The sequence below is a fragment of the Schistocerca americana genome, chromosome 2 (genome assembly GCF_021461395.2).
Source record: "Schistocerca americana isolate TAMUIC-IGC-003095 chromosome 2, iqSchAmer2.1, whole genome shotgun sequence".
NCBI lineage: Eukaryota > Metazoa > Arthropoda > Insecta > Orthoptera > Acrididae > Schistocerca > Schistocerca americana.
Genome location: NC_060120.1, coordinates 1,019,676,360 through 1,019,820,538, shown reverse-complemented (window position 1 = coordinate 1,019,820,538; position 144,179 = coordinate 1,019,676,360). Strand labels below are relative to the sequence as shown.

At 40.2% G+C, this 144,179-nt stretch overlaps 2 protein-coding genes across 4 annotated transcripts; one reads left to right on the top strand and one right to left on the bottom strand.

Moving 5' to 3' along the window:
* Window positions 1–54,596: 54,596 nt before the first annotated feature.
* On the top strand, window positions 54,597–56,632 carry LOC124595774. The gene is made up of 3 exons (XM_047134660.1): window positions 54,597–54,873; window positions 55,024–55,200; window positions 56,062–56,632. Exons 1-3 carry the CDS (start codon window positions 54,622–54,624, stop codon window positions 56,473–56,475), a joined length of 843 nt encoding a protein of 280 aa, XP_046990616.1. The 5' UTR covers window positions 54,597–54,621; the 3' UTR covers window positions 56,476–56,632.
* A 5,101-nt stretch (window positions 56,633–61,733) lies between these two features.
* Window positions 61,734–131,202, bottom strand: LOC124596388 (KICSTOR subunit 2-like). 3 transcript variants are annotated; one of them, XM_047135510.1, is made up of 9 exons: window positions 131,021–131,202; window positions 127,955–128,101; window positions 121,266–121,414; window positions 109,019–109,156; window positions 96,288–96,426; window positions 94,983–95,164; window positions 80,387–80,549; window positions 68,435–68,536; window positions 61,734–62,549 (listed from the first exon to the last, which is right to left on the bottom strand). In XM_047135510.1, exons 1-9 carry the CDS (start codon window positions 131,102–131,104, stop codon window positions 62,379–62,381), a joined length of 1,275 nt encoding a protein of 424 aa, XP_046991466.1. In that variant the 5' UTR covers window positions 131,105–131,202; the 3' UTR covers window positions 61,734–62,378. The 3 variants fall into 3 exon arrangements, with proteins under 3 accessions (XP_046991466.1, XP_046991467.1, XP_046991469.1); XM_047135511.1 differs by having other exon boundaries at window positions 128,030–128,101; XM_047135513.1 differs by lacking the exon at window positions 131,021–131,202 and adding an exon at window positions 129,033–130,532.
* Between the last annotated feature and the right edge of the window lie 12,977 nt (window positions 131,203–144,179).

Sequence of the window (144,179 nt, the reverse complement as noted above, 5' to 3'; positions counted from 1 at the left end):
GCTATCTGGCTTTGGTATCACAGTAGGTGATACGAAATGGTATAAGACTTGATTTGTGGGAGTAGGTTAAATGAGCAGAAAGCTTAACAGTGGGCATAAATATGTTGCAAGAAGAAGTGTAAAACAGTAATCCACTGTTAGCCCTGATGATCCTTTAGGTCTGAGTCAGGAATGTAGACTGATAACAGATCATGATAACAGATCAAAACTACTGAGATAATTGTGGCACAGACTACAACAAACTGTTTCTGACAGGAATGTACCCAGTATGTGTATCATAAGGATGATACAAGGGCAAGGAGGGGTTTTCATCTCTTCTAGCGATAGTGTGATTTCAACGTCCCTTATCCAACTATTAAGTGATAGCATAGAACACATGTAATACTTGGTGTGAATACAAGACTGAAAGGCATTAAGAGAAATCACCACATGTGTGTGATGTTCTTTACTAATGAACAGGACATCCTGGGTTTGCCAAAGATGTGTGTCTGGGTGACTGACCAGGTGACTGGAAAAGAGTGTAGATGGTAACTCTTGAATCCACAACTGGCACAACTGTCAGCTAGAGATATTAGTGCCTGTAAAACATCTACAGATTGTGGTACCTACACCTTGGCAGTGGAATAATGATATGATAGAGTTGATTTCCATATAGAGTAAACTACTTGCATTGGCAACAATAAACGAAAAGAAATATCAGTAAGTGTTTGCTAGAACAGTGCAGCAGGTAATAAGTTAGAGCTATGTTTTTCTCGTAAACTAAGCTGAATAATAGCATGCAATGTAGTACCATGTAATTGGGTTGCATGGGTGTTATACAATAGAATTTTGTGGTGCCTTAGTTACCTCTAGGACAGCAGTTAGGTTTGACAGCTCCTGGTGCCTAGTAACCAATTTGTAGTGGACTGAATCCCTCAGTTCCTCATGTTGTTGTATTAATTCAGTAGCTACACTATGAATTTGTCTGGTGGTAGACATAAGATTTTCCTTGATATGCAAGGGCTGCACGTGTTAGTGTATAATGGTTTCATGGTATTGCGAGTGAAAGAAGTGAATTGTTGAAGAGTTTTATCCCACCAACCAGCATCAGCTTGATTGGGGGTTCCGAATATTATTTTCAGCACAGCACCACCTGCATTGAACCGAGCTTGCCTGGTGTGTTGCAGTAGCATGGTGTCTGAAATGCTTTGCTGCTGTTCCTGAATGGTAATAAGCAACTCTGTAATGTCTCATAAGATAGGAAGCATTCCACTTTGGCCAGACCTTTGCAACAATGTTTCACACACCATAAATCAATTCATAATTTGATGTAGTTCTACTTCTTCTGCTCTTAAAATGGCCTAGTCCAAGACATCCACTATGCTGTCATGGTGATGGGTGTACAGCACATTATCCAAGTGCTCTAACATTAAACCCAATGATGATAGGTGGTTTTGGAAAGGTGGGGGCACTCGCAGCACTAGTGAGTTAAGTGAACATAATACCTCGTGGTAAGGATCAGTAGCAGCTGCTGAGAGTGTGATGGTACTCATTTATGATGTTTTAGTAGCAGCACCATTTGATACTAACCTGGATGCCTACAATAATTCACACTACTGTGTTACAGTAGGATAATAAGTTCTAGCACTGTTTCAGTTAATCAGCTTATAACACAAAAGATTTACTTCCTGTAAAATAACTGGCAACAAGAAGAACATTGTTAGGTAGTTATGTGTATGTTATTTAATGAACTATTGAAGAGTGCTATGTGGAATGTGACAGAATGAAATGGTGAACTTGGACAATAGATGATGGAATAAACCACATACAACATTGTAATGATAATGCTTTGCATGAAGCCAGAAGTGCAAAAGAGGGGGAGATATGAAGCAGTGTGCAGTTCTGAATGCTTACAAATCACATGAGTTGGCATTAATGTGCAAGTAGGTGTAATCTGATACCTGAAATTGCTTGTCTTACAACCAATGCATTTGGTCAGCAAAAATGATCAGATGGCAAGAAGTGCTGACTCAGAGTGGCAAGTAATGGAAAAGTCCAAGCAAGCCTACTACAGGACTGGGTGTACTGTTAGTTCCTAACAGCAGCTAGGAGAGAGGTAGGAGGCTGATGCAAGTAGTTCCGCAAAATGGATACCAGGTGTAGCATGGGAATCCATTAGAGCGGTGTTCTAATTCTGAGAAACCAGAAATTCAGTTTCCTGTACCCTTAGGTGTAGAATTATAGCAATAAAGCTAAATTATTTCCTCTGAACAAAATGTAATGACTTTTTAGTGTAAAATGTTGTGGTATGTACAAAGTGTATTTGGTATTCTACTAAGGAGGTGCGTGGTAATAAGACAGCAGATAATTGTCGAGTGTGACCAAATGGTACTGCGTGGTACATGTGAGCAAATCCAGATGGCAACTATGCAGTCATCCATGCGTAGTAAACTTGCTGACTTTGATATGATTCTGCTGCTCAGATATTTTCAGGCGACAATCTCTACAATATTTTACTATAACACGTATAAGAACACTTTCCAAATGAATCATTACACCCTCATTTCTTTTCATAACAGCAAATTTTGATAATAAGGTGAGACAACACCTACTTGGAATGCCACTTTAACACAACACAAATTTTGGAGCATTACATTGGTTTCTTGTGCAAGGGACATATGATGGACTATGTTAGAAGTGGGGCTAATGCAGCTGCAAATTCAGTATAAGCTCTGCCAGGGATTTCATTGGCCCCAGAGTTTTGTTCAGTTTTAATGATTTCAACTGTTTCTCTACATCACTGATACTAATAGTGATTTCATTCATCTCTTCAGTGGTACAAGGATTAAATTTGGGCAATTCTCCAGGGGTTTCTTATGTACAGCAACATTTGAAAGTGGAGTTAAGCATTCCAGCTTTTGCTTTGCAACCCCAATTTCAGTTCCTGTCTCATTCAGTTGGGACTGGACACTAACTTTGGTGCTACTAACAGCCTTTACACATACAGCCAGAATTTCTTTGTGTTCTGTGAAGGATTACTTGACAATATTAGCTACGCTAGTCATTGAAGGTGCGGCATCCTTCTTGTCCGTCTGCAACATTTCCTTGTCTACTGGTAGTCCCAGATTGTCAGGAGAGGTAGCTTTGGACTGCAACTCAAGAGTGTCGTGTTCCAGTGGTCTGGCCTCCCTGGACAACTTTGTGGTAATGCTGTGCTGACCACTCTCTGGTAGTTTTGTTTCCATCTAACTTTGGTGGACCTTCTCGAGTGAGAGGCTTGTGAGGAAAACATTTTATTTTGTTGTTCTTATATTATAAGATCCAAAATGGGATCCATACTTTATTTCTTGCTTAAATTGTGTTTTGTTTCAACTACTTTGTCAACATCAGCAATGTTATTTATTGGTTTTTCCCAACAAAAAGATTCAGAAAGTTGAAACAAAAATACACAAACAGTGTTTCAAACCAGATGCCATTAGGAATATTCAAAAAGGTAACAATATGCTCTTATTGCACTTAAACATAAACGGGTTACGTTCAAATTACACAAATGGCAGACAAACTAAACTTAACGACTTGCAAATCATTTTGTTGGAAATACCAAATATCAAGATTGTATGCTTGAATGAACACTGACTTACAAAGGATAGTATCAAAATCTTAAATAACCTTGATAATTTTTATGTTGCCAGCAGCTTTTGCAGAAGGATCGTGCATACTAGTGGAAAGATCAATGGAATATAAAGCAAGACTCGATTTCGATTCCCTTAATGAAGAATGTGTATTTGAAAGCTGCTGCATAGGGTTTGCACAAAATATTGTAATTTTATCTGTGTACAGAATTCCGGGCGCAGAAATAACGAAATTTTTTTTTTTTGTCGAAATTCCAGTGTCTATTGCAAAAACTTCAAAAAGAAACCAAGAAAAGAATCATAATAACCGCTGATTTCAACATAGGTCTAGCCAGAGAAGCCAGTAACTCAACAAAATTCATTGATATGATTCAAACATCATGTTTCAGTGCAAATTTCACTGATTTCATTCAAGGAACGAAGTGTCTGCAACATATATAGATAATATTTTAACCAAAAAACACAGATGATGTGACTTACCGAACGAAAGTGCTGGCACGTCGATAGACACACAAACAAAACATACACACGAAATTCAAGCTTTCACAACAAATGGTTGCCTCATCAGGAAAGAGGGAAGGAGAGGGAAAGACGAAAGGATGTGGGTTTTGAGGGAGAGGGTAAGGAGTCATTCCAATCCCGGGAGCGGAAAGACTTACCTTAGGGAGAAAAAAGGACAGGGGCACACACACACACACACACACACACACACACACACACACACACACACATACACACACATATCCATCCGCACATACACAGACACAAGCTTGTGTCTGTGTATGTGTGGATGGATATATATATATGTGTGTGTGTGTGTGTGTGTGTGTGTGTGTGTGTGTGTGTGTGTGTGTGTGTAACTCAACAAAATTCATTGATATGATTCAAACATCATGTTTCAGTGCAAATTTCACTGATTTCATTCAAGGAACGAAGTGTCTGCAACATATATAGATAATATTTTAACCAAAAAACACAGATGATGTGACTTACCGAACGAAAGTGCTGGCAGGTCGATAGACACACAAACAAAACATACACACGAAATTCAAGCTTTCACAACAAATGGTTGCCTCATCAGGAAAGAGGGAAGGAGAGGGAAAGACGAAAGGATGTGGGTTTTAAGGGAGAGGGTAAGGAGTCATTCCAATCCCGGGAGCGGAAAGACTTACCTTAGGGAGAAAAAAGGACAGGGGCACACACACACACACACACACACACACACACACACACACATACACACACATATCCATCCGCACATACACAGACACAAGCTTTTGTCTGTGTATGTGTGGATGGATATATATATATGTGTGTGTGTGTGTGTGTGTGTGTGTGTGTGTGTGTGTGTGCGCGCGAGTGTACCCCTGTCCTTTTTTCCCCCTAAGGTAAGTCTTTCCGCTCCCGGGATTGGAATGACTCCTTACCCTCTCCCTTAAAACCCACATCCTTTTGTCTTTCCCTCTCCTTCCCTCTTTCCTGATGAGGCAACTGTTTGTTGTGAAAGCTTGAATTTCATGTGTATGTTTGTGTTTGTTTGTGTGTCTATCGACCTGCCAGCACTTTCGTTCGGTAAGTCACATCATCTGTGTTTTTAGATATATTAGTCCCACGTGGAATGTTTCCCTCTATTAAATTAATATTTTAACCGATTACACTTATAACGAGGCAAATAAGTTTTGTTTAGATTTAGGACTTTCTGATCATTGCGCTCTGTTTATGGAGTTACCAAAAACAATAGAACCTTGCACAAAAAATCCTACACCAAACGCCAGTTCAGCAAAGAAAATATAAACTTATTCTATCATAGATTAAATAAGGTGGAGTGGTCCTTAGATCATAGTATTCATGCTCTGAAAATTTTGCTACTTTTCTGGAAAAATTCCTGCTCGTTTTTAATGAAACTTTCCCCCCTACTGTACATCATAAAAAAGTATGAAATAAAGTAAAGTGGTTTACTGAAGGAATAAAAATTTGAGTGTAAGAAAAAGATGACTTCATAGGGAACTAAAACATAATAAAAGTCCTGATTTTGTTACCTATGTAAAAGATAACAACAATTTTTTTAAAAAAGTTGTAAATGCAGCCAAAGAGCTGGCAAATAATAGATTTATATTGGATAGTGAAAACAAATCAAAGGCATTATGGTCAGTGATCAAAGCTGAAACAGTTGCCATAGATAGAGGCCATGATATTTCTGAAATCAAGATAGAGGACAAAACTATTGTAAATCCTGCTCAGATTTCTGAATTGTTTAATGAACTCTTTATAAATGTAAACAAATCTAATGTCAATGTAGTAGAGTATCCAGGCACAGTAAATTTCTTCAACAGTGAGCAACTTGACGCTGAATTTTTCAGTACCTTTACAAAAAATACAGTAAAAGATATAGAAAATGTGATAGTGTCACTAAAAAGTAAAACATCAGCAGGATAGGATGGGATACCAACAAAAGTATTAAAAACAGTCTCTAAAATAATTGCGCAGCCACTAACTACAATAGTTAACCAGTCCCTTCAAGAAGGTTATTTTCCAGGAACATTGACGTACACAGTAGTTAAGCCACTATTAAAAAAAGGCACAAAAGAACACATGGGAAACTATCGTCCAGTCTCTCTTCTTCCATCACTGTAAAAAATATTTGAGAAGGTAGTCACCATACAAATTTAAAAATTCATAGAAAAATTTAAAATAATTTCAAAAAATCAGTATGGATTTCAAAAGGGCAAAACCACAATATTTGCTATAAATAATTTTGTTGATAGAATTAGCTCATCTCTAGACAACTCACTGCATGCCACAAGAATTTTTTATGAATCACTCCTTGCTACTTTGTAAACTGGAAAAGTATGGAATTAGGGGCACGGTATTAGAATGGTTTAAATCCTATCTAACCAACTAAAGACAAAGAGTGGTTATAACATCAGAGAGAGGAACTTATACTTCAGAATGGAAAACCATTTCACAAGGGGTACCCCAAGGTTCTGTCTTAGGTCCCATTCTGTTTTAGTTGTACATAAATGATCTGCCACTTAATATTGAGTGTCACTCAGTTAGCATATGCAATGAAAATATTGTACAATGCTACCAGTATGGGCATAAGAAAAGTAGTATATCACAGCTACTTTGAGTCAGTAATAAGGTATGGAATTGTATTTTGGGGTGCCTCAAACCATGTGTCGAATACTAAAACATCAGAAAGCCATCATCAGAAATATGTACAATGCAGGGCGAAGAAAATCATGTCGCCCATTCTTAAAAAATCTGCGTATACTAAGTGTTCCCTCACTATACATATATGAGCTAATTATGTTTGTACATAGCAGCCCCGATTTATTTGTAGCAAATCATTTTCAACATGATTACAACACCAGAAATCAAAAGAATTTTATGCTGCCCACCAACCGTTTAAAACTTTATGCTCAAACTCCACATTATATAGGTATGAAAATTTATAACAAAGTGAAAGGAAGAGAACTGCTCAGCATAAATTTAGAAACGCTGAAAATATCCTTACATGAGAAACTAGTGCAGAAATGTTACTATTCAGTAGAAGAATTCATAAATGACAACCTGAAAATTTGAGCAGGAGAGAGCAAATACTTAGGACTGATAATGTTAAAAGTTTGTTACTTTTGAAGAAAAATTATTAACTGAGTAATTAAGTAATTATTCAGTACTGTATATTATATTACTGATTTTATAAGGAAAATTGTAAACTAGTTTTCGTGTTTTGATGAGTCTCTTGTACTTTTAAGTCAATGGCTTGAAATTGTATGTAATGAGACAATAAACTTTTACTTCTACTTCTACTTCTACTTCATTCACATTTTTTCTCTGCTACTGCTGACACAGCAATGGCGACAAGGAGGTTCTTTTTTTTATATTCATGCATTTTTTCAGGTTGTTTTTCTCTGTGACAGACAGTATCCTAGTTTATGATGAACCTTCAGTATGAGTCATAGCACTCTTAGAACGCATGCAACAAACAAATGAGCTCATTATCCTGCAGTTACAGGCAATGTCCTTCCCACCCTTGGAGGTTTCGACACATAGGTCGTACTCAGACTCCTCTCTGATAGGATTCTGTGCAACACCCCCACTGTCTGCCAAGTTTGACAAAGCATTGAGCCATGGAAAAACTATGTGGGCTGTTTGGAACAACATTTCATTGCACATAACGTCACTAGTGACATACAATGTCACACATTTTTTCTTGCCAATGTGGCCCTGAAATTTATCGTCTATTGAATTAATTACATCCAAACAAGGAGCCTCATACTCTCTCCTATGAGGCACAATCAGCAAGCCTGTTGGATTATTTTGTCTCACAGGTACACATTGCAACAGCACAGTGCAAGTTCTTCTGTTGCCAAAAACTCCCAACACAGTCTTGCAGGAAATGCACTGCAGCTCTTCAAGATCCTTCCAGTGACTGGTGGTTCTTCTGTGGGAACACGCATTGCAAGCAGTCATATGATTCAGAACTCATTCAGGACATGATTCTTGTCCATGCCCAAAATCACTCCCTGTGAACAGATCTTTCGAAACTGAAAGATTCCTCCTTGGAAAATTGTTTATCGATTATTTGACAGTCACTTCTGGACTCATTCTCAGACATTTTCTGACATCTCTCCAGAGGTCTCTGGCTTCAAGGCCCCTATTGAACTCCTCCACTTGGCAGTTCTGAAGTTCCACAAAGCCCATCCAGTACTGTTCACACTCTGGAATAAGCTGCAGCTGGAGCTTCGTCACCTGGAAGATGAAGGAGTCCTGATGCCAGTGCACCGTAGTCATTGGGCTTCACCCACCATCATCGCTGAGAAGCCAAACTGGTCTCTTTGAGTATATGGGGATTTTACAGCCACTGTCAATGAGCAATCCGTTATTGACACCTACCCCATACCAAAAGTTGAGGACAATCTGTAAAAATGGTGGGCAGAAAAATATTTGCCAAGATTGATCTTCATGACACCTACCTCCAGCTACTTTTGGACAAGAAATCGAATTCTCTCCTGGTCATCAGTAACCCTTTTGGACTTTTCCATTACAACCAGTTTCTGTTCAGGGTAGCAAGTTCCCCAGCCATTTTTCAACGTTATTTAGAGGACAAGTGCCTCTTTTTTGTGCCTCAGGTAACATATCTCAGGCATGTCTTGAGTGGTGTGGCATTTGTCCAATGTCACAATATCTCGGGGCTATATAGCAGCTTCCACCACCAAAGGAGACTTTGCAGCTCAAGTCTGTCTTTGGAGAGTTGAATTACTACAGGGGTTTTATTCTCCACGCTGCAGCTCTGGCAGCTTCCACACTCATCTCATTTTTTGGGTCTATGGAACGAAAACTGAATCTAATCTAAACTCTTCGCAAAAATACGCTGTGGGAATGGTCTCCAGCTTGTGATCAGGCATTTCAGTGTCTCAAATCAGCCCTCCTTAAGCCAGTGTGCTTTATACCCCTCCAAAACTCTCACCTTGGCTGCACATGTGTCAGACTATGGATTGGGGACCATCTTACCTCACATTGTTGACAGCATTGGATGCCCATTTGCCTTTGTCTCCAAAACTCTCTCACCCAGACAATGCAATTATAGCTAAATCAAGAAGGAAGCCTTACCCATCATTTTCGGATTTAAGAAGTCTCACGACTCCATCTGTGGCTGCCGCTTCACATTGTTCATGGATTAGTTCGGTGCCACTTCAGCCATCCCTATGAGGAGTGCTCACCACCTCCAATGCTGAGCGTTGTTCCTCGCAGAGTATACATATGACACTCAATACCGGGTCATGGCTCTACAAGCCAATGCAGATTTGCTCTCGTCTCCTGGTGGGGGCCGACCCAGAGTTTGATACCAACCCAGTTACCTGTTTCCACTTGGATGACACTGCTGCTATTACAGTATCTATGTTACCACTGGATGCCAAGCTCCAATGGTGGATGACCCAACACTTTGAACAATCATGCACCACATTCAGCAAGGGTGGCCATGTTATTGTCATCAGCTTACGCAGCCAGAGGTACAAGCTTACTACCACCAGCACTATGGCTTATTCGTGAGAGATGGTATCCTCATCTTGGAGAATAATGATCGCTGGTGGGTTGTGCCCCTGCCCTCCCTGCACCAGTGGGCATTGGAAGTCTTGTTTGTCGGACATTGGAGTATCGGTCACATGAAATGCCTTGTCTGCCAACATGTTTACTGGAGAGGGATATTTGCCACTGTCACCCATGTGGTGACCCATGTGAAAGTCAACAGTGAGTTGCCTGTTCCCTTGGCATCCAACTGCTTCCCCTGGGTCCTGCTGACACCTGAATTTTGCAGGCCCATTTCTTGATTCCTCCTGGCTCATCCTTCTGGATGCCGGCATATGCCCCCCATATGTCTCCCGCATGTCCTCCACATTGGCGACAAGTAACACTCTGGCTCTCTCCCACATCTTTGCCACTGAGGTACTTCTGGAAATAATTGTGACCTACAATGGCCCTCGATTTATGTCAGCTGAATTCACTTCCTTCTGTGCTACCTCTGGCATGTAGTTGGTCCATACGGTGCCATTTCATCCTGCATCCAGTGGTTAGGCAGAGAGATTTGTCCACACATTTAAGACACAGTAGCACACTCTGGACATCTCCCTTACATATTCCTTTCCACAGTCCAGGATGGGTTATCCTCAGCAGAAAAACTTCATGGCCACTCTCAATGATTGGCCCTGTCCACCCTGTTCCCACCTTCCCTCCTCAGAAACATTCTAAGCACTCTCATTTTTTGCTGCAGGATCCAGTTTGGTGATGGTCTTCACAAGAAACCGTCCCTGGTGGGTCCCAGCCACGATCTCCAAGCTCCTCAGCCATGCCATGGTGAGTGTCACCCTCAAAGATGGCATGATGTGCCAGAAGCACAGCAACCAGCTCAGCCCATGATGTGCTTTGGAACAGGCTCCTATGCTGCCTTCTCTTCCACTGGACCTCAGGGAAGATCACAGTTTGCCCTGCAGTCTGTTTCCGCTGAATACTGCCACCTGCAGCACACCAGGTGAATCCTCCTGCTCCTGCCGCTATGCCTATGTAAGGGGATCCAGCACCTGCTGCCGCCCTGGAGTTACTGTTACCAATTGATCTGGGGCCTGATGTCAAGCTGAATCTTCACCTCATCCCTTAGTGGTGGGACAGCACTGTAGCACCCATCCCATCCACCTGTGACACTGGCATCCTGCATGACAAAACAGAGATGCAGTATGCCTTCATCACAGCGTGAAACCAGAGCAGATATTTATGGAATGACTGAGGCCACTGCGGATTGACCATAGGTCACGATCAACAAGTGGACTATTGTCATATTCCACTTACACGATAGAAAATAGTCCCACAAGATCCATCTGCCAACTGGCCTTATAGGCCGGTCTACCACTGGCCAGAAGGCAGTTTGACATGCTGCTCTGACTTGTAGGGACCTGCCATCCCAGCCACAACATCCGCGCGCCATGTCTGCTGTTAATCCCAGATCAACAGGAGTGGTAGCTTCAGAACGTGACTCAAGAGTGACATGTAATGGTGGCCTGGCCTCTCTGGACAGCATTGTGGTAATACTGTGCCAACCATTCTTTCACGTCTTTATTTAGCAGACTCTCTCTAGTGAGAGACTTGTGAGGAAAACATTTTATTTTGTTATACCTCTGCTATGAGATCCAAAACAGGATCCATATTTTGTTTCTTGCTTGAATTGTGTTTTGACTACTACATTGGCATCAGCAATGTTGTTAATTGGTTTTTCCCAATAAAAATAAATTGAGGAATTGTCATCTGCATTTTGTCTCTGCTACTGCAGATACAGCATAAGGCATCACACATTGCTCTCTTGACAGCCAAACGTGCTTCATTCTGCATCTCTCTATCTATAGCCCTAGGCTTCCTTTTACGCTTATTACGCAGTAATCTTTGTTTCTTTAGAAGTTTCTTTACAGCAAATGTACACCATGGAGATTCCCTTCCATTATGAACTGTTCTACTGGGTATATATCTATCCATTGGATGGACAACTGTTCTTTTAAACTTGAGCCAGAGTTCCTCTGTATGCTCCTGCCCTGTGCAGGAAGTTGCAAGTTCCTCATTGAGATATGACACTACTGAATTTTTATCTAGTTTACTGAATCTACACTGAAGTGCCAAAGAAACTGGTATAGGTATGTGTAATCAAATACAGAGATATGTAAATAGGCAGAATATGGTGCTGTGGTCGGCAACACCTGTATAAGACAACAAGTGTCTGGTGCAGTTTATCAAGATTTAAGTGAGTCTGAATGTGGTGTTATTACTCAGTGCACGAGCGATGGGACACAGGATCTCTGAGGTAGCGATGAAGTGGGGATTTTCCTGTATGACCATTTAACGAGTGTACCGTGAATATCAGGTATCCAGTAAAACATCAAATCTCCAACGTTGCTGCAGCTGGATCTTTTTCCTGCCAGAACAGGACCAATGATGTCTGAAGAGAATCATTCGACTTGACAGAAGCACAACACTTCTGCAGATTGCTGCAGCTTTCAATGCTGGGCCATCAACAAGTGTCTGCATGTGAACCATTCAACAAAACATCATTGATATGGGCTTTTAGAGCAGAAGGCTCACTCATGTACCCTTGATGATAGCATGACACAGAGCTTTACACCTCACCTGGGCCCATCAACACTGACGTTGGACTGTTGATGACTGGAAACATGTTGCCTGGTCAGATGAGTCTCATTCAAATTGTATTGAGTGGATGGACGTGTACGGGTATCGAGAAAACCTCATGAAACCATGGACCCTGCATGTCAGTGGGTGACTGTTCCAGCTGGTGGAAGCTATGTAGTGGTGTGGGTGTGTGCAGTTGGAGTGATATGGGATCCCTGATATGTCTAGATACGACTCTGACAGTTGATATGTACGTAAGCATCCTATCTAGTCACCTGCATCCATTGATGTCCATTGTGCATTCTGATAGACTTGGGCAATTCCATCAGGGCAATGCAACATCCCACACATCTGGAATTGCCACAGAGTGGCTCCAGGAATACTCTTCTGAGTTTAAACTGCTGGCCACCAAGTTCCCCAGACATGAACATTGTTGAGCATCTCTGGGATCCCTTGCAGCATGATTTTTAGAAGAGATCTCCACCCTCTCATATTCTTATGGATTTATGGACAGCCCTACAGGATTCATGGTGTCAGGTATCTCCAGCACTTCTTCAGACATCTTCTGTGTGCTCGTGGGGGCACTGTATGATATTCCAGTACAGTTGTTTATAGTCAGAAAGTGAACAAAAGTTATAATTGTGTGGTGAAAAACGGAATATACGTAAATTATGACAGTGAAATAGTGAAGCTAAATGAACGTGTATCAAGCCTGCAATTAATTGTGGATATATTAAGGCGGGACATTGCGCATTTAGAAAATGAAAATGCTGAACTGAAAAAGGCGCGTAATATCCCGATCGCCAAAGCAAGTAAAACATGGAACTGGGAGCACAGGACTAGCATGATCACGGAAGAAAGAAGCAAAAAGGTGATAAATACAACGAATGGAACAAACTGTGGCAATAAAAGCAGTTTCAGTGTCCTACCTACAATAAACGAGTGCTCTGAAGTGGATATAGGTGTAAAGGCAGAAACAACAAGGCAACATATGTTTACTAGGCCAAAAAGGGTTGGTCGTGTGAAACCCAGTGACTGTAGAATTCCTGTGGTAACAAAAAACCGTTTTCATGCACCAGATTCAGATATAAATGTGGAATCCACAGAAAACTGTGACGACAACAACACGCCGAATCTATATAGAGACAAGCACATGAGCAGAAACTTCCGCAATAAACATGAAGACACACTCAAAGTGAAAATATTCTCTGATAGCCATGGACGTGAGATTGCAAAAATACTACGTTACAGTCATTCTATACAAGCAACTAGTATTGTCAAACCAGGTGCACCCATCCAAGAACTCATTAGAAACATAGAAACTGAAAATGATCGTCATATTGTTGTCATAGCTGGAGCCAATAATGTATATAAAAATGACCTCCACAGTGCAACACGAAACCTTAAGGCAATACTAAATTCAACAGGAGAGAAATCAGTTTTCGTAGTCGGAATTCCACATAGGCATGACCTTTTGGAATGGTCATGTGTGAACGTGGAAATCATAAAAGGAAACAGGCAATACTCAAAGATTTGCAGGGCCTACCAAAATGCATATTTTATAAATATGGACTCCTTGCAAAGAGACTGTTACACGAGACATGGCATGCACCTTAATAACAGAGGCAAGAAGATTCTGTGCCAAAACATCAGCATGATACTGAAAGCATCTGACAACCAAGAAGTAATTGCTGCTCTTCCAGTTCCTTGCTTGATGCAAGCAGAGCCTGAAGAAATGGTTACTTCTATTGCAGCAGTAGAAGTAGAGATGGAAGCAGCAATTGAACCTACACACATAACAAACGCTGCAGCAGCAGTACCTACCACACTTCATCTATAGGATTCAACAGCAGCAGAAGGTGAACAACATCCAAATCTCCACTGTCACCAGTTGCCACAACAATGCCTACAGCATGAGCAGCAGTACCTATCACACTTCACCAGCAAGATTCAACAGCAGCAGAAGAACAAGCAACCACCTTATCTCCTCAGTCACCAGATGCCACAACTGTGCCTCCACACACCATAACAGCAGTTCCATCAATTCCTGTAGTAGCAGCCTCATCTACAATATCATCACAAGGAGGGAAGAGTAGGCATGCAACAGTTGATGTGCTACCACCCCAAGTGAACAAACTTTTTAGTAAAAGGCAACAAGAGGCAGAAATCCAAAAGATAAGCCCTGAAAAAGGTTTGAAAACCAATCACCATAGTGTTCAGTGTGTAAGCAATAAGGGCATGGATCTTAAAATATGTTACCTTAACGTTCAAGGACTGAAAGATAAAGAACTTATCATAAATGAGTTTGGTCTTGATAACCAGTTTGATATTTTTTGTCTGAGTGAACATTGGGCTAATGAGAATGAACTTGCAGTTGCCAAATTTGACAATTTTAGTACAATAAATAGCTACTGTAGGAAAGAGCATATTAGAAGTGGTGTGGCAATTTATTCCAACCAGTCACTCAAGTGTACAATAACCAAACTAGACCTAAATTCCTTGTGTGATGAACAGCACTTTGAAGTTACGGGTATAATCATTAATAGTCATGAGCTAATAGTAGTATCCATGTACAGATCACCAAAGGGAAGCATTAACGTATTTTTAGAAAAAATGGACACGCTATTGAGTGAATTAAGTAATATTAAATGGCTACACTATGATATTGCAATAGGAGGTGATTTGAATGCTGATTTTGATGTTACTAAATGTAAGGGTAGTGTTGCAGATCTGGAAAACTTACTAAGACAGTACAATTTACATCATGTTAATAATAGGCCCACAAGAAACAAAGCATGTTTAGATAACATCTTTGTAAACTTCAAGACCACTGAAAACACATGCGAAGTTGTAGTGTTCCCATTCTCTGACCATGACTCCGTATCTCTAAATTATGCAGGTAAAATTCCCCTCAATAGGAGCAATGCAAACAGACCTGTCCCAACAGTTGTGATTACCAGACCCGTAACTGAGGATAAAATTAACACATTTCATAATTCCCTTGCTGACAGAGACTGGTTTGGCCATTGTAGTGTCGATGGACATTACACATCAAGTAACGACCTGCCAGCCAAAATAATATTTGTTAGATTTTTTACTGCATTCTTGACCCTATTTAACCATAGTATTCCCATAAAGAAAATCAAAATAATGGACAGCAGCCACAAATCCAGATCTCAAAACAGACAAAATATATGGTACACTAAACAGCTGACAGATCTAAAGAAACAAGTTTTGGTACTGTGCAACATATACACTCCTGGAAATGGAAAAAAGAACACATTGACACCGGTGTGTCAGACCCACAATACTTGCTCCGGACACTGCGAGAGGGCTGTACAAGCAATGATCACACGCACGGCACAGCGGACACACCAGGAACCGCGGTGTTGGCCGTCGAATGGCGCTAGCTGCGCAGCATTTGTGCACCGTCGCCGTCAGTGTCAGCCAGTTTGCCGTGGCATATGGAGCTCCATCGCAGTCTTTAACACTGGTAGCATGCCGCGACAGCGTGGACGTGAACCGTATGTGCAGTTGATGGACTTTGAGCGAGGGCGTATAGTGGGCATGCGGGAGGCCGGGTGGACGTACCGCCGAATTGCTCAACACGTGGGGCGTGAGATCTCCACAGTACATCGATGTTGTCGCCAGTGGTCGGCGGAAGGTGCACGTGCCCGTCGACCTGGGACCGGACCGCAGCGACGCACGGATGCACGCCAAGACCGTAGGATCCTACGCAGTGCCGTAGGGGACCGCACCGCCACTTCCCAGCAAATTAGGGACACTGTCGCTCCTGGGGTATCGGCGACGACCATTCGCAACCGTCTCCATGAAGCTGGGCTACGGTCCCGCACACCGTTAGGCCGTCTTCCGCTCACGCCCCAACATCGTGCAGCCCTCCTCCAGTGATGTCGCGACAGGCGTGAATGGAGGGACGAATGGAGACGTGTCGTCTTCAGTGATGAGAGTCGCTTCTGCCTTGGTGCCAATGATGGTCGTATGCGTGTTTGGCGCCGTGCAGGTGAGCGCCACAATCAGGACTGCATACGACCGAGGCACACAGGGCCAACACCCGGCATCATGGTGTGGGGAGCGATCTCCTACATGGCCGTATACCACTGGTGATCGTCGAGGGGACACTGAATAGTGCACGGTACATCCAAACCGTCATCGAACCCATCGTTCTGCCATTCCTAGACCGGCAAGGGAACTTGCTGTTCCAACAGGACAATGCACGTCCGCATGTATCCCGTGCCACCCAACGTGCTCTAGAAGGTGTAAGTCAACTACCCTGGCCAGCAAGATCTCCGGATCTGTCCCCCATTGAGCATGTTTGGGACTGGATGAAGCGTCGTCTCACGCGGTCTGCACGTCCAGCACGAACGCTGGTCCAACTGAGGCACCAGGTGGAAATGGCATGGCAAGCCGTTCCACAGGACTACATCCAGCATCTCTACGATCGTCTCCATGGGAGAATAGCAGCCTGCATTGCTGCGAAAGGTGGATATACACTGTACTAGTGCCGACATTGTGCATGCTCTGTTGCCTGTGTCTATGTGCCTGTGGTTCTGTCAGTGTGATCATGTGATGTATCTGACCCCAGGAATGTGTCAATAAAGTTTCCCCTTCCTGGGACAATGAATTCACGGTGTTCTTATTTCAATTTCCAGGAGTGTACAATAGTATGAAGTCTGACTGTGCCAAATCAGCCTATGTGGAATGCAGGAATGAAGACAAAAAAGCCATCCTGCAAGCCAAAAAAACCTACAATGTGAACAGCATACATAATTCCACCAATAAATGCAAAACCGCTTGGAAAGTAATTAATAGTGCTGCCACAGATACTAAAAAAGACAAAATTAATATCCCACCACAAACACTCAATGAGTTTTTTTTATTAATTCAGCGAAAGAAATAGGAGATGCAATTATCAAACCAGACATTAGTCCATCAGAGTTACTCTCCCAAAATTGGGGTAGACAGTCACTAAATACAAGCATGCTAACCTTCTCCGAAGTATCGCCTAGATATGTACAAGGGGTCATAAAACATCTGAAATCATCTGATAGCTTAGATATACATATGGCATATCATGCAACCTGCTAAAAAAAGTGTGTGATTGCATTCTCTACCCTTTAACCCATTGCATAAACAAGTGCTTACTAGAGGGATATTTTCCTGATGAGTTAAAACTGTCTAGGATCGTCCCAGTATACAAAAAGGGAGATAAAGACTCTCCATCTAGTTACAGGCCTATTTCAATAGTACCCGCATTCTCCAAGGTAATATAATGCATCATGTACCAACAATTATCATCTCACTTTGAGAATCTAGGAATAATTAATGCTACACAATACGGGTTTAGGAAGAATCTGCCAACCATTGATGCAATCAACACGGTAGTCAGTTACATCCTCAAAGTTTTTGAGAACAAAGGCTTTGCTCAGGTCTCATTCTGTGACCTAAGCAAGGCCTCTGACTGTGTTGAGCACATGCCACTACTAGAGAAACTAGAATTCTACGGCATCAAAGGAAACAGTCTCAGACTATTAAAAGGTTATCTCAACAACCGTAAACAGGTAGTTTGTGTTGGTAAGGAAATGTCAAACATATAAAATGTTAAAGTAGGTGTGCCTCAGGGGGCCCTTCCTGTTTCTGATAATGATCAATGACCTCCTCTCATTTATTAGATCCACCACTGTATTGTATGCAGATGATACAACTTTTCTTCATAGCAGTAACAATCTTAATGATCTTAAAACCTGTGCTGAAAATACACTCACTCATGCAGCATATTGGTTCAGAGAAAATGGTTGCCTGCTAAATGAAAATAAAACTCAGCAGATAATCTTCACTCTAAGAGACAAGCCACTATCTGATGACCCTAGTTCTGTTAAATTCCTGGGAGTTTATTTAGACAAAAAGTTATCCTGGGGCCAACATGTAAACTATATTAGTAGTAAGCTATCTAGAGTAATTTATTTATTAAGACAACTCAGACATTGTGTACCTGAAACATACATCACATCATCTTATTTTGCATTTTTCCAAAGTATATTATCCTATGGCATTATCTTGTGGGGTAACTGCAGTCATATACATGACATCCTATTATTGCAGAAGAAAGCCATTAGGATAATTACAAATTCTTCACCTAAGGCTCACTGCAAACCCTTATTTACTAAACAAAAAATTGTGACTGTAATAAACCTCTATATATACAATGTCTTAATCTTTACGAAGAAGAACCTACAAGATGTGAAACGTAGAGAAAATGTACATTGTTACAACACAAGAAGCATCAAACACATATACACACCTTACCGCAGACTATCAAAATCAATAAATAGCTATGAAGTCACAGGGCACAAACTATTTAATAAGCTGCCACATGCCATACAGGATCTTCCTGAACATACATTCAAAGAAAGACTGCATGAATGGTTTATTGCTCACCCGTTCTATGATATCAATGAATTCTTCAACTGTAAAATGCAGTAATCCAACAGATGACCCACTGTACATTTATTGTAATATAAGCTAAAATATTTCAGTAGTCAATATCTTATCACACTGTATTATAAATTGTAACTTCATTTGACATTGTCAATTGCTGTAGTGGCCTAAAGACAATAAAATCTTTATTATATTATTATTATTATTATTAGGCAGGTGTACCAGTTTCTTGGGCTCTTCAGTGTATCTGTCTGATTATCAAAACATTTACAAGGTTCATAAGAATAGCTCATCTTCAGTAGCATATGCTATGCTCTATACTACACATTGGATAGAAAATCCGATACTTAACCTCACCACTCACAGCAATGAAATAAAAACTTTCAGTGCGTAACTCTACTACATGACAACACACTCCACTAAACAACAGCTTACCAGAAATATTCAACTCTTTTATTAAAAAATACAAACTGTCATGTTTGACAATATCATATAAATATCTTCCAAATTCAAAACCACAACCAAATTAAGTACAACCAGCTAACGGAAGTGTACTAGCCTGCACGTTTAAATAATATTTATTCTTCACCAGACTTTCAGAGATATAATTTATGCTCTTGTTTAATTGATGTTATTAATCATAGATAACTTCTGTAAGTAGCAACCACAGACATATGTCTGTGATAGCAGCCATGCTTCAACAGTATCATTGCATAGCTTGAATACCAATGTATTAATACATTTTAAAATTTGCACCCTCTCAGAAATGAGTAAATTATCTTTCTTTCAAGAATTAATTTTCTTTCCCTTTAAATGAAATCCTGGAAATAATTTCTCTCCTGAAACTTGAAACTTCTGCCGGGAAGTTTCATACCAGCACACACTCCACTGCAGAGTGAATATCTCATTCTGGAAATTTATCTCCTTTTTAACTTAAGAAATATGAAATAATTTCTCTATTTCAAAATTAACAACTCTGGACTAATATTCCTATTTCCTTGGGAATTTATATTTTAGCTTTTTATAATGTTGCAGACTTTTTGCCATCTAATCTTTGACTGTAGCATTTAACTCAAACACTCCAAACTCTAATTCGGACTGATCTTAGTCCATGTACCAACCAACAACATTTAACCAAATTTCTTATGGGATAAGCCAAGAACCACTTACGATGAACAAACATAGCATGTTAATTCTTTTAACAATAATTGGTTTTTATTTGTGGCTGTTGTTGGAGTCTTGCAGTGGCCAGTTGAGCCATAGATGTTATTGTTTTCCACAAGCTGCAACTCTGCAGTTGTCCATGCATAATAAACTAGGTGGCTTTGACCAGATTCTGCTCCTCAGATATTTTCAGGCGACAATTTCTACAACATTTTACAAAAATACATATAAGAACACTTTCCAAACAACCCGTACACACACATTTCTTTTCATAACAGCAAATTTTTTGATAATGAGATGAGGTGACACCTACTAGTAATGCTGATTTAACGCAAGATAAATTTTGACACATTGCGCACTCCCACTTAAAACTGCCATCAGTTTTATAGGGGATCTCACAAAGGTGTACTCCATTATACAGCAGCAATGATCCTTTTAATATTCACGGTATCAAAATTAATTAAGGGGGAAAATGTGTCACACCACATTATCATATAAGTGTCTGAACATATGAAGAACATAAAAATGAAGACATGTACAGCAGTAAAACAATAGAGAAGCCCAAGGGCACAACTCTAAGTGTGTGTGAATACATTATGTGGTGCGCATGAAAACAGCACGCCTGTGTGTGGCTGAAGACCACATAACACACTCCGTGTGTAGATAGTGGACAGAATGTGTGTGTCAGAGGCATGGTGTGGGCCTCAATGAAAGGGTTTTCTCCCTAGAATTGCCCAACCACCTACTGACAGACCATCAATACACTGTTTTGTACTTCAAAACATCAGTTGTTTTCTTGGTTGAAAGACTGAGATGTTGGCCATGCCTCATGATAAACCAGGGTAAAATTAAGTATGGAATATTGCAGCAAAGGAGGAGCAATACTTCATTGTTATTGGATGGAAAAGATCAGATAGATTCAGTACTGTTGGAGTGACTCCGTCCAGATTACCCTGGGCTGGCCACTCTTCAACAGAAGAAGGAAGTGCAGAATAGCGTTGGTAACTCCCCAAAAGGGTAAGAAACACTGAGGGGGGAATTCAAAAACATACTGCAGCAGCATGCAGTTACTGGTGCCCACAGGGTTTACGTCAACAGAATGGATACGGCACACACCATGTCCTATCAGTAGCATAAGAAACCATGTTATCAAAAGTTCAGTTCAGTTCACCACCGGACAAATCAATGTTCCCTCACATGTCAACCAGCAAACACTGTGTCACCAAAATTGATCATTCCCTCAGTATCCTGCATCATTGTCACTTGATGATTGATATATCCCATATGGTCCCTCTTGTGCAATAAAGTTATTAATGGATCACTCATCACAGACTTTCCTTGTCACAGTTAACTACTGCCAGTTCTTGTGGAAATAACCTATGCTAACTCATGCTCACTTGGAATTGCTGCTTTCACCCAAATCAAAGGGCAATATAGCAATTTGTGTTGGGTGAACATGTTCAATTTCAAATCCAACCTCCTAACAAGGCATACACTTCCACAACAGAAAATAGTAAATCACTGACTCAGTCACAGCAGTGGAAGTGATGTTAATGTTAGAAGTAAGCTTTTCCTAACAATGTTAAGTATAAATGAACTACTAAGAATTGATGTATGCTATCTATTTTTATCAAAATATGTTCACTCATATTCAGCAACATCTAGCTGCATTAAGGCAATTCCTTCAATTAATTATCAGTATGCAAATGACACAAAATGCAATTAAGTCTACACCCAAGAACAGAGGTGGGGGAAAACTGTCACTCTTTATTGAACAAAATTACAAAATCTAATATACACAAATGCAAAAACAGCAAAGTGGACCTCAATAACCTTAAACTAAATGCAACAATCATTATTAGTAGCTAGAGCAGCAGTGGACATAGTCAGCTCTTCCGTTATTAATTCTGGAGTAATTTTCTCTTATTTTTTTATTTCTCAAACTCTTTAACTTGTGAAGGTACTTTTGAAAAAGTCTGTCTCCTATGAGGGTACTGATTGCCATCTTTACAATGCATGTTACCACTGCTTCTTGAGTCTTGTTAGTAAAGAAAAACTGTTTCCTTGTATCTTTTTTAAACTGTTACCAGCTCTCTGATATACTTCCTTATGGGACCTCCTATTGTCATAAATGTTACCAGGTCAGATGCCTCTATTTCAAATGTGAGTCCTTGTGCATTTCACACTTCAGTCACTTGTGCTCAACTTACCTGCATCTATAACTAATGGCTATGCTGGATTGACAAGCCCCTTTGGCAGCATCAACAGTCCTTTGGTGATGGACTTGCCTGTGTAGATCAGAAGTTTCACACTGATGCTACAAATAATTAGAGCTCAGTAATAAATATAGTATGCAACGGGCTTCTTAAGCTAGCACTGGATTGTCTTGGTGCAAAATATATAAGTTGTGTCTGTCTATGGGTGAATTAATCAAAATAACCTGGCTCATGAATATCTAGTTTGTGTTCAAGTGCAGAGTGTATCAAGGTACTACTAATAATAATAATATAACAGTCAGCATTTCACTATTGGGTTTACATGTGCATATGATTCATCCTCAGTGTTTGCAGTATTCCAATGCCATGTTGTATGATGTAATAGCGCAAAATATGCAAATGAAGAGTATCCCCAGTGTGTTGGGATACAGTACTAATTATTGAAAATTTGTAAAAGCTTTGGTACTGTGGTTGATTGCTAAAGATAGTCAATGTCTCTGAATACATTTTTCCTGTGTGCTGTACTTGTCTTCTTTTGTTCAAAAGGTTGATTTAACCCAACCTGATTGTCCAGTAGGGACTGTGTAATTTAGCATGGAGGGGACAGGCTAACCACAGGCTCAGAGTTTGTGAAATCCCTTTAATCATGGTTTTCACCAGTAAATCCAATGTAGGTACGTCAAGGTGATTAGCGGTAAGCACACTGAGAAGAAATGTTGCACTACTTGCATGTTAAATAGTGTACAATGGCTTGTATCAGCAACGTTTTTAAAGTTGATTGTACTGGGTCACTAATATACTCTATAGCATCTGGCCCACGGTACAGTGTGTTGCTTATCGGCACTTGGTATGTGTCATCTCAGCAAGGCAGAGTTACGCATCTGCCCAGGTGGCTTGTGGCAGTGTGTTGCTTCAGCTCCACAGGCAGCTGTTACAAAGAACATTCACATCTAGTATGCAGCAATATTCCACTTTATTAGGTGGCATCAGCACCATACCCCCCCATGAACCATGGACCTTGTGTTCGTGGGGAGGCTTGTGTGCTTCAGCGATACAGATAGCCGTACCATAAGAGCAACCACAACGGAGGGGTATCTGTTGAGAGGCCAGACTAACATGTGGTTCCTGAAGAGGGGCATCAGCCTTTTCGGTAGTTGCAGGGGCAACAGTCTGGATGATTGACTGATGTGGCCTTGTAACACTAACCAAAACGGCTTTGCTGTGCCGGTACTGTGAACGGCTCAAAGGAAGGGGACACTACAGCCATAATTTTCCTGAGGGCATGCAGCTTTACTGTATGGTTAAATGATGATGGCGTCCTCTTGGGTAAAATATTCCCGAGGTAAAATAGTCCCCCATTCGGATCTTGGGGCGGGGACTACTCAAGAGGACGTCGTTATCAGGCGAAAGAAAACTGGCGTTCTACAGATCGGAGCGTGGAATGTCAGATCCCTTAATCAGGCAGGTAGGTTAGAAAATTTAAAAAGGGAAATGGATAGGTTAAAGTTAGATATAGTGGGAATTAGTGAAGTTTGGTGGCAGGAGGAACAAGACTTTTGGTCAGGTGAATACAGGGTTATAAATACAAAATCAAATAGGGGTAATGAAGGAGTAGGTTTAATAATGAGTAAAAAAAAAAGGAGTGTGGGTAAGCTACTACAAACAGCATAGCGAATACTTTATTGTGGCCGAGATAGACATGAAGCCCACACCTACTATGGTAGTACAAGATTATATGCCAACTAGCTCTGCAGATGACAAAGAAATTGATGAAATGTATGATGAGATAAAAGAAATTATTCAGGTAGTGAAGGGAGACAAAAATTTAATTGTCATGGGTGACTGGAATTCGAGAGTAGAACAAGGGAGAGAAGGAAACATAGTAGGTGAATATCGATTGGGGGTAAGGAATGAAAGAGGAAGCCGCCTGGTAGAATTTTGCACAGAGCATAACTTAATCATAGCTAACACTTGGTTCAAGAATCATAAAAGAAGGTTGTATACATGGAAGAAGCCTGGACATACTAGAAGGTATCAGATAGATTATATAATGGTAAGACAGAGATTTAGGAACCACATATTAAATTGTAAGACATTTCCAGGGGCATATGTGGACTCTGGCCACAATCTATTGGTTATGAACTGTAGATTAAAACTGAAGAAACTGCAAAAAGGTGGGAATTTAAGGAGATGGGACCTGGATAAACTGAAAGAGCCAGAGGTTGTACAGAGTTTCAGGGAGAGCATAAGGGAACAATTGACAGGAATGGGGGAAAGAAATACAATAGAAGAAGAATGGGTAGCTTTGAGGGATGAAGTAGTAAAGGCAGCAGAGGATCAAGTTAATAGAAATCCTTGGGTAACAGAAGAAATATTGAATTTAATTGATAAAGGGGAAAATATAAAAATGTAGTAAATGAAGCAGGCAAAAAGGAATACAAACATCTCAAAAATAAGATCGACAGGAAGTGCAAAATGGCTAAGCAGGGATGGCTAGAGGACAAATTTAAGAATCTAGAGGCTTATCTCACTAGGGGTCAGATAGATACTGCCTACAGGAAAATTAAAGAGACCTTTGGAGAAAAGAGAACCACTTGTATGAATATCAAGAGCTCAGATGGAAACCCAGTTCTATGCAAATGAAGTGAAAGCAGAAAGGTGAAAGGAGTATATAGAGGGTCTATACAAGGGTGATGTACTTGAGGACAACATCATGGAAATGGAAGAGGATGTAGATAAAGATGAAATGGGAGATACGATACTGTGTGAAGAGTGTGACAGAGCACTGAAAGACCTAAGTCAAAATTAGGCCCTGGGAGTAGACAACATTCCATTAGAACTACTGACAGCCTTGGGAGAGCCAGTCCTGACAAAACTCTACCATCTGGTGAGCAAGATGTATGAGATAGGCGAAATTCCCTCAGACTTCAAGAAGAATATAATAATTCAAATCCCAAAGGAAGCAGATGTTGACAGATGTGAAAATTACCAAACTATCAGTCTAATAAGTCACGGCTGCAAAATTCTAACACGAATTCTTTACAGATGAATGGGAAAACTGGTAGAAGACGACCTCGGGGAAGATCAGTTTGGATTCCGTAGAAATGTTGGAACATGTGAGGTAATACTGACCCTACGACTTATCTTAGAAGATAGATTAAGGAAAGGCAAACCTACGTTTCTGGCATCTGTAGACTTAGAGAAAGCTTTAGACAATGTTGACTGGAATACTCTCTTTCAAATTCTGAAGGTGGCAGGGGTAAAATACAGGGAGCGAAAAGCTATTTACAATTTGGACAGAAAGCAGATGGCAGTTATAAGAGTCAAGGGACATGAAAGGGAAGCAGTGGTTGGGAACGGAGTGAGACAGAGTTGTAGCCTCTCCCCAATGTTATTCAATCTGTATATTGAGCAAGCAGTAAAGGAAACAAAAAAAAACTTTGGAGTAGGCATTAAAATCCATGGAGAAGAAATGAAAACTTTGAGGTTCGCCGATGACATTGTGATTCTGTCAGAGACAGCAAAGGACTTGGAAGAGCAGTTGAATAGAATGGACAGTGTCTTGAAAGGAAGATATAAGATGAACATCAACAAAAGCAAAACAAGGACAATGGAATGTAGTCAAATAAAGTCGGGTGATGCTGAGGGAATTAGATTAGGAAATGAGTCACTTAAAGTAGTAAATGAGTTTTGCTATTTGGGGAGCAAAATAACTGATGATGGTCAAAGTAGAGAGGATATAAAATGTAGACTGGCAATGGGAAGGAAACAGTTTCTGAAGAAGAGACATTTGTTAACATCGAGACTAGATTTAAGTGTCAGGAAGTCGTTTCTATTTGTATGGAGTGTAGCCATGTATGGAAGTGAAACATGGACGATAAATAGTTTGGACGAGAAGAGAACAGAAGCTTTCAAAATGTGGTGCTACAGAAGAATGCTGAAGATTAGATGGGTAGATCGCATAACTAATGAGGAGGTGTTGAATAGAATTGGGGAGAAGAGGAGTTTGTGGCACAACTTGACTAGAAGAAGGGATTTGTTGGTACGACATGTTCTGAGGCATCAAGGGATCACCAATTTAGTATTGGAGGGCAGTGTGGAGAGTTAAAATTGTAGAGGGAGACCAAGAGATGAATACACTAAGGAGATTCAGAAGGATGTGGGTTGCAGTAGGTACTGGGAGATGAAGAAGCTTGCACAGGATAGAGTAGCATGGAGAGCTGCATCAAACCAGTCTCAGGAGTGAAGACCACAACAAGAACATCAGCACCTATATTGATTTGTGGTACATACAAGAGTCATACATGGAATTCCTGTGTATGTTAATATAGAAAGATAATCAATCATTATTTAGTAATTTTGGACTTGCAAATTGATAGCCTCAACAGCTTGTAAGTCGAATACACAAAATTACTTCTGGAAGTTGAGAGTTTTAGTATGGAGCTAATAAATAAACAAGGTTTTTCACATTGGTCTGATTGCAAAATAAAGGATGGTAGACAGGAATAAGGATTGTTCAGACTGTACCTTGAATAAGATGACACCATAATCATAATTTTATTTACAATGCTGTTAAGGGTCAACAGTTTCATGGGTGGTTTGGATTGTTTTGCTTATGTTCCTCGTAGCGGGCAAATCACAAAGATGCACATAATAGCAGAGCCCTTGCTCACATATGGACCTCCATTAACCAGCTACGCCATGATGATAAATAAAACAATCCAAACCAACTGGAGGTGTGGCAGCCAGGTGTCTTAGCAGGGCACACAAAATTATGTTTAGCCAACAACTAAATTGACCACAGTATTAGTTCCTGAGAATTAAATGGCAAAATCAAATTACTTGTGGAACCCAATGAAATCTTTTCAAAGAGCCATGGTTAGGGTATGTTATTATGCAAAAGGCTTACAAGAAAGTCTCAAAAGAGCGCTAAACGTTCCAGCCATGAATAATCTTTTTTATAGATGACAATGGTAGAGGTATTAATTTGATGCCTATATGTCAGACATTACTCTAAATGAGTGATTAGTTCACCATTAAATCTTCACATTTTGCTGTGCCCTTTCCATTATTTTTGAAGAAGGATATTAGGATGTAACTATAATGGGATCAAAATCTTGTTTTTACTATCAGGTGATAGTATTAGAAATGGTCAACAGATCGAGCTGAAGGCTGCATCATGATTTGTGTTCCTCACAGTCACACATGTGCAGGCTTGGGGCATGGCTGAACGATGATGCGCACCATCTGTTGTGGCAGGACTCGCTACATTCCACATGATAGTCACACTTTTCATGGTGGTTGCCATGCAGTGGAGGAGAGCATAACCTGCACAAAACAAATTCCAACTCAGTGTGACATAACTGTGTGCCATCCCTTATGAAATTTATTGATATTTGCAGCTTATAACTAGGTTGCTGTGTCTTAACAGCATAAAATTATGGCATTCTCTAGATAATCCATGGGTGCATAGTGTGAACACATATTTCTTGTAATATTCCTTGTAGTACTGTACTACATCTATCAGCACCAGCAAAAATAAACTTACCTTGGTTGACTCCTTAATTCAGAAATAGGTTCCTATTGTTGCAAAGACATGGATTACTGATTGCAAAAAAATTGATCAAGACTAATTCCTTGCAAAATAACTCATTAAAGGAGTGTAAACTGGTTGGCAGATATGTCACCTACTTCAGAATTGGCTTCCTAACTAATCTGAACAAATGCAATTACTTTAGACAGTATTATTTTTTCCAGTGATGATCCTTCAGTTAAATGTAAGTCTTCCTAACTGATGTTGGTATTTGGATGTGACTGTCTGTTTATTCAGTTAATGAAACATACTGATTTAACAATATAATCTTATTTTCTCGATGTTCTAGTGTGCCCAGTTGGTCATTGCTTAGCTGTGTATAGACTGACTGATAATGAATAATTATGGTGTGGTGGTACAGTGCCAGGCTTGCTATATGTCAGCAGAATCAATGTGTAAGCTCAGTACCTTGTTTTCCTGAATTAGTCTTATTCAACCAGCTCGTGACAGTTTGAATTTTTTTTTTTTTTAGCTTCTGGAAGGGTTTGTAAAGGGATTTTGTTCCTCAAAGGGCACTCTCTGTGCACAAATTAAACAATTTTCAATATATTTCTGTACGTCTGTTTCTCTGCCTCTCCACCAAAAGTGAGAGGCTAACCTAGCATTTGTGGCATGTCACCCATTATGCCAAGCTTGCATACTGTCATGCCACTGCGCCATAATGCACTGCTGTAATTCTTTAAGTATTACCACTCTGTTACCCAAGGTTGTCTTCAGTGACAAATTATGGATAGGTCACCTACTGATGACATTCTACATCTCTCTCTTGTGCTTCCCATAGCTCCTCTTTTGAAACATCGCCTATCTGAACAATTCTGACCTTTTGCCTTAATCCATCTGCATTCTGATGCAGACAGCCTGGCTTAAGACATACTGTGTCATCATACTCTGATAGCTTTGATGCCCATCAAGTTAAGTGAGTACTGGGGTCCTTTAAACTTAACATCCCCACAAGAGTGGTGTGGTCAGTGACCACAGTGAACTTGTATCCCTACAGATACCACTTAAAATAATTAACTCCAAACTTAAGAGCCAAAACTCTTTCTCAGTAATGCTATAATTAATCTCAGCTACATTCATCTTCCTAGAGATGAAACCTATATGTCTTTCTTCATCATTGTATTCCTGAGAAAGAATTTCACTCACAGTTTAACCAAATGCATCCATGGAAAGAATAAATGGTTTTTCAAAATCTGGGTAGATTAACAAAGGTGAACTCATTGAAACATACTTAATTTTTTGCATAGCTGTGACTCAAGTTCAACACCCACATTTAACAACTTTGTCAGTGGCTTGGCTATCATAGGATAGTCCTACACAGAATCATGATAAAAATTTGCTAGTCCCAGAAATGACTGCAACTCTTTAAAGTTTGTAGGTATTGGAAAATTGTCTACAGCTTTTGTCAACCTATGGCTTAACTCCATCTGCAATAATAACATATCCCAGGTACTGGACCTATTACTTAGCAAATGAACACTTCTCATCTTCAAATTTAGGAGTGCATTAGCAACCTAGACAACACAGTCCCTAATCTCTTTCTGTGTTCCTCAATTGTCCTTGAAAAAATTATTATGTCATCCAGATACACGAGACACATAGTAGGCTTCAAATCTCTCAAGAGTAAGGCAGCGAATCTTTGAGAAGTGTCAGGTATATTCCTTAGACCAAAAGACATAAGGAGAAACTCACATAATTCAGCAGGAAACACAAGAGGTTGACACCCAAAGTGCATGTCAAATGTGGTAAAATACTTACAATTCCCTAATCAGTCCAATGTTTTGTGAATATGGGGTAGAGAGTAAGTGTCAGGGGCAGTGACTTTGTTCACTACTCTCATATCGTCACACTCAAGAAAGGCCTTCTCTCCATTCAATGACTTTTTTGGGACCATGACTACGGGTGACAACCATGTGCTTCCAGAAGGTTGAATAGCTTCTTCAACAAGACTGTAAATGAAATGGTACTCTATATGATTTCTGAGCAATCGGTCTAGTGTCTCCCATGAAAATTCCATGCTGTACAAGGCCAGTTGCTGGCAAATTCTGCTATTCCTCAAACAGCCATGCATATTCCTCCAGAACTGGGCACTAAAGATTGTGATTTGACTTATGCAAATGCACCAACTTCTCTCACAATTACTTCCATAATGCAGGTGTAACTTCAACAATGTTTATCACTACCAAATTCTTCCTGTTACTTTGCTTAAACTGTTTTTCATTTTGAACTTCTGTTTCTCTTCTCCACCTACCAATATCATTCTCTATGGAATCTCAATATCCTGCTGACTGAAATTGTCAACATAAACTGGTACTATACACTACTTTCCTAAAACTTTTGGTTTGCTTATGCTTCTCTTAACATAGGTTGGCAACCAGTCGATAATGTTCTTCTGGCTGAGCAGATTGATCAGAAAGTCTGATCCCAGTGGTATCCATGTTTTCACATCAATCCAGAGAACTTTCAGTTGATTCTGATATGGGTGTTAATTTTTAAAGCTCATGTACGTGGTTCTGTCGGGCTTGTGGAAGAAGCCTCATACCACAAGTTCCTTGTGACTGAGATGCACGCTTACTGCCAAAACAGTGAGTTGCCTCACTGAATTGAACAGTTCATATCTTGTAATCTATCACCACCTGAAAACAGTGTAGGAAATCATTCCCTAAAATGAAATCAAAATCTTGTCTGCATCTCCTCACTTCTTCCATGTCAAATCTTTTTTTTTTTCCTGTCAATCTGCAAATCAACAGAACAAGTTCCAGCCAGTATTATTATCTCCTCACATAAGCCACTTATATTGTACCATGGTGGCCTGAGCACACACTTGTCATTTTGGGACATAAATAAAACACTAATTTGAACTCCGGTATCTACTGACTTAGGGACACACTCCACTCTGATTTTACCTTCTAGTACTAAACCGATAACCTCATTAGTCCTTCCCTTCTTGACTGGATTCATAGTTCTGACTGGTCAAGGAGGGGGGGGGGGGGAGGTGGGATTTTGGGTGGCAGGGCCTGCCCCTCACTCATTCCCTATTCTGTATTGTTTCACTGAAGCCTCCCATTTCTTCCATGATTTTGTGGAGAAGCCCTCTGAGGAAACTTCGTCCCTTGTGAACATTTTTAGCTTGGATGCCCAATTGTGTGGCATTTTGTGCAACAAGGTGTGCAACAATGCTCTGCAGTGTGATTTAGCTTTCTGCACCACTGCTATCATTAACAAAAATTTGGTGTGATTCATGACTGTGAGCAGGTTTCTAAATGAACCACCCTGCTTCTTCATATATTAATGCTAAGCAAATTGCCTCATGTAGAGAGGTGGGGGAGGCTACTTTTACCTCACTCCTCATCTGTGGATTAATTCCCCACATAAATACATCAATTAGTCTGACTTTGGCCTCTTTGATTAGCACATCATTACGGGTTTGATTCTTCCCTAAGGCATAACTGCGGCAAGACACAGTTCTGATGCAATCAGCAAATACTTCAAAATTTTCTCTGTTCTTCTTTGAGAGTGTCAATAACCAATCACTGTAATAACTGACACCCTGCTTATCAGAGTTGCATTTGCTAACCCATTCGCCATGATATCGAAAGTGACTCTGTCATGCAATACATCAACTGAGTCCATATACATCCATGCATTGCCAGAAAGTTTCAATACATTTAAAACTGTCAGTCCAGGAATATGTTTTCCCTACATCATGGACATTTAGGAGGAGTGTGATATTTTCTCCTAGTTTTCCAGAAACTGAAGGTGCAAAAGTAACAGCAGGGAGCATACTCACAACATTAGGCGCATGTTTGATAGGAGACACTACAGTGGCTTTGGAAGAGTTTGCAGCAGTCTGTACGGACACCTGCAAGGTTTCCCAGTGGGGCTCACATAAAGCTTCATCAAGCTGTCTCTGTAACTCTAATTTCATAGGTGCCATTTGATTAAGCTGCATTTGTAAGAGCACAAGACAATCTACCTCATCATTTGAAGCAACAATGGATGCAGAAGCTGTTTTTTGCATCTCTGGCAAAGTACATGAATGCGTAACAGGTATGGTTACAATATTAAGGCCAAGATTTCTGTAGGACAGCAATGTTACAAAAAAGGGGTTCATCCGTAAGTAATACTAGATTAAGCGGCGAAGAGTTCCCACAGTGGGGGATAGCAGTGCAGATGGTGAAGAAAAGTAAAGATGCATTGCAGTGACACATTAACATCCCACATCACTGGAGACAGTGGCAAAGGTGGTCGAGTTGACAAACCAGCAGTACAGCAGTGCCAGGCTTTGAGATGACAAGGACAGTGGTGGCAGCATCTGTATGCAGTTGCGAGGTGACATGGATCCGCGGCGGTGCAACAAGATTCTGTGGCTACAAAGACACAGTGTGGTTGACAGCATGTACCAGAATGTGCACACAGCATCTCGGCATCTCCAAGGCTGTAGCAGCAGTGTGGCACAGTCCGGAGAGTGCCCTCATGTGGCCCATGCAGCAAAGGGGCTGTCTATGGCCTAATGTGTTGATGGTGCTCACCACAAATGTTGACTCACAGCAAGCGCACAATATGCTCTTCCAAGCACAAACAGGATGTTGAAGTTTTCTATAATGGACCAGATTACATGGTAACTACCAGGCTAACAGGCTCTGCAAGGTCGTATCCCTCAAATTACAGTGGCAGTAATCCCCAAAGGAAACTTGTCAGCCGGACATAACAGTGAGATAACCTGTCTTCAGCTTACATCACTCTGTACATGTTTGACTTGGTCAGGATGGGAAAATGAGTGAGATGTGGGGTGACTAGTGGTGTTAGTAGAAAATATTCAAAAGAAAACACTGTTTCCAGTTGAAGTTTTATTTCTCCAAAATTCTATGCCTAAGGGGTACACAGAACTCAAGATAACTACAGCAACAGGAGGCTGCGATAGTAAAATTGCGCCCAAAAAGGAGGAACTAGTGGACATGTCTGGTCTTGGACTGAGCTGGCAGGCATGAGAGCTTTCTCAATACCAATGCATTTTTACTATCCCATCTGCCGCACTCCACATGACAGTCCCCAGTCCTCCTACTGGTGGGCAGATTGTGCTTCAGTGGACATCCCTCTGTCGGTGGTACACAACATACCGTCCCTAGTCAGCAAAACTCCTGTGGAATGATCTTCACATGGACTCAGCATGGGTGTTACACAAAATGTTTGGTACTATGTCGACCCAGCCTCAGCCACTGTTCTCACTGAAGAGACAGTGCCGTATCTGATGTGAAAGACAATTAAGATGTAAAATTTAAATCCATTTTTCCTCTCAATAAGACTGCTCACCACGCACATAGTTCAACCCATTCTCCCATCTGTACACATAGAAACAATATCTTTCACAGTGGGTTGGCCCAACACTTACTACTAAATGCCATGAACATCTTTTATTGTCATGGAAGGTTGGAAGCAGGATGCACCATCCAAAAAGTTCATGACAATCTTCATATTCCCCTGCTAAGATGAAAGATGTCTTAAACAACTCATTACAACCATTTGCAAAATTGTGATGTTAACAATCAAATTATTTACAATTAAGTTTCATGTTTACTATTTGTTTGGCAAATTTGCTGTACATTTCCCCTGTAGGTACCATAATCATTTATGAAACATATTCCCATTTCATTAACTTCCTCCCAAGTAAGTTTTTTGAATTACTTCCTCTTCACTTTAGATATCATCTCCATTTTACTTAATACTGTCACACTAACAAGAGGGTTTACATGTAAAATAGTTCCCAAGCTTCTTTTGTTCTTGAAGTTGGACCAACTTAAGCTTTTATTCCATAACTATGAAGCAGATAAGAGACTAGCTCTTCCCTTTCAATGCCCACCACTATAACTTTCGTTTCTGTTTATATTAATTGGGGTCTTGTTTACAGAACACTTTTTCATTTATCTTATGCATTGTGGATAGCATTATTTCATATAAATCACAAAACCTACATTATCAATTAACACTTCTCCGCATACATGATTGTAATCATTTCAATATAGTTAAACTTTCTTTTCAAGAATCAACTAGAGCTTTGTTCTCCATTTTAGTCCTATTATCTTAAAGTTATCTTCTACTTTATTTTATGCATTTTATATACTTTATATTTCACTATGATAATGGACTATTTTTCTTATTTAATCATCACACTCTTAAAATGTCTGGAGTTTCATGTTTGATTTGATTTGATTTTTTATTGGTCCAGTTTTATCATATAGCACAAATTGTACAATTGATATTGGACAGGTCAAAGATAAGTTACAATAATATATAGTATTAGCAATTAAAATTAGGTACCTACTACAATTAATTTTGTTATGTATTCAGAAATTCTCTGACAGAATAGAAACAGTGCTTTATTAGAAGTGCCTTTAGTTTAGCTTTAAATATTGGATGAGTAGTATTTTTTATTTCCTCTGGTATCTTATTGTGTAATATTACACCAATGTTAATTATGCTCCTCTGATAGGTGGTTGTTCTGTGATATTTTTTATGTATATTTGATTCCCTTCTGGTACTATAGTTGTGTACACTTTTGTTCTGTAGCAGTTTGCCTGTTTTCAGGAGGTAGTGCCTAGTGAACAAGATAGTTTCATAAATGAATACACTGGGAACATTTTGAACACCAAGCTCACTAAAATGGGATTTTCAGGACTCCATCTTTTTAAGACCACAAATTATTCTTAAAGTTCTTTTTTGCATTCTAAAAACCCTTAGACTGTAAGTTGAGTATCCCCAGAAATTTGTTTAGCAAATTTGTTATACAGTTCCCCTGTAGGTACCATAATCATTTATGAAACATATTCCCATTTCATTAACTTCCTCTCATGTAAGTCTTGTGAATTACTTCCTCTTCACTTTAGATATCATCTCCATTTTACTTAATACTTTACATGTAAAATAGTTCCCAAGCTTCCTTTGTCTTGTCACCTTATATTGATGGCCATATATTGTGTCTCTTTTACGCAACAGAGGAAGCCACTACTACTTTGCTGTAACTTAATAAATATTTAAGCATAGGCTGTCTACCTTCCTTATTTTATGCATCCAAGGAGCTAAGTGCTGATCTGTAAATTCGACCATTGACTGCTAATTGCAATTCTCAGACATTTATGGAATCAAGCATCCATGGAAAAGCAGCTGTTTTACTTTGGCACCTACAAGGTATGTCTCTTTACATTGTACTAGTTTGGATAACCCTTCTTGAACAGGAACAGACCACCTCCTTCTTATCACCTTCCCATTTAAAATGCCAATGTCCCTTTACAAAAACACCTCCTGTAATTTGGCTCAGGTCATTCCATCTGTGCATTCACCTGACCTAGGCGTTGGCCATCCCTTACATGGGTCCACCTACATTTAATCTCCAATACACTTATTATCTTGGGTCCACTGCATCACAAACACTTGCCAATATACAAATCACCCTGCCCTTTTTTTCCCATTCATTTATACAAAGATGTTGCTCCTTAACCTTTCAACCCATCCTGGTCGCTATATATTTACATTTCCATGCTCCTACAAATTTACATTCACACCTGTGCTTTCACTCTTGAGTGAGCACACCTATGTATAAAGTGCACACAGCCACAACTAAAAGTGTTTTGCATCTTTTTTGTTTGTTTGGCATTTTAGGGCGCAAAACATCTAAGGTGTTAAGTGCCCAGTAGAGAACCGTAGAATGCTGGGACCAAGAGGGTAAAAAACCATTGTGAGGTCCAATACAGAAAGGAAGAAAAAAACAGATCTAAAACATCAACACATTACGGAAGAGTATCTAAAAGATGTCGACAAGACACTGGAGTCACCAGGTAGAAATCAAATCTCTTTTGTCATATTACTGCATTTTAAAAACTACAACGTGAGCCACAGCTCGCACGTCATCTGCTAAAATGTCCGGCAAAGTGGGCGGCAGGCCGACCCTGAGATGTAAGTGGCTAAAATAGGGGCAGAGGATCAGGAAATGTCTTACTGTTAATGGCTGTCTACAGAAAGGGCAGCTGGGTGCAGGGTCACCACTCAACAAGTGGCAGTAACTAAAGCTGCAGTGCCCTATTCGCAACCCAGCTATCATTACTTCCTCACCGTGAGATGGCCAGGAGGAAGTCGACCAGGCTGTTGGGAGAGGTTTGACTTCTCTGAGTTTGTTCCCATGAAGGGAGCACCAATGGTCATACCAAAGTGATGTGACACGCCAATAGAGAAAAGTACAAATACCTTGCAAGGGAACAGAGTAGGTGGCTGGCCGACCGAGATGGACTGTGGCCTTGGCTGCAGTATCAGCAACATCATTCCCAGGCACACCAACGTAGCCAGGAACCCACATGAACATCACTTGGTCTACCCCATCCGGGAACAAATGGAGGCAGTCCTGGATCCGTCGAACGATGGGGTTGACTGGATCAGGACATCCAGACTCTGAAGGGCACTGAGGGAGTCAGAGCAGATCACACAGAGAGTGAGCTGGTGCCTCCTGACGTAGTGTACAGCCTGATAGAGGGCAAAAACTCTGCTGTAAAAATTGTGTACTGGTCAAGAAGCCAGTATTGAAACTTATCAGCCCCGATGACAAAAGCACAACCAACACCTTGGGCAGACTTGGAACCATCAGTGCACAAAAATATGCTATCGACAAGTTGTGATCGAAGTTCAAGACATTTGCAGTGATAGGTCAGCTCAGGAGTCAAATCCTTTGGGAATGAGCTGAGGTCAAAATGAACACAAACCGGCGTCTGAAGCCAAGGTGGTGAAGGGCTCTCCCCGATTCAGAAAGTGGCAGGAAGTGTGAACTGTAGCTACTGAAGCAGATGACGAAAGCGGGGTCCGGCAGGCGTCATAAATGAAATGTACATCTCGTATTGGTGGTTCAGAATGTCATCAAAAAATGGGTCAAAGGTTGGGTGGCCTGGTATGGAAGAAAGCCAAAATGCATACTTACTGAGTAGGATGTCACGCCAGTAGGACAGTGGTAGTTCACCGGCATCTGCGTAGAGAATCTCAGCTGGGCTAGTACGGAAGGCACCAGTGGCGAGACGGATCCCCAAACGGTGTATTGTATTTAGATGGCATAAGATAGGTGGATGTGCAGAGGAGTAGACAGTGCATCCATCATCCAACTTGGAGTGGACAAGAGATCGATAGAGGCAGAGGAGGACAGTCCAGTCAACTCCCCAAGAGGTACCACTCAATACACGAAGGACATTGGGGGACTGGGTGCAGCGTGCAGCCAGGTAGGACATGTGGGGAGACCAACTGAGTTTCCTATCAAATGTAAGACCTAAGAACTTTGTTGCACCCACAAACAGGAGAGCATTTTGTCCCAGTCACAAGGACAGTGGAAGAAATGCCTTGTACCGCCAGAAGTTGACGCAAACGGATGTGGTAGCAGAAAAGTGGGAACCATTTGTGACACTCCACGAATAGAGATGGTCCAGACAATGCTGAAGACAGCATTGTAGGAGATACATGCACTCAGAGCTGCAATAAATAGCAAAGTCGTCAACGAAAAGAGAGCCAGAAATGCCAGCTGGAAGGCAGTCCATAATTGGGTTGATGGCTCTGAGAAAGAGGACGACACTCAGTACGGAGCCCTGAGCACTCCATTCTCCTGTGAAAAGGTGTGGGATAAGGAGGAACCCACATGTACACGGAAAACTCAGTCTGTTAAAAATTTCTGGATGAAAGTGGGAAGACGACCACAAAGGCCCCATGTGTGCATAATATGTAGAATGCCAGTCTGCCAACAGGTATCATGGGCTTTCTCCAAATCAAAGAAAACGGCCACTGTTTGTTGCTTCTGCAGAAAATTATTCATGATTAACATCGACAGGGTGACGGGATGATCAACCGCTGAGCGGTGCTTTCAGAACCCACACTAAACATTAGTAAGAAGATGGTGGGACTCCAGCCACCACACTAATCGACCATTGATCATGCATTCCATCACCTTACAAACACTGCTGGTAAGGGAAATTGGGCAATAGCTGGAAGGAAGAGGTTTATCTTTACCAGGCTTAGGTATGGGGACAATAGTAGCTTCACACCAATGTGTAGGAAATACACCGTCAGTCCAAATACGGTTGTAAGTATCAAGGAGAAAGCATTTTCCCGCAGGAGGAAGATTCTGCAGCATGGATTGTATCAGACCCAGGAGCAGAATACCAGGATGAGGAGAGAGCATGCTCGAGCTCCCTCATAGTAAAAGGAGAATTGTTGCATTTTCGATTCAAAGAGAGAAAAGAGATTGCACCTGTTTCTGAGGAAGGAAGGCAGGATGGTAGTGGGTGGAGCTTGAAACCTCCGGAAAGTACTGGCCCACGGCGTTGGAAACATCGACAGAGTCAACTATGACGTTTCCCGCCACAGTCAGACCAGGAATTGGGGAGTGGGCAGTAGTGCCAGAAAGCTGGCGGAGGCCAACCCAAACGAGAGAGGATGGAGTAAATCTGTTGAATGAACTGGTGAAGAAAACCCAGCATGCTTTCTTGCTTTCCTTAATAGTGTGACGGCACTGCACACGTAGTTGCTTGTAGTGGATACAATTCGTTAACGTAGTATGACGGTGAAAGACACTAAGCGCACATTGTCAGTCACGAATTGCATCCACGATCCACAGTCCACCAAGGGACCAGGACCCAATGGGGAGAAGTAGTAGTATGAGGGATAGAGGATTCGGCAGCCGAGAGAGTAATGTTCACGAGGTGCTCAACCTGATCATCACAGCTGGGAAACAGCCATTCGTCAAAGACTGCCAAGGAGGAATATAGCATCCAGTCAGCAAGAGAGAATTTCCGATGAGCGGGCCGCTATGGCAGGGTTTGATGGTATAGGCGAGTCACAAAAGGAAAGTGGTCACTCAAGTAAGTATTGGAAAGAGCACACCACTCAAGACATCAAGCTAGCTGGGCACAGCAGATCGAGAGGTCTAAGTGGGAATAAGTGTGCGTGGAATCAGAGAGAAACGTGGCTTCACTGGTGTTAAGGCACACAAGATTAGGATGATTCAGAAGATCCGCCAAAAGAGAACCCCTCAGGCAGGCGACAGGCGAGCCCCAAAGAGGATGATGGGCATTGGTGTCACCGAGGAGCAGAAAGGGTGGAGGAAGCTCAGCAACAAGCTGCATCAGGTCCGCCCTAGTGACAGCAGAAGACGAAGGGATATAAATGGTGCAGAGGGAAAAGGTACATTCGGGAAGGAAAACATGGGGAGCAACTGCTTGCAGGTGGGTGTGCAAGGGGATAGGACAAAGACAAACATCATCTCGGAGAAGCAGCATGACCCCACCATGAGCAGCAATCCCCGCCGTATGGGGAAGGTCCATCCGTAGCGAAGTAAAATGGGAAAGAGCAAAATGGTCTTGAGGACATAGCTTGGTTTCTTGGAGACTGACTACAAGCAGACATTGCAATCACAGGGGCAGCTGAAGGTCCACCCTGTTAGGCCAAAGGTCACGGATATTCCACTGTAAAAGGGCAATACAATTTAGGAACACCAGAGAATGAAGAAGAAACACTCACCTCAACAGCCGCTTAGGGCAGGCTGTCGAGGGAGGATGGCCACTGGAATCCATAGGTGGGGGATCTTCGTCCATCAACTCAGCAGGATCAACGAACCTTCCTTGGTATCGGTCAGTTTAAAAGGACTGATGAGGCTAAGAGGGCCGACGAGTCGGAGAGGGGGAAGACTGTTTGCCTTTGGACAATTGTTTTGGCTTTTGCGATTGGCAGAAGAGCCAGACGGCTGCGAACTCATGGTATGCAAGAAATCTTCCCAGGAATAATCCTTTTTGAATTGACGGGTCACTGGCTGTGTTGCAACCGTCTTCGCTAGTGAGGGCAAAGAACGGGTAGCAGAATCGACAGCCCAGGAAGTGGGAGATGGAGTGTCAGCTTGAAGGCAAGGCTCACCAACAGTTTCCAGGCAACAGGAAAAGGTACCTTCTCCTTCACCCTTATCTCCTGAACAGCCCGCTCGTCTTGATAGATGGGACAAGAATGAGAAGAAGCAGCATGTTCTCCATGACAATTAACGCAGCGAGGGGAAGGAGCTGGACAGGCGCCCATGTGTGCATCCCTGCTACAAGTGACACATTTGGCTGTGTTTCTACATGACGTGCTGGTATGACTGAACTGGTGGCATTTATAACAGATTTACAACAGATTGGGAACGTAAGGGCACGCAGAGATGACTTCATAGCCTGCCTTTATCTTAGTAGGAAGTGTTAACCAATCAAAAGTCAGGAACAATGTGCGAATGGGCACCAAATCGGCAGTTTCCTTCTTCATAACTTGATGAACAGCAGTAACGCCCTGATCCAATAGATAATTAGTTATTTCATCCTCCATCAAACCATCCAACAGCCGGGTGTAGATAATACCGTGGGATGGGTTAAGTGTCTTGTGAGCCTCCACTTTTATAGGATATTCGTGCAGGATTTGGGCCTTGAGTAGTTTCCGGGTCTGGAGAGCACTATTAATTTCCAAAAGGGGAGTGCCACTGTGGAGATGAGAGCATGACTTCACAGGGCCGGCAATGCCATCCACGCCTTTCTGTGTAACAAAGGGGTTAACAGTAGCAAAAGTCTGGTTTTCATCTAAATGTGAGACTACTAGGTATCAAGGCACAACAGGAAGAGACACTGAGGCAGGAGCCTCATTCCACTTTCTTTTATGAGAAACACTCGGAGAAACAGAAGGAAAGTCAGTCATTGGGAAGAAGTCCCCCATGATTGTCAGTGTCTCCGACGGCGCACTCCTTCCAGCCAGGGGCTTCAAAGGGGAGCCCTCCGCCTTAGGTGATTGTCCTCACCTTAGGTCACACCTCCTGAATGACAAACAGAGGGACCAATCGGCAGAGATAGGCAGAGGAGGAAGGTAACAGCTCAGGCAATCACCTCTCCCTGGGCCTGGCCTGTACCGGAGGTACATATGGGCCCTAAATGCCAACCCGGGGCTGGGAATTACCTGTTACTCAGTCTCCTGTTACACATCAAATGCATGGATGGCCATCAGGCACAAACAGGTAGCAGAAGAAAAGATAAGAAGGAAAGGAAGAAAGAAAGAATGGCCTCAAATGCCACAGCAGAGGAAAAAGAGAGCAGAACAAGGAAAGAGCAGAACAAGGAAAGAAAGCAACAAGGAAAGAAAGAAACGAGGAAAGAGTGGAACAAGGAAGGTTAGGAACGAGGTAAGAAAGGAACAAGGAAAGAGAGGAACAAGGAAAGAGTGGAACAGGGAAAACACTGAACAGGAAAGAGCTAAACAGGGAAAGAGCAAAACGAGGAGAAAATAGTACAGGGAAAGGGCAATACAGGGAAAGAGCAGTGCAGGGAAAGAGTGATACGGGGAAAGAGCACAGTACAAGAGATAATATAGTCCCGTGGTCGCCAAGCACGTACTCACCAAAGAGCGGTGAGCCCCTTGCGGGGGGGGGGGGGTTGCATCATTCTATTGTCATTATGCAGTTGTGAGCCCATGCCTGTTCTTTCATTATTGCTTCAGCTGACACAATGATATATTGTGTTGTCATATATCTAAGTGATCAGCTGCAGTAAAAAATAAATGGTGAATTAGGGGAGAAAAATTTATGATCCATGCAAAAAAAAATGACTCAGATTATGAGCTACCAGCACAATCCCACAATGAGGCCATTGTCACAAGATAATTAGCAATTGAAAAAGCAGTTGGCTGGGATCTAATGCAGGTGCACTGTTTAACGGTTTGAGTGGGTCATTTCTGAGGGTAAATCCCTGTCCATGAGCACAGAGTGATACAATCAAGGTTTATTTCACTATTGTTTAATTAAACAGCGCTTTAGCTCATATTATGTAAGTTTATTTTATTGTCATATAATTAAAGTAACATTAAACTATGATTCCAGTCATACATATTCACTTTGGTAACATAAAGACAGCTATCCTTCACATGTGTACACCGTGCACCATGTACCCACTTGTTTTCTGAAAAATGGCATGCCTCTTTGAGGTTTAAGGAAAGGCAATCCTTCATCTGTAGCATTTGCAGACTTAGAGAAAGCTTTTGACAAAGTGACTGGAATCTCTCTTTGAAATCCTGAGGGACGGGCGGTGTGGGGGTGGGGGGTAAAATACAAGAAGTGAAAGGCTATTTACAATTTGTACAGAAATTAGATGGCAGTTATAAGAGCCCAGGGCCATGAAAGAGAAGCATTTGTTGAGACAGAGTGAGACATGGTTGCAGCCCATCAGCCCATCCCAATGTTATTCAATCTATACGCTGAGTAGACACTGAAGGAAACAAAAGAAAAATTTGAGGTTCGTTGATGACTTTGTAATTCTCTCAGCGACAGCTAAGAAGCTAGAGGAGCAGTTGAATGGAATGGATAATGTCTATAAAGGAAGATATAAGATGATGAACATGAACAAAAGCAAAAAAAAGGATAATGGAATGTAGCTACATTAAATCAGGTGATGCTGAGGAAATTAGATTAGGAAATGAGACTCTGGAAGCAGTAGATGAGTTTTGCTATTTGGGCAGCAAAATAACAGATGATAGCTAAAGTTGAGGGGATATAAAATTTAGACTGGCAATGGCAATGAAAGCATTTCTGAGGAAGAGAAATTTGCTAACACCAAATATTAATTTAAGTTGCAAGAAGTCTTTTCTGAATGTGTATGCATGGTGTGTAGCCATGTATGGAAGCGAAACATGGTCGATAAACAGTTGGACAAAAAGAGAATAGGAGCTTTTGAAATGTGGTGCTACAGAAGAATGCTGAAGATTAGATGGGTAACTCACGTAACTAATTAGGAGGTACTGAACAGAATTGGGTAGAAAAGAAATTTGTGGCAAAACCTGACTAGAAGAAAGGATCCGTTGATAAGACACATTCTGGTACATCAAGGGATTGGAGGGGAGTGGGGGGGGGGGGGGAGGAAGGGGGGGGGGGGAATTATAGAGGGGGACCAAGAGATGAATACAGTAAGCAGATTCAGAAGGATGTAAGTTGCAGTAGTTATTCGAAGATGATGATGCTTGCACAGGACAGAGTGGCATGGTGAGCTGCATCAAACCAGTCTTCAGTTTGAAGACAACAATGACAACCTACTATTCTTTTTATTTAGTACCTCTGTGCTGGTATTACATATAGTTTGTTACTTATGTTACCACATTTTAGACCACTGATTGTTTTAGTAAAATGCAGTATGCCTCGGGCATGGATGTGTGTGATGTCCTTAGGTTAGTTAGGTTTAAGTAGTTCTATGTTCTAGGGGACTGATGACCTCAGAAGTTAAGTCCCATAGTGCTCAGAGCCATTTGAAGAATGCAGTAACATCATAATATGTCAAAACAAATATAGTGTGTTTTTAATACATATGTTGACTGTGTCATTGTGCCTTACATGTGCTACCCTTCATCACATGCATTATCTCTCAGCTGTCCTTTGAAAACAGGTTGTAATTACCATTATGTGGCACAGATAAAAGAAGGGTTTCAGCAGTAGAAACATATGAATAAGACAGAACCGGTACTCCTACTGAAGAAGAAAGAAATGAAAGGTAAGAATAAATGTGCTAGGATTGAAGGAATAGAGATGACAGATTCCCATCTCACTCCCCCAGCACTTCCTCCTAGTCAGATTCTTCACTAGAATGCCAGAGGAAGAAGAATGTAACTTAGTCCTACTCATCAGTTCCTTAAGTCTTTGCTTACTTACAGTATCTCGCCACTGTCGTAAGTAAGTACACTCCTGGAAATGGAAAAAAGAACACATTGACACCGGTGTGTCAGACCCACCATACTTGCTCCGGACACTGCGAGAGGGCTGTACAAGCAATGATCACACGCACGGCACAGCGGACACACCAGGAACCGCAGTGTTGGCCGTCGAATAGCGCTAGCTGCGCAGCATTTGTGCACCGCCGCCGTCAGTGTCAGCCAGTTTGCCGTGGCATACGGAGCTCCATCGCAGTCTTTAACACTGGTAGCATGCCGCGACAGCGTGGACGTGAACCGTATGTGCAGTTGACGGACTTTGAGCGAGGGCTTATAGTGGGCATGCAGGAGGCCGGGTGGACGTACCGCCGAATTGCTCAACACGTGGGGCGTGAGGTCTCCACAGTACATCGTTGTTGTCGCCAGTGGTCGGCGGAAGGTGCACGTGCCCGTCGACCTGGGACCGGACCGCATCGACGCACGGATGCACGCCAAGACCGTAGGATCCTACGCAGTGCCGTAGGGGACCGCACCGCCACTTCCCAGCAAATTAGGGACACTGTTGCTCCTGGGGTATCAGCGAGGACCATTCGCAACCGTCTCCATGAAGCTGGGCTACGGTCCCGCACACCATTAGGCCGTCTTCCGCTCACGCCCCAACATCGTGCAGCCCGCCTCCAGTGGTGTCGCGACAGGCGTGAATGGAGGGACGAATGGAGACGTGTCGTCTTCAGCGATGAGAGTCGCTTCTGCCTTGGTGCCAATGATGGTCGTATGCGTGTTTGGCGCCGTGCAGGTGAGCGCCACAATAAAGACTGCATACGACCGAGGCACACAGGGCCAACACCCGGCATCATGGTGTGGGGAGCGATCTCCTACACTGGCCGTACACCACTGGTGATCGTCGAGGGGACACTGAATAGTGCACGGTACATCCAAACCGTCATCGAACCCATCGTTCTACCATTCCCAGACCGGCAAGGGAACTTGCTGTTCCAACAGGACAATGCACCTCCGCATGTATCCCGTGCCACCCAACGTGCTCTAGAAGGTGTAAGTCAACTACCCTGGCCAGCAAGATCTCCGGATCTGTCCCCCATTGAGCATGTTTGGGACTGGATGAAGCGTCGTCTCACGCGGTCTGCACGTCAAGCACGAACGCTGGTCCAACTGAGGCGCCAGGTGGAAATGGCATGGCAAGCCGTTCCACAGGACTACATCCAGCATCTCTACGATCGTCTCCATGGGAGAATAGCAGCCTGCATTGCTGCGAAAGGTGGATATACACTGTACTAGTGCCGACATTGTGCATGCTCTGTTGCCTGTGTCTATGTGCCAGTGGTTCTGTCAGTGTGATCATGTGATGTATCTGACCCCAGGAATGTGTCAATAAAGTTTCCCCTTCCTGGGACAATGAATTCACGGTGTTCTTATTTCAATTTCCAGGAGTGTATGTATGTATGTGATTACATAAAATATTTAATCTTTGTCATAATCACTTACGTACTTGGTGACTTATAGTACCTAACCTCCAGTATAAAAGATATAAGAAAATTAGTCATTATTTATAAGAGGAAAGAAAATGTAGAAAATCCCACATACAAAACATATGAAACCACATCTCTAAATACAGCTTCTACAAATCAGTTGTTTCGTTTTATTACTTTTGTGTGTGCCTAAGCAACACTGTTTAACCTTTATAAAAAGGTAAGGGTTCATTCCATTCTAACATGTTTTTAAACAAACATGTTGTGGTTGTTGTCGTGGTCTTCAGTCCTGAGACTGGTTTGATGCAGCTCTCCATGCTACTCTATCCTGTGCGAGCTTCTTCGTCTCCTAGTACTTACTGCACCCTACATCCTTCTGAATCTGCTTAGTGTATTCATCTCTTGGTCTCCCTCTACGATTTTTACCCTCCACCCTGTCCTCCAGTACTAAATTGGTGATCCCTTGATGCCTCAGAACATGTCCTACCAACTGATCCCTTCTTCTAGTCAAGTTGTGCCACAAACTCCTCTTCTCCCCAATTCTATTCAATACCTCCTCATTAGTTATGTGATCTACCCATCTAATCTTCAGCATTCTTCTGCAGCACCACATTTCGAAAGCTTCTATTCTCTTCTTGTCTAAACTATTTATCGTCCATGTTTCACTTCCATACATGGCTACACTCCATGCAAATACTTTCAGAAATGACTTCCTGACACTTAAAACTACACTCGACGTTAACAAATTCCTCTTCTTCAGAAACGATTTCCTTGCCATTGCCAGTCTGCATTTTATACCCTCTCTACTTTGACCATAATCAGTTATTTTGCTCCCCAAATAGCAAAACTCCTTTACTGCTTTAAGTGTCTCATTTCCTATTCTACTTCCCTCAGCATCACCCAACTTAATTCGACTACATTCCATTATCCTCGTTTTGCTTTTGTTGATGTTCATCTTATACCCTCCTTCAAGACATTGTCCATTCCGTTCAACTGCTCTTCCAAGTCCTTTGCTGTCTCTGACAGAATCACAATGTCATCGGCGAACCTCAAAGTTTTCATTTCTTCTCCATGGATTTTAACGCCTACTCCAAATTTTTCTTTTGTTTCCTTTACTGCTTGCTCAATATACAGATTGAATAACATAGGGGAGAGGCTACAACCCTGTCTCACTCCATTCCCAACCACTGCTTCCCTTTCATGCCCCTCGACTCTTATAACCGCCATCTGCTTTCTGTCCAAATTGTAAATAGCTTTTAGCTCCCTGTATTTTACCCCTGCCACCTTCAGAATTTGAAAGAGAGTATTCCAGTCAACATTGTCAAAAGCTTTCGCTAAGTCTACAAATGCTAGAAATGTAATTTTGCCTTTCCTTAATCTTTCTTCTAAGATAAGTTGTAGGGTCAGTATTGCCTCACGTGTTCAAACATTTCTACGGAATCCAAACTGATCTTCCCCGAGGTCGGCTTTAACCAGTTTTTCCATTCGCCTATAAAGAATTCCTGTTAGTATTTTGCAGCCGTGAATAATTAAGCTGATAGTTCAGTAATTTTCACATCTGTCAACATATGCTTTCTTTGGGATTGGAATTGTTATATTCTTCTTGAAGTCTGAGGGAATTTCGCCTATCTCATACATCTTGCTCACCAGATGGTAGAGTTTTGTCGGGACTGGCCCTCCCAAGGCTGTCAGTAGTTCTAATGGAATGTTGTCTACTCCTGAGGCCTTGTTTCGATTTAGGTCTTTCAGTGCTCTGTCAAACTCTTCACGCAGTATCATATCTCCAATTTCATCTTCATCTACATCCTCTTCCATTTCCATAATATTGTCCTCAAGAACATCGCCCCTGTATAGACCCTCTATATACTCCTTCCACCTTTCTGCTTTCCCTTCTTTGCTTAGAACTGGGTTTCCATCTGAGCTATTGATATTCATGCAAGTGGTTCTCTTTTCTCCAAAAGTCTCTTTAATTTTCCTGTAGGCAGTCTCTATCTTACCCCTTGTGAGATAAGCCTCTACATCCTTACATTTGTCCTCTAGCCATCCCTGCTTAGCTATTTTGCACTTCCTGTCGATCTCATTTTTGAGATGTTTGTATTCCTTTTTGCCTGCTTCATTTGCTGCATTTTTGTATTTTCTCCTTTCATCAATTAAATTCAGTATCTCTTCTGTTACCTAAGGATTTCTACTAGCTCTCGTCTTTTTACCTACTTGATCGTCTGCTGCCTTCACTATTTCGTCCCTCAAAGCTACCCATTCTTCTTCTACTGTATTTCTTTCCCCCATTCCTGTCAATTGTTCCCTTATGCTCTCCCTGAAACTCTGTACAACCTCTGGTTTAGTCAGTTTATCCAGGTCCCATCTCCTTAAATTCCCACCTTTTTGCAGTTTCTTCAGTTTTAATCTACAGTTCATAACCAATAGATGGTGGTCAGAGTCCACATCTGTCCCTGGAAATGTCTTACAATTTAAAACCTGGTTCCTAAATCTCTGTCTTACAATTATATAATCTGTCTGAAACCTTTTAGTATCTCCAGGGTTCTTCCATGTATGCAACCTTCTTTTATGATTCTTGAACCAAGTGTTAGCTGTGATTAAGTTATGCTCTGTGCAAAATTCTACCAGGTGGCTTCCTCTTTCATTTCTTAGCCCTAATCCATATTCACCTACTACATTTCCTTCTCTTCCTTTTCCTACTGTTGAATTACAGTCACCCATGACTATTAAATTTTCATCTCCATTCACTACCTGAATAATTTCTTTCATCTCATCATACATTTCATTAACTTCTTCATCATCTGCAGAGCTAGTTGGCATATAAACTTGTACTACTGTAGTAGGCATGGGCTTCGTGTCTATCTTGGCCACAATAATGCATTTGCTACGCTGTGGCAGCTTACTCACACTCCTATTTTTTTACTCATTATTAAACCTACTCCTCCATTACCCCTATTTGATTTTGTATTTATAACACTGTATTCACCTGACCAAAAGTCTTGTTCCTCCTGCCACCAAACTTCGCTAATTCCCACTATATCTAACTTTAACCTATCCATTTCCATTTTTAAATTTTCTAACCTACCTGCCCGATTAAGGGATCTGACATTCCATGCTCTGATCCGTAGAACGCCAGTTTTCTTTCTCCTGATAACGATGTCCTCCTGAGTATTCCCTGCCCCGAGATCCGAATGGGGGACTATTTTACCTCTGGAATATTTTACTCAAGAGGATGCCATCATCATTTAATCATACAGTAAAGCTGCATGCCCTCGGGAAAAATTACAGCTGTAGTTTCCCCTTGCTTTCAGCCGTTCGCAGTACCACAACAGCAAGGCCGTTTTGGTTAGCGTTACAAGGCCAGATCAGTCAATCATCCAGACTGTTGCCCCTGCAAATACTGAAAAGGCTGCTGCCCCTCTTCAGGAACCACATGTTTGTCTGGCACCTCAACAGATACCCCTCCGTTGTGGTTGCACCTACAGTGCGGCTATCTGTATCGTTGAGACACGCAAGCCTCCCCACCAACGGCAAGGTCCATGGTTCAGGGGAAGGGAAACAAACATAAGTGTGACTTTTTAACTAAATATAACATAGTACAATAAGAGAAAAATTCAGCTGAAAGATAACAGAATAACGAACGGCAAGGAATTGTTTAGAAGAAGAAAACTCAACAGAAAATACTGAAACAGTTAACTTGGTAAACCCAATTGACATCAAACTGTTGAATACACTCAGAGTGCAGGTTCCCCTGGGAACTTCAAAATTTATAAGTATAGAATAAGGGCACATTCACACTTTCAATGTCTCTTTTCACTCTGATATCTGCTTGCTTGTGCAAACTATTACTCATTATCTTCACAATTGCTCTGTTTCTATCTTTTCTACAGGTGAGCATTTAATTAATTTTAATAGGGGCTCCCCAATAAAAGTTTTATTCCTCACTTCGACAGGAGACAGTCCCGTAGACACGTGTGGTAGTTCATTTATGATCACTTGAAACTATTGAACCATCTGAACCCATGTAGCTTGCTCTGCACAAACGTCCAGTTTTTTTCATTACTTGCTCACAAGATTCAATTGTGGGTGATATTTTGAAATAGCTGTGTGTTTAACACCTTCACATGCTAGAAACTCTTTAAAACTATTCCTCATGAACTGTGACCTGTTAGTAATTGTGGGGGTTTCACTATATCTGTAAAGTATTCTTTTAAGCAGTTTATTATGGTAACCATATTTGCTTGTTTAACTGGATATAGATTTACATAATTCAACCAACATTCAATAAGAACAAGAATGTATGTTATGTCTTCTCTAACTTTATGCAACTGGCCATGAAACTCTGCTACAGATAGATCATGTAGAACTTTCAGTATTACTGGGTACAGTTTGCATGGCACTTTAATGTTATGATCTTAACTCTTTGACATATCGGGTGATCAAAAAGTCAGTATAAATTTGAAAACTGAATAAAACATGGAATAATGTAGACAGAGAGGTACAAATTGACACACATGCTTGGAACGACATGGGGTTTTATTAGAACCAAAAAAATACATAAGTTCAAAAAATGTCCGACAGATGGCGATTCATCTGATCAGAATAGCAATAATTAGCATAACAAAGTAAGACAAAGCAAAGATGATGTTCTTTACAGGAAATGCTCAATATGTACACCATCATTCCTTAACATAGCTGTAGTCGAGGAATAATGTGAACAGCACAGTAAAGCATGTCCGGAGTTATGGTGAAGCATTGGAGTCGGATGTTGTCTTTCAACATCCCTAGAGATGTCAGTCGATCACAAAACACATGCGACTTCAGGTAACCCCAAAGCTAATAATCGCATGGACTGAGGTCTGGGGACCTGGGAGGCCAAGCACGACGAAAGTTGCGTCTGAGCACACGATCATCACCAAACAACGTGCGCAAAAGATCTTTCATGCGTCTAGCAACACTTTATTTATTTTTTTTTGTTCTAATAAAACTCCATGTCATTCCAAGCATGTGTGTCAATTTTTACCTCTCTATCTACATTATTCCGTGGTTTATTAAGTTTTCAAATTCATACTGATTTTTTGATCACCCGGTACTTCATAGGTTTTCAATACCTTTCTCACTTCCCTACTTAGAGTCTTAAAATAATATATGTTGGATATATTTGTATGTTGAATACATTTACATATTCCAAAATGCCCATATCCTCTATGGATAAGCCATATTACACCTCTTTCTACTGTTTGTGGAATACGAAACTTGCAAGTGAATTTATTCTCTCTTAATCTCCAGAACAAAGCACCTGCTCCTATTATCCACAGACATGTTTTTTCTGGTAGTAACATTATTTGCCCACATTGCTGTAGCTTTTCTCTAAAATATTTATATATCCTTGCAGAATGCTTTATTCTTATTGCTAACTTCCTTACCTTTTTATTTGTGGAACTTTAAACTAAAAAATTTATTGTGAAAATAACACCTGGTCTCTCGATTCTAGTCAAGTCACTCAGGTCCAATGACAATTGTAACAGTGCATCTAGTACTTTATTTTGTGACTCTTTTATGTAGTTAATCTCTATTTGATATTCCTGGAGGAATACTATCCATCTCACATTAATTGGTTATGCAATAAAGTAATTTCCATAACGAATGCTGCTGCCAGATGATCCATATACAGGGTGACCCATTGATAGTGACCGGGCCAAATAGCTCACAAAATAAGCATCAAACAAAAAAACTACAAAGAATGAAACTCCTCTAGCTTGAAGGGGGGAACCAGATAACGCTATGGTACCCGCTAGATGGCTCTGCCATAGGTCAAACGGATATCAACCGCGTTTTTTTTAAAAATAGGAACCCCCATTTTTTATTACACATTCATGTAGTACGTAAGGAAATATGAACGTTTTGGTTGGACCAGTTTTTTTGCTTTGTGATGGATGGCGCTGTAATAGTCACAAAAGTTTAAGTACGTGGTATCAGGTAACATTCCACCAGTGCGGACAGTATTTGCTTTGTAATACATTACCCGTGTTAAAATGGACCGTTTACCAATTGAGGAAAAGGTTGGTATCGTGTTCATGTATGGCTATTGTGATCAAAATGCCCAGAAGGCGTGTGCTATGTATGCTGCTCGGTATCCTGGATGACATCATCCAAGTGTCTGGACTGTTCACCAGATAGTTACGATATTTAAGGAAACAGTAAGTGTTCAGCCACATGTGAAACGTCAATCATGACCTGCAACAAATGATGATGCCCAAGTAGGTGTTTTAGCTGCTGTCGCGGCTAATCCGCATATCAGTAGCAGACAAATTGTTCGAGAATTGGGAATTTCAAAAACGTCGGTGTTGAGAATGCTCTACATCAACATCGATTGCACCCACACCATATTTCTATGCACCAGGAATTGCATGGCGACAACTTTGAATGTCGTGTACAGTTCTGCCACTGGGCGCAAGAGAAATTACGAGACGATGACAGATTTTTTGCACGCATTCTATTTAGCGATGAAGCGTCATTCACCAACAGTGGTAATGTAAACCGGCATAATATGCACTATTGGGTAACGGAAATCCATGATGGCTGCAACAAGTGGAACATCAGCGATCTTGGCGGGTTAATATACGGTGCGGCATTATGGGAGGAAGGATGATTGGTCCCCATTTTATCGATGGCAATCTAAATTGTGCAATGTATGCTGATTCCCTACGTAATGTTCTATCGATGTTACTACAAGATGTTTCACTGCATGACAGAATGGCGATGTACTTCCAACATGATGGATGTCCGGCACATAGCTCTCGTGCGGTTGAAGCGGTATTGAATAGCATATTTCATGACAGGTGGATTGGTTGTCGAAGCACCATACCATGGCCCACATGTTCACTGGATCTGACATCCCTGGATTTCTTTCTGTGGGGAAAGTTGAAGGATACTTGCTATTGTGATCCACTGACAATGCCTGACAACATGCGTCATGCATTGTCACTGCATGTGCGAACATTACGGAAGGCGAACTACTCGCTGTTGAGAGGAATGTCGTTACACATATTGCCAAATGCATTGAGGTTGATGGACATCATTTTGAGCATTTACTGCATTAATGTGGTATTTACAGGCAATCACGCTGTAACAGCATGCGTTCTCAGAAATAATAAGTTCACAAAGGTACATGTATCACGTTGGAACAACGAAAACAAAATGTTCAAACGTACCTATCTTCTGTATTTTAATTTTTAAAAAAATCTACCTGTTACCAATTGTTCGTCTAAAATTGTGAGTCATGTGTTTGTGCCTATTACAGCGCCATCTATCACAAAGCGAAAAAAGTGGTCCAACTAAAAGATTCATATTTCTTTATGTACTACGTGAATATGTAATAAAAATGGGGGTTCCTATGTAAAATAAAATGCAGTTGATATCCGTTTGACCTGTCAGTGCCATCTAGTGGGCCAACCATAGCGCCATCTGGTTTCCGCCTTCAAGCTAGACAAGTTTTGGTCTTTGTAGTTTTTTTTCATTTGATGCTTATTTCGTGAGATATTTGGCCCGGTCACGATCAATGGACCACCCTGTATATGCTTATCTTACAACCCCTAATTAACATTTGAAATTTTTGTATGCTCCATACAATAGCTAACAGCTACTTCTCGGTTGTTGTGTATTTCAGTTCATGCTTATTTAAACTCCCACCCACAGAGGTGACAGTGTTACATTCTCATAAATTGGGCTACAATTCACCCTGGGATATTTCACATACCACACCATGATCAGAAACATCTGTTTCCATTTTTAATGGTTCATACACTATTGAGTGTTTTAACATTGGTGCATTCACTAAAGCTTGTTTGAAATTTTTAAAAGCCTCCAGTATCCTTGCATTCTATACCCGCTTTGACCTCTGCTTTAATAACAATATTCGCCTAGGATAGTTCATAGGGTGATCTTGTATACAGTGATGGTAAAATTTGACCAATTCTAGTTAAGAACATAACTGTTTCACATTTTTTGGTTCTGGACAGTCCTTGATTTACCTTAATTGCACTAGATCTGATATATATTGTGTATTCCTATAAAGTGCCCAAAGGATTTGAGTTCCCGAAATGTGACTTTGAGAATTTGGTGGTAATGCCTCTTACATGAAATTTTTGTACAGTTTTGGTTAACACTATGCAGTGCTCCACCCATGTCTATGACACTAGTAAAATATCACCTACAAATAACTCTTTACCTAAAGCTTCATCCACTGCTCGTACGAACACTGAGTCTCAGATATTTTATCCGAAGGGCAATACTCAAAAATTGATATGGCTTCCCCCAAATGAAAAGGCAGTATACTTCTGCAAGTTCTCATGCAAGTTTACCTGCTGTTACCTGGCAGCCAAATCCATTGAGCTAAAGTATCTTCCCTCTTCATATTTAGCTAACAACTTGTCCATACATACAGGTCTGGCCTTCTCTGTTTCTACATACTTAATAAGTGTTTGTGCATCTAATACCATGGGCATTGCTCTGTAGCTTTTCTTACTACTAATAAGCTATTGTTGTATACACTTAAACTTTTTTCTACTATTCTATTTTCTACCGTCTTATTCTCTTCTTTTTACTACAGGTCTTACACTTATGGGAACAGGTTATGGGTTTATTATCTTTTATTTTAAATTGGAAAATATATTGTCATTACTTCTGGTTTATCAGAGAATACACTGCTAGACTTTAATAAGATATTATAAAATTCATGCCTTTGTACTAAAATTAAAAAGCTATATTCGTAAGCTTTAATTCATATCTATTCCTCAAAGTTCATTACTGATTCCTCTCGGCTGACTACTTGACCAGTAGTGACTGAATGCATGTTATCCAATAACACATTTTGCTTATTTGTTAGGTAATTCATCTTACTAGGTTCAGTATAATTAGAATCTCCATTTTTCCAGTACAATACTTGAGCATCATAGTCTAGTTTACCTTATATGTTAGTAACCAATTATCCCAGCAGTATTTGCAAATTTACATTAGATACCACTGTTGAGGTTTGCATGAACTTTGAAACTTATTTATATCTAGGGGTAACCTTGTGTCTTCTTTATTTAACCTTCCTTTATTTCTGGTTATTCCAACAAAATAAGTCTCCTGTCACTGGTAATATAGGACACAGATTCTTTTTTTGATTGTTCCCAAAAATTCCTGGGATACCAACGATACATCACTCCCTGAGCCACTGTAAATGTCTATTCTCTTTCCCCATGTTTTCTACAGGTATTGGTTTTGTTTGTTCTTGTTTTAATGCCTTATCCTCCTCCAATAACAACTCTCTTGTACGAATAGTCTGTACGGAAGCAGTCAAGTTCTCTACATATGACCCTATGTTTGTATCATTATATCCTGGATTGTGGTTCGTGTCCCACAATGTTCCCTGTTCCCCATTACTATAATAGGATCATTACCCTTTTCTGAGTCTTGGTTTGGCCGGTATTACACTACGAAATTTCTTTGTCAAACTTGATATGTCAAATATTTATGTCAAAGAAATTTGATGGCGTAATATGTAACTTTGTCAAATCTCGTCTGTCGTCAAATAAATATGATCAAATCTTGGGCCTCGCAGTACATTTGATCATTAAAGTCGCTTGTCTTCTGTTCACTGCAATGTGACATGTTACCACTAGGAGCGCTAGCATCGCTGCAGCGTTCTGTCATCTGTAGTGTGTTTAATGTTTATAAACATGGCTGCAAAATTCAGTTGGTGTGTACCGTCAACTAAAAAATTAATAGAAATGTATGAAGCTGATGAGGCGCTTTACAGCGTGAGGCACCCTGAGTACAAAAATAGATTAAGAAGATTGGAGAGCTACAAAAATATTGCGGAGGTCATTAGCCGTGAGATACGGTCGGGCTGCACGGCGGAAGATATAAAAAAGAAAATTAATGGCCTCCGCTCAAGCTACTCCCACGAAAAAGCAAAAGTACGTATCGACATACTTATTTCATTTTATTTATGCAACTAATGTTTACATGACATACAAATGATTTACATAAATTTGTTCACTGAAACACACACTAATGTTTACGTAACAAACAAGTAGTTTACATTATTTTTATTACTATTATTGCAGATGCTTCAAAGCAAAAGTGGAGCCAGTGCACAGGCCGTTTATACTCCGCAAGTGTACTGGTTCCACTTGCTTAAGTTTCTTGATCAGGACACAGAGGCGGACGAAAGTGTGAGTAATGTAGAGGGAACAGAAAGTGGCAGTGAACGTGGAACACCCACGCTCGAAGAAATGTTTGAGGTACGTACATTTGTTTACATTTTGCGTTACGAAATGTGATTGCCTTGCCAGGGCACTTTCCCAGCACCATTGTAAAATGTTTTAAAGTATTTTCTAACTGCTCTCCCGTGTACTGTACGTCCCGAAGCAGCTTGGCAAGCAATTGGTACCATTCGCTGTAGGGCCCGTTTCCTGACGAGTGTTCATGTGTTTTCTTCTTTCAGTTAACTAGTTGCGCAGTGTGCAGGCAGCTAGTGTAATTGTAGTAACTTTTTCTGCAGGCAGATTAATGGTAGTAAGAAATATCCTGAGACAACTGGCAAGACTGCCAAAGCTGCTTTCCACTAATCTTCTTCCTCGTGACAGTCTGTAATTGAAAACCTTTTCTTCCTTAGTGATTCGTTTTAAGGGGTACGACTTCATAACATTGTAACTCAGAGGAAAAGCATCATCTGCCAGTACAACCATTGGAGTTGTAATGTTTGTGTTGCCAGGCTTTCTGCCTTCAGGAATGTTCAGAATAGATTGATCAATGAGACACTCCCATAGTTTCATAGTTTGCTTTTTGATAACACTCCAGCATCACCAACATGCCCCTTAGTTCCTACATCAACATACAAGAATTTGTATGTAGTATCTACCATGGCAAATAAAAGTATACTGTTAAGGGATTTATAATTGAAAAATGAGATCCACTAACTTGTGGGCATTTAATGCGAATATGCTTTCCATCCATTACTCCTATAGTGTTATAACAGTTCCACTTCTCGAAATCATTTGCAATTTGCTACCACTCTTCTCTGCTTGTGGGTACCTGCGAATAAGATTTATATATGTGTAAGATAGTATGTAGCTAATGGCTTTAATTTCTATATTTTATAGCATGAAATGCAGGCTCAGTACTCTTCCCAAGAAGAGGCTGATGTAGCTTGCAGTGAACCCCAGCCCCAGCATTATGAGCGGCCTCCCACAAAGAGAAGAAAAGTTGCAACCGATGTTATTGTAGAGGCCACTAAAATGTTGAAGGCTGTCGCTGATATGTGCAGAAAGAAGTCCCAGACTGTCAGAGAAGACCGGTATAGTACCCTTGCCACCCACATTGCAGCTGAACTGCGGGAGATGGAAAATGTGGGTGGTAAAGCATTTGCAACAGACACTATGCAAGAGTTAATTCGGTGTCTGATGGACAGGTGGGATTTGCTGCATGCGACAGTTCCACAGCCACAACCGTCCACCTCTGGACATTTCCAGGCTACCGCCCAGAAAGCTGGCACACAAGAGGACGATACGCTGTAAAATAATATATATAAATTTTTTGTAGCTCTCCAGTCTTCTTAATCTATTTTTGCACTCAGGATAGCTCACTTTGTAAAGTGCCTCATCAGCTTCATACATTTCTATTAATTTTGTAGTTTTCAGACTCAAAATGTAATTGGTACTTGATTCTAAAATAAAAATAGTTCTTAATGCACATAAATTGTATAGAACATTTATTTCCCTTCAGATAGTGGTCCTTTAGTGCTTTATAACTTGCTTCACATATTTCAGGTATTATTTTCGTTAATGTGCACTGTGGTATTTGACAGCTGTAGTGTAAGCTAGAGTAACTCTCTCCTGTAGCAAGGAATCGGAGTGTTACTGTGAGCCTGTCTTCTGCAGATATAGCAGTTCTTAAGTGAGTATTGCACTTTGTGATATGAGGATACACTTCATTTTGTTCAATGCTTTTATTGTCTCATCATAAAATCCTTGGCTTCACCCAGGTACATTTCCTTTTTTTACCCCTGCTTCTCTTCCAAATGTGCACACAGTTCAATAGCGGTACATGCAACTGCTGCAGCTAATAAGTTGTCGTTGTCAGCCTTCTTCTTGAACTGAGGGGGGGGGGGGGGGGGGGGGGAGAGAGAGAGATGTCAGCGTAATATCCCTTTTTAGCGCCACATCAAAGATTTTTGTCAAAGAAATATGATAGTGTAATACCGGCCTTAGTGTCGATGTCCTGCAGTACTGGGGAAAAATACTTGGGACTGCATGGTTTTTTGCACACCATTTCCTCTTTTCCAATTTCTAATATTAACACCACAAAGCTACTTTCCTTTTTCTTTGTGAATTTGTTTGGATAACAGCTTCTCTTACTAATGTCATGTTGTGTATAATCACCTCTTTCCTTATTTAAAGTGTCCACGACTTCAACTGATGTTAACAAATCATTAACATTTGTCCACACCCAATACTAAATATCTTTCCTAATATTATATGGCATCTTATGGACTAATACTTTTATGAGATGTGATTCTTCTACCAGATAACCTAAATATTTTGATTTAGTTGGATGCCACTCAGTATACTTCTTATATCTACCCCATGAACTATTATAATACTTCAGATCTAATACTTCTAATGTCAGTTGTTCCTTTCTGTTTGTTTATTTAACTGTACTTTCTTTTAAACTTTTGCTGAAATCATTCCACGATTCAAATTCCTCCGAATAGGCAACTCCCCATTCTGCAGTTTCACCCATCATGTAACTGAAGTAAAATCTGTATTCTTAGAGTTCTCCCATTTATTAGGTACTGATCTACAGTACTGGTTGTCAAACGTTTTTGCTCAAGAGCCAATATAGACATTGTGGTGCAGCTTCTTCGGTCGCATACATACCAAACTTACTATTAATTGGTAACCTGCCCATATTAGTATGTTTCGAGCCCCTCAATAGACTAGGTATAGTGAGGGAGTAATAAGTTGGTCACCAGCCCCTGTGCTAATCTGTGAAAATCAGCATCACTCGGAACACTTCGTGTCATTCTCTGTTTCAGATTGCTGCCACCCTCAGCAACCCCAAAGTAGTGACACAGTAATTGCCCGATGAACTGTTGTGGTGTCTGTGTGAGTGAATGATTAATACAGCAGTTGTATTCATATTTAAATGCATTGTGCAAATGTTTACTAAATGTTTTGAATATCGTGTTTCTTCCACTTATTGTGTTGTATTACAACATTGTTAATTTAATTTATTATTCCTTGCTACAAATATATACATATTTGAAGATGGCTATCTCTATAATACACATTCATGAATCCACGTTACTTCTGTTTGAAATTTATATGACAGCAGCTGATTGGTATGAGGCAGACAGGTCTCTGAGCTGTCAGCAGTGGAAGGCAAGCAGTAAAATATTCCCCTCTCACAGCTTCTACCACTGCTGTGACCATGCTACTTTCCCCTCTGCACCAGAGATAAGCAGCCAACTTTACTTACCTCACAGCTGAATTCAGGAATGTCAATTCAAACTAAGCACATCTTATAATATTACTGTCTAAGTATTTTTGTTTGATATCGAGCATAAAAATTACACTTTTAAGAAGCTCTTAATAGTTATTGACATTTTGGATTCAGCTGTTAGCTGCTAGATGCATATTATTATAAAATGCAGCTGAGAACCAAAGACAGCATGAAAAATTGATTGGGGCCTGTGGCCCACAGTTTGATGATTACTGATCTAGGAAGTATCTTTAAAAACAGGTAGGGTGTACTTCCCCATCAAGTTTCATTGCTGTCAATTACCTGACATCCTATTGTCACCAGCAATTGACCTCTTGCCAAGCCCTCCTATGGTTCTTTCCAGTTCTCACATCAAGTTTTGCAATGATTTTTGGTTTTATTCAATATTGTCCACAGAATTAGGTGTAACACTGACAGAGTCTACTTTTTCTTGTACTTTCTGGTGCACTAATTCCTATAGATGCTCCTCCAAACTATTGCAAGAGTTTGGGGCACAATTGTTTCACAAATTTTCTACCTTTTTTGAACACCTCTACTCAGCCTTGCATATCTGCGATTTGACTATGAATACTTGCTAATTCAAGATTTGACGATTTTTTATTTGTTGCATCTTGTCATTTACCTCTTTAATCTGTTCCTGAACCTACTTCCTGAAGTCGCATTGTTTTTCTGAGTCTGTAGCTTTTTTGATAGTTTTAATGAGGTCTCTCCTATATCAGAGATTTTATCTACATTCTTAGCTACCGCCTCCCCTTGTCAAAAATCAGACAATGCTTGTTCTTGGCTTGTAATACTGTGAAGACAGCTTGTCAAATTCTTTTAATTTCTCTACTTGAGCCTTCATGAAAGCCACTTATTTTTCCTAGTCCAAACTGGCACACAACTTTAACCAAAAATAAATATCTAGATTTAAAAGTACTTCAATAATGTCACTTCTTAGCTACGCTTCTACACCCTTTCAGTTTTGTGAAAGCTTAAACACAAACATAGCAAATGAAATCTCGGTTCTGGGCTGAGTAGAGATCACTGGATAAGGAAAACAGCTCTCAACAGCGTGATACCAACGAGTAACAAATGCATAGCTGATGCAGCATGTCAATGAGCCTCATCATGTCGATCACTGGCTGCGGTAGTTAGGGGTGTCGTGGACTGCTGAGTCAGTTGTAGACCTCTGACCTAAGATAGGAAATCTTCTTAGTCAAATGATGAACTCTTCTAGCATCTCTATGTCTAGTTTGACTTGAACACAGTCGTATCTATTACTGTTGTCCAAGTTGCTATGGACAACAAAGTACAATCTCAAAGTTCCCTTTTTCATTCAGTTTTTTAAATTCTTCTAGTAGGTTGTATCTGGACTTACTTTTCTTCTTATAATTTAATTTTTTGTGCTACACTGGGTATGTCTATTCTTCTTTATTGTTGGTATCGGTCCATTGGAAATGACAGTTTTACTAAATTATTCTGATGAATCTGTATCCTTCACCTACATCCCCTTATCAAAATAGAACCACGATGGTTTTTAGCATGGCTTTAGTGTTCTCCATTTCCTATGTTTGATCTGTAACCCTCTTACATTTGATATCAGTAGCTTTATTTAATAAGATTTCTTTCAGTCACTTTTTCTTCATGTTTGTTGAGGTGGACCTGCTAGTCAAGTCCGCCCAACCGTGCTCCACAAATCTTCACAGAATTTCGTCTCCTTCTGTGTGAATGGGTCCTGAGAGTGTTAATTGTCCTCCATGCAATTTCAATGTAGTAAACAACTGAATTTTAAAATTTTTGTATTCACACTTTCTTTTATAACAGCACCACCTCATACACTAAGCGGACATCTGAAACATATGTAGCTTGTGCAAGATCAAGAAAAGAAGTATATTTTACATAAGCAAATTCGAGAGAAATTTTTCATGGCGTCTATTGTAGCTATGACCTTTCCTCTTTTTCTCCTTGTCTTCTAAACAACCTGAAAGCATGATTCCAAGGAGCAAGTGGCCCCATACTGAAGGTGGAGATGCTCACTCACAGTCTTGCATTGTAGAAGTGATAGGTTCAAACAGTTCTTCCATCTGCACATATTAGTATATCTCCCACATTGAGATGTATCGACATTTTCTTACTACTATGTCACAAAGATCTTTCATTGTCTCAGAAGCTTGGAAGTGGGATATGCCATCCTGGAAATGTTATTTCACACTTCAATTGGATCAAGAAGATACTCATTGGATCACAGTAACACTTGACTTAAATTCTAGTGCCGCAATCACATTTTCATAGGATATCAATGCCATCTCTGTCCCAGGATGAGAGATTTTCACTTTACACTCACGTAACCAGTAGAAATTCCAACTATCACAAATGAAAGAAAATTCTCTCAGAATAGGTTCTTTTCCACTCGTCAGACCAAGTTGTTCCTGTCTTTTTGGGTTTTTCTGCCAAGCAGACTAACACTGTTATTAATAGGCTCGGTCAGCAGTCACAGTGTTATTTTTTCTTAAAAAGAGGAAGATAAAAGAGCTGACATTGAAGGAAAAAGCAGGTTTATGTTTTCTAGAGAAGACTAACTATAACATAAAAAGCTGAATGTTTTTATGTCATTAGAATGACAGCAAGCGATAACAGGATCATGTGAGCAGGAGTATTTTGATTTGGAGGATTGCAATACAGATTTATAGCAGTAAAAATGAAAAATATCACTGGCTGGTTAGCAATCTTTAAGTGGATAAGAGCTCTTAGTCCCTGAATGTCCATGAAGGTCACATAAAGAAGTTGCATTAGATTTCAATTGTCAGGTTTAGGAACACATAATGAAACCGGCTCTCTCCAAATTGTTGTGTTAGATTTAACAAAATTCCGGTATGTGTTGTAGAAAGATTCAGTGAAAAGCTATATGACTTTTACAAAGGCTTAAAAAATGTAGATACGTTTAATTTATATTAGTTTGGGCCTTTTATCAAGGCAATGCTGAAGAGGTAGTTTCTCTTTATAAATGGGTAATAAATATAGAATTAATGCACTTTCTGAAGACAGGTCAAAAGGCACACAAACAAGTATAATGGCCACCATGCTGTAAATCTGCACAGCTATGTTGTCACTGCATTATAACCCAGGCAGTGTGTGTGTGTGTTTTTTTTTTGCCTACCAGAATACCTGCCTGTTTTCTGTTCACAGCTATCGACTGGCATATTTTTACCTTAAACAGAGTTAATCATCTTGCTGTATCACAAAATAATTGTCTGGATTACTGCAGTAAACAATAAAAGATTAAACAAAGAATTTTAAAATAACTGTATTTAGATTTATTCCAATATGTACACTGCAAATTCCATAATAGTAATAAAATAAAACTTTAATCTCTCAAGGTTATTTTCCACAGCCATCAATATATTAAAAGTAATTCCTATTAAAACATACACCAATTGTGATATGCAGATTCAAAAAGTATTTTACATGAAGATTACTGACTTAACAAATAGTTCCGTTGAACATTGGACAGTTCTGGATACACATCTGGTTCTATCTAACCTGGAGCAATGTTCACCACTTATGTGTGTTTAATGTCTATTTCAATTTTTGGTCTTGACTTTGAAGCTACCAAAGAAATTATTGGAGCAGACCTACAAGCTAACATCCAGCAATAAAATATGTTACATTTGTACACAATCTTATAAAAGTATGCAAGAGATAAGAATGTTTGCTGTAGTAAAATTAAACTTTTAATTATGTAAAAACAATTATCACAGCCATTAACATTATTAAAACTAACTCTTATTAAAAGGTACATCAATTACTTGCTGAAGGCAAAAGATGTTCTGCGTAAAACTGGTAACTTTCGAATTAAAAACAGTTCAAATTATCATACTTCCACATACACCATTGTTGCAATATGCAAAACTTGTTCTGATACATTGGTGCTATTTTATTTTGATGACGGCTTCAGGTTGGCAAACACTTTATTACAGCGTAGCTGTGAGCTAATATCTGTAATAAAATTTGTTATGTTTGTTTCCTTCTCTGTTTTCTTACAGTCAAAAATAACAACCAGTGTTATTCGTGGATCAACACTGGACAAGAAATATGTTGTCCTGTCCTGTAACACAAAAGAGCAATAATAATCATCATATAAAATTTATAATCAGTATAAAACCATCATTATAAATATGTCAGAGAAGCTAATACCACAGTTTGCCATTTTTAAATAGTTTCGCATCAGATGTCTTCATACTGTCAATTTTATACAACTGTACAGATATTTGGCACCATTTTCATATAGACTGCATTTATTGGTAGTATTTGTCTGTCATCTTCAAAAATAATCTCCCAAGAACACCTAAAAAGTTTCCAGTCAGTATCAAACTGGTTCTCTGGAATAACTAATTTGTGTAGTTAATGTCTACCCTGACTTTTGAGATAAGCCAGTTAATATGTGCCATATTGCTAGATGAGTATGCCCTTTTTATACCACAAAAAATTATTCTTGTTCACTGCTTCTCAAAATGGAGAACTGCTTTTATAGATTTACAATTGCAGAGCACACAGGAACTAAAATTTTAGATCAACTAGCTTACCACTATTAAATATCATTACTGATATGGTAAGGAACATTATGACAGGATATAAATGATCTATGAGTAAAGGAGACAGCTCACCACACAGTAGAAATGTCGAGTCATCGACAGACACACAAAAAAAGAATGGGAACTTCACTATCTTTCAGATATCCCCTCCCCCCCCCCCTCCCTCCCCCCCCCCCCCCACACACACACACACACGAGAGAGAGAGAGAGAGAGAGAGAGAGAGAGAGAGAGAGAGAGAGAGAGAGAGAGAGAGAGTGTTGAAACAACATCATGGTCCACAGATGGCCAAAATGACAGTAGTTATTGTAATTATTAATCCCCTTGAACCTTGCTGTGGTGGAGTGGTTTGTATGGATCAACGATAGATACCTGTACTCTATAAGCAACTATTTTGGCAGAGAGGACTGATTACCAGAAGGACAGCGGCCTTTTCAAAAGTTGCTGGGACAACAGTCTGAATTATTGATTATTCTGGCCTTGTAACATAGGCAAACATGGCCTTGTTGTATTGGCACTGCAAAAGGCTGAAAGCAAGGGAAAACAACAGCTGTTATTATTTCATAAGGAGATGCACCTCTGTTGTATGTTTTAATGGTGATATCATCCTCTTGGGTAAAATATTCTGGAGGTAAAATAGTCCCCATTCAGATCTCTAAGTGAGGATTATTTGGGAAGATGTCATCTATAGGGTCAGAGGGTGCAATATTTGACCCCTTAATGAATTCATCTGCAGAGCTATTCGGCACATAGTGTTGTACCATTGGGTTGGATGTTGGATCTTCTTCGCTATGTCGTGTGTTCACTATGCTGTCCATAAAAGCTTAGCCACATTCTTATTATTATTATTATTATTATTATTATTAACTCAACTTCTGCATTACCTCTATTCGATTTTGCATTTATAAACCTTTACTAAGCTGACCACAAGTCAGCTGTATAATGCTCCAATGTGACCTATGTTGGAATGATTGTGAGTTGGAAGAAATTAGAAATTACAAACTTTTATAATGTAAGGGAAAAGAACATGTAATGTGCTACATGAAAATGGTTATAAAGCTCATGAATATTTCAGTACACAATGCATTTATTATTTATCAAACTAGTGAGACAATAAAGGAAGAAATAAGTGTACATTTTAGTAACTTCTTGTAGGAGAAATATGGAAAACTCATGAGAAACAGCTTAGTGTATGACTTTCTTTTGAATATTGTTTCAAAGTATAAGACACAGATTTCTTCTGTTGGGGTCACGTGTGATTTGAATATAATAAAAGTCAATTATTAAATTCCCAATCATTTAATTAATTTTGGATAAATTATTGCTACACAACAGCAATTTTAATGAAACAATGCATTCCTTTACCAGCTGACCCTATACGCTACTGCCAGTAGGCTGGGCAAAAACACTAAAATAATAATCACAAACGGTTAATCAATGGAAAGAGCACTCAAAGATAAACCTGACAGTTTTTATGGTCATGACGGACTCCCATGACATCATCTTGTTGCTAAACCTACTCATGGAAATTAGATTAATTAATCAGGAAAAACATTACTCAATATTTGTTCCCAAATTACTGGAAAACACTTAAATTATGTAGACTCTGCAAAGGATTGTTGTTTTGCAGGTACTTATGTGTAGCATATTGTTGTGACTGTGAGAATCAGATCTCCAAAGGCAAAATAGTAACTATATTGTGTTACATAGCCTTTTTCCACAAAAATCTCTCTCTGGGGTGGTTTCATAGGAGGTGGAACACTGATAGGGAAAAAATGATATCACCGAATCGCATGAGACAAATTGGAAACTCAACATAATCCATGGAAATGTGTTTTCTTTGGTGTCATACTGAAAGAGGTTGAGCAACAGAAAATATTTTGTCCTATAAATACACCAGGTGTTATTCACTTATTAAACAAAGTATCATAAAAGTGAAAAATCTCAAAAAATCTTATCTTAAGAAGAGGTATGATGGAAAATCTCAGAATTCATAATCTTGTCCCTGGAGTCACCTGTGTTACTTGTGTGCCAGACTGAGAAACAAATACAAGAAAGGAAAATGATGAAACATGACTCAAAACAGTGGAAAAGAATTTGTACATGGGTCGTCCACAAAGTAAGTTCCGTTTCTATTTCTATCCGCAGCAGCACTACGATTGCAGTTCCGAGCATGCGCGGCAGTTATTCTGACTCAAGGAGAAGACATGTACACCATTTTCAGATCGCTGCTACCGACGTGTGCTTTGTAGTGCTTCTTTATAATGTCAGCCGTAATTGAAAATGCTGCTGCATTTGGTCACATTCGGCATGTGAGGTCGGGCATTATCGTGGAAAAAAAAAACACCACCTTTTGACAGTTGACCACCAAGGACAGACTTTAGGTGTAAGAAGAGATGAAAGTTGCCAGGAGCGAGGTCCGGGTTGTATGAAGGATGATCAAATGCGTCCCAGAGACAGCAATCCTCGGTGCTTGTTCTGTATTGTGTGGCGCAATTTCTTAATGGTCTCAAAGTAAACATGTGCATTGATTGTTTGGCGTCATAGTAAGAAATCAATCATCAAAATGCCTTTTCTGTCTCAAAAACAGTGCACACAACTTTTCGAGGTGTCAAGATTTACTTAGGCTTAACCTTCGTTGGGGATGAAGTGTGCCTCCATCCCACTGACTGCAATTTTGTTTCAGGGGTGTCGTACGATACCCAAGTTTCATCACCTGTGACTATCTGAGAAAGAAAACCATTGCCTTCCTCATTGTAGTGTGTCAAAAACAAAAGTGCAATGCTCATCTGTTGTTTTTTGTGTTGTTCAGTAAGAATTTTGGGTACCTAACGTGAGCAAAGTTTTCGAAATTTCAGTTTTTCAGTAACAATATTATGAATTAGTGATCATGAGATTTGCAGAACATCCATAGCAAGGGCACTGAGTGCAAACTTATGGTTGTGCTTAATCTTCTGTTCAATTGTGTGAACTAGTTCATCAGTAAGCACAGATGGGCATCCACTTCATTCTTCATGGTGCACTTGATCACGTCCTTCATTGAACAGTCTGACCCATCTTCTAACCATGAATCACTCACAGCATTTTGTCCGTAAACCTTGCAGATTTGCTGATGAACTTCCTTCGGTTTAACTTTCTTTTCATTTAGAAAATGAATCACAGATCTGATTTCACATGCTGCGGCATTTTCAATTACGGCTGACATTATAAAGAAGCACTACAAAGCACACATCGGCAGCAGCAATCTGAAAATGGCATACATGTCTTCTCCTTGAGTCAGAGTAACTACCGCACTTGCTCGGAACTGCGATTGTAGCGCTGCCACGGATGGAAATAGAAACGTAACTTACTTTGTGGACAACCCTCATATAACCATACGGTAAACAAATGAAGAAGAGAAGAATGGTTCTAACAATGGAGATAGGACTGGATATCAAAAGCAAAAAAAAAAAAAAAAAAAAAAAAAAAACGTATATTCATCCAAATGATTGGGTCTAAATCATCAGTATTTGGAGAGATAGGCACACCATCGTCATGACACAGGTTTCCTTTTAGTTGCACAACAGCATCTGCAAATAGGTGTTATATACTATAGGGTGCCCCACTCAAAAGAGGCCCCACAAACAAACATTTGCTTAAATTACACTTAAAGGTTTTGCATAAAAATCAGGAAATGAAATGAAATGAACATGTCATACCTCGTTCATGGGAAAATAAAGGTGAATCACAAAAGGTGCTGGAAGTGACGACCCCCCCTCCCAAGACTTGTGAACACAACACTGCAGATTCTCGAATGTTTCTAGCAGAACCTCTTGTGTCACTGCCTGGATTTTGCAGATGATGTTCTCTCATAAAACTTCCAAGTTTTGTGGGTTGTTCCTGTAGACCTTGCTCTTTACGCCACACCAGAGGAATAAGTCGTGTGGTGTTAAATCAGGTGGCCTTGGGGGCCACATTCCTTTTAAAAACACTCTGCCGCAGAAAAATGATTTGACCTCAGCCCCGGTCACTCGAAATGTGTGGCGTGTGGCACCATCCCATTGGTACCAGCCGAGGGTAAGTTCTTCATCATGCAACTGGTTCACAAATTCCTGAAACACTTTGATGTAAAATGCATTTGTCACTGTAGACTCGAAAAAAATTGGTCCGATGATGCAATGCTGTGATATTGCGCAGAACACTCCAATCTTTTGTGAATGAAGGGGTTGCTTGATCAGTGCATGTGTATTTTCGTTACACCACAAACGTGTATTCTGAGAGTGTGGAACCACACCTCATCACTGAACCATGTTTACTGCAATATTCCTGGCCTCTGGACAATAAATTGCCGAAACCAACAGCAAAATATAATCCGTTTGTCTTTGTCATTGACAATGAGTTCCTGAACAATTGTAAACCTGTATAGATACATGAAGGCTTTCTCCACAGCTCTGTAACATTCTACATTCCTGAAGAGAAACATTGAACAGACTTTGCAGGTTGTTTCACAACAGTCACTTTTTCTAAGAATAATGGCAGCCATCCCCTGTCTTGAAGATCCAACCCTGTTCCACTGCTCTCAATTTTGTTCAATAACTTTCGTATCGAGCACTTAGACATATATGCTGGTCACCAAACTGTTCAACAACCATTTGGTGACTTGTCTTAATGAAACCAGTAATCCAATATTGTTTCACAAGAAACACGCGCTCTATGGCAGAGTAGCGATACATTGTCACTAAACACTGGGCTCCAGACACAGCAACTTGTGGAAACATAGCTGCGCCAAATGATGTTGCAGAGTGCAGCGTTGCCATGTCAAACATCACTAATTACATGGTGCAATTTCAGCAGAATTGCTACACATGTTTGTGGGGCCTCTTTCAAGTGGGACACCCTGTATAAAAAAAGAAGTTTGGTCCAATTTGGTTCATTGTTAGAGGCCTTTCTGTCCCGGCTAATGTAAACATTGAATGAGCTGACATATGAATTAATACATTACAGAATATATTCATTTTATTTGTTCATGTTAAGAATATTGCTTTAATATTTTAAAGAATTAAAATATTATTACACATCATCCATGTTGAGAGTACTATCTCTGATGTATGCATTATAACTGTGTCATATTCAAAAGCCACATGAAATACATAAAATTTATGGGATTTCTCTATGGTTACACATTAATGTGTCACAATTTGTTTTCTTATCAGTGAAATAGTAGTTGGATTTGTAAATTAACAACATTATGTCAGTAGCCCCTTCCCAGACTACAAACATCAAAATGGAAGTGGGTTCTTCCATCTCCCAGGAAAGCACATACAACAGCCAATTATAATGGTTTTGGTGAAGAGACTAAAGAATATCTGAGACTTGGGGAATATTTCTGCTTATATAAAGTAAAAAGTGGTATCTACTTACTCTTGGGCAGAAATGATATATCACTTGATCCATTGCCATCAATTCAGCTGCATTTTCTTGTATAACATTGACAATAATTGGCAGGTAATTTACAGGTTTTTGCTGCGAACATACAATATACATTTTCAGCCAGGGAGGGAGTTAATGTTTTCAAATATAAAAACTGGAATTGATGCCACAATGAAAAACAATGCTCAATAAAATGAATAACTCGATTATTAGAGATATTTCAAATCTGTATTTTCAACTATTAAAAAACGCTAAACAAGGAATGATGGATTAGAAATACCTTAAATTACTGCAACTATGGGCAAACAAAGGAATAATAAATCTAAATTTGAAAAGAATTACTGCTATGGTAGTTGATAAAAAAAACTACAAAAATATGGCAGACTGAATAAAATTAGCCAGTCATATTTTGTATTAAATACAAAACCATATTGTGAACGTAGTGCCCACGCAAGCAGCAGAAGTGTAATCTGCACACGTGTGTGCATGCATGGTTCCCCCTTTCCCCAAACACACACACACACACACACACACACACACACACACACACACACAGTGGCAAATGATGTGCAAAGCAAGGAATTGGGGGGGGGGGGGGGGCGACATAATGAGAGGCAGAAGAAAGTGAGACAGGTGACCCACAATGGCAGTGGCAAAACATAACAACCACAAAGCTGAGAGAAAATGGTGTATGAGTGAGAGAGAGAGAGAGAGAGAGAGAGAGAGAGAGATTGGTTTACACTAGGGGGCATTATGAAGGATATGCTGGAGGAGTTTACAGAACTGTTGGAGGAGGGGAGCCATGGGGTAGGAGGAGGAATTCTAATTAAATGGCACTAGCTGAAAGTACTGAAATAGCTACTGAATTTAATGCTGTTGTGGGGTAGATGCAGTTGGGTTTACAGTCAGTCATTGTTTAGTAAGTGTGGAGGAAGATAACTGCTTAGTTGCAATAACCATATAGTACCATGATTGGATGTGACAGCATACCTGGTCAGGGTGTGTACGAGGACGAGAAAAAAAAATTCCCGGATTTCCCGGTTAAAAATATAATTTCTCCCGGAAGAAAACACACTTTTTCCGTGTTAAGTAGGAGTACAATTTTCCTCGGAACTGTGAAACTTATCAATCCTTTCAGTGGTTGTGGTTTTATACACCGGAGTAGAATTTCCAGGCACTTTAGAAAACGAAACTCAGGGGAAAAAATATGTTTTTGGAAAGATGTCTGATGTGCAGCAACAGGCATACTGCATATTTTCGTATTACGAAAGTATAAATTCCAATTCCACCAAACACCGCATGTTACTTTCCGAAGGACTGAAATAGAGATTGCTATGCGCTTTTGTAAGCCAGTCGTAGCTCATTACAAATGATCTCGCCGGCTAATGACAGCGGATATTCAGAGCATAGCCAAAAGCAACATCACTGTTAAGTAGCGCTAACACACAAATAGGAAAAGATAATAGTTTAAATGAATATACAGTGTTGCTACAAGAAAAGAATAGCTTTTACGTATAATATTGGTCTCTAAGATTAATAAGCAGCAAGAGAAGCTAAACTTTTACACCCTTTTTTTTTTTTTCACATGTTACACTTAAAGATATATCACACAAAGTGCCAGTAAAATTTTTAACGACGACATAAATGTCTGATCTTCCGGGCTCGAAAATATTGTAAATGGTCGTACTTTGAAAGTAACGCTTTTCAAAGAACCATTCCGAATATTTTCCCGCGACCTGTTAGATTCGTTTCAGCAGTTGTCAGAGTGCCAGATAACAGGCGTCGCCGCGCTTGCGCAGCTACAGTGATGCAGGAAGCCCGTACGTTCGTACGTGTAAAACATTAAAAGATCTTACATTATGTCATAAAAGAAACAAGACATTAAAGGATACTCCAAGAGCATCGGAATTTTGTGAACCACACTAAAATACATCATTCGGCTTAAAGTGCACGTAAGTATGTCCAGATTCAGATGTAAATTTTCTTGGAGTACCAGTACTGTATTAATGTTTGGTTCCTTATGAAGGCATAATGCCATATGTGCTAGAAGATGAAAACATGAACTTTAAATGCAGTTAACAGTTGAAACTAGCCAATAGTGTGGAATTAAACACTTCATTTCAAATAAATTGACTGCCTCAGCAGAAAAGATTAACAAAAGTCAAATTTCTTTGACAAATCGACAAAAATAACTTCATTATTCTGCAAGGCACTCAACGCTTGACTGTCAAAAAGGTGGAAACAAAATAAAATCTGAAACTAACAACATATTTTAGCCCTCCGTAATTATGTGAATGTATTTTAATTCACTTAATAGCTCCCGGCCAAGACACCTGTTTTGTTTTCATTTGACATGAGAGCAATAAACGAAGAGGAAACAGCAAAATCACTTAACGTAAACACGGGTCACGTGGAGACTACCACCTCCCCACTACCACTCAGACTGCTCTGTGCATCAGGTCCAGATCGACGATATTTCCAAACCGGGGCAATACTAGATAGTGGCGCTCCCCCTCCCTCGAGCGTTTGAGGTTGGACGCCAAAAATTTTAAAAAATCGACTTTTATAAAATATCTTCATTTTGTAGCACACGCACATATTTCTGAAGAGTCTGATACATGAAACATATATGGTCGAGGGAAAGTAAGACATGTTATTTGGTCTTAAGTGTGCCAAAGTGCAGTGCCATGCCTCTTCACACAGCATTTTTCTGTCGCACGTCTCTGAATTTCGCTCTGTGGAATTCAAACATATAATATTTTGTAATGGGTGTCATCAAACTATATTCAGGACAGTGGAAATTAAAATGTCCTGTGGTGCCTCTCCTGCTCCCAGTCGGCCGATTTGACATCCTGCCCCTCTTTAAAAAAAATCTCGCAATTAATACGGGATGGGATTATTTGTAACCGGCAAAACAAGTACTCTTCAGAAAATTTGCAGTCTTTACAGCCTATTGGCTAATAACTTGCTGTTTTGTGTGACATAAAATTAAGTATTGGATACATAAAACGAGTAAAGACAAGTGACAAGCAAGACAGTACAAATTTCTGCAGTCCTTAATTTCTCTCGAACCTTGCTGCAGCTTTACATGGTGTCCTTTCCTTTTTGTGAAAGGATCTATTATCTCACCAAACTTCATCAAACGTTTTGCCACTTCAAAAAACGAAATAATGTTGTCTAATACTAAAAAAGCTGTTAATACAAACTGAACCCAAGACCAGACGGAATATAATTCATGAAGTACCAATATCAAATTCCTATTAGGCCAACTACAAGCAAAAAGTTTTATGTTAGGAAATAGTTTCACATTTCATTCATACTCCCTAGCTTCTGAAGCATTAGATCGAAAAGTAGTAGTACGAAATTTTTATATAAATTTGGAATCGTCATATTCTTCCGTAATTTGTGTGTCCCCCCGTTTCTTCTCCTTCCTTGTTCTAACAAACAATCTGTTCATCTCTAATTCTGTAACTATTCCTGCCAGTGTCAAAACTTCTTCTCTGGTTAACTTCACTAACCCTGCCACAATCACCAGTTTAGTTAACCAGCATTTATTCTCCGGTTAGGCGTTATTACGTGTTCGTACAACGCGTTTTCCGCACTACTCCCAGAATAGAACTTTGGCGACTGCTAGCCGGGGACTGTATAACTGGCCCTTAGTAGTGTGGCGGTCTGGCCAAAAATTTTCTGTCAAAATTTCATCTTCTTGGATACACGGAGGAGACAACACGCAATATTTGTTGCCTGTTATTCCTTTTATTCATTTATTTCCACTCTGGTAGTCTGAATCTATGGAATTCGCTAGTAGTTACAACAACGCTGATCATTTGTAAATCCAAAGAACCACATAAACGGCGATTGGCATTCACCCGTTCGGCTTTATTCCGCCCAGCTCGTATAGACCCGTCCCCTTTGGTCTGCAGGAAAGTTTATTTCTAGATGCGACGGGAATTCCCCTGGCAGAGACATCACGTACACTATGCACGCATTCAAAAATCAACTTGCGATTATTTCAGAAATTTGTTCAAAAATATTCAAAAACCAACAGGGATGCGTTCAAAATCATATGAGTAATCGATATACCAACGAGCGCTGGATGCTAGGCGCTTAGTGAAAAAAGTTCTATTTCCTCAATAATGTGAATTTGGCGCCTCCCTCCCCTTCCCCCACTGAAACTGTCGCCCGGGGCAGATACCCCTGTTTGCCCCCGCCCCCCTAGTCCCGGGTCTGTTGCGCATACGTGAATCTGGCAGCTTAGGCGCACCAGTAAAATTTTTCAGGATAGCATCTGGCTGCTTGCTACTATTGCTTATACTGCTAACTGCAACACTTCTGTAGCCGGAAGCTTTTTCTATCATTGCGGGATACATTTGAAACCTTGCACATGATAACTAAGAAATAACAGGTCTAAAAATAAAAAAATTTCCTTCTTCTACTGTTTTCCAATAGTTTACAAACTGAGAGCAAAGTTGAAGACTTCAAAAAAAGCCAAAAATGGCTATTTTTGGCCACTTTTACAAAAAAGAGACTTCTGTAAACTCTTTTAAAACTTTTTTATTAGAAAGACCATGTTCTAAACCACCTAAAAACTACATTTGGTTTTGTAATGTGAGCATATAATGCCCTAAAAAAAAAAAAAAAGAGACAAGGTGGATGTGCATTGAAAATGGCCCATTTACCGCTGGTACTCAAGTTATATCTGACATCTTTTATTATGTTCTACAACTGTTTAGTACTCTCTGGGGAATGCAATACCAAATGTCATGAAGATAGGAAATCAGAAAGTCTGAATAACTTGAAAAGTTTCAAGAAACTGGTGTCTTGTGTCACGACTCATCATGACATATTTCAGTCCGTTTTCACTGCTATAGCTACAAAATCAAACTGGTTATAAATCTCACAATTTAACTGTGCATTACCAAGACAATGTAGATCGTGGTAGTAAAGTTGCTCCATGACAGCTTCAGCACACATCATAGGAACAGTCTGTAGATTTCGGTGAAGTTCACAGGAGTCTTCCTTACATTTTTTGGAATGGATTTAAGTTATAGAGAATTATTAGTATGTTTTTCTATTGTGTAATGTTACTGATTGCTAGTTTATTTCCGGTTTAAGGTAAAGTGTACTTTGCGTTAGCATTGTTTGTAGTTAATGTGGAACACCAGCGTACACATGAAATGCCTTGTTTGTGTTGGTCCACTGTGGCTAACCACTGACTGTTTCTTTTGAAGTGAGAAAACCAGAATCCCCATCGTCATAGGAGCCACGTCTGGTAGTTGTGCAACAGCCACCAGTGAATTTCTTTACTGCAGGATTCCAAGATCCCGAGATGATGATACATAGAAGTGTCAAAGCCAAAACTAGAAGAGGTCTCTTTTAGCACCCTAAGCTTATATTTACTTCAGCCTACTTGAATTTTCTTTTAGGTTTCATGAACCTGCTATGGAATGTTATGATGAAAACTATACTGTGAGCCACGCGATGTCACTGACGAGACAGTTTGGGAAGAAATTTTGAGAAGGCAGAACCCAAAAAAATTATAGTTTTCACAAATGATTACCTCAGATTATTAGAGCGACAAAAAGAGAAAACTATTCTTTTTACTTCATTCTTCACACCATCTCATTTTTTATAAAAAGAATTTTGTGGACCCGATTGCTGTAGAGATGCATAAAACTGCTTACTTGCAGTTTTTCTGAATCAAGCTCATTTTCTAGTAATCAGGACTTTTTAATATTGTCTTCCACAGAGATTACTAAACAGCTGCAGAACATAGTAAAAGATGTCAGATTTAACTTGAATACTGGCAGAATACAGGCCCATTTTCATTGCACACAACCGTATTGTTCTTTTTTATGGCCTTATATGCTCCCATTGCAAAACCAAATAGTTTTTTAGATGGTTTAGAATATGGTCTTTTTAATGAAAATTGTTTAAAGGAATTTTTTTAAAGTGGATAAAAAATAGCCATTTTTGGCATCTTCAACTGGAAAACAATAGGAGGATGAGATTTTATATTCTAAGACCTTGTATTAGTAAGTTATTACAAGCAAGGTTTCAGATATATCCCGCAATTACTTCCAGAGATATAAAAAGCTCAACTCCTTATTTTTTTTGAGTGTGTATTTTTTCGGCTGAATTTGCTTCAAATTATGCACATACGAATCCCTCAGAAAATCCTTTTTTTGTTTTTCACTTAAGTTGTGCAAGAAGCCTAATTTTGTGTCTTTCAAGAAAATACTGCTGGAGATATTATGTCTACAGCTGCCAAAAACTCGTGGGTGTGCTGTTGATAGCTGAATTATGGAGTCAAAAAAATTACTCTATCACTGTGTGTATTAAATTGGTAAAAGTAAAACTTTACCAATGTTCATTGGGAACATGAGTTAAAGTTCACACAAAATTTCAACAAAATCCGTGATGGTGATGTGGGGACTTTTTCTGAAATTTGACCACTTCGTACAGAATAGCCCTAAATAAAATTAAGGAAAGGTCATTCACCTGCAGCTGCTTCAACATAGCATGATGCATTTCCAAGTGTCACACATTAATCAGCAACAGATGAGTGTTGCCTTTTCTTTCTTTTCTTTTCTTTTCTCCCCCCCCCCCCCCCCCCCCCCTCCCTCATTTGCGCACCTGCCATCAATCAGTTGCAGGTGAGTGGTTGGATTTCCTCACTTTTGTTTATAATATACGGGTATTTCCTTGTATAAATCACGATACAGCTCACCTCTACAACATTTTCTATTTCCATATAAATACACGAAATTCAACTCTTTGAGGACACCTTGGCCCTGATTTGAGAACATAAGACAATGATCTGTGTTGTGAATTATCTTCAAGTCAAGAATATTTTAATATCTAAGGTTCTATAATGTTTCTCAGATGAATAATTTGTACAAACTATTATCAAAGCAAAAATACACTGCCTGACAAAAAAGTGAAACATCTAGAAGACATAGTTGGATGTCAATGTAACGTGGGACACAACAATTATGAAAAGGATGGATTGCTACTCACTGTATCAACTATACCTACATCTTGACAACTGCCATCCCTCACACCACAAAATCCCTACCATGCACCCTGGCTACCCAAGAATGGCACATATGCAATGACAAGAACTCCCTTGCCCAGTATTCTGAAGGCCTTACAAAGGTCTTCACAGACAGGCAAATACCCAAACCTAGTCCACAAACAGATTTCCCATGCCATATCTCAACATTCATCCATTCCTCCCGTTACCCCAAGAACCAGCTACAAAGGAGTGCCCCTTCACCACCCAATACCACTCTGGGCTGGAATAACTGAACCACATCCTTTGTCAGTGCTCTGATTACCTGTCATCATGTCCCAAAATGAGGGACATCCTACCCAAGATCCTTCCAACTGCTCCTGAAATGGTGTTCCATTATCCATCCAACCTACACAACAGCCTAATCCATCCTTGTGCCAGTCCCAGTTCCTTGTGACAGAGATCATATCCTATAGGAGAGCCAGGTGAAAGACCTGCCCAATTTAGCTACCCAGCATTTCCTATTCCAGTCCTGTCATTTCCAATTCCAGTCCTGTCACAGGCTTATCCTGTCCCATTAGAGGCCAGGCTACCTGTGAACACAGTCACATCAACAACTGCTTCACAACCTGGGCCATCTGGATCCTCCTTTCCACCACCAGTTTTACTGAACTGTGGAGATAGGAATTATCTTTACAACATATTCTTTGCACTTGAAATTATCCTTGTCTCAGTTTAACCTACTGTGTCCACCTGCTTCACCCAACAGTTTCCACCCCCTCTGTTCTATCACATCTTCTCAGTTCACATCCTATCACCCTCACTGAGCACCGCTCTCTGCCAATGCAACCAATAGCCTATCCCAGCTCTACTACCCCCACCCTCCGCTCACACAGCCTCCCGATGCTGTGCCTTACAGCCCTGTCCTGGTGCCGCTTTCTGGCCCCTGCAGGCTCGACCAGACAGCACCGTTCTCTCCCCCACCAGTACTCTGCTTTCCCTCCCCCTTTCCTACCTCATTCTGGGCTGCTGTTTCCTTTCAACACAACAGTTCCAGCCTAGCCAGAAACAGTGGTGATGAGTGCATGTGGTGTACCTGCTTGTGTGAATGTCTGTGTGTCTTCCTTTCTTTTCTGACAAAGGCTACGGGCCAAAGCTCAGTATGTAACAGTCTTTTCATTGCGCCTATCTGCAACTCAACGTACCATTTTCACAGTGAGTAGCAATCTATCCTTTTGATAATTGTTGATATTCCAACCTGTACTTTCCATTTTCTGGCTTTGTACACATATACACCATTGGCAGGTATGTATAAGATTAGAGTTGCAATCATCTCTGCCGATAGAACACTTACCAGAGCACATTAGTCTTGTTCATGTTTAGTGCTGTTAGCAGGCTGGTAGGGCACAGAAGGCGTAAGAGCAATGTTAAATGTTGAGTGATCATTGTGAAGGACACAGAGGTGCCACCTATTCATGTAAGACAACATAACCAGCACCTGACAGCTTGAAAGAGGCCACACTGTAGGTCTTCATGTGGTCACCTGGTGGAATCTTGCACTATCCAGATTTGTGGGGCATTCATATGTGAGTGGTCTGATGCTGGCATGCATGGAAGCATGCGCACAGGCATACTCATCGTCAAAGTTACTATCGAGTGTGTCTGGCCACCACAAGGGAAGATCGCCATATTGTGCACCAAGCTCACTGCAACCCCTTACAATTTGTGCATGCCATCTGAAAACAAGAAATGGACTCTCTGCAACATGTATCCCACACCATTGGTATGTGATTAGTAGCCAGGCTAGGGAATTATTGTCCCACGCGTAGTCTGCCATTAACACCACGGTACAAACAAGTAGCTACATTTGTAGTGGTGCAGTGTCTGGGAAGCATGGATTGCTGATGAATGGTACTGCACTCTGTTCAGTGATGACTTACAATTCTGTACTACCCCAGATGACTGTCATTTGTAAGTATGGTGGAGTCTGGGGAGACATCCCATCCTTCCAATGTTTTGGAGAGACATGATGTCACTGCTGGCATCACGGGTGGGAGCCATCAAGTATGATTTCAGGTCGTAGCTGGTAGCAATTGATGGAACTCTGATGTCACAATCGTACTTCACTGACATCCTGTATCTTCAGGAGTTACTTCTCATGCAATAGAATAGTCGTGCCACTTCTAAACAGGACAATGCTCATCTGTCATGGCATGCAAACAGGCCAGAAGAGATGCAATATACCAAAACCAGTTAGTGCAAGCCACAATACTGCTCATCAAATTTGATCCTGTGAATGTTTTCCAAAACATGCTCAACAATAGTAATTTTTTATGATAGTGCAGGTGATCACAGTTCTCATGGTCCTTTTGATGCTGTTTCATCGTTCCCACTGTTTGTCTGCTGTAAGATTTTCTACTCACACATTTTGATACATGTTGCACCTTTTACTCATTTCAGTAGCTTGCAGAATTTTGATGGACAGATGAAGACTGATTAAATGTTGTCTCTCTTCAGAAGGGGGTTAATTTTATGCAATGTAGCCATACAATGGCAGAAATGTAAAATTCTGCTACTGCTTCTTATTGAGGTCGTTATTATTTTTACTACGCGATATCTGTAGTATCCACACAGTTGCCTGGCCAGTGCTACCAAAGGACACATCCATGGCTGGTAGGTTGCCATACCCATAGGCATCCTCCACCAAAGCCAAACACAATCAACAATCCCAATTCTGGTCATACACACTGCTGGCTTACAAAGAGTGGTAGATTACAACAGCAACACACCTCTCTATGTACACACCAGACAACAGGAACTCGTCACTCTGTGTACATGCCGGACTCCAGCAGGCTCCACAGGACATTACATTTCATGCGTCCACATGACACATGACACCGCAAGTAAATCCCTCCATCAGATCACTTAAGATGCTCACAGCTATTAGCTGATATCATTCATGCCTCCAGGCTCAACTCCAGCTGTCCCCTGCAGCTGATCTATAGGTTGCATCTTCAGCAGCAGTCTTCAGTGCCACAAAGATCATAGACCAGGCTTCAACCCACGACTACAACGAAGACACCAACCATCCTCCAACTGACCGAGATAGACACTAGCCTCGACTAGCCTCTGGTATACTGACTGAACACACACCGACAGAGAACATACAGTTGGACAATAGTGAGGAAAATTTTCATTCTACCAGAAATGGATCTTACTTCCTGTTTCACGTCTCAGCTATGAACTGTTTTTACCAATGTGTGTGTGTTTTTGCGTGTTTACCGATAAAGTGTTTCTTTCACTGCACTTGTGGGTCAGCATTATTATGTGCTGTCCTTGCCACCTTGTCAGAACCATGATACAAGAACATAATTAATTTTGTGACTGTTGTAGCACTGATCCTGAAGACACTGTGTAAGCAGATCAGCTAAATGGGAAGTTTTCAGTGGCTGATCTGATTCTTGCATGGTGTATCCTAATCTATATCAAAGTGCACTTCCATGCCGTGATCTGGTTCTTGCACATGTACCATGATCTATACCATAGTGCACTTCTGTGCTGGGTGATGATGGTTGAGAGTGTGCAAGAACAGAATAGTGTGCAATGGCTATCTGTACTTGCTGTGACCAAGGCATGCATCACGCATTTAAGGTGGACAGGGACATTGAGGAAGAGCAAGTACCATCTTTTTCTATCTTCCTAGAGAATTGGATGTGGCTGTTGATGCTACCAAGATGTTCCAGGAACTTTTCACATCTCTGTATAAGGCAATATCTTTGCATTTCTCCATAAACTGGTTTGTGACTGCTGAAGCCATATTTGGTGACGAGTTTTATATCCTTTTAAATATAAATTTGCTTAAGTTGTTGTTGTTTTTCCCACATCCAAAAGGGCAATTTCATTTGGGATCTGTGGAAGGCACATTAGCATATCTGTTCTTATTTTGTAAATATTTGTTACGTATTCTTGTTTTCTTACGTATTCCACATTGCAGAGGATCTACTCGCTACGGAGCAATTTGAACGAAAAGTACATCTAATCTCTAACGTAACAGGATACCCACTGCAATCCATCAAAATGATCACGAAATTGGGCATTGGAGGGTTAAAAGGGAAGAAGAAGATATAAAATAGTGCCTACGTAGTTTGACCAATCACTTGCAAAGAAATGGAACACCGAGTCCAAAGAACCTTAGATAGGTACATTCATAAAGAATGCCATCGTATCATCAAAGATGATTATAATGTGACCGACACAAAGTCAAGGGCATTTTATGTTTTGAGGGTGGGGTGGTAGTGGAAGCAACATATGCTACATATGATGATGCTGGGACACCATTAATGTCAAAGCTACAGTTTCAGTATATCCGGAGACACTGCAGCTGTCAGGAGTATTTGGTAGAAAGCTTGTGACATTTTAAACAGTTAATGTGGCAGGAAGCATGAGAAGATTTTATATGGAAAATTACTATTGAAACATGCTGCATTCTTACTACTGCAGTGGTCTGTTGCTGTTTTAATTTTACAAAGGAATATTTGCTCACAGGAGCCATCTTACTGTGTCAATTTTTGACAAGACAGTGGAAGAAAGGAAAACAAGAAGTAAATGGAGGAGAAGCACCCAAGAGAAGGTAAGATGACAAATAAAGCTGCAATATATAGAAGTGAGACTAAACAAAAAAATAAGTGAATTGAGAGGGAAACAGAGACAGGATAGGATAGGATAGGAAGGACAGTAAGCAATGATACAATCTACGTAAACCGAGGTCAGTATAAGGAAAGTAAGAAAGCCATGCTGCACAGAAAAGTTCTCATTTGCTGTTCTTGATAACAAAGATCTGAATCATTTGCGAGGAAAAATATACACTACGACAAAAATCATGTTCTACTGTATTATAAATAACATATCAGAAAAAGCAATTAACTTACAGCCGGATGACTGAAAATTATTTGGTAGCAGTCAATACCAGTTGGAGGGTCAAGAGGTTTATTTGGGTGATGGTAGCCTGAGCCTTTGAAATCTTCCACACCTGTAGCATCAAACAACAGAGTGACAGCAGCTGCATCATAACGCCTCTGGAAATTATGAATTCTGAAACATTCAATAAAAAATGATTAATGCTTTAACTAAAACAGAAAAATATAACAAAAACTAGGATCTATATATTAAAAAAAAGATGCTGTGACTTACCAAATGAGAAAGTGCTGGTAGATAGACACAATAAAAAACACACAAACACAAATTTCAAGCTTTCGCAACCCACGGTTGCTTCATCAGGAAAGAGGGAAGGAGAGGGAAAGACAGAAGGATGTGGGTTTTAAGGGAGAGGGTAAGGAGTCATTCCAATCCCGGGAGTGGAAAGACTTACCTTAGGGGGGAAAAAGGGACAGATATACACTCGCACACACACACACACACACACACACACACACATATGCATCCGCACATATACAGACACAAGCAGACGCTTGTGTCTGTATATGTGCGGATGGGTATGTGTGTGTGTGCCAAGTGTATATCTGTCCCTTTTTCCCCCTACAGTAAGTCTTTCTGCTCCCGGGATTGGAATGACTCCTTACCCTCTCCCTTAAAACCCACATCCTTTCGTCTTTCCTTCTCTTTCCCTCTTTCCTGATGAAGCAACCATGGGTTGCTAAAGCTTGAAATTTGTGTGTGTGTTTTTTATTTTGTGTATCTACCAGCACTTTCTCGTTTGGTAAGTCAGAGCATCTTTTTTTAATATATTTTTCCCCTGTGGAATGTTTCTTTCTATTATATTCATAAACTAGGATCTTTCATAGAAGATATTATTTGGTGGATTCCACACGAAAATGTCTCACAGAGTAGCATGCAGAACTTGCCAAAGATAAATGACACCTCAGAAGTTCAAGGAGTGACCTAGTGACCTACAATAACAAGCTTTGCAGTTTTCAGAGAGAAAACTGTCTATGTGAATATCGACTTCAGTTGTAAGTGAAGGGCATCAATCTCAGTTCTGTCATCTCAGTGAGATTCACGTGCCAATTTAAATTCAAAATTCTGCTGGCTGTCGCAACTAAGGAACCTTAAGATAAGAGTACAGAAGGTCATGAATAGCTTGTAGCACCTGGAAAAAAAGTGAAGACAGACAGGTCATGTCTATCACAATTTTATAGCATACTCATTTGGTCCTGACTTGATTATGGCTGTATCATCTCTGAAGTGACTTAACTTTCCTTATTTGAAAATAATGAATGCATTACACCACAAAGCCATTGTATTTGCATTGGAGTGTTTATAGGATGAGCCCTTGCTTAGTGTCAGCACAGAAATTAGTGAGACATTTCTAAAATTTTGATGATGGGGCCTCACCATTCACAATGATCTGGATATCAAGCCATTCACAATTTCTCTTGCATTTAGAATTACTTCTCACTTACCAGTTGTGGACAAAACATACATTATCACCCGCAAACTGCAAAATAATTAAGAATCCAAGCAAAGCAGCTCACTGTGAATGACAACATAGTACATATAACTGTCCCCTCCTAGGGGTGGAGGAAGTTGTTACCTCAATGAGTACACAGAACGGAACTTAATTGGCTGTTGTGTTGTTTTGCCTGGGAATTTTATGAACCTGCCCCTATAATGCATTTGTGGGAAGAAAAAGATTCTTTCGTTGCTTTAAACAACTTTCTCCGGTACGCGGATTCGTCATATAGTTTGAGGAGCACTCAGAAAATCAGAACTAAAGTGGTAGTTTGATGTAAGTCACATGTCTACTTGAGGTCACTGCTGTCTCCCGATATGTCATTACTGAGCTGAACAGGCATGAATAGATGGGAAATAGAGTGACAGGACTGGCAAGAGTATCAACTGCAGTTGGTTTCTCTAATCACTAAACCATGGAATGCCTTCTACAGTGACTTATTCAAAATAAAGTTTACAAGGTAATATCCATACAAGACACTCGCCATTAACCCACAGCCATGCAGGATTAGCAGAGCTGTCTAATAGCCGCAGTCAAGGACTGTGCGGCTGGTCCTGGCGGAGGTTCGAGTCCTCCCTCAGGCATGTGTGTGTGTGTGTGTGTGTGTGTGTGTGTGTGTGTGTGTGTGTGTGTGTTTATCCTTAGGATAATTTAGGTTAAGTAGTGTTAGGGACTGATAACCTTAGCAGTGAAGTCCCATAAGATTTCACACACATTTGAACATTAACCCACAGCTAACTCCTACTACATCACGAACGCCACAAGCACCTGACTGATAACGTACCCTAGTGTGTATCTGCATGCAAAAAGCTGAGTATGGCTACCATTAACTCAGTATGAGGTGCCACAGTAAGTAAATCTGATTACAAACATGGATTTTCCAGTTTTTTTTTGTGACATTAAATCAGTACAAAGGAAACATGTATACTGTTTCAGAATAAGATTCTCACTCTGCAACAGAGTGTGTGCCGATATGAAACTTCCTGGCAGATTAAAACTGTGTGCTTGACTAAGACACAAAATCGGGGACTTTGCCTTTCATGGGCAAGTGTGCTCTATCAACTGAACTACCCAAGCACGAGTCACAACTCATCATCACAGCTTTACTTCTGCCAGTACCTCATCTCCTACTTCCAAACTTCACACAAGTTCTCCTGCAAAACTTGCACAACTAGCACCCCTGAAAGAAATGTTATGGTGATATGGCTTAGCCACAGCCTGGGGGATGTTTCTGTAATGAGATTTCCACTCTGCAGGAAAGTAGGAGACAAGATACTGGCAGAAGTAAAGCTGTGAGGAAGGGTTGTGAGTCACTGCTTGGTTACCTCAGTTGGTTGAGCTCTTGCCTACGAAAGGCAAAGGTTCTGAGTTCGAGTCTCAGTCTGGCACACAGTTTGCCAGGAAGTTTCATGTCTATTGTTCACTACACCTGTTTTAAAATATTACACACTCATTTTCAGATATATTAAAAACAAGAGTTGATAATGAAAAAATCAAACAGTGGAAAATCCAGGATGGACTAATGACAATATTATGAAAAGAATAGTTTGCTACTCACCATACAGAGAAGACACTGAGTCACAGACATGCAGAAGAAAAAAGACTGCTATATATTTAAGCACTAGACAAGAATGTCCTTCTAAAGCAGAAAACACACACACCTTAAATTCACACAAACACAACTCAAACACACAAGACCATTATCTCTGGCCACAGAGACCAGATGCAGCCTCAGCGGCCAGAGGCAGTATTCATGTGTGTGTAAATTGTGACTGTATGTATGTTTTCTACTTCAGAAGAAGGAAGCTTAAATGTACAGCAATCTTTTTGTTGTGCCTGTCTGCGACTGACTGTCTATATGATGGGTAGCAATCCATCCTTTACATAATACTGTAGTTGACAGGAACTGTCTTATGAAGTAATTAGAGTGAGGCAGAACAAAAAGTATGAGAAAATCTTGAAGAAGTTGAGAAAAAAGAAGATTGCTCCAAATCAATAAAATGAAGTGGGGAAAAAGGAGTAAGATGACACTGCAAAGACATTTGTGATGGTGCCAAAGATGATAAAGGTGGGGATGTGACACAAATGAAGAAGGAAATGGGCAATGCCTCATTTTAGAGAAGAAAAGATAAATGGGGGGGATGCATCATGAAAACACTACAGTACAATCTATATTATAGTTATTGTCAGTAACAACCTAACAAATTAGCACCAATTACTACTATGCAGGCACATTCCACTGGTTATATGCAGAACCCAGCATTCTTAAAAAGCATATAAGCTTTTCATGCAGATAAGGCAGGGCAACAACGATGTTCACACTTTAATTTCATAGTGTGCTGCTAAAAAAAAAAAAAAAAAAAATTATTACTGATACAGTATCTGAATACTGTAATCACAGGAAGCATAATGTATACTGCTTCTGTTATGCAATCAATCTATTTTCAAATTGCTGCTTGTGAAGTTCATCCAATTTATATATTAGGCTATACGTATCACTATTCAATACATAAAAGAAGCATTAACACTATTCATTACATAAAAGAAGCATTAACAAAGTCATTTTTCAGAGAGCTAACATACAAAGAAACGCGCAGAATGACTCTCTCAGCAAACGGATACAGTTACATCAGCTAATTTCAGGATGCTTCCTCTGAAACATTTCATCCCTACAAATGATCAATGCAAAGAAAATTTACATCATTAAGTTACTAGTCTGATGTGTTCAACAGAAACATGTGGGCATGACAACCAACATGCTTTATGTCTGCATGAATTGCCACCGACAAACTGTGGCGAAGAGACAGTTGGGCCACCCAACTGCTGAACATGCTGCTCAACAAAATGTGCTTCACTTCAATGACTGCTTCACACTAATAGGGGAATTGGGGGGGAGGGGGGTAGAAGTATGAAGCAAGGTGGGTCACCGGATTATGGTCATTCACCTCCCTCCTTCATAGGTCTGCAAGCTGAAGAGCAAGCAGGTGATTCTATATTCTCTCTACCCCACATCATCACAAAAAGCAACTACAGGATGTTTCACAAAATTATACTCATCCTTCCACAGCTCAACTTACATATCACTGGCGTTGCAGCAAGCAGAAAAGCCCAGGGAGTGTTCATTTTTCACAAAGTGTGTTAACACTACATGGAATACAGATACGAATTACTAATAATACTAACACTAGAAATACATAATGGCAGAATCTACGTGTAAGCTGTAGCGTTCTTCTGGGAAAGCTAACATCCCCCACAATAAGCGTTGCTCGCTTTTCAACTTACAGAGAGACTATAACTCCACAACATTTCCTGTCCAGTTTTCACGTTTGAGTAGAGAAAATAAATTCACTGAGCTTGTATTTACATAGTGCAGTTATTTTCACTTTATTATGTGCATATTTATTTGTAGTTGTTAAGCGAACTATTACGTACAGAAGTTCCACACTGGAGCTGTCAAATGGCAAAATGTATCCAACTAAGACAATTTCGCTGTCTTCATTATCAAGTAGTACAAGTACTACAATACTACGAGTTTATATGCCAACTAGCTCTGCAGATGATGAAGAAATTGATGAAGTGTATGATGAGATAAAAGAAATTATTCGGGTAGTGAAGGGAGACGAAAATTTAATTGTCATGGGTGACTGGAATTCGAGAGTAGGAAAAGGGAGAGAAGGAAACATAGTAGGTGAATATGGATTGGGGGGAAGAAATGAAATAGGAAGCCGTCTGGTAGAATTTTGCACAGAGCATAACTTAATCATAGCTAACACTTGGTTCAAGAATCATGAAAGAAGGTTGTATACATGGAAGAACCCTGGAGATACTAGAAGGTATCAGATAGATTATACAATGGTAAGACAGAGATTTAGGAACCAGATTTTAAATTGTAAGACATTTCCAGGGGCAGATGTGGACTCTGACCACAATCTATTGGTTATGAACTGTAGATTAAAATTGAAGAAACTACAAAAAGGTGGGAATTTAAGGAGATGGGACCTGGATAAACTGACTAAACCAGAGGTTGTACAGAGTTTCAGGGAGAGCATAAGGGAACAATTGACAGGAATGGGGGAAAGAAATACAGTAGAAGAAGAATGGGTAGCTCTGAAGGATGAAGTAGTGAAGGTAGCAGAGGATCAAGTAGGTTAAAAGACGGGGGCTAGTAGAAATCCTTGAGTAACAGAAGCAATATTGAATTTAATTGATAAAAGGAGAAAATAAAAAAATGCAGTAAATGAAGCAGGCAAAAAGGAATACAAACATCTCAAAAATGAGATCAATAGGAAGTGCAAAATGGCTAAGCAGGGATGGCTAGAGGACAAATGTAAGGCTGTAGAGGCTTATCTTACTAGGGCCAAGGTAGATACTGCCTCAGATGGAAACCCAGTTCTAAGCAAAGAAGGGAAAGCAGAAAGGTGGAGGGAGTATATAGAGGGTCTGTACAAGGGTGATGTACTTGAGGACAATATTATGGAAATGGAAGAGGATGTAGATGAAGATGAAATGGGAGATACGATACTGCGTGAAGAGTTTGACAGAGCACTGAAAGACCTGAGTCCCCGTTTTCAAGAAGGGACGTCGAGCAGATGTGCAGAACTATAGACCTATATCTCTAACGTCGATCAGTTGTAGAATTTTGGAACACGTATTGTGTTCGAGTATAATGACTTTTCTGGAGACTAGAAATCTACTCTGTAGGAATCAGCATGGGTTTCGAAAAAGACGGTCATGTGAAACCCAGCTCGCGCTATTCATCCACGAGACTCAGAGGGCCATAGACACGGGTTCACAGGTAGATCCCGTGTTTCTTGACTTCCGCAAGGCGTTCGATACAGTTCCCCACAGTCGTTTAATGAACAAAGTAAGAGCATATGGACTATCAGACCAATTGTGTGATTGGATTGAGGAGTTCCTAGATAACAGGACGCAGCATGTCATTCTCAATGGAGAGAAGTCTTCCGAAGTAAGAGTGATTTCAGGTGTGCCCCAGGGGAGTGTCATAGGACCGTTGCTATTCACAATATACATAAATGACCTTGTGGATGACATCGGAAGTTCACTGAGGCTTTTTGCAGATGATGCTGTGGTGTATCGAGAGGTTGTAACAATGGAAAATTGTACTGAAATGCAGGAGGATCTGTAGCGAATTGACGCATGGTGCAGGGAATGGCAATTGAATCTCAATGTAGACAAGTGTAATGTGCTGCGAATACACAGAAAGATAGATCCTTTATCATTTAGCTACAAAATAGCAGGTCAGCAACTGGAAGCAGTTAATACCATAAATTATCTGGGAGTACGCATTAGGAGTGATTTAAAATGGAATGATCATATAATGTTGATCGTCGGTAAAGCAGATGCCAGACTGAGATTCATTGGAAGAATCCTAAGGAAATGCAATCCGAAAACAAAGGAAGTAGGTTACAGTACGCTTGTTCGCCCACTGCTTTAATACTGCTCAGCAGTGTGGGATCCGTACCAGATAGGGTTGATAGAAGATATAGAGAAGATCCAACGGAGAGCAGCGCGCTTCGTTACAGGATCATTTAGTAATCGCGAAAGCATTACGGAGATGATAGATAAACTCCAGTGGAAGACTCTGCAGGAGAGACGCTCAGTAGCTCGGTACGGGCTTTTGTCAAAGTTTCGAGAACATACCTTCACCGAAGAGTCAAGCAGTATATTGCTCCCTCCTACGTATATCTCGCGAAGAGACCATGAGGATAAAATCAGAGAGATTAGAGCCCACACAGAGGCATACCGACAATCCTTCTTTCCACGAACAATACGAGGCTGGAATAGAAGGGAGAACCGATAGAGGTACTCAAGGTACCCTCCGCCACACACCGTCAGGTGGCTTGCGGAGTATGGATGTAGATGTAGATGTAGATGTAGAAACAAGGCCCCAGGAGTAGACAACATTCCACTGGAACCACTGACGGTCTTGGGAGAGCCAGTCCTCACAAAACTCTACCATCTGGTGAGCAAAATGTATGAGACAGGCGAAAACCCTCAGACTTCAAGAAGAATATAATAATTCCAATCCCAAAGAAAGCAGGTGTTGACAGGTGTGAAAATTACCGAACTATCAGCTTAATAAGCCGCGGCTGCGAAATACTAACGTGAATTCTTTACAGACGAATGGAAAAACTGGTAGAAGCCGACCTTGGGGAAGATCCGTTTGGATTCCGTAGAATTGTTGGAACATGTGAGGCAATACTGACCCTACGACTTATCTTAGAAAATAGATTAAGGAAAGGCAAACCTACGTTTCTAGCATTTGTAAACTTAGAGAAAGCTTTTGACAATGTTGACTGGAATGCTCTCTTTCAAATTCTGAAGGTGGCAGGGGTAAAATACATGGAGCGAAAGGCTATTTACAATTTGTACAGAAACCAGATGGCAGTTATAAGAGTCGAGGGGCATGAAACGGAAGCAGCGGTTGGAAAGGGAGTGAGACAGGGCTGTAGTCTCTGCCTGATGTTATTCAATCTGTATATTGAGCAAGCAGTAAAGGAAACAAAAGAAAAATTCGGAGTAGGTATTAAAATCCATGGAGAAGAAATAAAAAATTTGAGGTTCGCCGATGACATTGTAATTCTGTCGGAGACAGCAAAGGACTTGGAAGAACAGTTGAACAGAATGGACAGTGTCTTGAAAGGAGGACATAAGATGAACACCAAGAAAAGCAAAACAAGGATAATGGAATGTAGTCGAATTAAGTCGGGTGATGCTGAGGGAATTCGATTAGAAACTGAGAAGGTTAAAGTAGTAAATGAGTTTTGCTATTTGGGGAGCAAAATAACTAATGATGGTCAAAGTAGAGAGGATATAAAATGTAGACTGGCAATGTCAAGGAAAGCGTTTCTGAAGAAGAGGAATTTGTTAACGTCGAGTATAGATTTAAGTGTCAGGAAGTCGTTTCTGTAAGTATTTGTATGGAGTGTAGAAATGAATGGAAGTGAAACACGAACAATAAATAGTTTGGACAAGAAGAGAATAGAAGCTTTCAAAATGTGGTGCTACATTAGTATGCTGAAGATTAGATGGGTAGATCACATAACTAATGAGGAGGTATTGAACAGAACTGGGGAGAAGAGGAGTTTGTGGCACAACTTGACAAGAAGAAGGGACCAGTTGGTAAGACATGTTCTGAGGCATCAAGGGATCACAAAATTAGCATTGGAGGGCAGCGTGGAGCGTAAAAATCGTAGAGGGAGACCAAGAGATGAATACACTAAGCAGATTCAGAAGGATTGTATGTTGCAGTAAGTACTGGGAGATGAAGAACCTTGCACAGGATAGAGTAGCATGGAGAGCTGCATCAAACCAGTCTAAGGACTGAAGACCCCAACCACGACAACAACAACAACAACTATCAATGTCTGGAACCCTTTTCACGGCATGTATAAAATACATCACCCCAGCCTCAGCTCACCTAATATCTGAGGAGGCCCGTAGTCTTAAACTGGCTGCCTCTGTAACAGAAGTAGGTTATTTACTGAAATGGAACTACTTCAGATATTTCAACATACGTCAAGCTATGCATTGCAGCAGATTACTACTTGCGAGATGTACTGTGGAGGTATTGTAAGTGGCCCCACTCAGTGCAGTCCACTTTACAAATGCAATAATAGGTTATTTTCTTGTGTTAAAAATATGGTTCTGACTGTTGTTATTCCATTTATTATAGCATCCAAATGGCATTTACAGTCAATATTCTCACAAAATATCTGTTATTCTTATGTAATTAAAGCTTACAAATCATTAAATATCAAGCTTTGGTCACATGATTGAAACCACTCTGTTATTGGCTGATGCTCTGGTGATGTCAAAGACTAGGAGTAAGACGAAGCCATACAAACATTATAGGATTGTTAGCCGAAGTTACAAGGTATTTACTACTTTTTCTGCAAACAGTTTAGCTATTTTGTGATGGAAAACACAATTACAATTTTTAAGTAATAACATAAAGGAATTCTGTGAATGCGGAGCGTGGAAACCTTGCAAAAATTGATGTGTTCATGCTCCACCCATTTAAAGTGGCAACATGTACTATGACAGACATTCTTTTCCCTGTTCCCTTCAACATCATTAAACTCGCTAGAAACCATGGAATTGTAGAACTTTTGCAAATGGGTCACTATATTATAACTATATTGTCAACTATCAGTCATGAGCTATGACCCAAAGTACAATAAAATTATTCTTGGCAAATCTCAGTTCTGATTTTTTACATAGAAGACACTCAGCAGAAATACTGGCCTGACAAGGCATTCAGTGGTGCAATGGGTGACACATCTAATGACCGATAATGAGGTCAAATGTTTGAATCCTGGAAGGGTCATACATTTTTAAAAGTTTTACATCAAACACGAAAATGGAGTTAGCAAGGACAGTCTGTAGTAGCTGTTTCGATGGCAAGTTGTATTATATATAACTTCACGTTAATGTTAGTCTGGGAAATGGACAACAGAGGATAAATGCAATTACTTTCCAAACAAACAACTCACTTTTTTGGAAAGCATTACTAGTAGTGAAGATATCATCATACGCCCACAATACAATGAGATGTATAATGATGAGGTTTTCTACACAAAGAGATATAAAGCAAGCACAGCATGCAGATAACACAAACATAAGGTCTCTGATGATTGTGAGTGTAAACTAACACCAGTGTTTGGAGCACGATAAAATATTCTTTCAGGTTGGATTCAAAACAGTGATTTATGGACACCATCTTGTAAAATTCGATGGTTTACCACTCAAACAACTGAGCTACTGAGTAATTTATGTGAACCTGGGTAAAACAACAATTTTCACTAACAGTTTAATTTCATTAAATGACACTATCCTTTCTTGTAACAATGGGAAAGCATATCTGGAGGTAAAGTAATGTTAACTTCACAGTGCAACACATTTTTAATGAAGTTAGTGAAGTTGTGCATCGATGTGGTAGCAATTTGACAGTACAATACGGCAACATTTTACACATCTTCTCATCCTCTGAAACATTCAAGAACACTTTTTCAGGAGTTTTTATGGATATATTTGTGTAGCATTGTACTACACATCATTCGTAACCAATTTTCTGAAACATAAATTCCAAAACAAGACATTACTGTAAATTACCTTTATGACAGTAAGAGCAGCGAACTAGCCACTGATGCCACCGGCATCACGTGATCTAAAAGGAGCATTTAACGGGCATTCAAATTCCATTTTTATAAAAGAATATGGAAATTCAAGAGGAAAACAGACCATGTTAGGAGCATAAAATGACATAATTAACCATTTAAGACAATCTCCAGAAAACAGTCAAATACTCTGTTCTTGAATTGTGGAGATTTGTGCAGTCTAGTGGTAAAACAATAGAGAGAAGAGTAGTAACTTTCTGGTCACTCATTAATTTATCATTAAGTGACTACAACACAGATACTTGGCTTTGCAATACATTGTCAACGACAGACGGTAGCAAGGTGCCACATTTACCATTAACCCAGTCTCTTTCCCAACAACACTACACAGGTCACTGACAACATTACACTTACAAATTAAGCACTTCTCTGTTATTGTTTATAGGAAGATATTTTACATAAAAGCTCACTTAAAAACTGCAAATAGCTACACATTAATGAACTGAAAATAGCTCCACTATATAAACACAAGCTCAGTGAAGCAGTTCACCTTCTTACATAAGAAAGCTGTACAGGTCCAGTCTGTCTGTAAAGTGACAAGCGAGTAGGGTTCGTGGTGGGGAAGTTGCCTTTACCGGGAGAACGCTGCAGGATGACTAAGAATCAGTCTTCCCTCTAGCAGTATGGGACAGTCTGCATAAATTTATGTAGATTCTATCCGTATGCTCTCCTTGCTTTAGTATTACAACTCTGTATATATCTGTACTCAATATTGGGTTAACACACTATGTAAAAAATAAACACCACCTCCTGTATCCAGAATGAGATTTTCACTCTGCAGCATAGTGTGCGCTGATATGAAACTTCCTGGCAGATTAAAACTGTGTGTCCGACCGAGACTCGAACTCGGGACCTCCGCAATATCCTTTCTTTCATGAGTGCTAGTTCTGCATGGTTCGCAGGAGAGCTTCTGTAAGGTTTGGAAGGTAGGAGACAAGATACTGGCAGAAGTAAAACTGTGAGTACCGGGCGTGAGTCGTGCTTGGGTAGCTCAGTTGGCAGAGCACCTGCCCGCGAAAGGCAAAAGTCCCGAGTTCGAGTCTCGGTCGGGCACACAGTTTTAATCTGCCAGGAAGTTTCACCACCTCCTGTAGTCTCTGTACACACTATTGTCAGTAATTCACAAAGTGAGTTGCAGAAGGGTGAAACACCCTGTAATGGCTTTTATGATACAGTGGGCTAGAGAGAGTGGGGAATTGACAGCTTGCTCTCCAGTTTGCAGACTTACAAAGGAAGGAAGTGTGAAACACAATCTTTCCTCACATATCTGCTCTCCTCCCCAAAGAGCCCCCCAACCTGTCATCACATCCTTAGAAAACAGTTTATCCTTAATACCATTCTCCTGCACTTAGATGTATTATATATTTAATATCTGTTCGGTTACACTTCACTGAATGACAAACATTAATTTTATACCAACAAAAGTTACTTTTAATACTCTGTGATTTTTCAGTCCCTTGCAATGCGGACACTATTAGTCCTAGAGAATAAAGAATAATGCAGTTTTAATTTTGTATGGGGAAATATTTTCACTAGAAGCCACGGTCTTCGAGATATTCGAGAAAAAAAGAAAAAAAGAAAAAAAAGTGACCTTTAAGTAGCCACCACCGCCATAACTCCCACACACACACTCTGCTGGTTCGGATTTTTAGTGTGCTGGTCATGACTCTCCCCCCTACCACTGTACATAAATTGGTGACTACACGATTTTTCCCCCAGTCAATCCATTTTGGTGAAACTTCCTGGTAGATTAAAACTGTGTGCCGGATCGAGGCTCGAACTCGAGACCCTTGCCTTTTGCGGACAAGTGGTGTACAAGCACTTGCCTGCGAAAGGCATAGGTCCCGAGTACGAGTCTCGGTCCAGCACACAGTTTTAATCTGCTAGGAAGTTTCATATGGTGCACACTCCACTGCAGAGTGAAAATCTCATTCTGTGAACCCATTTTGGTGTTTATTGACTGGACTATAGTGGACTCCACAAGATAAGAAAAGACTCAAATGACAAACTAATGGAAGGTGGGCAGATGAGACTGAAATGTGCAGGTGCATCATGGATGCAGGTAGCTAAAGCCTGTAATACAAGATGAAGTCTTGATACAGCCTTTATCCAGCGATGGATGTCAAATGGGAGATGATGATCACAGAGTGTAGTGTGAGAATTTAAATTTCTGAGCTCTACAAACAGCTCTTTCCATAAACTAGATTTGTATTTTTCTTGCCTGAGAATTTACTCTACTTCTGTCCAAACTAAATCCATCTGTCGTATTTACTTTCTTCCTTTTGAAATTATAATATCATTTAATAGTTTCAATCCGTGTGCTTCTCTCTATGTTGCAAAACTGCTCCCTTGAATTAAGTATAGCATTCCTTATAAAACATTTAATGGCAGCAATACCTGCACAGTGTGACTTCACATGATATAGAATCATCTGTAGGAGTGAGCTCTTTTGTATGCGGAAATAATGTGCCATGCATAACTTGATGAAATAAAGTACATATTTCCCATCCTTCTTTTGGATCCGGGCTTTGGACCGGCACTGGCGAAGTTAGAAATACACATTTCTGTTGACTGATATATTGTGACTTACACAGTGTGAGTCAAAAAGTACAACTTTGGAATGATATAGAAATTTATTGAGCTAATTTACAGATTTGGTAGATGTGTCATTTTGTATGAAACAACCTTAAGTTTCATTCACATAGTGCATCAGTACCCCACTCCGCTATCAGGAGTGCCAGTGTAGCGCACAGTCAAAATGATTACTTTCACTGTTGCGGAGCGTGCTTGCTGTGTGATTTGGTTTCATGAAATAAACTCTACCGTATGTTGCTCATCAACTAAACAATTTAGCTGACCTGAAAAATTGTATTTAAGCTGCTAATGCATACGTAATGCCCAATTTGCTGCAATGTGTGTGGGAAGAAATTGATTACCAGTGGGATGTTTACCGCATCACAAATGGTAGTTGTGGTGTCACCGCCAGACACCACACTTGCTAGGTAGTAGCCTTTAAATTGGCCGAGGTCCGTTAGCATACGTCGGACCCACGTGTCGCCACTGTCAGTGATTGCAGACCGAGCGCCGCCACACAGCAGGTCTAGAGAGACTTCCTAGCACTCGCCCCAGTTGTACAGCCGACTTTGCTAGCGATGGTTCACTGACAAATTACGCTCTCATTTGCCGAGACGATAGTTAGCATAGCCTTCAGCTACGTCATTTGCTACGACCTAGCAAGGCGCCATTATCATTTGCTATTTATCTTGTGATGCATGTACCGTCAGACCGATGTTTACCAATTATGGATTAAAGTTAAGTATTCCAGAAGCTACGTACTTTTTTTACTAGACTCAACTCCTTTAACTGTTCCAGACCTCACGCCAGCCTGCGTGAGCTTAAACGCGTGCCTTTCGGCTACCTCATAGTGGCTTGGCTGTCTTGCCAAGTCACAACAGTAGTCATACTGAACCAAAGTGGCACTTGACACTTGAGGTTGTTTGTTACAAAATGACACATCTACTGATTCTGTAAGTTATCTCAACAAATTTCTATATAATTTCAAAGTTGTGAAGGTCTTTTTGACTCACCCTGCACATTGTCCCATATTATTATATTTCATATTAAATACAGAATTTCATGTAACAAAGGTGAGTGTGTGTCATTAAATCTCTGTTCCATTTACAAGCTAGCATTACTTGTGTTATCATATGACTGACATCATGGTGAGGGCATGCTTTCACTGGCCTGTTTCAGGCAGGCCTCACAACGAGGATACACCCTGACTAATCAGTCATACATCAGGTCTTGTGCTTGCAAAATACTTGAGTAATAAAAATAAACATAAGGTGCACTTACTTTTGATAATAGTCACAGGACAGTTTACCACACTGTTGTCTCATGTCAGCAAATGACGTCTGTTTAACCAATGTTGTAAAAAAATATAAAGTGAATTTGGATACAAAAGCGGCTTTCAGTTTTAAACACCATTGGAACACTGCAGGAAGTTGATTTGCCTTCAGAAATCCTAGTTTCCTTGACTGAAAAAGAATAAATGCATTTCATTATTACATGTATACACCAAATTGTGAGAAAATCTCAAACACCAAAGTAACTGAACTTAAAAGACCAAGTCAAGAAATAGTGCTAAATAAACTGACGATGAGAGAAATAAAGACAGCACACCAAATGTAATTCGGGAGGATGACGGTTAAAACCCACATCCGGCCATCTAGATTTAAATTTTCCATGATTTCTCTAAATCACTTCAGGCAAATACCGGGATGATTCCTTTGAAAGGGCACAGCTGACTTCCTTCCCCATCCTTCCCTAATCCAATGGGACTGATGAACTCGCAGTTTGGTCCCTTCCCTCAAACCAATCAACCAACTAAATGTAAAAGAAAAGGAAACTACTATTCAAACAGTACATGTTTATAAAAAGAATACAAGCAAATGTGATATGCCAAAAGATGAGGATTTAGCTTTTTACGATCAGGAAGCAATTAATGGGATGGGAGAGGGATAGATGTGAACAAAATTAAAACAAATACAGCACACTTTTGTCTCCTGTCTCGCAGACAACTGCTAACAAAAAGGCAATACCCTGAATAAGCTTTCTCCAAATTTACCATCCCCTCCATACATGGCACATAACACACATTCCCTTCTGCAGTAATTTGATAATTGTTTAGAAAAATTTTGTGTTCAATGTCACATTATGTTCCTCCCCCAAACAAATGGATTTAGCCACTATCATTCCACCCTAATTTTACCAGCATTTACTTAAATTTCAAATAACGTACAGTATGCACTGATGTTTACATAATTTACTTGCAAATTTTCGGAAGTATCATACTGTTGCAGATGTCAAACTATACAGATATGTTGAATGAAAAGTGTGTGTGTGTGTGTGTGTGTGAGAGAGAGAGAGAGAGAGAGAGAGAGAGAGAGAGAGAGGAGGGGGGAGGAGGGGGGGGGGGGTGATTAATATATGAGAGACACTTTTAGAGTGGCGACCCCGTTGGGCATTATGTTTTACAAAAATAATAAGAATATCGACACTTGATTGATGAATATCTTATTCTTCTCTTCTTAACATCAGAGTATTCATCTGCATTAGAAAAGAATTAAGCAGGTCTAAGGTATTGTACCAGGAACTCACCTCTCTGTTTTGGAGTTTATTTTCCCATGCCAACAATCGAGTATTAGCACCATGAAGTAGCATTAGGGACTGAAGAAACCTCCACATTTGCATTTCAACTTGGGCACGCAACAAATGGTCGAGAATTTCACACTCCAAACTGTAAATAATCAGATATGGAACAGAAGAAACTTGTTGAATGTAAAGCAGTAGACAGTACTGGTACATATATCAGAGTCCTGGGTGGGATGCAATAATAGAAGTTGTAATGATAACCGCTCTCCATATATAACACGCACAAAAACAAGGTTTAAAACACTGTTCAGCTTTTGGGCACTGTAGTTAATGTGCTCCGTGATGAGAACCCGACAGCTGGGAGAGATAACAAAGGAATGGGATAGACATCCCAATCTCTGCTGCCTCTTCCTTCCAGCCATCAACTTCCTTCCCTCTATTCTTCCTTTTCCTCTCTGCCTCCTTACTCCTGTAACCTGTTCTACCCATTACAAGCCCTGACAGCAGTCAGGCTTCAGTGGTTGGACAGTGTAGACAGCCAGGACAATTTAGATTTGTGTGTGCACTTCTTGTTAGTTAGCTTTGAGGAAGGACATTGTTCGAAAGCTCATCAATGTCATTGTCTTGTTTATGCTTTTGTTAGCAAATAATACCTCAATTAGATGGTGAATAGTTACCATTACTGCTTCTATTACTTACACAGCACAATTTTGTTAATTTTAATGAATGGTTTACACAAAAAATGGCTAGAAGAAACAACAAATACGGAATTTTAATGATCTGTGATTTGGTAGGCTAAAGATAACTACTGGGAATTGTGAGAATGAAACTAATGTTACACTAAAAACTCACAGACAAAATCCTAATGTTCAAATATTATTACACTGGCTTAACACATTTGAGGATGTCAGCTACCAAAGTAGATTAACTCACTGCTTAAGAATGACTGATGACATGGAACATAAACATGAGATTGTGTACAGGAAAATTTACGTTTGTAGTAAGAGCCAAGTATGTGTGGCAGAGGATTTCTATTCTTAAAGCAGTGAGGCACTCCCAGTCAGACACCCTAATCAGGGAAACACATACTTTCAGAGGCCCTCTCTGGGTCTGCAATCAGATACTGTTGGCACTAGGGTGTACTGTTCATCTGAATGCATTTAATCTTACCTTGAATTTCACAGTTGTTACACAACTGTGAAATCTGAATTGAACGCTGTACTGCTGTGTTCAGTTAGTGTAATTTTTTATGTGATTTCACCATAGTTGGGTATGTTGGTCAGTATTTTTTTCAATATTCAAAATTATCTTGAATGTTGTTATGGATTTTATGTAATGGAACATGACTGTATGCCAGGGGCCTTAGTTGAGGCACAGACAGCAGTTTAATATTGATGTTTCCTGCAAGCCAACAATACCTCACTGAACTAAGCAGGCACTGTACACAGGTCTATATCAGCTTCAGAAATTTATTTTACCTTATTAGTGTTTTTCTACAGACAAACTACAAGTACAGTTACTCATTCGTTCAATGCTAGGACAAAATATACATTTTCATATACATTCATTTCATTTCAAAATATACATTTTTATCCATTTAAACAATGAAAAATTCAGGATGGAATAAGGACAATATTATGAAAAGGACAGATTTTGGCGGAAATCTCAAATGTGAAGAAGTGTATTTGTTGTGCCTGTCTGTGACTCAACATCTCCTCCATTTGGTGGGTAGCAATCTATCCTTTTGGTAACATATCCATCCACTTATTTATCTATTATTAATGTTTGCTCCTAAATTCAGCAATATGAGATCAAAATTTTATCAGTTTTAGTTGTTAAAAGATCATTTGAATAAAATCCAGAGGATCATTCCATTTTTCTGCATACAGGAGATCAGATCACAGCCTACTCCAGAAGTGAATATGCACTCTGTAACTACATTCAGAAATTGGCATGGTAGTTTAAATTTGTGGCGACTATCGACTCTACGAGTAATGTATCTCTGCCATAGCAGGCTCTCTGACCCATGCGGACCTATTGTGCGCCGCCATATTGCTTTCCATTCTGTTTTGTGCTGCCAACTGTATAAGGTGTTGTAAATATTCTCACATAATAAAGTTGTATTAATGTATGTTGGTGTGTTATTTAATGATCGCCGCCGCTCCGCGTATCAGGAATAACCACATTGGTGAGCCCGATCTGTTTTAGTTCCATTCGCGAGTGCTATTAACAGTGATTTGTATTATGCTACGAACAATGTTTCAACAACTGTTCAGTCCCTGTGATCCGACTTCTCAGACGCAGTTTTTCAAAGTGAAAAATGAACCCATACCGGAAATCACGCAGCAGTTTCAGTGCCAAAGTGAACTCCGCTGTCAACCGGATTTTAACCTACGTGGCCCCGAGATAACCTCAACAGTTCCCGCTTGGCCGCCGCAGCACATTCCCGCGCCTACGGCTGCCTCACGACCGTCTGACTGCATTCTGCTTATCGACGCCCCAGCACTACCAGCGCCTGCCGTTCCTGCTCATCTGCTTCACCCATACATGACGCCTGCTCTACAGCCGCAGACTACGCAACTCTCCACGGACATCTTACAACCGCTCAGGTATGATGCAGCCGCGTCTCCCGCGCTGTGTGCCATCCTGGCTCCTGTTCGTCTTCCGCACGTTGTCCCGACGGTTTCGTCCATCTCTGCCGCGTCGGTTTCAACCACGCCCACTACACTCCCGAACCCGTTGTTAACAGCTCCCGCATGCCTACCGCCCGCTCCTGTGGCGGCACCAGCCGCCCCACCCGTGCCGGTCCACAACGTTTCATCGAATTCTGCGCTGGGTTCTTTCACTTGGCAAACACCGCTCGCGTGCTCACCAGTCCGAACTGCACCTGTTTCCACTGTACTGGAGAGTCTTCCGCACCCAACTGTGCCCCAAACAGCCAGGGCCCCAGCAACTGTACCTGCCTACTCTATGCAACTGAACTCACATGTCAAGACTGAATTCTCTTCTTGCACTCCCGCTGCTTGTAAATCGTGTGGTTTTGTCCCTAACAACCAGACTAGTACAGCTACTGTGTGCCAGGCTCCTGGTGCCTACAATCCCGATTTGGCACCACTGTACACTGTTACACCGTCTGCACCTCCAAGTAGTGTGTTCACTGCACCAACCGTTCCTCAGTACCTTGCGCCTAGCAGTTTCCCAAAACTGGCAGCCCTACAAACGGAGAACCCTAAGACATGGTTTGCATTAGTGGATAAAATGTTGGACATTCACGGCGTCCTAGACGATGGAGTCCGATTTGTGTGCCTTCTTAGTCACCTGCACGATCACACGGATCTTATTAGTGACATGCTGCTTTCGCCTCCTGTGCAGAATAAGTACAAATTTGCTAAAGCCTGTATCATTGATCGCTTATCCCGTCCTCCTGCTGAGTCGATCCAACACATTATCCATGAAGAACACATCGACGACCGTACCCCATCACAGCTGTGGTACCACTTATGCCCCTTGTGGACACAGACTTTCTATCAGACGTCGCACTTTGGACAATTTGGCTACTTAAACTTCCTTCTGAGCTACAACTGCAGCTATTGTCCCACGTCTATGAGCCCCTCGAAGCACGCCTGCGCACCACCGACCGTGCCTACAGCATCATTCAACACCAGAACCTCCAGCTTTCGAGTCCGGCATCCGCCTTCCCCCCACGCATTATGTAGTAACAGAAGCCAAGCCTACCCGCGGCCGCGGCAAGACATGCGCCTTGCTGTCAGTGCAAGCAACGGCCCCGCCACCCCGTGGTCGCCCGACTGCACTACCTGCTTTTACGTTGCCACCCTAAAGATCACCAGAGACGGCTGAGTGAGCACCTGAGTACACTCCGGCCGCACAGCTGGCCACCTCACCGCCCAGCCATGCTCCTGCACCGCAAGCTGGCACTCCTTATTGCTGGTTCCATGCTAACTTTGGTGACGCGGCTCGCAACTGCAAACCCCCTGTGCGCTTTCCCAAACGCTTATGGCGGGCACGTCTAGGCGCCATGTCCCGCCGCGCTGCCTCACGGCGCCTACCGGCATCTCGTCCAATGCCTGCTGCACTGTTATCCACTTCGCGCCTCTTCGTTGAGTCGTTGAGGACACCAACACCGAACTTCGTTTTCTAGTGGACACTGGAGCCGACATTAGTGTTATCCCGCCCTCCCTCGCCCCTAACATAGATCCCTTGTCTGCACCGCCACTGATAGCTGCTAACAATTCCCCGATTCCGGTGCTAGGTTCCTCACATCTCCTGCTTAAATTTGCCCCAGATCAGGTTTTCCCCTGGACATTTTACGTCGCGGAAGTTGATGCACCTGTACTGGGCCTCGATTTTCTTCATCACTATGCCCTCTCCCCTAATCTGCAAGCCGACTGTCTGACTCACGTCTCCGGTTCGAGTGTTCCTGGTGCGTCACAACATCCCCCCCCTCAGCTCGAAGTTTCTACTGACTGTTCACACTCTGCCCTTTCAGAATGTATGTCACTTGCTGCAAACCTTTCTTCTGGTCTCTCAGCTTTCTTTCGTGAGCGTTCAGATGTCAATGTGTTGCGCACTCAGAATGTCGACCTGCATGTGCGCATTGACGAAGTCTATGCACAACCGCTGCAGACACAACAGCAGCTTCTACAACTCCGCACACCCACTCTAGCAATTGTGGACACGCCTCCTCAGCCAGGTCACTGTTCTGCAGCTGTGATCCCATTAATGGTTCGGCCAGCCCCTGCCCCTACCCCCCTTGCCCCTCCCCCACCGCCACTACCCCCGCTGCCACTACCCCTTCTGCTTCTCCCACGTTTTTGCGTGCAATTGCCAATGGCACGTGGCACAGAATAAACACAACTGAAGGACCCCTGTGCGGCATAAGGCGTGCCGCCTAAATGCGGAGAAACTTCACCATGCTAAACACGTTGTTAAAGATCTTTTGGATTCCAACATTCTCCGGCAATCTGATAGTAACTGGTCATCACCAATCCATGTCGTGCCGAAGAAGGACGGTACTTTCCGCCTCTGTGGTGACTACCGTGCTCTTAACGCATGCTCTACCATCGATTACTACCCTATCCACCACATTCAAGATTTCACCCAGATGTTGCATGGTTCCCAGATCTTCTCCATTCTCGATTGTAGCAAAGCATATCATCAGATTCCCATGTTCCCCGACGACATCCCCAAGACAGCCATAATCACTCCATTTGACCTCTTCGAGTACTGTTCCATGTCATATGGTCTCAAAAACGCCGCACAGACATGGCAACGCTTCATCGACGCACTGTTGTTTGACCTCCCTTTTGCCTATTCCTACTTAGACGATATACTGATTCTCTCCCTCGCCTGAGGAACACACTCTCCATCTTTCCAGAGTGCTTGCACTGCTCGCTGCTAATGGAGTGGAGATCAACCACGAGAAGTCTCAGCTTAGCAGTCCTGAGGTCACCTTCTTAGGTCACGCAGTCACAGCCGAAGGCGTCCGCCCTACCTCCTCTCGGGTTGAACTCATACTTAGTCTCCCTTCCCCAGAGAACTTCGCTGAACTTCGCCGTTTTCTAGGCATGGTGAACTTCTACAGGCGCCACGTGCCCCATGCTGCGTCTATCCAGAGCCCTCTGACCGACGCTCTGGCAGGTAAGGATACTAAAGGCAAACGCAAACTCGTATGGACACTGGAGATGGCCGATTCATTCAAAAATCTCAAAACCACCTTCTCTAAAGCTGTCATACTCGCTCACCCCGCTCCTGACACACCCATTTCTATTACAGCTGATGCGAGCGACACCGCAGTTGGTGCGGTCCTTCAGTAACATGTATTGGATACCCCCCAACCCCTCCGTTTCTTCTCCAAGAAATTAACCAAATCCCAGTCCAAATGGTCCGCCTTCGACCATGAACTCCTTGCCCTGTACGAGGCGGTCAAATATTTCAGAGCCGATGTCGAGGGTCGCCCGTTCACAATTTATACAGATCACAGACCCTTGGCAGATGCAATCCGTAACCCCTCACACGATCTCCCCCCACGACGCTTCCGCCATATGGATTTCATATCCCAATATTCCACTGATGCACAATATATCCGGGGCGTTGACAATGTAGTCACTGACTATCTGTCTCGCGTCAACATCATCACTACCCCACCTAAACTTACCGACCTGGCCCGCCGGCAAACCGAAGACCCCAACATTCATGCCTTGCAACAAGACACAACCTCTTCCCTCCAACTGGAACAATGTGTATTCCCCGGCACCACAGAACTGGTCTGGTGCGAAGTTTCTACTGGTAGCCCCCACCCTTTCGTACCCACAGCTCTCCGCCGCTCTGTTTTTGACGCACTCCACAACCTAGCTCACCCAGGCATCAAAGCCTCCACCAGATTGGTCACGGAAAGGTACGTCTGGCCCAATGTTAAACATGATTGTAGGATATGGGTTCGCGCCTGCATACCGTGTCAGAAAGATAAAGTGGGCTGCCATGCACTTCCTCCGCCAGGCACTTTCGACATACCTAAAGCACGTCTACTACATGCCCACATTGATATTGTAGGTCCCCTCCCTCCCTCCAAGGGCTTTCGATATATCCTGTCTGTTATTGATAGGGTCACTAGATGGGTAGAGGCAGTCCCTTTGGAAGATATTTCAGCTGAGTCTGCGGCTTGGGCCTTCGTTGCCACTTGGATTTCCCAATTCGGAAGCCCTACCTCACTGACCACCGACCAAGGTAGGCAGTTTGAATCACAGTTGTTCGCCTCCCTCTGTTCGTACTGTGGCGTCGCAAAGTTTCACACAACCGCTTATCACTCCCAGGCCAATGGACTTGTGGAGCACTAGCACCGCACGCTTAAGGCCGCACTTATGTGCCACAGTGGCCAGTGGTCCGATGCTCTCCCCTGGGTTTTAGTAGGCCTCCGCACCACATACAAAGAGGACTTGCAAGCCTCCCTCACCGAGATCCTTTACAGGGAACCTCTGGTTTTACCAGCCGAATTCGTCGAGGATACGCCACTATCGAGCTCCCAGCACTCATCAAGAGCGTCCGAGGGCACATCGCACTCATCAAATCTCCCTTGCCCTCTGCCCACTGTAGACCTCGTGTGTTCATGCATAAGGAACTGGCCACATGTGAATTTATCATGTTACGGGACGCCACAGTACGGACAACCCTGCAGCCTCCCTACACCGGTCCGTTTAAAGTCCTGTCCCGAGGCCCATCCACACTGTCGATACTTAACAACGGCAAACCAGTAACTGTTTCACTCCACCGGGTGAAACCTGCGTGGACCTTGCAGGAGCACTCTGCAAGTGACCCCGACGTACAGGACACCCGCCCTCCTTCCCAGGAATCCCATCATGATTTGGACGGGCCTACCACCCCTCCCCCCTTGCAGCCTACATCACGGGCTGGACGACTGGTGGTTCCACCCCGTTGGCACAGTGATTATGTCCTAGCTTCAGTCGAGCTTGCTACACCTATTCCCAAGTGTTGTGCGTGTGATTTCACCATGGACAAGTGCTTTGGGACCACCAAGTGTCCCACACCCGCCGGGCTGGCACAGGACCTGACACACCACCGTGCTCCGCACTGCAAGGCGGGGGGGGGGGGGGGGGGGGGGGGGGGGGGGGGGGGGGGGGAGGGGGGCTCTGTGATGACTATCGACTCTACGAGTGATGTATCTCTGCCATAGCAGGCTCTCAGACCCATGTGGACCTATTGTGCGCCACCATATTGCTTTCCATTCTGTTTTGTGCTGCCAACTGTATAAGATGTTGTAAATATTCTCGCATAATAAAGTTGTATTAATGAATGTTGGTGTGTTATTTAATGATCGCCGCTGCTCCGCGTATCAGGAATAACTACAAATTTCTTCAGGATATCTGTGTTTTCATAAAGTACAAAACAATGTTTCTAAATGTCGTCTGTGGATAGTGTGTACACTGCAAGCACCATTTACAGACATTATGCTAAAAGTACAAGGAAGTGTTCATGATTATAACAATTTTAACTAAGAAGTTGACAACAGTGCAGGAATTATTTAACATTTACATGTGAACAATAAGCTAGGCACTAATATTTTGACTAAAACATGCCTGCTATTATAAACCACCATTAATTAAAAAAGCAGTGCAATGGAGAATTTATGATACTTGAATGTTGTCATAATACAGATAAAGATCCATTGGATAACTGAAGTTAAGCACTGCTTGATTTGGCTACTATTTGGATGGGTGACTGTCTAGGTCTGCCAGTGCTGTTGGCAAAGCAGGGTGCACTCAGCCCCTGTGAAGCCCATTGAAGAGCTACTTGATTAAGAAATAGCAATTCTCGTCACAAAAACTGACAAAACTCAAACTCAGACCACTGGCTGGCTGTTATATCTAATCCACTGAAGCTCTTGTATGCACAATTGCTGAAGTGCAGTCATTTCAAAAACTTGAAAATGTAGTAATTTATTTTGAAAAATATGATACTTACTATAATGTGCTCAGTTATATCACCTTGAAATATAGTATCAATTGAAATTAAATGCAAGCCAACAAAAATTTAAGACTGGTCTTCTGCAAGTTCTCCTATGTTAAAAGAATAAGAAAGATCGTAGAATTAGCACCAAATCAGGCTGTGAACATAGATGAGACGGAAGATTTTTAGCTTCATTACTGAGCCTGAATAAGACGCTGAAAAGTAGATGGAGATCCTAAGCTTTACTATGCAGTATATGGAAATGCAATGTTGTCAGTTCAATTGCAACATCATGAAGGCACCGGACAGTAAACATAAAATCTTTATGAAGTGAAGGGGAGAGAACAATAATGAACATACTTAGTGTAAGTTACTGCAATTAGGGGAAAAAAAACACATAACAAATCAAGCAAACTGTCAGCATGTTAACAGCAGAAAGGTGTGCTGATAGTTTTGGGTCCAATGATAATACTGGACATATCTGTGTGCAGAGGTTCTCAGGAGAATGAATGTTGCCACGCTGCATTCATCGTCATCATAGAGCTGCCCAGCATTCGGTTTGACAGTGCGGAGTGCCACTGGGTACACTGCATTATCATCTGTGGTTCACATGGCTTACTGTTCTGATACACACAATAAGCAGAATTTGCTTGTTTGCTATCCTTCCTTGGAATGAAATTGTTATAGCCAGCAATGTAGACAAGAGATGTAACACAATTTCAGGCTGTTACTGACAGAAGCCACGTGAGTGAAAACAGAGAGCTATGCCAGTAGGAAAAGTGTTCCTTAAATTTGTGTGTCTATTATTGTGTATGTTTGTCAACAAGACAGCTCAGGTACATTATTTATGTTCTGCCAAGTTTAGTCACATTTGACAGTACAGTGTTTCAAATACCCATTCAGGTTAATTTCCCTAAGCTGCTTAAGGCAAATGCCAGGATGGTTCCCTTGCAAGGGCATCACCAATTTCCCTTCCTGCGGAGCTTGTTCTCCATCTCTAGTAACTCAGTCATCAACAGAATGTTAAATCCTACTTTAACTTTCTTCCTTTCCATGAATTTTTGTAATTTTAGCCCAGCTCAAGCTATGCTAAAGAAGCATAAGTAAAAAATGGTAACAAATAATAATTCAGGTCAGACTTACGACAGTGAAGAGGAACATATGCATACAATAAGGAACATCTGTCCATAGAGAGGAAAGAAACCAGTGTCAGTTATCGACGACCAAGACAAAGGCCACACATGTGCGAAACACCGTTCAGAAATAATTCGAGACTAAAGTAATGAATTAATTCTTTCTAAAACGCGTTTATTTTGTCACATTCAGTATGTGTCGCGCAAAGCTTCCACAGCAATACAACATAGCACCAGAGCTCGCAGAGCCAAATGAGGTAGCAACTGGGGACTGACAGTTTTATGTATTTTGCCACAAACATTTTTTCTACTTCTGCTTGACTCAGTTATGAGAAAAGTCACAGAATGAAGGCTAAGAGGAATCTAATGGGGAATCCAGGAATGTCAAGGAATTGGACTTCACAGATGACAGTTTTAACCACTCAAGGGTTGACACATACGAGAAATAAATTAAGTTCTCTGAAAAAAGAAAAGAGATTGCTGGCATCAAGATAAATATAGGTAAAACAAAGGAAATGAGAGTAAGTTCTAGAAACACGGAAGAGCCTCTATATGGAGGGGACTAGCAGGTGAAGACAGTAAACTCATTCTTATATCTGGGTAGTATGATGACAGAAGATGTGAAGAACTGCGTAATGAGGGCAAATATTGCCTTCATATAATTGTACCCAATATGGTGAAGCAGAAACATCACATGCAAAACAAAGATTTGTATTTTTAATACAAATGTGAGGGCTGCTCTTGCACACACCAGTAAAAGTTGGAAAGTAGATGAGAATATAACAACACAGTTACAGAACTTCATAAATAGGTGTCTCCTGGACATCACAAATATCTGTAGGCCAGAAAAAAATAAGTAACGAGGAGCTGCAGAGGAAAACAACCAGATATGTACAGAAGACCAGATAAGTGAGGGAAAGTAAAAATGGATGGGACACACAGTGAGAAAACGCGGCAGAGCAGTCAAGAAGAAGGCTTTGGAATGGAATCCCCAGGGAATAAGGGAGAGAGGCAGGCCCAGAGGTACACAGAGGAAGCCGGTGTTAGGGGAAGCAAGTAGAAATGACATGAACTGGTCAAAATTGAAGGAAGTGGCCAAAGACAGAGATGAGCTGTAAGTTTCCCAGCAATTAAATAAAGTAAGTCAACTATGGACCAAATTTTATTTTAGCATTGTATTGCTATTGAAATCAGTTACACTACTTTGTTAGGTGGTTCCAGCTTAACAACCTCCTGTGCCATTTACCATATGCAGAACTGCTCTTGCCTGTATTCATCTCCAAAACAACATATGAGGCCTGTCTAAAAAGGATCCGAACTTTGGCCAGAAAAAATATTTCGAATACCTTACAGGGTTGGGACCCTAATCCCCTTCAAAGTAGGCCCCTTGTGCCTGCACACACTTAGCCCACCGGTCCTTCCACTGCTGGAAATACCTCTGGAGTCTTCTTTTGGAATGGTGTTCAGCTACATCATCATGTTCCGCATTCTCTTCTCTACTCTCAAAATGGGATCCTTTCAGTGATGTCTTCAGTTTTGGAAACAACCAGAAGTCGCAAGGAGCCATGTTTGGAGAGTAGGGAGGTTGGCAAACGGATGTAATTCCATGTGTGGCCAAGAAATTTTGGATCAAGTGGGATGAATGTGCGGGGGCATTGTTGTGATGCAGTTGCAAGTTTTTCGCCGTCCACATGTCTGGTCTTTTGCATAGAACTGCATCATGGAGTCGCCGGAGAACATCTTGATAGTACTCCTTTGTCACTGTTTTTCTTTCCAGTGCATATTTGTGACGCACAATCTCACGGGCATCAAAGAAGACAGTCAGCATCACCTTGATTTTGCTTCACACCTGTAGCACTTTCTTCGGCCTTGGAGACTCGGAATGCTTCCATTGTGACTACTGTCTTTTCGTTTCTGGGTTGTACCTGAATATCCATGACTCATCTCCAGTTATCATGGTGTTCAGCAACCCAGGATCAGTGTTGGTCATGTCCAGAATGTCCTGTGCAACATCAAAACTGAGGTCTTTTTGTTCCAGCGACAAAAACTTGGGCACGAATTTCGCAGCCACTCGGTGCATGTTCAAATCATCACGCAAAATCGCATGTGTAGAATCTTTACTCACTCCAACCTCTTGGCCAATCTCCCGCACGGTAAAACAATGATCTGCCATCACCAAATTTTGCACCCTCTCAATAACAGCTGCACTCCGAGCAGTTTGGGACCTGCCAGAACGCTGGTCACTATCCGGTGATGTGCGGCCACTTTTGAATCGGTTGAACCACTCCTTAATTTGTGTTACACTCATCACATCTTCTCCAAGCACCTGCTGAATCTTAAGAATTGTTTCACTTTGAGAATCACCAAGCTTTTGACAAAATTTGATGCAGTATCTTTGTTCAACACGTTCAGTCATTTTGAGAGAATCAGTAATCTGCATAAAGGTCTGTTCCTTTACTGTGTACAGTGGCGCCGCACTATTGTCTGTATTTGGCGCAGGAACATCAAATGTTGGATACTTTTTAGACAATCCTCGTACTCTTATATCTTATTATTTCTCCAGTCCCCTTGTATTGATTCTCGTTCTAACATCTGTGTGGGTCTTCAGGAAGAAATTTTTTATTCTTATGGCTTATGAGTTACTATCCACTGGATATTTTATCACTTTAACACAGCAATTTGCAGAGTAGTTCTACATATTTTAAATCTTACTTAATTTTGTCTGTGGTGTTTTCACTTCCGTACTTAACTATGATCTTCCACTCTCTATTTAAGGCCCAGCTTACAGTAAACAAAATAATATAAAAGAAAATACAATTTGGAAGTTTGTAATTAACTGAAACAAAAATAAATCTGTCTCTATCTTCCTGAAACTGACTTTTTCTCATACAAAATTCTTAACAAAGGTAACTGTTCCTCACAAATTCTGCAAGGCTTAATCTCTTACTTTTAGTTGTAACTGTTTTCTTATACAACATTACACTGTCACATGAAGTACCAGCACAGTATTAAAAATAAAAACTGTTTCCTTTGGACATCATGGTGCAATATCTGCTCTGTACATAAATTAATTTAAAACTTCCTTTGTGATACAATTCACCAGGGAAGTTTTCTTAGATTTACCTGAGAGCAGCTTTGATGGAAGTTAGAGCCATATGTGGAAATGACAAAGAATGTTTTTCAACAATACATTCAATATGGGAGACAAGCTCTTCATACTGCATTTGCTTTCCAGTTCCCATTACTTGCATTTTTTCATATCTGCATGTCGTAAAGGAAAACAAAGTGTCCTTAGCAACACAGTTCTCATCTACACAAGCTGATAAAGGCCACTACGGAAAACACACATGCACACGCGCGCGCCCACACACACACACACACACACACACACACACACACACACACACACACACCCGCGCGCGTGCACGTGCACGCACACACAAAGAGAGAGAGAGAGAGAGAGAGAGAGAGAGAGAGAGAGAGAGAGAGGGGGGGGGGGGGGGGTCAGGGAGTTGGTGGGAATGAGCTTGAACTGGGCATCTCTTTCTTCACTTCTGTTCATCTGGGCTCACAAAACTACACCACTCATTGAAAGATATATCACAAATGATAAAAGAGAGAATTGTCCTTACCTGTCAACACATTTTGAACATCTATTATGCATATATCATGAACCGTTATCCTTTTTCTGCAATCATACTGCAACTGAAACTGATCAACAATCACGACTTGCTTTGATCTTTGCTTTTGTTGAATACGTTGTGGGATATCATAATCTCACATCATATTCAAAGAAATCTTAACATTATGACCACCACAATCATGATCAATTCTGGCTGATGATGTTTCGGGAAGCCAACTAATTGAGACACAACAAATAACTATTTAATTTTTTAACACTTGTGGCATTACAAAACACAGCCACTGATAGCATCAGTTTTGTTAGTTATAATTCAGAGTCTCAAGTTTGTAGACTAATGCTGACACTCTCAGCTGCATTGCACATTGCAGGCAAACATACATGTCCAGATCTGGTAATGTAGTAAACAAAGTCAGAGATACAAACAGTGACTTGACATTTTTGTTGTTGATACTTCTGGCATTGCTTGGATACTTCATAACAAGATACTTCAAAACTGCTGAACTTGGCTGCAGCTGTCATTTATAAAGTGGCCTAGTAGTATGGCCATTGGCAGTGGAGAGCAACTGGTTCTGTTGTTCTGCTTTAGCCACTATCCTCGGGTAGCCACAAAACTTATGCAGTTCATGGCCAATGCGTGTATATTCACAGTATGCAGAGATAAAAGACTGTCATGTATGGCTGGTGTACTGGATGGTGTGGTGCTACTTTTGATGGTAGCACTAGATTCTCATTAGTAGCACACTCCACTGGCAAAGTTGGTTAAGGTAGCAGAATACTTGCCTACAAGCTGTAGGTGTCTTGGACAGTGGTTCCTTCCCAACAATCCAAATCGGTAGGCAGTACTCCTAGGCTGGTAATGGTTGTGGGCTAGCAACCAATGTTGGAAATGTTCTCAATGATAATGCGGCTCCTGCTGCTAGCTGTGAAACTGGTTCAATTTGTGCAGATAATCAGCAGGGGCACATCTAGTGGAATAGCTTTTAACATCGCCCACCAGGTGCTCCAAGACCTGTAGTTGAGTCAAGGAATCAGCTGATGGTATAAGACACTCAAGCGGTCATTTGGTTACAAAAGACTAATTGCTGTTTTTGTCTACTGCTCATGGAGTAGTTCTGCTGGATTCTCTGGATTGATTGGGATTGTGTAGTATGAATATAAGAATGTTGTCAAGAAAGTGTGATACCACTGTTACTATTTACAATATATATAAACGAATTAGTAGGTAACATAAGAAGCTCCATAGAGATATTCGCAGATGATGTGGCTGCCTACAAGGAAGTAGCAACCCAGAAAACTGTAGTGTATAGCAGGAAGCCCTGAAAAGGACTGATGAGTGGTGCAGGGACAGGCAGTTGAACCTGAGCATTCATAAATGTAACATAGTGTGCAGTAATACATGAAGAAATCCATTACTGTAAGATTACTCTACAAATGCCAAGTTCTTGAAACAGCAAATACAATAAAATACTTAGAAATGACAGTCTGCAGCAGCCTAATGTGCAACAAGGGAACATAAAGCAAACTGTAGAAACAGCAGATGCCAAGCAGAGATTCATTAAAAGAATTTTAATGAAATATAGTTAACTCATGAAAGAAGTGGCTTACTGTAGTGATCCACACAGACAATGGCCAGAGCCCCCTCCTTGACCTAAGAGTAATGGGGTGTACTGGAATGAAAGTTTTGGGTGTAAACTTCAGTGGCTGTCCAAGCCATCTGCATCTGCAAGGACTGAAGTAGCTAGACATGATGTTGACTTCGGATGTTCCTTCAGTGGGGTGAAGACCTGGTTGCACACCTTGTGGAGAAGGAGGTAGAGGGGATGTGCAATGGTGGATGGCCTCGGAATCAACCACCAATATTTAACTGTTGGTATGCCTGAATGCCATTTGCCAAGCGAAAGTTGGTAATAAACTTTCACAGAAATTTAGAACAAGCAAAGGCCCTTTACAGGCCTGTCCCATGTCACCATCAGTATTTAAAACCTGTATAGATATTAGCCCTAGAGCATGGTCTCGTAAATGTAATAGTATGGGATTAGAAATAAGAGATGGAGTTTACCTACATCATTTATTGTTTGCTGATGATCAAGTAGTCGTAGCACAAGATTGGGAGGATGCTAACTATATGTGCAATCAACTAGCAGTAGCATACAAAACTTGGGGTTTGAAGATTAATTACCAAAATACAGAGTACTTGGCTAATGATTCAGATGAGCTATACATTGACGGAAAGGAAATCAAGAAGATAAATACTTCCTGTTATTTGAGATCAAGTTTAGAAATTGAAGGAAAATCAGAGTCCGAAATCAATAAAAGAATTAGTAGGGGACGTAAGGTCATTGGGATGCTTAACTCAGTCTTATGGAGCAGGAATGTAATGAGCACAACTAAAAACTTAATATACAAATCTATATTCGAGAGTGTGGTTCTGTATGGAATGGAGACCTGGACAATTAACCTGAAGCACATCAAAAAATTACAAGCTCTAGAGATGGACTTCTGGAGAAGATCGGCAAGACTCTCCAGGAAAGAGAAGATAAGGAACACCAAAATAATAAGGAGAATGGAAATAAAAGAAAGAATATAAGGCGTAATGGATAGCACGAAATTACAGTGGTACAGGCATGTACGATGAATGGAGGAAGCCAGAAATTGATACTGGAGCGGGAACCGGAGGGGAGAAGAAGAAGAAGACGACAACCTATGACCACCTGGCTCCAAAATGTACAGCACACAATGAGGAAAATGGATGCAGAGGAAGAGGACACACAAGATCAAAACACCTGGAGGAATATTTTGAAAATGTAGTTTAAGAAAATTTATTCTTTGTATAGTAATTTCCGAGTAATTATTATGCTGGAGATAAGCCTTTGTATTGAGGAAAAGCTCAAAATAATAAAAATATAATGCCTGAATGAAATTTCATGCATGTAGCATTGTCTACCGATTGTTTAGGAAACTACTGCAGTGTTGGTTTAATTCAGTAGACATTTGCCAGTTGATCAGAGCATATCGCAATGGCTGAAACAATCACAGATCCCGACAGTTGTGAAGTGCATGGCATGATTACATTTTTGCTGGCACAAGGATCTTCTGCTGTTGAAATCCATAGTGAGTTATGCCTAGTGTATGGACCTGAAATAATGAGTGACAAACAAATTCGTAAATGATGATGTGAATTTCAAAATTGTTGCACAAATGTTCACAACGAACACAGAGTGACAGACCAAGTACTCGGACCGATGGCACTGTTGATAAGTGAAGCAAATACTGACAACATGTGTTCTGGCTAATAATTTCAAAATGTTGCTTGAACCTCAATTTACTGGATTGTCGATGAAGATTGTGGATATCATAAACTGAACGTGACATGGGTTCCAAAAATGCTAACTGATCAGCACAAAGAGCAAAGAATGCATAATGCATGACGGCTCTCAAAGTGCTACAGACAAGATGGAGATGATTTGTTTTGCCTCACTGTTATGGGCAACGAGACATGGATATCATAACCAACGTAGAACTGAAACAACCGTCAATGCAGTGGCACCATTGAAGTTCACCCAAACCAAAAAAGTTTAAGCTATCTCCACTCTCAAATCAAAAAATAATGGCTACCATTGTTTGGGATGAAAAGGGTGTCCTTTTGATTGATTTCTTGAACCGTGGGGCAATTACAGCTGACATATACCATGAAAAGCTACTCAAACTGAGATGTGTGACGCAAAATTGGCACTGCGGGAAACTGTCGTTTGACATAATCCTCGTCCACGACAATGCATGCCCTCACACAGTTGGACAAAACCAAGGAGACAATTCAAGATTTCCATTCGGAACTTTTACCACCATTCAGACACTCCCGGCCATGCACTAAGTAACTGTTCCCTCTTCTTGCATTTGAAAAAGTGGTTGGGTGGACAACAATTCCAAAATGCCAATGAACTCAAGACTGGTACTTCCACCTGGTTCAGTTCCCGGGTGGCAGGCTCCTATGCAGAAGGATTAAAGAAGCTGGTGCAGTGTTACAAAACATATATAGGTGTGAATGGCGATTATGTGGAAAAGTAAAATAGATGTGTAGTAAAATGTTACAGTCAATAAAAACCTTTTCTCATGAGTTTATTTTTTTATGAGCGAACAGATCTTAATTTTGAAATATATCTCGGACTCTGTCTTGCGTCATCGTCTCTAGGTCTTAAGAGTCCTACGCCTATTCATGGACAATGCGTCTCCCAGAAGTTTGCTGCAGGGGTCTTAAAGACGTTATGTGAGGGTCACTGGGGTATTTTCTGCACCACAGGCTTGACTTGGAGACATGTGTACTGGCCCGGTGTTGACTGGTAGCTGGAGCATTTAAGTGCTGTATGTCTCCAGTGCGCTAGTCAAAAGGCGGCTCTCAAGGCTTCATTCTTCCCATGACTTCCAGCAACCCAGCCCTGGGAACAGATCCATGTGGATTTTGTGGGTCCACTTCTGAATATTCTCAGCCACTTCTGAAGTCACTGTTCAGGTGCTCTCAATTTCTTTTCTGTAGAAGGTATCCCACTTACTGTTGCTGACAATACACCTCAGTTCCTGTCTCAGGTGCTTCAAGATTTCTGTGTGCAGCCAGGCATTCACCATGTTCGCTCCCCTCCTTTTCACCCCAGATCTAACTGGACAGCCAAGTGTATGGTTCACACCTTTAAGACCCAAATGAAAAAATATCTGCAGGACTTCTCTGCCAAGGATGCATTACAGTTTCTTCACACGGCCTACTGGATGACTCCTATGGTTCTCATTGCCTCATGGAGCTTCTCCATCCACCTGCTCCGTACAGGATCTTGCCCATCATCGTATTCCCCTGTACTGAGTTATCTGCCCGGGACAGAAGTCTGGGGGGTGTCGTTCTTGTCAGTGCCCCCACTGGTTACCAGCAGTCATCGTGCATCAGAATGGCAGCTACATCTCCATCCTCCGGACTAGAGACTAGGACGTCCAGAGCCATTGAAATCAGCTCCAAGTCTGGATGGGTGCCGACCCCACCCACATCACCACCTTCTTTGGGTGCTGCAGTCACTAAGTCGGCCACCTGTCTGCCAGTGTTCCAGCCTCCTCTCCCACCCACATCAGTGCGTCCGCCCGATGAGCCTACGACTTCGCAGCCCCCAGCAGTAGCTCCAGAGGCCCCCCAGCCCGTCGACATACTCCTCACCAGTTCAATGTCTCTTGCACAGCCTCAGCCTGTGGCGGAGTCATCTCCACCTTCCACACCACCGCTGGACATCACCATGCCTGTCACGTGCCCTGCAGTCTGATGCTCTAATTGGTAGGGGGGGGGGGGGGGGGGGGAGGGGGGACGTTCATCGCTCTGGCCTCTTTTGCCCATATTCTAAGGTCTCTGGCATGCCAGAAGTCAGCAGACACCAAAACCGTCACAGGCCACCATTCACAGATGCGCGCACTACCCCTTCTTTGTGCACTCTACCAGGTGGTCCAAACTTATATAGTCAGCCCTGGCCAGCCTAGCCCAGAGCTACATTTTGACTAGGATCATTGAACTAGTAGTGTAGCCACTCTGTGGCAAGTGTATTTTTGTAACAAGTTATTACTAGATGTGTTCTTGTGGTTAGGACACATACAAAACACTTTTTTAACTGATTCTAGATTTTTACTCATCAGTCTGAGACCCTTACCATGTCGTATTAATAGAAGAAGTAGACAAGATCCAATGAAGAATGGTGCAATTCATAAAGGGATCATTTAGTTGGTATGACAGCATTACAGAGATGCTCAAAAACAGTGCCATATGCTACAAAAGACACACTGTGGATCACAGAGACGTTTGCTATTGAAATTCTGAGACAATAAGTTAAGGGGAGAATTGAGCAACACATTACTTCCGCCCACATACATCTCAAGAAATGACCATGGGAAAACCCTGGCTATTAGAGCTAATATAGATGTTTACCAACAATCTCATTCTTCCCAAACGACATTCGCAAATGGAACACTGAAGGGAGGAACAGAAGTACACTCCACCACATATCACAAGGTGGCTTGGAGAGTACAGACATAGGTGTGGAAGCTGCATCACAATGTCAATTTTGCAAAGTTCGAGGCACAGGGGAAACTGGAACAAGTCACAATTTTCAGTATTGTTTAATTATTTTGTTGTGCTGAAGGCATAGTAATCTATTTATATCTAGCATAAGCTGTTGGCATACAGATGAATGCAGACAATTTTGCAGATTTTTGACATTCAGGTTGCCACATAATGGTGATTTATTTAGCTTCATAATAGAAAAAAAGTCTTTCACACATATATGTTGACCAAAATGTTGTATCAAGTTTGTAAACTATTATGGAGACTTGGAAACTCTTCCTGCAAAAAACAATGCAGAATCACTGAACAGGTTAAACGTAAAAGAATTTGTTTTTTAAATGGGTATTACACTGCAGATAGATAAGTTCCAACTGTACAAACACAAGGGTGCTCTAAACTAAAACAGCAAATGACCTTGAAAACAGCCCAAAAGATGTACGATACATAGTGCCCTCAAAATGTGTGTGTGTGTTCCCCCCCTCCAACACCACACTGAATTGTTCAAAATTCACGTTTTCTTTAATGATAGCGGCTTAGAGAAGTGGACGATCTTTCACCCCAGAAACTGTCCTTCCACAATCCAATTTGCTTTTTAAATGCATTCACACCAAATCAAAAATAAGTTGTTTCCCACCTTGCAACATCTTACTATGGGTAATGTGCAGTCAAGTCCACTGAGAATGTGAAGCCTGCAATCCATTACAAATTTTCTAATTTTTACACCTACTTTCCTTTTTTCTTCACAAATTCAACAATTGCAAGTCTTAATTTGAAAAATCATTCCAGAAATGCTACTTCACTTAAGCACCATACTTTGCTGTAGTGTATAATGTACCCATACTCCTCATTCAATTCCATAAAAAACTGTGGCAATTAACACTATAATAATGTATGTGACCTACAAAAATTTACTATTAGTACCACCAATTTCACCACATGCTCCATGCCTGCAAATTTATCACATACTGCTTATTGATGCACAAAACAATGAATCCCTTACAAATCACCTACCAATGCATTCCGGTCCGAGCTGCTGGATATGGCTGTCATGTGCGTGAGGTGTGCTTCCTTGTGTGAATGAATGTGTGTGTGGTTCCTTTTCTGACGAAGGCTGTGGCCAAAATCTAGCATGTAGGTGTCTTTTAGTTATACCTGTCTGCAACTTAATGTGTCATCTTTATGGTTAAGTAACACTATCTTTTCCTTAAGTTGTTAAAGTAAATATGAAAAACTATCTTTGAAGCCTGACCTTTTTTGGTGTGTGTTACCCTTTATGATACATCAAACACAAATTTGACAGTAAATTTTAAATATGGCATCAAATGCTCAATGATTTAAGAAGTTAAGCATACATTCTCACATGTAACATAATTCATCTTGTTGAAAGGAAATTTAATTTGAAAGTAACACTTTTCAAACCACCATTCACAATATTTTGCCATGACCCTGTTAGAAATGTAAACACTGTGATGTCACATTCATGGAAAGCAGTTTGTTGTTATGGTACGGCACAGTCTTTGTCTAAATCTTTTGACACATTTTGCTGGTGGCAGATGCTTGTGCGAGCACTATGTTGTTGTAAACTGCGCATTTTCTCTGCAACTAAAATTTTATTTTGGTGTTGTTCTCTCTTTTATGTTTTGCTGCGGCAGTATTAATCTGCAGTAGGGGGCTAAAGTAAATTCTTTGTTAGAGTATCAGTTCTTGCCAGTCAAAATAACAAAAATTTAACAAAAAAATAAAACAATGAAAATTACTGGAATTCTAAAAAAATTTCAGGTTTTTTGCAGGCGAAAAAATTCCCTTTTTTTTAGATTTCCCGGTTTTCCTGGGGCGTGTATACCGTGATGTATCACTGTGGATAACAGCCTGGCTTACAACAGATCCACCCTGTGGCCACTTCAATCAGCATCAGTGAAGGAGCCTAGCTGTAGTACCTGTTACGATTTGACAGACAACTTCAAGGCTCTCCTAGTAACCAAAGACATCACAGATAGCCCAGTATTAATGGCACACTACACAATTGTGACACTGGAAGAAGTTTGTGCAGGATGGTAATATCTGATGGCACTGCCAGAGTGAGCAAGCTGGGTCTAGGCACCATTTGAGAATGATAAGGTTAGGATGCTTTAAAAGCAATGTCTTCTGGATCCGTGGGTAAAAACTCAGCTGCTTCTGTCAATTAAAAAAAATTTGCAACAAATCACACTTCACTGAGAGAAGGATTCGACAAGCAGGCAATGTCAGCCAAAACCTGTTGATCTGGCTCATCTTATCTCATATCAGACCATTCCATATGCAAGTGTCACCATGCAATTTGAAACATTCAGAGCCAGTAAATGCAAATTGGGAAACTAGGTTCAAGCTTTGGTCTACTGAAACTCAAAAAATAACTGGCCTGATTATGTTTCAAGCACTGAAGAAAATTGCAGCCATATGGATGTGACTTGCCTGCAGTGATCATAGTATAGCGCACGTAAAATGCCATGGTTGCTGGATGTGTAGTCGGCTGGGGAAGCTTGGGGCGAGCAGCAGTGGTGGGGAGTCACTCAAAGCACTGTGATGGAAATGCCTAGTGCTGGAGGGCAAGTGCCATTCTAAACTGAAACCTGCACTCAAATTTTTGGTAAATATTAAGCGGGGCTTCTCCACACTCACACGTGCATGGTGACCATTCAAAAAGACCTGTCACTACTTCTTTGGTTAGTATTTAAAAAGAATTCTGCCAAAAATGCACCGATTTATTTTTTCCTTGCTTGTTTAGCATTTGTAACTTTCAGAGAAGAGTCACAAATGGGGAATTTTGAGTAAAACCTACACTTTACTATTGTTGCCATTTTAAAATTTGCTTCTTTTGCCAAAACTCAGCAGTTTAAACAGTCTCACCTCACTAACATGTTGTGCAGATGCAATTGAGAGAGAATTCTGAAACAGTGGTTTATTAAGTGAGGAACTGAGGAAAAGTACGGTCAGCATCTCATCAAAAAGCACAAAATAAATGTGTAATGACTTCACTTATGTTGTTCCAAACCCACAGAATTTCTCATTTCACCTACTACCGGTGGTCCTTAAAAATTACATTCTTTCATCAGGAAAGTCTTTAGTTACTGGAATAATACAGTAGATAAAGAAGTTATGCATAATAACGACACAACAAAATACTCTCCTCTTTGCGTGCTATCATTTGGCAAAATCTCATTTTCATATCTCAAACCGGTTATGAAATATGAGGAATGCTGTGGATATTTCACTCTGGCTTTATCACTGGTGTGGTGCAATCACAAATGAGTGTGCTATGTCAGATCAGTTTTGCTAAGATTGGTGACAGACAGAGATGTCTAACCAAGTTTAAATAAAAATTCAATATGTTAGCTACCTATTTTTCATTGCAAACTTTTTTGAATTTCAAGCAGAATCTTACTTCCACGTAAATATTCCAATAACTATGGACATTGTAGAAATGATGGACACATCATAATGAACCTGACATATAAAGCTACAACTAAAGCAAAAATGACTTTTTTTTATTGAACAGTTTCTGTAAAATTGTTTGAGAAAGACTGCACGGCAAGGGCGTCAATTCTGTCATTTCCAACCGGCCGAAAGGTCGCAAACACTTGTCGTCCTCCCCTTCTGAACAAAAGAATGAACTCGCCCAGCTCTTTGAACAAAAACTGGCCACTGTGCATTGGTCACCATATCCTGCACAACTGAGTGAGCACAGCACAGGAGCTCATCCAGGGTGAAAGTGGAGGGCGGGCTCCTTCTGCTCCCACAACAGCCAAAAAACAGCAGAACCACATAACACTAAGAATAATCACAGCAATGATCAAAATGTCTACTGCTTTCTGCTTTGAACTGGTGGAACATGTGCATCACATGCCCAAACCAGTCTGACTGGCTGCTGTCAAATGGCAGAAATGGGACAAGTGTGAGCTGTGCTGGAGCTGGTGAAACACGAGCACACAATGGTAACCTCTGTTATTAAATTTGCTCAACCTGTAGCATATATCTTTGTTGTTGTTTTGTGCCTCTTACTATTACTCTTGTTACTTTCAGAGATGTAATACGTTTTCTTTTTGCTTCTGGGGGAACGGCAGAAGCTGCTGCTGTTTCTGACAGCACTTAATAGTCTATTTCTCGAATTAACCTAATTTTTCAATAACAAATATAACTAGGAAAAGACTACTAATGCTCTATATGACAATCTATATTACCAGTTTGTCATATCTTCAACTAATTAAGTCAGAGACAACATTTTTCTAAGAAAATCACTTCATTTTTGGGGACTTACGGTATGTACAAAATATGAAATGTGTGGTTCTGGTCTGAACAGTTACATTCAAGAATGCAAGTTCTTGGAGCAATGCTGACACTATCGCCCGCAAAGCATAGTGTATGTAAAATCTCAATTCCTGGCAGTCACATAAAGTGACCCACAGCTATGCTGCACAACAGAGACACTGCGCGGTTGATGTGACTTCTGCTAGACCCACACTGCTAAACTGTTGAGTGAATGTGGCTAATAAAGTGCCCTAGTAGTATGGTCAGCAACTGTTGAATACAAATTATGTTGTCTTCATATAGACTACCACAGCATATAACCTGTCATAGTCACTCTTTTAATATCTATTGCATTATATCTTCTAAATGTTTAGAACTGCTTTTATAAGTTTGACATTAATCAACATAGGAATTCGCTAATGGTAAACATTTTTGTCAAATGCCAAGGATGGGACTTTGTTCCTGGTAGTTTACTTCTCTCTTGCAGTTCCAATATTTCATTGCTGTACTTACATAAATAATGTAGCCACATATGTTATTCCTAAGAAAAGGAGGGTGGAATGATTTTCTTTTACTAGATTGGTATTTGCTATGACAGTGTTCATACAGTTTAACATTACTTGAAGTTGCTTTGTACCATGATTGTGGGCTTTACAAGACAATCATAAAGAAAAATTTTGTTTAATTAATAAAAAACATTGGTAGCACAGTACAGGACAAAAGGTATTAGAGACAATGATCAACAGTTTTTATCCTGTCAATAGGCCAATAAACTCTTCCCTATCACTGCCACCACATACAGCCTAATAAGAAGTTCTCATGACTGATAAGCCAACTAATTTCTCACATACAGACATAGAGCTCACAAAATGTACAAATATTTATGTTTCCGTTACACAAGCAAAGTACATTTGGCACTTGAAATCTTTTGTATTGCGGACAGTACCCACTGAATCATTTACATCTATTGCGTTCCTGTCCACTGTACTCCGGTTGTTCCTGTTTCGGTGATTGACAAGCAGAGCTGAGTAGATACCCATCCGTCATAGATATTGTTTAAGATAGCATAAATCAATGGTGAACATTACATTTCTCACTACACTTTCTGACTTACAGTGGTCTCAGACCACAATAAAGACACCAGAATTTTTTAGGTGTTTATGCATAGAGTTAATTATAGTAACAGCAGGTGCGAAACATTTCCACTGCTTTCTACATGAAACAAGAAGTACATGTGCAGTGAATCAAATGCACTCCATTGTTCCTAACTTTTTCATACTTAATAACCAACATCATGTTGCATTTTTTCTCTTCTCAGAAAACATCAAATTCATTAGAATTAGCGTCTAACAAAAGGATACAAGTCTATTAGTTCAATGCGAGCTGTTAAAAATTGTGTCAGCTGATTTGCAACAGTATTCACAGTTTTATCAGGCCCACTTGATCTCGTCAGCTCTTCCAAACGGCTCAGATCTGTACGTAAACCGTCATACATTGATTTGAGGGAGTTCTGAAAAACAAATAAAAGTTATGACAGAATGCTAGACTGAACACTTCTATGATAAATTGCTTCATCTGCTTTTTTATTTCCTACCACATTTATGATGTATGTTAAACTAAATAAATACTCTCTTTGTCAGAAGAGCTCCAGGACAGTTAAAAAAAAAAAAAAAAAAAAAAAAAAAAAAAAAAAAAAAAAAAAAAACTGCACTTACTACATAATGATCCTAGCTCCTATCACAGTAGTCCTAGGCTATCTATAAACAACTGTCAATGTTTCTGGGGATCTTGGAAGCAAGCCAGGGAATTTTCAACTGCGATGCTGGTAAGCTCATTTGCCACAGATCACTGGATTTCTGCGATATCTTGATGAAGCTTTCCTTTCGGTCGCCTTTTCACTCATGGAAAAAAGAGAAAATTGCATGGCAACAGGTTGGGCAAATATGCTGGATGTGAGATTGCAATAACAGAATTTCTGACCAGATACTTGGTAACAGATAAAGCAGTATGAGATCCTGCATTGTCATGCAGTAAGAACCAGTCCTGAGAATGCCACCCATCATGGCGGCAACATCGAATTGCTTGTCGCAAATGTCTCAACACTTTGATGTACAGAGTTTGGCTCTCTGTTTGACCTGGAGGAACATACTCGTGGTGAACTAATCCTTTACAATCAAAGAATACGATTAAGATTGTCTTTATTCTCAAAGGTTGTCGTTCAACTTTTTCCGAGGCTGGTGATCCAGGACTCCGCCATTCAGCACTTTGATGCTTTATGTGAGGGTCATACAGGTGTCACCAAGTTTCATACCCAGAAATAGTCTTTGACAGAAATGTGGGGTCACATCTGGTTCTATCCAGTAGTTCAGAAGAAATTCATCTTTCCTCTTTCTGTTTGTCTGTTAGTGCATGAGGGACTAGTTCTATATTAAGTTTCCCTTTCCTAAATCCTTGTATAAAATCTTATGAGACACATCACAATTCAAATAAAGTTCTTCTGATATCACAAGCACAGCTACTTAATGGTCTTCTAGCAATAACTGCCTTACATGCTCAATGTTTGCACAGGTATGTGTGGTAGATGGGAGACCAGCTCTGGGATCATCTTGCACTGAATCTCTGCCTACAAGAGTCCTTTTGTGCCACTCGAAAACAAGACTTCTTGAAAGTGCTTGCTTAATCATCAGCCACGTTTCACTAGGAGTTTTCCCAAGCTTAACATAGAACTTAACGCTCACTCTCTGCTCACAATCAGCATCCATTGTGTAACCATAATTACCATGCCAGTAATGCACACTGAGTGTTCTTAAGCACAGCCCTGCCATCTAGTGAGTTTGCTAAGGAATTTCAAGGACACACACATACCAGGTAATATAAAAACAATATTTGTTCCTTTTTAGTATTGCAAACTGAGGAATTTTTCTGACAAAGAGAACACTACACAGGTTCCAGATTCTAAACCATTTTCATATGACAATGGGAAGTCCTTAGCAGAATGTAAAGAATGAAAGGAATATAGGTAATTGAGGTGCAGAGTGATTGGTAGGCACATAAGCAGGACTGGTCTTTTGCACCAACTAAGCATATTGTAACTTTGGCAGTCTTCTATGTTGACATAGCAGTTCCCCTGAATAAATGACCACTTCCAAACTGTGTCCAAAAACAGATTTGATCACCCAGAGGCAGAATAAGTTACTCAATACAACATGCTTGGTTTCAATGACTACCTCATGACCCATACAATCTGGACACCCTCCCCCCAATTACCAGCTTATCTGAAATATGTACACGGGAATGGTCTCTACAACATGTCCTTTGAACCCACAATCCTTCTGGTCTCAACCTTTGCTAGCCCATGTCTCACATTCTCCTCCACCATTGCCCAAATGCTGCCCATTTCACTTGTTCTACATTCCCACCCTCCTCCCTTAGCAGCTACCCCCTTCTTCTGTTTTCTTGCCTCTTCTCAGTCCACTCCTATATATACATCACTGTGCACCATAAGTATCTCCTGCTGCCTGCACTATAATGAGCTCACTGGTGTGGTGCCACATTTCTATCTCATGTATTTGCTGCCTTTTCCTCCCAGCTGTCAGTCATCCTTCTCTCCAATCCTCCCTACACCTCCTTTCTCCTCTGATCCACTGCATCCAATAGAACCTCCCTCTCTACATAAGCTGCTATGCTAGTACAACACAGCTCTGAAAAGGACATCATCTGAATGCTTAACAACATTTGCAGTTTTGTTTTATGTGCCTACTGACCAATCAGTGCCTCACTATTTGGCGATTCAACGCCTTTACTCTGCCTAGTATTGAAATCATATTGTAAATGCTAAGTACAATATCCCTTACCGCTCCACTTTAAATAAATAAAATCACTTTCATTGTTCCTTAATTAATTTCACTTTTCTTCATTGACAAAACTCTTGTCTCTTTTGTTCTTCCAGCCCTAATGACTGTTGATTCCTCATTCCATACATTTACCACCTTTCTGATCACATTTTATTTGCTGTGTTACATTCTTGATTCCTTTCTTTCTATAGCCACAATTACATTTTTCACACACACACACACACACACACACACACAGAGAGAGAGAGAGAGAGAGAGAGAGAGAGAGAGAGTTTGTTCCATTCATAGTTCAAAAATAGAACCAGTACAATATGGCACAGTCCCAATCACAATACTGAAGCCACAAAGGAGCAGCTAGTTAAGGATTTGCTAATCACTATCAAGAGAGACAAATCTGTCATTTGGAGTTCTGCTGATGATCATTTCTGGAGGCATCTGGAGACTTGGAAGCTGAATTACACGGTGCTGTCTGAATGAACTTTCTCATAAGTTTTTTGGACAGCTGCATGGTCACAGCACAAGCCATCCATCACATTTTTGCAACCTAAGGTTGTACTCTGTCTAACTGATTTGAAGCTACCATGATACTGAATGCTTGTACAACAATATGAAATTCAGCAGAATATGGAAGTTACTGGGATCAATCTTGAATCATTATAAAAAATGGTGGTTTTCAGTAATTAACAAAAATGTTGCTCAGTCACACAGTTCTTAATGTATGCTCATTTTTCACCTCACAGTGTCATTCTGCCACATAACAGTCCCAAAATCAGTTACAGATTGTTCTTTTGGGAGGTAAAATGTACATCTGAAGAACTTACTTGTTACTTCTTAAAATGTTTTAGATTATTATAACCAAACCTAAATAAAAAGGTCACAAATATACAATTATTAACTGCATATTCAAAAAAGATGTGTTTATAATAAATGTCAACATTTTTTGGTACCAGCAATAAGTGGAAATAATCGCCCAGAATGAGGGCTGTTCAAAAAGTATCCAACATTTTACTAATTTCCAGAGTTCTGGAAGGCATGATGTCTGCAAATATTCTGGTTAACCAAACTATGCAATAAATTACACAGAATCATCAAAGTTGCTGTATTAATTTCTTTTATTGTTTGAGGACGAATTTTGAGCCTAAGCTCATTATCAAATCATCCAATAAGCTATGCAATAACATACATTACAAAAGCTACATGAACTCTCATTAAGCGAATGAAGTTCAGAACCTTAATGCTTTATAATAAATATGTGTGTAACTAAAATGAAAATTCATGTGGCGCTTGTAATGTATGATATTGCATAGTTCATTGTATGATTTGATTCAAATGGCTCTGAGCACTATGGGACTTATGTATGATTTGATAATGCGCTCAGGCTCAAAACTAGTCATCAACTAATAGAGGAAATTAATACAGCAACTTCGACAGTTCTCTGCCATTTATTACATAATTTGGTCATCCTATTTATAAAGTCTATCTTTATTCAGATACAACTATTTGACACTATTCACCTACAAGCACCGCTGGAAAAGCCCTTTGGTACAGTGTGCAGCTGCCCAATCAAATTTTGGATAATGCCTTCGTTTTTCTGAAATCCGGTCGCTTTCAAAGTTTTTTTTCAGTTTAGGGAAAAGCCAGAAGTCACTTGGTGCTAGGTCGGGGGGGAATAGGGAGGTTGAATAACCACATCCATGCTGTGTTTGGACAAAAGACTGTGAATTAATTGGGAACGACGAGTAGGTGCATTATCGTGGTGAAGGTGCCAACCGCCCATTGCTTACAAGTCTGATTGATTGTGTCTCATTGTTTCATGAAGGCATTGCAGAACCTAGTGGTAGCAACTCTTACTGACATTAGTACTTTCTGGAGCGTACTCATTACAAACCCCACCACTGTAGTCAAAAAAGATGGTCAGCACAATTTTCACACTGTTGTGGACCTGCATTGCTTTTTTGGGTCTCAGGGATGATGGGTGTTTCCACTGCAATGACTAGTTCTTTCTTTCTGGGTCAAACCCATAAACCCAGAACTCTTCACCAGTTATCACTGTATTAAGAAACTTGGAATCACTGTTCACAGTATCGAGTTATGTCCTGAGTGATGTCTTGCTCAAAGCTGCTTTTACTCAGTTGTTAGCAACATTAGAATAAATCTTGCAAAGATCCTCCTGAGGACAAAATGTTCCATTAAAATGGAATGAATGGATCCAATACTAATTTTAGCCACATCTGCAAGTACTCCAGTCATGATCTGTCTGTCTGGGTCGACCGAAGCGCCCGATCCCACCCGTCGGCTTTGACCCGTGACGTAAGGCTGTTGTGGTGTGTGATGTCACGGCGGCGTGAGAGTGGCGTGTTTGTATGTGTCGTTTCGATGCGATCGGTGGTGCTCTCTGGTGGTGTGTTAGGTAATGTTTTTGGGTTTAGTTTGCGAGTGTGGCATCGTGTGTGAATTTTGGTAAATTGCTTTTTTTTTATGTCAGGTAGGTATGGATATGACTGACAGGGTCAACAGTTTTTGGTTGTCGGCTATGATGGGGGACAGTGCGTTGTCTCTAATAAAATTTCTTCAATTATTCGGATTTTTGGATGAAGTCGTGAAGTGTTCAGTATTTCGTTAATAAATGAGGCTTACTTAAAGTTCCGGCATCTCGGACCAGGTACGGCTGTATGTAGAGATGTCGTAAGGATAACAGGTCAAGGGAAGTGTTCGATCCCAATGTGTGGCTGTGAATGTTGGTATTGGTATCAGGAAATGTTTTTGAGCTATATAGGTCAAGGGAAGTGTTAGGTCCTAATTTATGGGATCGGGAGGTGCTGTTGAGCTATTTAGGTCAAGGGTAGTGTCCGATTCCAGATGATATTGTGTTTAGTGGTATTTAGGGAGATTTGTAATGTCGGTTTTTTTCGTCGTTTTGCGTGGTTTTGTATGGGGGTGGGTGTCTAAATTTGTTTATATTTTGTTTGTCCCCACCCAAAAACCCCCTGTTTCCCGGCTTGTCCCGTTAGTGTCATTAGTCTTTTTGTGGAACGTGTGTGTGTTTGTTTTTCGATGTATTTTCGCCCTCATAATGTGTACGTAACGACTTTATATGCGCCATATTGGAATCATTGTTTATGGTCGTTTCCGCCATAATTGTGACGTCATCGGTCAAAGCAGACGGGCGGGATCGGACGCTTCTGTATTTCCGTCTGTCTGCATCACCAGAGTCTTTATGTGGTCAATAAGAATTCTTCAGTGGATGTTGAGAGCCTACCTGAATGTGTGCCACTCTTCACTGATTTTTCCCACAACACAAAATCTGACTTAATGTGTTCACTTGTCAACAGTTAGCCAGCAACTGGTTGTTACTGCAATCATGAGAAAAACTAGGCTTGTCCACTGTGTATGCCTATAAACAAAGAGTGTGCATGCACCCCAATGACATTGTTGGTTTCAACAATAAAAAATAAGCTCAGATACTTTTTGAACAGCTCACATAGAACTTTTGGATCAGGTAATGTAGCAGTGTAAAACTGTAAAAAAATTAGATTTCCTTTACAGTTTCTCGATATAGGCAATATTAATAACATTCATTTCAAAATGCACCACCTACAATACTTTCCAATTTTCTTAAACTTTGTCCCGGTTTACACATGTCAAACACTAATGACTTCCTGGGTATTTTTCCAGTAAAGTTAAAAAAAAAAAAAAGTGTGTTTACTTATGTAAAGAGATCTGTACACTGTCGAGCAATGGAAAATCCAGGATAGAGTAATGACAATACTGTAAGAATAGACTCCTTCTCGCCATATAGAGGAGATGTTGAGTTGCATACAGGCACAACAGAATGACTGCTACACATTTGAGCTTTTCAGCCAAATGGCCTTCTTCTAAAGTAGAAAACACACACATATTCATGCAAGCACAACTTGCACATGCATGAGCACTGTCTCTGGCCAACAAATCCAGCCTCAGTGCCCACACACAGTGGTCAGATCCATGTGAGTTGTGCTTGCAAGAACATCCATGTGTGTGTGTCTTCTATTTTAGAAGAAGGCCTTTTGGCTGAAATCTCAAATGTATAGCAGTCTTTCTGTTGTGCTTGTTTGTGACTCAACATCTCTTCTATATGGTGAATAGAGGTCTTTATTAATGATATGTACATTGCATTTTACTTGTCATTAATAGATATTCTTAACAAAAATACTTACATCTTTGCGTAGGAAGCCTTTATTTTTTGTTACAAAAAACCCTAAATCAACATAGGAACGTTCAGCAAGTGCTACCTGAGACAAATGTGTTAGCAGCATTCCCCATGGTCCTGTTAGCCCAAGTCGCGAAATCTCTCGTTCTTTTTCCTGTATCAAAGAATACAAATGGTCGAGGAAAATGCATGAAAAAGAAGACCATAAAGAAATATTGAAAACATGTGAAATTACGAGAACAGATTTATAGTGAATAACAAATCAAAGAAGCAAGAAGTTTCTATTTGCAGAACTATTCCCTTTAAGGGTAATGACAGGGCACAAACAATGTTAACAGCTTAATTACATAAACCGTCATCACGGATATAGGTTGATCATTTCCAATGCTGACGTTACATTACAAATGACATAAATACTATTCCGGTTTATTCCCTGAAGAAACAAGATGTAGGATTGTAAATACCTCATGAAGCCGAGATTACATAAAACAGTTAACTGTGGGAAAATACTAAAATTATATGTAGAAAAGAAAACTCAAAGTTATACAAGAATTACATATATGATCTGTAACTCCACCATACTGTGGCATCCTGGCTTTGTTTTCAAGCTCAGCTACTTTTTTAAACTTTGGAAATGATACTGAAAGTGATAAACTCTTCCTTCATTACTGTCATCGGTGGTTATCAATCCATTTAATACTGTGTCCTATCATTTGGCAATAACTTCTAGTACATGAGAAATCCATACAGGAACATGCCTCAAACAATTATCACTAGAATGTAATATCAATAGACTTTCATAGTGACACATCATGACTTGAAACATGACAGTCCAAGAAATTCTGCAAAATACTACTTTATATTGAAACCAGTGAAAAACTGAAACTAACTAACTATCAAGGTCTACAAAACATGTGTTATCTAATGTGGATCTGTACGTACATTTTTTTTTACAAAATTAGAAAAAAAAAGCTTGCTTTTTTTCCCCCCCCCCCTCATAACATGATTCCTGAGGACAGTGCATGCACTAGAGATAGCCTATTGTCAAGTAACAAATACTAAAATCTTTCAATGGCCTTTTTCACCTTTCCTCATGTTATTCCACAACTGATTTTTTCCACAGCAGAATCTCGGAGTAAGTTGTAATAAAATAATTCACAATATTTCTTTCCATCACTGAACAATTCACTTCCTCATAGGAACTTTGAGAACTCCATAAGTTTTACGGAATTTCGTGAGATATCCCTGACTGTGTCAAACGGGTGTACAAGAGCATGAAAAGTGGCATTCGCTTTGAAGCTGTCCTATCCAACAAGTTAACAGTGCTCTGCATCAGGTGTGGGGGTGCTGCAACGGCTGTTGTTCATCATAGTCATGGACACTATTCCATGAGGTTGTGTCTGAAGGTCTTCTTCTGCACTGATGATGCCATGAGTGTTGCATTCGTAAGACTAACATTACAGCAACAAGTATAGGCATCACATGAGTGTGCTCATGTTAGACTCTGATTATCACAAAACAGGCTACGTGGAGTCAAATTTCTGATTACGGAATACTCCAAACTGAAAGGTGATGTCTAAGGAAGATATACAAATTAGTGTCATTTAGAAAGTGTGGCAGTGATATCAGTGGCAAATCAGTGAGAATCAAGGTAATCTAGCCGCTAGGTAAGAGCTTACCAAAGTCCTAACACATTTGAAAGCTGAGATACATAAGAGACACATCCATCCTGAACTCTGGACGGCACAAATGTTGGATAACAGCAGCAGCCACTGAATGACATACATATACTAGGTTATGTGTATGTCCCCAGGTGACTGTCTCCAACAATATAATATGGCAACAATCTTGCATAGCTCTCATTAGACAGAAAAATAAGAAAAGCCAGCTTCCGAGATGTGGACTTGTCCTGCAAGCATCTTGTCCTCCAGAGTCCAAAACTCCATACACAGTGGAAAGCAATGAGCGGTAGTTGTGTCAACAATCTAAGTTCAAACTGGAAGAGTAGCTAAGCCATGCCCCTGAAATGTAACACTGACTAAAGTGTAAAAAGTTTTGAGATTCGTCTACTACTGCAATTTTACGTAACCTTTTCCAAAATAGCTGTCACAATACATCTACTATTCAACAATAAATACTGAAAAAACTGAATCTACAAACGATACTTGAATAAATCTGTTCTGCATCTAACTGGTTTCAGTTCTGCATAAAATATCAATATTGGGTCAAGGAACATAAATTGAAGCAACATTAAAATGTTATCGAATGAATAAACATAGCGGCACGGTAGTTTAAAAATCTTCAATCGTCACTTATGGGCGATATCACTGGTTTTGGTTGCATCTGACGGAAACTTTACCCATCTGCCTAGTACGACTATTCGTATTTACCACGTGGACGAATCTCTACTTGTACTATTTGGAAGTAATAGGGAAAAAATTTAAGTGCTATTGAAAGTTTATGCTGGTCTGATATTGGTGGCCGGAAAGTACTCTTAAACATGATATTTGTCATCTGGTCTACTACAAATTTTCAATGCTACACCAAACGAATTATAATAATAACACACTTTAGTCTTCTAATCGTATAACTTTCGTTTAAGAGCAAAAGGTCTAAAAGTTTCAAAACAAGAGGATGGGGATGTTATTACGATTAGCGAATGATAATGAAACTGACGAATCTCCGAGATACAGGTTTTCTACGATTTATATTTCTGCCTCTCATAACAATTCTCTATATACATATATGTAAAGTTTTTACGTGTCAACATCACATTCCCAACACTTCAGCACAACAATTCGTACTAAAATGACGCTTTTTGGAGAGATCTTCGATGCAGTGTACCACTGAAACATTGTTTTCTCACAGAAATAATATTTGCAACCCCTAGAATTACAAATTTTTGAACCAAATATTAATAATATTAATAACATTAAATCAGACGAATAGAATAACAAAGCCGAACATATCGTTTTATCACAGGGACCCACAGACGGGGAAAATTTTTTGCGCAAGAAAATCGTCTGATCTGTACGTTTGTTTGCTAGAGTCTTAAAGCGAAGATAATGCCCACCGCTAGCTCCCTGGCCTTTTCAAAATTAAGCTGCGACACATTATTAAAAAAGTCATTTAAGAACTCTTCCTGGTGGTCTGTCATCGCGGAAAAAATATCACACACATGCACATCTACACATCCATAACAATAAACACAACATTGACACTTGGTACAAGTAAACACAATCAGTGAAATTTAGGCACAGATACTCCTCCCCCAGACATAGTCACCTGACAGTTTATGAAGCATTTGGGCGAAACCTATGTATTTTATAATACACATTTCCATCAGCAATACATATTACACAAAATTTTCGCACAACGAATAGAGGCTGACTTCGATATCATATGGTGCCGTTTACTATTATTTATTATCCATATTTAAGCATTAAAAATGCAATCGACATCATCTTTTGTGTTCATACACAATACAAGTAAATCCATATTGTTAAAGATACTTAAGATCATTATTGTCTACACAATTGTCCAACATGCTACACATGAAATGTACAATATATTCACATGTATAAATTTATTATAGATTAAAATATATTGGTATATAAGATCAGCTTTAGGAGAAATTTTGATCTGTAATATTGTATAAAATGCTTTTTTTTCTACAAGCTATTTCTTGTCGCGTTTTTAAATATAGCCTGTGACACATTGTGTGCCTGTACTGGCAACATGTTAATAGTTTTACCCCCTACATATATAAATAACTATCGTGAGTTTGCTTATATCTAGCGATTGGGATGCCGGTCTGCTGTTTTAGGTGTATGTTATATTGATGGACAGATCGACATAGTTTCTGACAGCGTTAGTTTTCTTTTATATATATATTAGAACTTAGAATGAAAAGGGATATAACTGTTGGTATCTTAATTTTTTAAAATGTGATATGGAGAGTCATTTTTTGTGACTCCACAGATGCTTTCTTTTATCAAACGAGAACTTTTTTTGCTTAAGGGAATTCCCCCTTAACAAACAGCATTTGTCAAGCTGATGCAGTAGTTTAATTCTAACACAAAAATTTAGTTTATATATATATATATATATATATATATATATATATATATATATATATATAAAACATACTCACTAATTACAGATTAAGGATATAACTGGCGTGACTCTTCGATATACATTTTCAATCAAGATATATCCGAAGAAGTTTCGAGGAAGCTCAGTCATTGGCACCATCTTTAATGCATAAGCTAAAGAGAATATTTACAGTTTTCAATGATTAATACACAATTCACTGATTTGGAACCATTTACTGGCTGCTCTGAGGCGATCGCTAATTTCCTGCCTCAGTGTTCCTAAGTCTTTCCCAAACGACAAAAGTTGTATTATCTGGTTAGAGTGTGGATTTACACCACATAATACTGGGCACGAAATTTACATGTATTATGAACAACAAGTGAACCCTGTGGAATGCCCTGCGTCATATCCAAGAAATTTGACCTCATATAGTTGAACTGTACAGTCTGTATTCTGTCACTCGGATATTATCTCATCACAGGTAGTTCTGAACCACTAAAAGTATAGTTGTAGAGTTTTTATAGCACATTTACGTGGCTGACTTGAATCAAGTGCCTTGGTGAGATTCAGAAGTATAGTACTTACAGATATCCTCGATTGAAATGAAGATAGCATAAATGAAACAATACTGTCAACTGTGACTACGTATGCTCTCCTGTTGTAATAACTGATAACATTCTTTTTGGTTCTGCAGGTGGATCATGAGTGATCTTGACATAATATTTCCATGGTACGTTTGGGCGCCATCTTCAAGTGAATATGTTTGTGCACGAACTCGCTGGAACTCTCACAAACAGTTCTGGTGACTACGTGCACCAGCATACTCACTTGAAGATTGCAGCCAAGTGGATGGCTGTGGAATTGTGTCAATATGATTCATGATCGCGCTGGAGCCCTGAGAAGAATATTATCAATATTTTCAACAGCTTTTTTTGACTAGAAGCTGGACGTGAAGCTATATTGTGAGTCACTAAGAATGTTCTTCACAGACACATGTTGAGTGATTTGGAACTTAGAGAAATATTCCAGTAGTACTTTCGAAAGGATGGGTACAAGTGAGACTGGGTGGTAATTATTAGTACAAGACTTGTCATCTTTCTTGTGCAGAGAAGCAACAACCATCATTTAACTAAACGTCTCTTCAAGTCTCTTTAAAACTTCTCTCAGAAAGCAAGTCGTGCAGAGATGTCAGTCACTATTTATTTTATGTATTTATTTATTTTCATTTGGTCCAGTAAATCACGTTTATTACATTGTCCATACACATGACATAGGACTAGGCAGGGGTAACACAGTTAATTTATAATTACAATCGTTATTAAGTGAGACTACATGATCAACACAATGCACACAACAGTAACATAAAATAACATAAAGTGACATGCTACACTCTTTGTATGTACGATATAGGGCAAGCAAGGAGGAACACAATTAATTTATCACTATAGTAGTTAATAAGTGAGACTACATGATCTACACAATCAAGATCAATAATAATATAAACTGACATAAAATATAATTATACAATAAACAATATTTAGTTAATTAGGTTAAGTGATTATGACGTTTCAGAAAGAGAGTTGAAGCATCAGTTAAGCAAGAACTGTTCCATCTTTACTTTAAATGTATTTAATGTCAGTAGACATTTTAAATAAGAAGTTATATGGTTATATATCTTGATGAAACATCAAATGCTGTTTTAAAGCGAGTCACTCATTAAAAACATCATAAAAGTGCAGTAATTCTAGAAGACTAATACAAAACCAACAATAGTCTGTAGTGAAGGCAAGAAGTTTCTATAATGACAACTGACAACATTTAAAGATCAATAACGTTAAATAAACACTAATACTTTCACACTCTCCCACAACCTTTTATATATATGATGAAGCAGACACAATACCAACAAGTACCTTTGTCATCTGTAGCCTTGTAAATGGTAACCCTTTGGTCAGAATGTTTGGTGCCTCTCCTCTAGTTGGTGTGTAATCCTCCCTTACCCTCTTCTCAGTAACCGGTTGACAAATGTAATGATACATTCTCTTTATGTTTTTTGATTGTGTATAAAACAGTGATCTATTAATTAATTTGGTAGCATTTTCGTGTTCTGCTTGCAAAATAGGAGCTGAAGGACTCATCCACAGCTATAATTTCTTTCAGAAGTCGATTGAACCATACAAGTGATTTGCAAGATCCACTTGTAGCCACATATTATCTCTCTATCCAAAAATAAGCAAAATGTTACTGTAAGTAACTTTTCTATGCATCTGATCCCCATGAAACTTGAGGAGACTGCCACTTGTTAATATCTTGTGCCTCTATCCCCATCACGATCAGCATCACTCTAAGCTTCAGTGTTACAGTATTCATCCTTCTGAAACCTAATATTATCTGCAATTGTTGATTTATGATTCCCGAATATTCGTTTGAGCAATGCAAAATACATGTGTGTCTGGTCTTATAACTTGTCTTAACTACATCAAAGCCAAACAATTTCCGACTGAAGTTTAGTATTATTAAAAGGAAGAGACTCACCCAGTATCCACGCTAGTTCAATGGATTAAAATAATGGTTTTTAATCTGGCATACCTCATTTTTCTAAAACTCTCTTCCCGTATATAGATTGATTTACTCGAATAAAATTGTCAAATTTCTTGATTTGCAAGCCCAGGAAGTAATCAGTCTTTTCTACAGAGATCTGAAATCATTTACCCAACTGTTGAATAAACTCAGTCGTTGCATCAATAGAGCCCATAGCAAATCCATCAACATTAAACAGCAGTACCGGCTTTTCCCCATAGAACACATGTGGATCTATACAGCTCCCTGTGACCTATATTCAGTAAGATATTTAACAGTACATCCACACTGGCATTTTGAGGCTTCCTTTTAACCATACAGATTCTTCAGTAATTTGCATACACTCCCTTTACCATCATCAAAGCCCTCTGCTGGATAAATGCAGACTTCCTCCTCCAAAATATTATTAGGAAGTGTTGTCCAAAATGCCTTATACACCAATCATGTTGAATTCCAAAACTCAACAGTGCACACATGATCTCAAAATTGTCACAGGGCTAAATGTTTCAATGTAAACTATTCTAAAACGTTGAGCAAAATCATTTAATTTTGTAGCAAAAACGCATCACTTTTTGATTGCAATATTTGTTATAGTTCTGCAAACTACGCACCATATTTTATTTTTCTACAAACCATTCATTTGTTCCTCCATTCCTTTCTTCCATTCTTCAGTATTTTCGAACCGCATTGCTCGTTTATAATTCCTCCTTTGCATACACAGATACATTTTCACCACTGGATGTTAAAACACAATTACCATATTGTTTTTGAACAAGACCTATTATTTGCCACCATTTTTAACTATTTGATTTAATCCTTTATGTTGAGTTTTCTAAACAAAGCATAAGTTACAAGGTTCACCTGGGCAAAATCAAACATTTTCAAAGTATCACTCTGTTCCTTTCTGTCCATTGAATACCTGTACATTAATTCGTCCTGTACCACATGCTTCAATTTGTACATCATTTTTGGCATTATCCACCTCCTTGGAGTTTCAAATGTTTCATATGTAGTGAACCACTCACGTTGATTCGTTTTGCAATGTGTCACAGTACTGTCAATATACCATTCATCACACTACAGTTTGTTTATACATAGAGAAAAAAATCTCGTGTCTCACCATTGTAACTTTCTTCTCGGTTTTTGAACTACCTGCATGGAAACGACTTTTTCATCTTCCCACTGTTCTTAAACTAGTTGACAGTATAGTACAGTCTTCTCTTTTGTCTACACTAGTACATTCATTTGATCAGTGGCCATTTTACTTACATAAAACAAATCAAACTCTTTTCATGGGTGACCTACTTACTATGTGAAAAGCATTTTCTATGTTCATTCTGTTCTTATAATGAGCGTTTTGATATACTTACTTTAGATGTAATTTGATTGCACCATTGTTGCTGTCTGTTATACTTCATTTTCGACATCATTGCTGTAGCAATACTTTATCATCATGATCTGTTATTTTCAGCTCATAATTTGACCACTGTTTTCGTAATGTATTCCATGTTTTCTCTTCAACAGGAAAATTGTACCATGTAACACAAACGTAGTTGAACTTATTGAGCAACATTGGCAAAAACTGTCCACAAAGATCACTGTCATCGATCAGTTCATTATCAAAGGAAGTTGATTTTGTATGACATCAAATTTGGCTAGATGGCCTTCTATACCACCAGCACTTTCTCTGATAATGTCATGAAATTTATATCTAAGTAAATCAGTAAACATCATAAACCTTATCTAGCCTATCACAAATATTCTAGGTGATCTTGCATTCCCCAATAAGAGGTAAAGGCTTTGGGTCAAGTGATAGTATAAGTGGTTTTCTTACATTGGTTGACTGTTCCATCATTGCATTATGAATGAAACACACACAATGCTGAAGTAATATTCTACAGTATTGTAGAATATTGCGCCATTATTGTTTATGTTGCATTCGTAATGCAGTTCCTTGTTCTTGCATTAGCTATTGCCCATTTATCAGGATTGGTTTCGTAATTTTGCCCATATTTTTCTTGCTTGGTCAGCTCACCATTTATGACATCAAAAATTTTGTCACACTCTAAGATGCTTCTTATTATGTTTCCCTAAGTTCCCCAATTTTCTTCGCTAATAAGTTTTTCAATTTACTCTCTTTTCTCGGACATTGTGTCGCCTTTTGCATTTCTATAACTTCGAGTTATCGATGAAATCTGCTGCAACTGTTGCACTTCATGACAACTTTACCAACCACACTCTGCTAACATGTTGATAAAACACAGACACACACACACACACACACACACACACACACACACACACACACACATATATATATATATATATATGTATATATATATATATATTAAACACTGATACTTGCATTATATAACTCAAGTAGTAGATAATCCTGTTTTGCATAAGCTTGTACCCACTGTGTTTGTGGGTAGATTAAGTTTCTGTCTGGCTTCTTATGTGTGTGAATCATAGTTCAGTTTGAGGACTTTTCTTTTTTAAGCTACTACCTTCGTAAAGATTAATATTTCATACATGTACAAACAAGGCAGACGCAAATTTATTCTTTTAAAGGAGGTCTCCACGAATTTAGCTAACCTTATCACTCTAAAAATCTTTTTTCCATATTTTAAAGTTTTTTAAGTTGTGGAGTTGTTCTGTAGATCAGCAGAAAATCAGATAGTGCCCTGGTACAGCGCCATCACTGACGAGCAACTTGCTTTTTTAGTAAGATGATGATATTTGGTTTGTCGGGCACTCAACAGAGCGGTTATCAGCGCCCACACAAATTCCCAGTCTTTACTCAGTCCAGCCTCGCTACTTCTATGAATGATGATTAAATGATGAGGACAACAGAAACACCCAGTCCCCAGATGGAGAAAATCACCAACCCAGCCAGGAATCGAACCCAAGACCCTGTGGTCCAGAGGCAGCAATGCTAGCCACTAGACCACGAGCTGCAGACGTTTTTAGTAAGAATCCTATTGGCTTACATAAGTCTATTTAGTTTTTTATTTAAATTGTTAAGGTACATCTATCACATCATATCCTCCTCAATACATATCCCTGAAAATTCTGTATGACTCAAATTTAAGACATTTTTCCCTTTAATTTTGGAATTAGTTTTTGCAGGATGGAGGTTTTGTGTGACACGAAAGCTAACTACCACAGTTTTTTTTAGATTTTTTGGTTATCCAGTTGGTTCTGGACCAATCTACTAAACTTTTCCTAATTGATGCTACAGTTTCCTGAAGATTTTTCTCACCTTCTGATGTAGTTGGTATGTTAGTGTCATCTGGAAAGAGTATATGGTACTGTCATTTATTTTATTGCCCATTCACTTAAATTCAGGAGAAAAAGTACAGGTGCCAGGACCAGTCCTTGTGGGACGATATACTTGATTTCTTTACTTCTTATTACTGTTAAAACCAGAAATTTTTTGTGTTTCGTTGCCTTTGTATTTTATTTCCATAATATACTGATGATCATTGTGGTATGCTTGGATCCATATTTTGGACTGCCCTGCAGTTACGCAACATCTTCATTTATGAGGTTGAAGGTAATGCTGCCATCAAGAAATGTTCCAGATACGGAACTTCATTTAAAAAATTAAAACTTGCTGATTTGACTTTCCAGCTCTGAACCCATACTGCAAGTTTTTATTAGTATTTCTTTATTCGAGAAGGCTTTTCTGAGGAATATTTTTTCCATAATTTTGTTGAAGCCTGAAAAAACTGAACCTGGCCTACAACCACCAGTTTCGGATTGGGCGCCATTTTTATGCAGTGGTATAAATTTTGCAGTTTTTAGTCTTTCTAGAAATTACCCCTATTGGATTTTGTGTTGATAATCCTGTACCGACTTGATCTATAGCCCTGTAATTGTTGCCACCACACTTCACCAGCCAGCCCATTTTCCTGAGTGGTTCTAGGCGCTTCAGTCTGGAACCACGCGACCGCTACGGTCGCAGGTACGAACCCTGCCTTGGCCATGAATGTGTGTGTTGTCCTTAGGTTAGTTAGGTTTAAGTAGTTCTAAGTTCTAGGGGACTGATGACCTCAGATGTTAAGTCCCATAATGCTCAGAGCCATTTGAACACTTCACCAATTCCTATAATATTTAACTTCAACCCATCCATTTCCCTTTTCAAATTCTCTAACCTACCCACCTACATGATTAAGGGATCTATCATTCCACACTCTGATCTGTGGAATGCCACTTTTGTTTCTATTGATGACGACATTCTCCTGGGTTGTCCCCTCCCAGAGATCTGAATGGGGAACAGTTTTAACTCCGGAATATTTTACACAAGGGGACGCTGTCATCATTTAACTATACAGCCAAGCTGATCACCTTTGGGAAAGTTATGGCTGTAGTTTCCTCTTACTTTCAGCCACATGCAGTACTAACATAGCAAGCTCACATTGGCTATTGTTACAGGGCCAAGTCAGTAAATCATCCAGAGTGCTGCCTTTCTAACTACCGAAAAAGCTGCTGCACTTCTTCAGGAACCACAGGGTAGTCAGGCCTCTCCACAGATAACCCTGGGCTGTGGTTGTATCTACAGTATGGTTACCTGTAACACTGAGACACACCAACCCTCTGCACCTTGACAAGGTCCGTGGTTCGTGGCATTCTGGCCAGAGTGGTAGGAAACAGCAGTCTTATGTGCATGATGTGTGCTAGCTTTTTGTTGCGCCTGTCTGAAACTCAATGCGTCATCTTTACAGTGAGTATCCATCTATCATTTTTCATAATATTTTTCGTAGAACTAATTTTCACACGTGAACACCACGTCTAATCAAAGCTGGCAGTTGATACAATCATTCTGATCCATACAAAGGTTGTGCTGACCAACCCCACATATTAAAATCTATCCTAATGCATGTCTCAAACCTGTGATTTGCACACACTGGTCGCTGATGCTACCCTCATACCACAGATGTCTGCTGTGCTGACTCATGCGACACCTAGATATGTAACATCCAAAACACCATAATGTACGCTGGTGGTTATTACCCATATTTCTGGGTGGCTCATAGAGACTGCTGCAACTTCCCATATTGCTAGTCGCTAAGCAACTTCATTAGTTTATTTAGAACTTGTTTCCAAAATATTTTACCTGCATGTTTTTCCACAATCAGTTTTGAAAGTTAATGTTAGAATTCGTTCCATAATTCAACATATTCGTTGTTTAAAATATACTGCACAGGCCTTCAGTCACAAAGGATGCAGACCAAAGAATGTTGATACGGGAACCATCGGTATAACAGTTGAAAATTGTAGTAGCTGGGTTGGGAAAGTATCAGAGCCTCAAGCGATAATAGAAAGCGCTTATGCTCAAATTGTTAAAGGCACTGAAAGCTGGCTAAAGCCAGAGATAAGCTCAGCTGTAATTTTTGCAAAGAACCTGATGGTCTTCTGAAAGGACAGGCTAAACACAGTTGGCAGTGGAGTGTTTGCTGCTGTTAGAAATAGTTCATCTTGCTGCGAAATTGAAGTAGGTAGTTCCTGTGAGTTAGTATTGGCAGAGGTAACTGTTACCAATCGGAATATAATAATAATTGAATCCTTTTACCAACCTCCCAATTGAGATGATACAATTGATGAAAGGTTCAAAGAAAACTTTAGTTTGATTTCAAACATGTACCCGACTCATACAATTTAATATAGTGGTGACTTTAATTTATCCTTCTTGTGTTGACCAAAATACATGTTTAATTCCAGAGGTACACATAAGACATCATCCAAAGTTGTGTTAAACACATTCTCTGAAAATTATTTCGAGCAGTTAGTTCACAAGACCAAGCGAATAGTAAATGATTGTGAAAACACACTTGACCACTTAGCAATGAATAATCCTGAGTTAATAACAAGTATCAAAACGGATACAAGGATTAGTGAACATGGGTTCTCGTAGCGAGACTGAAGATTGTAATTCTCAAATCCGCCAAAACTAAACGAAAAATATACCTATTCAAAAAAGCACATAAAAATTCAGTTGATGCCTTCCAGAGAGACAATCTCTACTCCTTCCAAATTAACAATATAAGTGTAGATCAGATGTGGCTTGAATTCAAAGAAATCGTGTTGGCAACCAATGAAAGATTTATACCAAATAAATTAACAAATGACAGAGCTGATCCTCTTTGGTACACAACACTGGTTATAACTCTGTTGCAGAAACAACGAAAAAAATATGTCAACTTTAAACAGATGCTAAATCTCCAAGATTGGCGATCTTTTACATAAGTTCGAAATTTAGGATGGACCTCAATGGGAGATGCTTATAATAATTTCCACAACGAAACTTTATCTCTAAACCTGGCAGAAAATCCAGAGAGATTCTGGTCGTATGTGAAGTGTGCTAGTTGCAAGACGTGATGTCAGTGGAGCTACTATTGAAGACAGTGGTGCCAAAGCAGAGATACTAAACACAGCCTTCCCAAGTAGATATCTTGAATTCGAATAAAGAACAGCAGCCAACTCGAGTAACGTAGAAGTAGATATCGGAGTGGTGAAGCAACTTAAATCACTTAACGAATTCGATTAATACTGTATACCAGTTAGGTTACTTTCAGAGTATGCTGATGCAATAGCTCCATACTGGACGATCATTTTCCACAGTTCGCTTGAAGAAAGATCTGTAGATTAGATTAGATTAGATTTACTTTCATTCCAATTTATCCGTAGTGAGGAGGTGCTCCATGATGTAGAAGATGTCAGAAAAACAACAATACATTACACATATTTACAACTCAAACAAATAACCTAATGTACCATTCCACAGGTCCCAAGTGGAATGATCGTCATTTTTTTAATGGACATCATATGAAAGAATCATTTTACAAATACTAATGCACTGAATTTAAAACGAAAAAGTTTTTTTTAGTTATTTATAAGGTAATAAACGTGTAATTCACAATGAACACATTACTGCACTGAAATGATGCAGAAGTTAGAGTGCACTTACACACACACACACACACACACACACATATATATATATATATATATATATATATATATATATATATATATATATATATATACAAATCAATTGGTAGTACTGAGAAATTCATCAATGGAGTAGAAGGAGTTGGCTACCAATAAATCCTTTAGGGTTCTTTTAAATTGAATTGCATTGGTTCTTAAGCTTTTTATGGCTGCTGGCAAGTTATTGAAATTGTGTGTTCCTGAATAATGCACACCTTTTTGTACAAGACTAAGTGAATTTAAATTCTTGTGAAGATTATTCTTATTTCTAGTATTGATTCCATGAATTGAGCTGTGGGTTTGAAAAAGTGATGTATTTTTAATGACAAATTTTATTAAAGAATAAATGTATTGGGAAGCAGTAGTTAGTATCCCTGGTTCCCTAAACAGGCTTCTGCAGGATATTCTTGAGTTCACACCACATATAACTCTTACTGCACATTTTTGTGCCCAGAAAACTTTAGCTTGGCTTGATGAATTACCCCAAAAAATAATCCCATCCGACATTACGGAATGAAAGTAAGAATAGTATGGCAGCTTTTTCATTTTTTATCCCCTATGTCTGACACAATTCGCATTACAAATAGAGATTTGTTAAGACGCTTCAGCAGTTCTGTGGTGTGCTTTTCCCAGTTGAGTTTATTATCAAGCTGTAATCCCAAGAATTTAACACAGTCCACTTTTTCTATCTGCTTGTCATCATATGTTAGGCATATACTCGTGGGACACCCCTTATAAGTTCTGAACAGCATGTAGTGTGTTTTTTCAAAGTTTAGTGATAAGGAATTGGCTAGGAACCTGTGATTAATGTCCACAAATATTTTATTAGCTGATCATTCTAAGACTACACTAGATTTGCTGTTCATTGCAATGTTTGAATCATCAGCAAACAAAACGAACTTGGCATCTGGTAATGTTACTGATATACACAAGAAAAAGTAAGGGCCCTAAAATGGAGCCTTGTGGGACCCTACATGTAATTAGTTCCCCATTGGATGATGCCTGATAGCTTGATACATGTCTCTTTCCTAATAACATCCTTTGTTTCCTGACAAAGATATAAGATTTGAACCATTTTGCAGCATTTCCTGTTACACTATAGTATTCTAATGTACTTAAAAGGATATTGTGATTTACACAGCCTTTGACAGATCACAAAATATACCAGTTGCCTGCAATTTTTTATCTAATTAATTAAGCACATTTTCACTGTAAGTGTAGATACTTATGAAATGTTCGTTAAAAAGTTCTGCAACACTGTACACATCGGTCACCAATGTATCATTTACTCTTAATGCTATTTGTCCCTCTTTATGTCTGGTTCTACCGGTCTCCTTCTTCACTATATTCCATATTGTCTTTATTTTGTTATCTGATATGACTATCTTTTCCTTGTAATATGATTGCTTTGATGTCCATATTACAGTCTTTAATATTTTGCAGTATTTCTTGTAATATGCTGTAGCATCGACATCGGAACTGTATTCTATTGACAGATACAGTTTTCTTTTTGTTTAACAAGATACCCCTATTCCCCGAGTAATCCATGGCTTCTTTGTAGACTTAGCGCTAACCTCGGTAAGTTTTTGGGGAAAACAGTGTTCGAATAAGGTAAGCACATTATTAGCAAAAGTGTTATGTTTTTCATTCCTGCCATGAGCACTGTAAACATCAGTCCAGTGAATGTCTCTGAGGAGTGTCCTAAAATAATCAATTTTTGGCTTATTGAGTACCCTCTTGAGCTCAGATTTAACAGATTTTATATCCTGTTCAGTGTTAACATTTAACAGAACGAACTGAATGTCATGATTTGAGAGGCCATTGACTGTTGGTTTTGTAATATAATTTTGTTCATTGGACTTTATAGGTGTTCTAGGCCAAATTTATGACAGTTCCTGATGAATGTGGCAACTCCTCCAATCTCCATTTCTGATCTACAAAAGTGAGACGCTAACCTAAACCCTGTAACACTTAATAGTTCTATACCAGTGGTCACATGATGTTCAGAGAGGCAGATTATGTCAGCTGGATTTGAAAACTGAAATTCATCTATGCAGATAATTAATTCATTAATTTTATTTCTCAGTCCTCGAATATTTTGATGCAATAAAGATAGCTGACATTCCATATTGACTGAGTAAAAATTGGATAGAGTTAAAACATCTTCTGACTGTTGAAAATTCTTAACAAATGGCTCCTTGTGCTGATGTAATAAGTTAGAATTATGTTTTTTGGTTTCTTTCTGAAACTGAAGGTTTGTCTCAGTCCTAACCTCTCTTAAAATTTGGTTTCTTTCTGTCCTCACTACCCTAGAAAAGCGTCTTTCCTGAACTCTATAACCACTAGTATTTTATCACTCATGACAGTGCCTCCCCCCTTTAAATTTCCTGCTATTTTCCCAGCTAGTTTACCCTTCCCCTTCCTGTTGAGGTGAAGGCCATGCCTAGTATAATCCCACCTATTGAGAGAATCAACAGGAACCACACCAATGTGTGACCCTGCACTCGACATAAGCAACCATTCCATCTCCAAATTAACTCTCTTGACAGAAGAGTTCAAATGAG

Coding starts and splice junctions, on each gene's coding strand:
- LOC124595774 (XM_047134660.1), top strand. CDS start 54,622: ATGTTTATAAACATGGCTGCAAAATTCAGTTGGTGTGTACCGTCAACT. Junction 54,874..55,023: donor ACTCCCACGAAAAAGCAAAA/GTACGTATCGAC, acceptor CTATTATTGCAG/ATGCTTCAAAGCAAAAGTGG. Junction 55,201..56,061: donor CGCTCGAAGAAATGTTTGAG/GTACGTACATTT, acceptor TATATTTTATAG/CATGAAATGCAGGCTCAGTA.
- LOC124596388 (XM_047135510.1), bottom strand. CDS start 131,104: ATGACAGACCACCAGGAAGAGTTCTTAAATGACTTTTTTAATAATGTG. Junction 128,102..131,020: donor AAAAGGCCAGGGAGCTAGCG/GTGGGCATTATC, acceptor TCTTTGATACAG/GAAAAAGAACGAGAGATTTC. Junction 68,537..80,386: donor TAATTTTCAGTCATCCGGCT/GTAAGTTAATTG, acceptor GTATGTTCGCAG/CAAAAACCTGTAAATTACCT.